Raw genomic sequence first — 108,493 nt, forward strand, 5'->3', positions numbered from 1 at the left:
ATGTAAGTATATGTAGGTTCAGAAAAGGAGATTATGTGGTGCTTACAGGTTTGGCTGATACCCTGAATTGTGGTGGACCAAGGGAGCTAGATGTAAGGAAGTAAAATGTGGAGATGGGAAGTCCATAACAGACAAAAAAGAAAAAGGAGAATTTTAACAGTGTGGAATAGTAGGGAGCTCTTGCAATGCAGCTTATAAAAAAGTCTTAAATTATATTTAAGGCTTAAGCCTGTAAATTAGAACCAGTTACAGGCTGAAATTTGCTCACAAGTGTACCAAGAACCAGTGGCTTTGTACACAGCACAGGTTGGAGGAAACCAAAAATAGCATTGCTGGAAAAATCTTTACCCTGCTGGGATTTTTCTCATGAGTAAGTCTTGTAATACTCATGTGCTTGTTTTCCCACACTTGGTGATCTTTTTGTTGAACTAAAAATGTAGGGAATCATCAATTTATGATTTTTAAAAGGCCAGTTGACTGGAAATTTTCTTGAAAACATCAATAATACATCAGATACTGAGAACAGAGGAAAAAGGAACCAGACTCCTGAGTCTGACAGAAAAGGAAACAACTTTTTTTAAATGGTAAAAGCTGAGAAGACAGAGAACTCTTAAAGCTGATATTGAAGGAGAACTCAGCAGATTGATCTGTGGGCAAAAGACAAAGTTATTTTTTCTGAACTGACTGTGGTTTTCTGAACTAAGTAACTGTCCTTTACATCGGCCTTTAATGTTTGTTCAATACTCCGTTAGAACTCTGAGAACCTTAAATCTGCAACTCAGTGTTGGTTTGGCTGTAGGTAACCCATGAGTGGGGAGCCCGAGAATGGGAGTGCTTGAAGAGATCCGAAATGGATCTGAAAAGTCACAATGGATCTGGTTGTTCAGCACCATGTCTAGCTTTACCTAGATGTCCTATGGATATGTTAACATCCAGTGGGTACTCTGGGTCCCCTGATGTAGTTTCAGAGCCTGTGAGGAGGAAGGTGTCCTCATCACTCCTTTTGGAACCTAGTAGTGGGTGGTGAGCCCAAAGTTTCCTGCATGAGCACTCTGGTGTCCTGGGCTGCTGCAGAAAGGTGGCCTTTCCATCCTCCTCTGCTCTTGAAAGGTGAGGGTTTGTTTGGTGCTTTGGAAATCAATGCAGACTTGAGAACCATGTCTAGGAACCGTATTTTGAATGTGTAAAAATGCCAAACCTATAGCCCTGAAAATGCCAGAGCCTCTGGGATCTAAATATGATTGCAGTGTTTTTACTTATCCCTAACTGATTCCAGGAAGATTTTACCCATTTTTTTCAAATTCTTTCAAGTTTCCCAACTCTCCTCATTCCTTGGCATAGAGAATCAAAGGTTCTTAACTGTGTTCTGCACTGGTGTTGGAGAAACTGCTCTAAGTTACTGAAGTCTGCTGTGTATGTTGAAACTTCTAAGCCTGGTTCATTTCCAGTGTCAATTGCTTAAGGCCACATAAACCCAGACACTACTCCTTATTTAAGCCACATACAAAAGTTTTCCAGGTCCCTTGGCTCCTGTTTCTTGCCTAGTAGTACCTTCTTCTCCTCTGTGGTTTTAAAGAACAGCTTGATTTTTTTTTTCAGTTGAGCTCAAGCCAAATGGTCATTTGATGTGAGGGGACAACCTGTACTTTATTATCTGAATTATGCCAGAAGAACCCATGGAGAGATACAGGATTAATGATAAGTGGGATACCATAAAAAGAGGATGCAAGTATTAGTGGCAGATGTTTATTAGTGTGCCAGAAACTTCCAACTTAACTACCACACTGCTATTATTTTTTTCAGTGGAGAGCCTTTAAAAATTCCCAGATCTTTCAGGCTGACTTCTAATAGTAGCACTACAAGAATTTAGTAGTAAAAATCTAAAGAGTAAATATTTGCCTTTCGATATTTTTATGGATTTAACTCAATTGGCCTTCAACTGGTCACACCACGACCTGCTGCCCAGAGTCTTCTGATGGAAGAAGTCTGCATTTAGTAACATAAATATTGGTTGTTTTATCTCATACCCATGTCAAGGTGAGCCTGGTGTATAAAGACTCATTTCCCTTAGCACCAGTATCTGTGTCGAGTGCTGCGAGAATGAAGTTCCTGGCCCTGCTTTTCCTGCTGTCGGGTGTGTAGGTGCCCTCGTCCTCGCAGCGGTCACCCTGAGCCTGACCCTAACCACCCTGTGTGTCTCTCCCCAGCGGGCGCAGCCAGCGCCGAGGTCTCGTCCAGGGCTGTGTGGCTGTTCCGCAAGATGATCAAGTGCACCCTGCCCCAGAGCCACCCGCTGCTGGACTTCGCCGACTACGGCTGCTACTGCGGCTTGGGGGGCAGCGGCACTCCGGTGGATGAGCTCGACAGGTTTATAACTCTGCTGCTACAAACCTCTTTCCTTGCTTGTACTTTCCTGCTTCAGCTCCATCTCAGCTGGCCCTGCCTGTGAATGTTTTACAAAACTCTCTGGCTGCTGTGAACAAAGCTTTCTTTCACAGATGGATTTGGGGGGAAAAGGATGTGCACTGTCACACCTTGATGCCTTATTACCAAGATAAAATATAATTACAGTAGCTCTTCTCTTTTATGGCAGCACACTGTGCTCATTCCAGCATTTTTTTTTTGCAGCAGTGCTGGGCCAGCAGCCTGGATGCAGCCCTGCACATTCTGCCTGGTGCTTAATCATCAACATGCACACGGCTGGGCTGCAAAATGCTAGGAAATGGCATGGGCAATTTCGAGACACACAAATCTGGCAGCCAAGTCTTGGACTGTGTTGACTGAGAGCTTGTCAGGCACTGAGGGGCAGTGTAGGGTAAACACTGGCTTTTGCTTTCCCTGTGCCCAATAGACAACCGTGAAGATGCTCCCTTATATAAGCACATATGTACCAGACCTCTTGGACCATGAGCTGGCACAACTGTATCCCTTTGAGGTCCTTTGTGTCTGCCCTCTTATCACTTGGTATCTTTTCTTTTTTATTATCAAGAGCCTTGTCAAATCAAATCTAGCATTCTTGTGTGTCTCACAGGTCAGTTGAGCCTGCGATTCAGGTGTTTTCTAACCTTTTTCTCCTTGTTTCCCAGCTGCTGCCAAGTACATGATAACTGCTACTCACAGGCAATGGAACTGGATTCCTGCAGATTCATCCTGGACAACCCCTACACTGACTCGTACCGCTTCAGCTGCTCTAATGGGCAGATCACATGTAGCAGTACGTCCATTTCCACTTCCCTCCAGATGCTCTCCAGCCCCTCAGGAAGGAGCAGGGCTGTGTTGCACTCACACCTCTGCAGCAGGAAGGCACAGTGCAAATTCTTGCCAGGGAACTTGGTTGTTAGAAAGAGGGCACCTCACACAGGCACTGGAATAAGTATCCTCTATATAGCCCACAATTTATGAAGATACATGGTACAGCAGGATATTGAGAAGCCTGTCTAGTCTTCAGGGGATTGAGTACTTTTCTGGGAGGCCTTCTAATGGCAGTATCCAAGAGATCAGCATGTTAACTTGGCATTGTTATACAGTTTCTGCCGTTCTGATGAATAGTGTAGCCTTTACAGGGCTCTGGAACGGAGGTAAAGAGCAGAGAGGCTGGAAAATAAGGCAGCAGGAAAGAGAGGAAGGGGCAAGGAGAGAGATGGCTTGGCTGGAACACACAGCTTTGGGGGCAGCGGGTTCGCAGGCAGAAGCCTGTGCACCCCCAAAACGATGGCAGCAGTGAAACGGGTACACCGTGACAGCAGAAATGCAAGCCCCAGCCACTGCAGCGCCTGGCGAAGGAGCCGCGGGCTCTGACCGCTCCTCTCTCTCCTCCAGGCAAGAACGATGAGTGCGCCATGTTCATCTGTAACTGCGACCGCACCGCTGCCAATTGCTTCGCCAAGGCACCCTACAACCCCGACCACAAGCACCTGGACACCGACAAATACTGCAAATAATCGCTCTCATATGCCTCAGGCCGGCCGCAGGACCAAATAAACAACTAATTTAAACGGGCACTCCCGGCCGCAGTCGTCCGGCCCGCTGAGGGAACGGGGCGGCGGGCGGGAATGAGGGGCGGGAGGGAGGGAGGCTCCGCCCCTTCTGCCCGCGGCCCCGCGCGGCGCCCCCGCGTTTGCTGATTGGCTCTTGGAGGCGGCGGGGGCGGGGCGCACCTGCTCTTTGCCTCGCGTGCCCTGCCCCGCCCTGCAGGTGCCCGCGGGCTGGGGCCGCTGAGGGCGGGGCCGCTGAGGGCGGGGCCGCTGAGGGCGGGGCCGCTGAGGGCGGGGCCGCTGAGGGCGGGGCCGCTGAGGGCGGGGCCTCCCGCCCTCGGCCGCCTCAGGGCGGCCTCCGTCCCTGCCCTCAGCCTCCGGAGGCTCCTCGGGGCGACCGGCCCGGCCTGCCCTCAGCCTCCCGAGGCTCCTCGGGGAGACCGGCCCGGCCGGCCCTCAGCCTCCCGAGGCTCTTCAGGGCGCCCTTCCTGCCCGCCTTCATCCTCCCGAGACTCTTCAGGGAATCCCTTCGGCCACCCTCATTCTCCCGGGACTCCTGAGGGCGCCCTTCACGCCTTCCCTCAGCCTCCCTCACTGCGGGCTGCCCACGCGTTAGCCACAGCACAGCTGTCCCTCTTCCCCGGGCCCTGAGCTGCTTGGTGCTCCTTTCTGCTGAGGGTCTCCCGTGTGCTTACCCTGGGGAGCCCTTCCCCTGGCCGGCGCTGTTCGCAGCCAGGAGCTGCGGGGGATGAGGTAATGTCGGCCTGGAAGGCAGGGAGCCCTCTGAGGGACAGTGTCTGCCCCACTTTCCCAGCCCTGCCAAGGTCCTGTGTTAAAGCTGCCCCTCACCCTTGGTACCGGTTTTGCTGGCAGAGGTTTTTGGAGGTGTGGGTGAGCTCCTGGGGCAGGGTCTACACACATCCCCTGCCTGCTGGCAGGGCATGAGGAGGGCCCCAGCTCATCCTCAGAATGAACTGTACCCAAACGTGGAGCAGACCCCAAGGATCGGAGAGTGCTCTTGGGAAATGTGAAGCAAATGGAGAAGGAAGAAGCTGGCTTGGTATGTTATTGGAAGGTACTTGCAATGCCTTCCTACTGAAAGTAAATGTATCTTTGAGGGCATTAGAATGATCATGAAAAAAGAGAGTGAATTACATTCAGTTCTTCTTTTCCTTGAAAAGGGCAAGGGATTGTGTCACAGCCAGACATTCCATTTTATGGCAGATTGAGTCCTAGTTTTTTAGCAGGATTTGTTGCTTACTTTTCCTCAGGTGTTAGTGTATGTGAATTTTCTGGAAACACTGAGTGCCTGGAGTCCTCCACAGAAATCTTGAGGATCCTGGATGTGACCCTGTCATATGGCCAAAATGAATCATTCTTAGGGCTGGAAGAGCAAAATGAGGTCTCTTGTACTCAGTCACTAGCTTAGATTCTCTGAAATTATTGTTTGTAGAACAGTAAAGCTCCTAAGTAAATGTTACTAAAATCCCCTTGTGATAAACCTCATTGTAGAGAAAAAAAGTAAACTACCACTATCTGGAAGGAATACTGCATTTTCAAGCTGTATTATCACAAGTAGGGAAGATTGCTGAGGTGCACTGGAAGCATTTCAGAAACTGTTAGTATGACTTTTGCCTGTAACAGAACTCTAGATTTGAGGTGAGTTGTGTATCTACTCTTGGCATTCAGCATTTAGAGCACACTAGCATTCTGTAGATAACCCCCATAGATAGATGAAGGCTCAGATTGATTCCATATCTGTCTTACTCCATACAGATTTTATAGGCCTGCACTTATATTTGGTCCCTTGATCAGGCTTCTCATTTCCATGCTGCTTTGATGATGTGACCGACCTACCATTAAACCCAAACGTCCCCAGCCACAGGGAGCCTTCCCACAGAATGCAGAGTGTGGGGCCCTAATGAACGGCACAGGTGGGGAGGCTGAAGGGGTTGTGCAAAGCTGCTCATTAGGGCTTTGAGGAACGTTGTGGGAAGAGTAAGAGCTGGGCTACAGACTGCTTGAGCTGCCAGTGTGGGGGAATACCAGGAGTGTGTGAAGATCTTCTGCCATGCTGGCCTGTGCTTCTGTTCCAAACCAGAAAGGGACTGCCTGGAACGCAAGGTATCCCTGTGCTCTGAGACCCTACAGAGCACCACAGCTGGTGCACAGGATGCTGCAGGGAGAGCAGTTCCCTGGGCTCACTGCAGGAGTGAAGCCTCAGTCTCTTATCTTTTCTCTCTTGTTGTTTTCTATGCCAAGATTTTTCACTCTCTGCAGGGAGAGCTGAATTACCCTTTAACTACATGGGCATAGCACAGATGAAAAAGGGTGCTCCAGCTGAGGTGAGACATGCAGAGAGCAAACATTTCTGCCGATGGTAATGATCCTGTGTCAGTTTGGGCCTGGACACCAATTCCAGGCACTCCTGCTGTTGCTCCTCCTCCTCAGACTCAGCTTCTCTTTTTCTCTGCCATTGTCTAGTTAGTGGTGCAGAAGGAAAGAAGTAGATACCGGAGTATCTTTCCTCAGCGGGAAGGGCGATGACAGGGAGCTGCACACAGAATTGCAGGAACAGTCTGGAACAGTGGTTTTAAAGCCCGTCTGGCTTGACTCTGCTGTTTCCCTGCTTGCTGCTAAGGCTTGGAAAGGGTGACATCCAAGGCAGTCACCGGGGAAGAAGCGCACTCTAGATGGTAGATTTAGTCACCTTCACTCCACTGAACCTCCCAAGTTCTCCATGACCTTGTTTTTGGGTCATTTTCCAGAAGTCATGAACAAGCAGGTGTGTCAGTAGGAGCAATCTGACTGTAAGGAGTGTGAGGCTGCACTTACACCACAGGCACCAAACCCTCTGGGCCATCTGCATTCTGTGCTGCCCTCACTGGAGCTCAGTATGTGAAGTACCTTCCTCAGGCTGCTGGACTCAATTACAGTTTGCTCTGAGAATTTGCCCAGAAGCAAAGACAAGATTTGCCAAATAGGAAGTAACTTTTATTTGCTTTGCATAACTCCAACCCCACTTTCAGAGGAGCAGAAGAAAAATCCATTATAAGGTATTCTCAGCTCCTCTATCCAAGCTTCAGGAGGAACAGCTGTAAGAAAAAGAGAAGACCAAAAGCTGTTGATTCAGCTAATTTCATGTCATGGCTTTTGGTGCAGGAATTTTAGGCACTCTGTGGCATTTCTCATGTGAGCAAACTTTAGTGGTACATTAGGGAACATGTAAAGAAGTGAAGTGCTCTGATCCTTCTCTTAAAGAAGTCAATTTTAGTAGTGCTGGTTCAACTTTGCAGAGAAAAGAAGGAACTTCTTCATCTCAGCCTCATATAGTTGCTGAGTATCTGCTCATTAACATAGAGTAATAAACCATGCACAGGAAATTTATTGTAATGTTCTTTTTTTTTTTAAGTCATTGTCCTGGTGGCTTAAAAGTATAATCGGTGGAGAGCTGGGGTAATGACTTCTCTGAGAGTGATGCTGAAGAGACACCCTGACTCCTCTCCCACAGACTCAGCTGCAGAACTGGAGAGGAGGCAGGGGTAGCTGTGGGAGGTTTAGTTACCTGTCACAGAACTCATTCCAAGACATGTTTTAGACTCCTTGGCAATGCTTCCACGCCTTCTCAAAATGCTGGTTCTACCTGCAGCCTCTGGTTTTGACACACCAATGTCATGCAAGTTTCAAGAAAAGGGAGATGATGATGATGTGGATAGTGAGAAACTCAGCCCCAGCTCCTCTGCTAAGGAGGCATCAGTGTCTCTTCTTACAGGGAAAGCCCTGTATGAAAACATGGTCTGTGTGGAGACTGCTGTGCTCCAGGCATGATTTCTGCAATAGTTTTGGCTGGAGGGGCAGCTGTACTGTGGACAGGACAGCTGAAGATGGAGAGAGATCTGTGAGCTTTGCTCACTGCCAAGCAGCAGACACCTGAGTCCTTGGCAAGTGGAATCACCATTCAGTGAGAGCAGAGTGCAGGTGGGAGTCCTGAACTGTTCTTGCTTGGCTTCAAAGTGAAGCTGTCTCTCCTCTAACCCAATTCAGCCAACTCTTGAAATGTGTTAAGCATCTTAATGCCCCCTACCTTCTGCAGAAATTGGATACTTTATGTATCCCTTAGATTCTGTGCTTCATTTGCTCCTTCCTGGCATAGATTTGAATTGAAAACGAAGCAAAAATGAACTTTGCATCCTGTGGTCAGCTGTCCTTACTTTGCTACTTGACCTTTTAGCAGATGACTCTGGCATCCTTGTTTCCAGCTGCTTGTCCCAGTTCTTGTCAAAATATAAGTCCACAACATGTTACTTGTGTAGGTGGGGGCACTTGGGAAACCCCAACAATTTAATCCCTCAGAGCTAGAAGGGAGGAGTGGTAGTTTCATGAAGAGGGTCAGGTCAAAAATTTAGTGTTCTAGTTTGTGCCAGGTTATGCATTTTACTCTCTTAACAGTTTGATAGAGCTTACAACACCATCCTAAGGACCAACAAAAAATCACCACCCAGTAGTGATGGATCTCCTGTTAAGGAGTGTGGAACTTGTACCTTTCAAGAGAGATCACCTCCTGAGGGGGACACCTATTGTAAAGATTTAATTGTGTTCCTCTCTTAATTCATCAGCTCCTAGTAATTCAGCAGCTGCTAGTAATTACAACCTGCATTTTTGCAATGGAAAAAAATGAATCTAAACTGGCTACTGAGAATGTTCTTAAATCATAGGAGGGAGAGAAAATTACAATGCAAATAGTCTCAATCTTCTAAACAATTTTAATTGATTCCTTGGCTATTAATTAATTAAATAACATCTTAAAAATGCATTCTGGAAAATGTGGTGGCCTCATTGAAAGCAGTGCTGATCAGATTAGTTTAAAGTAACTCCTCTGGCATCTCAACAATATTTAATGTTTAAAGGGGTTGGATAGGCAGCAGTTTAGCTTGTCAACTGACAGTTGAGAGAAATGCTGACTTCCCCTCCTTGCTGGAAGACATCAGCCTTATAGCCTGTGCTTCCAAATAATCTGCCACAGGAGCAGTGTTCTTGTTCAGCTTCTATTTTGAACCTTTTTTTTTTAAGTGACAACTGCAGTTCCTCTTGCCTCCTTTTCCTTTTTGCACACTCTACAGTATCCCACCAGTGACACTGGATCCCCCAGCAGTGTCCTGGTTTCCCACAGCGCCCTCCTGTGCTACAGCCTCAAATTCCCTGGTTAAAATTCCTGCCCCACCTTCTCCTCTGGGGACAATTGCAAGAAAGGTATTTTGTCCTCAGACACTGCAGTCCAATTATCCTGTCCCAGTCAATGAAAAGGCACTGTTTAAAACGGCAAGGTAAGGCAGAAAAGTACTTTGTTTTCATCATCATCCTGTTTCCTCATGGTGGAGATGGTTTCAAAGGAGAGAACTGCTGAGGCTGACATGTGTGAGGCTTGCTGCCCTCTCCTGGTGCCCTCCGCGGCCGTACACGGGATCTCACAGCTGCCTCTTGGATTGGAGTTTTCCCCTTTCTCACATGAGTCCTGCAGGAGAGGAAGAAAGAAGCTGCTTTATCGACTGAATTGATTATTTTAAACAGCAGTGTTTGATTAGGATTAGCTGGATTCAATTCAATTCAATCAGGAACAGCTTTTGAATTGCTGCAAAGGCAGTGGTTATTATCAGGTTCTTTGGAAGTACAGGTGATCCCCTGTAGTTTCCTGATAGTAACAAATGGATTGGAATGCTACACTGCTGAGTGTTCTGCATACTCCTACCCAATTTTCTGGGAATGCTAGCACTTAGTATGTTTTTTGTTTATGATCATGGGAAACAGTATCATGGCCCATCAGAGCAGACCAATTGCAGATTAAAATTTACAGCCACCTTTTGGTGCAGTGAGGGAACACTTGTCAGTGAGCACATCTCAGTCTCAGCATTTGCCAGGAACCCATATTCTTACCCTGTAAGTGACTGACCAGGGAAGGTACTCACCTTGTAAAAGTAACTTTAATCCTGATAGCTACTGAAGCTCAGCTGCTTGGGTCATGTGCAAACAATCAGAGGCAGCAGCTCTCCACAGCGGGAATTCAGCTTTAAGGATGCAAAGTGATCTAACCTGGTGGGCCCAATGTTAAGGACTGCAATTGGCAGCTTCTTCTCCCTGGCAGCCAGAGCAAACCTGTAACCAGAGTACACCTGCAGGAGTACCAGAAGACAAAATTACTGCCAGCTTAGGCAAAAGAAGAGCTACAGAAAGGAATAAAATAGTTGCTGCTGGCAATGGGAAAAGGGCTGTACACACATGCTGTGCTACGCAGCTACACTGAGCTCAGGTAGGAAATATCTTTGTTCAGAAGTGCACAGAATAGAACAGGTTTTAATGTCTGTCAGTGAAGGGTTTGCAATTCCACAGAAACTTCAGAGCAGATTGAAGGGAAATGTCCTTGTCTTTTAGTAAATATCTGCTGTGGTTTTTATTAGTTATCACATGCACTTTAATGCTGCACTTTGATGGTTCTTGCATGGCCAGCTTAGGTAGTACAGGAACAAACCTAAGGCATTTCAGTCATTCCTGTACAGAGGATTATAAGCTTAAGAAGTGCAAACTCAAAGAATTTGTATCCAGTATCCTGAAGCCAAGAGAATCACAATCAGGCAGCCTTGGTTTTATCTCTTTCTGGGAGGTGTTAGAGTAAGTTTTTTTTTAATGTAATATAACTTGTTCCTGGAAGAATTTATCTTATACAAACACTATTACAAGAGCTTCTAAGGGTTTAGAAACCCCTGTTGTTTAGCTACCTTACCTTATAGATAAGAGACTAGTGGAGAAAACATATTGTGATGCAAGGGACAATCCCAAACAGCAGAGATATTTCAGCTCTCTTACTGAGAATTTATTAAGGAATGAGAGGTCCTAAAACCTGGTATTTCACACAGTGTGCCATGAGGCCTAAAAAGCTACCAAAGGCTAAAAATTTCAGGTTAAAAAAATGTGAGGAATGAATTGTGTCAGGTATCTTGCCTTGATGGACAATTGGGACCTGATGGAGGAGGCAGCAGAGAGAGGTCTGAATGGAGTATTGACAGCAGCATGAAGTAGACTGGCAAGAGAGTGACAGGGAAACCCAGACAGGTCACCCATAAAGCCAGATTGCAACCACAGTAAAAATAAAACATAAAGAAGCTCTGCAAAGGCTGATCTGATCCACAAGCCATTTGCAGTGCTAAGCTGTGGGACCGAGGATCACTGCAGGCAGAGCAGCAGAGAAGCAGGAATGCAGTTTGGGAGGCAGAGCTACTTACCTGCATAGAGGATCCTGCTACCAGCATGGAGTCAGATTCTGCCAGGCGTTGGTGTACAAAACGGACCTTTTCCTGGCTCACTGTGTCTCCAAAGAAGGTCACATCAGGCTTCAGGATTCCCCCACATTTCCGGCAGGCTGGGACCTGGAAATTGCGCACCTGCTCGTCCGTCAGGAAAACATCCCCATCCGGAGCCACCCCAAACGCTTCAGCTTTCCACGTCGGGTTCAGAGCTTCAAAGTGCTCCTGGAGCTCAGAACGCAAGATTTGGTCTCCACAGCCCAAGCAGAAAACCCTGAAATTCAGAGCAAAGTCCTAATGAAGAGTTTCATGTCAGCTGAGGATCTGGAGACTCTAACTTGTTCCTTAGGAGGCTTGTCATGATTTTCCACGTTTATTTACCAAATCTGCAGGTCAAGGAGATGCCTTTCTACTTGCTTTCTAGGAATGCTCTAGAGGAAGTGCTTTCAACCCTGCCATACATCCTCTCTCCCAGTTCAGGCTGTGCTTTTTCACCTAGAAATTTTGGGTTATCCCAGCCAGGCTGTGATTGCCCTTCTCCAGTCCACATATCCCATGCAATTCTGGCACTATCCACTCTGCTTAAGCTGAATAATCCTTGCATTCTCATGATCCCCTTACTCTCTTTACTAAGAGGACATTTGCTGTACAAAGGAAAGGGGAAATGGATGTAGGTTTCAAGGAATGGAATCCACTTAATGCTTAAAAAAAAAAAACCAACAATGGGGTGCTGGTCATGTTTCTTAAATACCAAGCCGTGAACAGCACTGGGTTGTGATAATTTTCTCCACCCCAGGCCAATACCACCTTTATGCCTGTCACCTCCAGGGATGCACTGTGGCCATTCTGCCTCCTCTCTCAGCAGCTGACAGTGCGGTGACCCCGACACCCGCCCCGTGTCAGCAGCTGTACCTGTGTGTGCAGCCGTGTAGCTCCGTCATGCGCTGGCTCCCGGCCTTGGTGTGAAGGGCATCCACGTTCTGGGTCACCAGCCAGTGCAGCTTGCCCAGCTTCTCCCAGTCTCTCAGCACCAGGTGTGCCTTGTTGGGCTGGTGGGAGGAGAACTGGGGCCAGCCCACGAAGTTCCTTGCCCAGTAGCGCTGCCGGGCACTGGCGCTGCGGACGAACTCGGCGTGCTGCACCGGCCGTCGGTCTGTCCTGGCGTAGAGCCCGACACCCTCGGAGCGGTAATCGGGGATCCCTGACTCCGTGGAGATTCCAGCCCCAGTCATTACAAACAGCCGCTTGGAGTTAGAAACAAAGTGCTGCAGCTCCTCCACTTCCACGGGATCTGGGGGAAGGCAGGCTGGCACAAAAGTCAGGTCTGGAGAGGTTCTGGATACAGAATGGGATCTGAAATGATGCGGTCTGATGGCTCTGAAAACTCCAGAGCACTTCCTGGCAGAGAACATGTTCAGCTGAAAGGCAAGAACAGCACACGTGGCAGGTAAAAGAAAGCAAAAAGAATACCTTTAATGCCATTTGCTTGTGATTCTCTGGAAAATTATGCTTTATAGTATTCTTTGCTCTCTTTTTAGTAAAGAAACAAATTATTTTGGAAACATTAATTGAAGCCCACCATCCAAGGACAGCATGTTCTTTTGGAAGAGGGGAACACTGAGCACAGAGTCAACAGCACTGACTTGCAGGGTTCCTGCTGTTCTACCCTGGTATGAAGGATGGCTGCCTAAGAGGATTTGTAAAGAGCCCAAAAAGACCTGTGCATGCACAGTCTTTCCCAGGTATGTGCAGCAGGTCAGAGAGGAAATGGTAGGAAGGCCAAGCACCTCACCCCAGAGGCACTGGCTGATTCCTCCCCAGAAGAGACCCTTGTTCTGCATTCTTAACATTCTGCCTGCTCCAAATGTTTTATATTTACCTGATCCTTTGCACATGTTTTAGGAAGGGAGAGAAAAATAACCTTGAAATGTTGGTTTTTTTCCTGATAAAGGCCTTGACTGGAGCTGCTCCTTTGTGGTGTGTTTTGGTTGAGGTGTTTTTTCTTTTTTTTTTTTTTTTTTTACAAAGGCCTGGTGCAAAACAGGCCTTGAAATAGGACTGAGGATGATTAGGGCACTGTCTAAATGCCTCTGCCACCACCTCTTTTGGGGGTGCCACCTCTCCAGAGTCAGTGGGGAGATGGAGGGGCACTGATTTGCTTTTCCAGCAGACACAGGGGCTTTCTGCCAGAGAAGGGATCATCCAAAATGTGTGGAGCAGAAGGAACTGCCTAGCAGGTAGGAATGGGAGGGACACCCTGCTTTATGGGAGGAATGTCATGCCTGCTGGGGCAGGCAGGATGGAGGGCTGTGCTGATTAAGTAGCCTGGAATTGTGTGCAGGACCTGTTGTGACACTACTGGATGGGTTTGGACTTTGATTTTGTTTGGGATTTCCAGCAGCCTGTGGTTCTTTCTCCATTTCACTGTTTTAAAACTATTTTTCTGGGTCTCTCTATGGTTTTTGCAAACAATGTACAAAAAGCTTTGAAAGCAACAGTCCTGAGAATTGAGGGTCTGGAATTTCTGCCTCCTTAAATCTCCCTAAGCAGGGAGGCTGGTACAAGATGGAAGAACTTTATTTACTGATAAAAGGGGATGATCTCCTGAACACCTAAACTTCAGATTTATTTAAATATTGCTCCATTTACTGTAAGACCTAGTACTGGCAGGCAACTGAGGGCTTAGATACATCTGAAGTTTAGGTGTGCAGCTCCAAGCATTGTGATACTAAGTTAATGCTAGTGGCAAAGACTAGATTTGGCTCAGTTAGTCTTCAGTTCTGAAGGCTTTTTGTCATCATCAGTTGAAATGCAGGGAAGACTGGACAGACTCCATAGTCGGAATTGCTTTTTGTATCTAAGCAGTGATTCTGTTTGCAATGATTTTTGTTTTGCTGTTTAGCAGGAGTCGTGTTGGGCATTCCCTCTGAAGAGGTTTAATTTCCCATATGAATTAATTAGAAGGGACAAAGTCTCCCCATAAACTAATTTGCTTTGAGAGTAATTTGTGTCATGATGCTCCCCAAGGGCTGTTAAGCCAGTTTGATGGTAATTAAATTGCTTTAACTGATGAAAACTCTTCATTCCTGCCCCTTATAATCAAAAGATCTCTCAGAAGGAAATGTTCAGAGGCGAAATGAAATAGAAATGTAATAGGGGTTGGCCCACAAGAGAGAGAAAGCAAAAATTACAGATACATTTGAAAGTTGCTTTGAACCAGGTACGGACTACGGAAGAGAAAAAGTTAAAGGACGGAATATTTCTTGTCAAACACAAAGCTGCTTTTAAAATGAAAGTGCTCAGATTGAAAAAAAATACAACTACATAACGAGTGAAACTCTTTAAACGTACCTACGTAGATCCGAGAGTTTGTTTTTAGCACACGCCCAAGATGCTCCACAGGACAAGATCAGGCAAGGTTAAGGTAGAAGAAAACCAGGATCCTACAAACGGCTCCAGGCCAGAAATCCAAAGGGCGTCCCGCACCATGTGGGCTCCCGGGTGTCTCTCGGGCTGTGATAAAGGCGGGCCGGGTTCCAGCCGAGCCGAACCCGGCTAACGAAATCAGAGGGACACGGAGAACAAGGCTGAACACTCACCCTCCATGGTGCTGCCGGAAGGACAGCGCTGGCCTGCCGGAAAGGGGAGCCCTCTGGGAAATGTAGTTCGTGGGGAAAAAAGAGCCCTGAGCACAAAGACTACAACTCCCGTGAGTCAGAGGAGGGCAGGATGGGAGCGAAAGGTGTTCCCAACGCCCTGGCACCTGAGACAGATTGGAAACGCTGATGGCTTCATAGCAGCCCTCAAGGAAACGTTCAAAATCCCAATTCATTTCATACAAATGCATGTGTATCAATTGCTTTGGTAAAATGCAATGTAGATGCTTGCCCTTATAAAAGATGCATTTTCTTTTAACTGATACTAACATCTTTTAGGTTTAAAATGTGACTAAATAATGGAAGAAAAATTCACTGAGGGCTGCTAAAGACATCTCTTCTGGCTTGGGAATTAGGGCAGTGCCAACCTGTCTGGTGCTGACTGTGCACCCTGAACCCATCGTGCCTCTCTGCTTGGTGCAGGTTTCAGTCTCAATAATCACCTGATAATTTGTACAGTTTGCCTGGCAATAAGGAGTTCGCGTGGGTTTTTTGCGTTTCGTTTGTTTTTCTTCAAATGAGGCTTATTTTTCTGAGGAACAAATAATATGAGGAAGACCAGACTGCTGCATGGTAGCAGCCTGATGCCCAGCAGTCTTACAAACAATGGGCTCTTTCTAAAGATTTGGACTGCTTTTCAAATGCATTCGCCAAAGAGCTTTTGTTAAACAGTTCAAAACATTGCAGAAAGTTTAAACTTTTTTTTTTTTTTTTTTTTTTTTTTCTCCCTCGCTTTCTCTTTCTGTAATTTCCAAGACCAGGTGAGCCTGAGCATCTGTGTAGCAGAATGTAATTTTGTGGTCACAAGGAAGAAGCGCATCCTGCTCGCTCGGTGGTGCGGTGCCACCCTGCCTGTCTGTCTGCCCTGGGCTCAGCTGTGGAGTACAACCCTCTTTTCGGCAGCGTCGTGAGTCTAAATGTCTTTCAGTGATTTCTGCTTTAGGAGTTTAAACGTGTTTTAAGCTGTTGGGTGGTGACCTTGCTTTGGCGGCACCGGGCAGACGCCGTTTCCCCCCGGTGCTCCTCGGCAGTGTCCCCCGCCCGGTTCCGTGCGCTCCCTGCCGGCTCAGAAAACAGCGACTTTCGGCCGATGCCCCCGGCCGGAGCAGCGCCCAGCTCACCATAGCGCTCATTACCATAGCGCTCATTACCATAGCGCCCTCCCGGCAGCCCCCGCGGGCCGCGGCGGTCTCACCGGGCCCCGGTCCGGCCCCGCCGTGGCCTCCCGGTGCATCCCCGGTGCATCCCCGGCCGCTGTGGCGGGGCGGGGGCTGCGGGCACGGCCCGCGGGCGGGGGCAGCGGGACCAGCGCCACCCGCTCTGAGCTCCGCGGGGCCGGGGCCGCCCCGGGCCCGGGAGGGCGCTGCGCCATGGCAGCCTTGCGCAGTGGCAGTATCGTAGCCGATGAGGGTATTCCGAGGCGCGATTATTGCTAATTGAAAACTTTTCCCAATACCCCGCCATGACGACTTGAAATATAGTCGGCACTGGCAATTTTTGAGAGCCTCTTCGGAGGCGGATTTTATTGTGGTTAAAAATTAGACGAACAGAGGCAGATCTGATAGGTGCTAATCTTCATCAGTTTGTTCTCGCAAGTAGCGTTGTTTCAGCGGCTGGGTTCCTCACTTTGAAATTTTATTGACGCACTCATTCATCCTTGAGCACCTTTGAGCGGAAAAGACGGGAGCCGAGCTCTGTGTCAAAGCGCGCTCGGTTCATTACACGCTGTCACGTACGGGAGCAGCGGGCGGGGATGCCCGGGAAGGGCCCGCGCTGGGATGCGCTCAGCGGCGCTGCGGCGGCCGGGGCTGGCGGGGGCTCACGGCCCGGGGCGCCCGCACTCGGTCCGGCGGGGACGCGCGGAGGATGCGCGGGGGCGGAGCGGCCCCTCACAGCGGCGCGGGGCTGCCCGCCGTGACGTCACGCTTATTTAGCATATTCCTTCCCAGCAGCCTTCGCGGCCGTACCGGGGGCCCAGAACGGAGGGCAGAACGGAGCGCCCCGGTCCCGCGGAGTGCGGGCGGCTGCGGGGCGGCGGGGAGCGGGCGGGGGGCACCGCTGGGGGGGATACGAGCAGGAGCGGGCGGGACGCGGGACTCGCCCCGAGCTCGGAGGCAGCCCCGGGGCCAGTGGGGGCGGCGGCGAGAAAGCCCGGTCAGCTTTGCGCAGTGGCAGTATCGTAGCCAATGAGGTTAATCCGAGGCGCGATTATTGCTAATTGAAAACTTTTCCCAATACCCCGCCATGACGACTTGAAATATAGTCGGCATTGGCAATTTTTGACAGTCTCTACGGAGACTGAATATTCTGGTGAAAAATAGATCAAAAATATTAGATGAGGGTTTCTTTTAAACTATCGTGCTTTACTGTGGAAGTGGAGTAAGAATTTTGTTCGTTTTGCTAAAAACGCCGATCAGTAAAATGAGGGCGCTTTTATATTAAAAGCTCCTTCCTCTCTTAAGCTGCCGTAAAAGGAACCGGTCAGTGAAAATGGAAGTGGAGGGGCTTAGGTGCTGGAGAGGTTTCTGGAGTAGCTCTTGCTGAGCAGGATCCTTTCGGAGAGCTCAGCCTCTCAACAGGCAGGGAGGAATTTGGGGGAAATGAAAGTCTGAATGGTGCTTCCCTAGCTGCAGAAGTCCAGAAAACCTATTAGGAAACACTTAGTGTGAAGTACTGTAAACTCCATTTTGTGTGCATTTCTTTATTGACATCACTTGCTTAAAGAAAAGAAAAGAAAAGAAAAAAAAAAAAAAAAAAAAAAAAAAAAAAGAAAATCCCCCATCACAATAGAAAAAAGCTCCTCATTGTCAAAGAAGTCACAAACCTTTACTCTGGAAAAAGCAGCTGCTGGTGTCAACTCCTACTATATAAGTAAACCCCATCCTTTCCTAATTTGCAGCAATTTTATAGCTAAGCAGACCCTGTGGATGGAGACTGATAACCACTGCACACCAGCTCTGCTGCAGCTGGAAGCAGCTGCCCTCTGTCACTCTGTATGAGTGAGATGTACCTTCTGCTGCTGGCAGTTTGCCACTGACATTGTCTCTATGGGCAGAGAATCAGATCCACGCGTGCCATCTGCATGCTCCTGCCCTGCTGGTTAGACCCTGAGCTGGGCAGCTCTTTGAAACTTTGGTAGAGTAGAAAACTTGGTAGTGAACTGTTTCTTCTTAATAATTTTTTTAAAATACTTTTTAAGATAACATTCAGTCGTGGCAGGGTATTATACATGACAGTGACCAAGAGTGACAGTGAAACCTTACAGATTGCCTTCATCCCCCCATTTGTTCCTGTTGCCAGCAACACCAATTGAAATCAAACCCTGAAGAATAGGGATGCCATTACTCTGGCAGAATAAGCCACACTGGTAAATAGCAAAGGCTATTTATGTAGTTTGCAGTGAGTCATACACTTCAGGTAATTTATTGATTCTTATAAACTGTGTTGATAAGTATTGGGTTTATCACTTGGTTGTTTCTCATCTATGCTGCCAGAATTGTCAGTGATAATTCCCTGGTGTGGTGTTTTCAATCTGCATTGCAAAGTCATGTCCTACATCTTATGTTAGAAACCAAGTTTGTTCATTTTGCTCTAATAGATCCTTTCGACAAGCATGAAGTCGGACCTCGAGTTGCATGTTGTGATTTACTGCTATTTCCTGAAGCCTAAAGCTCTGATGAATTTTTTTCTTGCATTCACCTGAAGAAAGAGCTAAAACCACTTGTACGATGTTCATGTGGCACAGCACAGAGGGCACACAGTGCAATGAAGGCTTTGTCATTGCTCTGCAGTTTCAAGTCACTCTCTGGAAAGTGCACAGCTAAGTTCTAAATATGCCTTACAAGCCAATGGAGCTTTATTTCTCTTCTCTGACATAGATCACAAATAATGATGCTTTTATTTGGTGGTATTTTGAAATAAGCTTGGATCACTCCTCTGTTTGGCAGCCAGTCTGAAATGACAGGAGACAGGTTGATTGTTAATCCATCACATCAACTCTTAGGGTCTTGTGTGTGGTCAGTGGGTTAAGCTGTCCTATGAGGGACTTGGTCTGTGACTGGTAAATGACTCTTCAAGAGGGAAAGATGCCTTGAGCAAGTACTCTGGACACAGGCTGGGTGGAGTCAGGAAGCCCTTAAGTCCAACCCTTCGTTGATGTTGACTCACTGTCTAACTTCATTTCCAGCTCCCAGCCCTGTTTCCCATCTGCAAATGGGGATGGTAACTTCTTGTTACACCTTGTGTGAAAGACAAGGGTAAATCATAATGTGTCCCAGCCACAGCATAAGAGGAAGGCCTGTGTACTTCTAGCAGCAAGCAGGTGTTCATGAGTCAGGGAGAGGCTGAGGCAGAGAGCAGGTAGATGATGAGGGAACAGGAGTTCAAGGCATTGGGAAGGGCAGGGTGAGCATTGCTTGGGTGAGTTTAGCTTGAGCCCACACCCTGAGAAGTTGCCTTGGTAGCTGGGGTTTTAACCTGCCCCTACTCCTTCAGCTCTCACGGGAGGGCTAGGGACTGGCAATTTTAAGTAAGAAATGTCAGTGTGTGAAGAATTCAGTTATGAACAGTACCTGGCTATGAGCAGGTTAGTTTTAAAAGCAGTGTGCCTAGAGGATAGTATCACTCATGGGACAGCCCTGCCTTCCCACCCCAACCCTTTGAAAGCAATGCTGAAGCCACAGGCAAAGCTTTAGAAGCAATGACTTTATTTTTGTTTTTAACAGTGAACAGCTTGTAAACAACCCATTTCTTGTGAGTGCAACCCTAACTGGTACTATGACAACTTAATTTCATCCCTGAGACACAATAGAAACTGCTTTCTTAATTTACATTCACTTCTAGACTCCCAAAGGACACTGTAGGAAGCTGAAAATAAAAACTGCATACCAGGCTACCAAATGAACAGAGCACAGTAGGTACTTTATTTACACTGAGGTAAAAATACAACCCAAGTTGAGGCACATGTTTGTCACATGTTGCTGGAGGAAACATACAGACCCCACAAAAGGACTTCTCTAATGATCTTAGGTCTGCTCTGTGACCAGTCAGTGCTGGTGGTTTATGTTGCTCCACCTGGGTACGTGCATCCCAAAGTTGTCATTGTACAGCCAATCATGGATTTTGAGAAAAAACCACTCCCTCCAAATTATGTTTTACATTTTGCCGAAGGAGACAAGCAAGGGGGATGTCAGGTGAGGTCTTTGGCATGGATGGTGAACCAAGCAATGAAAGTCTTTGCTTCTATTTATGTTGCACTTAGATCTCAGTAAGGATATTATTTTCTGACAAGTCTTGGATTTGGAATAAAAGTTAGAATGGATTTCCCCGAAGTTGTTAACTATTTGTAAGCATTGGCTGGGATGAGGGAGGAGATATTTCCCTGCCCCCCTAGCGATAGTTCCCATTAAAGCATGACTTAACACAGGAAATAATGATGTCTGACTTGTGCTAGCAGGGGAAACTGGGCATGTTTATGCGTAGAGAGTGAAAAATACAGCACTGGAGATTGCTCACAGCTGACCTCATGGTCTCTGTTTTATGGAAATACAATTCTGTAATCTCAGCTCAACAACAGGACATGTGCTATTCAGTTCTGGGAACATTCTCTGACTTGGTAGTAATTTTCTAAGGAAAAGAGCTACAAGAGTCATATTTCCTGGATCCTCGGCAGTTCCCACACTGATTTTTTTTTTAGTATATCTCTCATCAGATTAAGATGTGAACATTTGGGCTGAGCAACTGCGTTTACAGCCATGTCAACTTGGCTGGAGCAGAGTGGGAAACTAGCTCTGATGGGGGTTTAGCTGTGCCGTGGCTCAGACAAAGAGAGGACTTTGCTGCCTTGGAGTGTTGCTTTATAGAGGTTTGAAAGGAAAAGCACGTGGGAAATGATGGCTCAAGATCATCACATGAGAAATCCAGGTGGGCTGTTATGGTCTTTGAAAGCAGCAAAGGAGAAGTGGCTAGTGACTTTCCTTCATGGTGGCCACAGCTGGTGGAAAATTGTTCAGGAAAGGTTTCTACTACCCAGCTTCCCTGGGATGGAGTAAACCAGCTGAGGCTCGGAAACGTTTGCTTGAAGGTTTTGGGGCACAGCCCTACCGCAGCACGCAACAAGGCCAGTGCGGCTGCCTCAGTGCCCTGGGGGGACATTCCCTGGGAGGAAAGGGTCCTGCCCCTCCAGTGAACAGCGCAGTGTTCGTGTCGCCGTCCTGCTCGGTGTCTGACGCGCGTGGGGCCGCCGGCGAGCGGGACGGCTCGTGTGCGGCAGGACAGGCTTCGCTGCGGGGCTCTGGGCGCCGCCGCCTGGCCGGGCATGGCCCGGGGCACTTTCCCCGCCCGCGGCACCGGGCACCGGGCACCGACCCCGCTGCGCTCCCCGCGGCGGCCGGCAGGGGGCGGTGCGGGGCGCGCGGCGGGGGCGCGCGGGGCGGGCGCGCGCGGGGGCGGGCCGGGAAAGTTGCGGGCGCTGGGGCGGCGGCGGGAGCGGCTGCGGGCGCGGCACCGGGCACGGCGGCTCCGGCACCGGCACCGGCCACGACGGCACCATGGACGACTTGGGTGAGTTCCGAGCCGCGCGGGGGTTCCTCGCCGCGGGGGCCGCCACGCCGCGCCCCGGGCGGCTGCGGCCGCGGCCCGCCCGGCCACGCTGCGCCCCTCGGGCCGCGCCTGCCGGCGCTCCGGGGACGTGTCGCTCCCCGCGCACCGCGGCCCCCGGCCCGGCTCCCCGCGCCGCCGCCCGCACCCGGGGCCCCTCAGCTGGGCTGTCCCGGGGCGGGCGGTCCCTATCCCGGCCGGGAAGGGCGCCCTGCGCTCCTGTGTCCGGGGCAGCGTGCAGCGTACTCGGGTTTCAGCAAACACCTCCTCCCCTGCCCCTCCGCAGCCTCTCCAGCGTGTTCTTTGGCGAGATCTGAACTTTGCGCGGCTATGGAGTGGGCAGCCCAGCCGGGCTCGGAGCTTATCCTTTTCCTCCCTCTGCTTCTCCCAGGTGTGCTGCAGTATACGGTTTCCCAAAACCGTGTAATGGAGAAATGTCAGGCAACTGGTCTCAAGGGAAACATCTAGAGAATTTGAGTTCTTTGGTACCAAGCCGGAAAGGGTGTGGATCTGCCAAAATCCCTTGTGCTCTGGGAGGCATTAGGGCGACTGAGTTCCGCTTATGAAACTGATTAAATCAGACACTGGGGAGGGGCTGTGATCCGTTACTTCCATCCTACCTTTAATAGAAACCAGACGTTCTGTTGACATATAGTCCAAGAAAATTGCAGGTTTATTCCTGGACCTGGAAGCTCACATTACGGTGCGGGCATAAAGCTGGTCACACCTTCAGGAAACAGACTTTGAATTGGGCTAATGATAAAACTTCCAGGGCAAGGAGTCCATCTGCTGCGTGGCTTTCTGGTGAAAGGTGTGCCTGCGAAGGGTTCATCCTTGGGGAGTGAAACCTCACCCCTCTGCTTGAGTGAAGCAGCTCTTGGTGGAAACAGAAATAATCTACTGCAGCTTCTTCTCATGGTTATTGTTCCTTTAAGAAGAGACAGCTCTGTTTACCTTTTCTCATATCCCTCATTCTGGTTATCTCTTGGAGATTTGGTGCAAGTTCATAGCATGTTCAGGAATGTATTGCTAGTCAGAACAGGATTCACCCAGTCTGTGTATTGACTTGCTGAGTCAAGGGGAGCACACAGGTCTGTGTAGGGCCAGTTCAGTGTCTCCCCAACGTGCTCTTTAGTAAACCATGGGAGCTGTACTATGCCCACTGCAACAGCTCCATTCCTGAACGGTAGTAGTGTGACTTCCCAGTTGATGGGATAGGCTGCTGCAGTCCCTGAACATTTTTTCTTTCCTCTGTAGGACAATTAGAGGTGAACAGCAAAGAAATGGTGGAAAAAGTCTGAAATTGTGCCTAGTTTGTTCTTCTGACCTCTGAAGTGTATTGGAACAACCAAAAATTAAAGCTGTGATCTGACTCGGAAAGTAGAACTTTTAGTCGGAGCAGCTTGATTTCATCAAGTCTTAATTACACTGTGTCTGTCTCAATTTTTGAGCAGCCTTTCAGACTGGACAAGATCTAATTAACAGTAAGCAGCTGAACAAAAAAAGTGTGGCCCTTTCTCTCTCTTAAGCTTTTCTGTGGCACACAGAATTCACCATGGAAAAGCACACCAGCTGTTTTCCCTCTACAAATCATTGTTAGCTCCAAAATGCCTCACTTACTGCTCTAAAGCCATTCACCTTGGGATGCACACATAATGGAGCAGTGCTGTGCTGATACAGCTCCTCTGAAATAAGTCAAACTTTCAAACTCAAGTGAGAGTTGTTTGTTTTTCTTTCCTCATTATCTATGGGTGGATTATCTGAGTTGTGGATTAACTGTGCCATGGATACAGACGTCTGCACTGGCTCTGTCCAGAGTCAAGCTGGTTAGGCAGGACTTGTTGGTTCAGGCACAGTGCCATGTGGACAAAGCTGCTCTGCATGCAGGGACAGTTTTGGCCCAAAAGGAGTTTGGTATTGAGTTGGTTCTTGCAGGTTCAGAGTTGATGTCAAGTAAAATCAGCTGGCACACTCCTCACTTCTGAACCTGTGTGGTGCAGAGATGAGCAGTGAGTGAGGGGCTTTCCTGGGCGTGAGAGAACCCCTCGCAGAGACCATTGATGTGTTTGTTCTTAACTCTCTGCCTTTATCAAAAACCTCCTCCCTTTTTCTAGAGCTGGAGGATTTGATCAGTGTGTACGTGTCCACTGTAAAATGGAGGTCCAGAAGTATCTCAGCTTTGTGCTTGGACTGGAGAGAATGGATTTGTCTTGCTTTGGGGATTCATTTGGAGTTGAAAAAAAATCTTCATTCCCTTTTTACCCCCTCCCACAGTGTTGAAGGAGCTTGCACAAGAAACTTTCTGCAGGCTGGAGCTGTGCACCCTGTGGCTCTGGGGGAGCCTCTGTGGCACAGGACACACAGTGCTGGGGCTGGATGTGAACTGGAGCAGGCTGTGGTGGGAAGGGGGAGGAGAGCAGCTGGCCAGCCTTGTCCGGGTTGTCTCCCTCCAAGCTCTCTAAGGAAGCGCCGTTTTGCGGATGTGCTTGGAGTTTGGCAGGAAGTTTGCTGAATGAGTTTGCCGTTCTGCGGTGCTGTAAATTGGCACAAAGAGTACAGCTTTGTCCTAAAGAGTGACAATCCTGACTTGGGGCTCTTGCCTCTTTCAGGGGATTGCCAAAGCACAGCCTGGGCTTCCAGCACACGAGTGGCCATCCACACACACTTGCTTCAGACAGTTTGAGACACTGAACGAGATGTTGAGTTACTGGTTCTGTGCTGCCACCTTGTCTAAGTAGTATGAGGGAACAGATCCAGTAGGATCTGCTTGTTGCAGAGGAAGAAACTTAATTTGTGTAATGTGCCATGTATTTATGGTGAGGAGAGTAGGTAAACACTGTACATTTCCTTTAGTCAGATACTATTTGGTTTTGACTCTAGAAGTTTTTTTACAGCCTGTTTCTGAAAGGGGTTGTTTGCAAATACTACTGGGAAACCTTTTGGTAACTCCAGACAGAAATGGTGTGGCTTTTAGAAGCTTTCATTTGATGAAATTGTCACTTCTCTACTGGTATTTTTTTTTAAAGTTTTGTTTTCAAAGGCTTTGGATATTTTTAAACTGTATTTTGCAATCAAAAACAAAGCAGCATTCACTGGAGCTTGTAAAAGGTGCTTTACAAAGAAATTATATCTATTTAATGGGGACATATTTATGGCAGTGTTTTGGCTGTCCATGTCAACTGGATTGTATGCTTGCTCACTTCTAGAAGGATTTTTCCTTTGTGTAAGGTTTGTCTAGCAATTTGACTTCAAAATTCTGGGTGCATCGTTCAGGGGCACAAGAGATTTTGCTCTATTAGCTGTTTTCCTCTGTTTTAGGAACTCTAATCCACCCTCTCTTCAGCGCTTAATCCTCTCAAGATTGACTTTAAAGGGAGCAATCTTGCCATTGATTTTTCATGGGAGCGTGGAGGGAGGTACATGTGTTTCCATCTGTCATCTGTCCTAACATTTGGAAGATTGCTGTGCTCTGCAGGGTGGTGCTGTCTGTCCCTCTCCAGAGGGGGATACTTGCTTCTGTCTGACTCAGTTCCTTTAGTTCGGGAGTCATGTGCTGTGGGTTTTGGGCTCAACTTGACTAAAAGTTTTCTGTGAAATTGCTCATGGTCAGCTACGCCCAGGAAATGGTATTGGGGGAGCACTGGTAAAGTAATTTGGGGCCTTGGCTTTCTACTGGCTCAGATTTCCGAGTCCTTCCTGCCGCTGGGTGAGAAGGCTGTAAACAGAACTAATGCTCTGCACAATGGGGTTCTGACTTGTTTCAGCTCCTTAGCTGTTGTGACCCCTCGTAAAACAGGGACTTCATTGTCCTGAGCAACTCAGACAGGGAGTCCTCTGCTTCAAGCAGTGTGCGATGCAGAGAGAGGCTTCTTTTCTTGTTGCTCTATTTCCACGGAAAGGCTGGACTCTGTGCTGTCTTTAGCTCCTTTGTCCCTCGCTGGGAGAGGTCAACTTGTCCCAAGTGTTCAGCTGCCCTCCTGGTTAAAACTGATCCTCTGACACCATCTCTGCCGCTAGAGAAGCAAGTGGGAAACTTCCCATACATCTTCAACTCTCTCTCTCTCCTTTTTCTTTCTTTTCTAGGGAATCCTGATACTTCAGTTTCTCTGGACCCCTTTTTCCTCACTTCTTGCCCTTTGAAGTCTATCTATTATATGAAACAATTTGTGAAACTGTAGGGATGGCAGCTAAAATTTTGAGGTCTGGCAGCCAAACAAGGACTAATAATGCACTTCTGTTTAGATCAGAGTTGGTCTTCTGATCTGCTGCTCAGACAGACAGATAAATCCCTTACATTAAAACTGTAACTAGAGGGGGAAAAAGCCTGTCCATGGCCACAAAACAAATCTGTTTGAATTGAACTAATGTGTTAGTTGTGATATCCAGAATCTGATGCAGCTTTGGAGACAGCCAGAGCAGATTCTGAATGCGGTTGTGTGTGCTAGTGGAAGATCAGTGTGAGTGAATAGGATCTCTGGTCCCAGTTTCCTGCTCTGGTCTCAGCCGACACTTTCCTCTTTGTGTACTGATCCTGTGTGTCCCTTTTTGTCTGATGCGGAAGCTGTTAATGACGATGCTCTGCTGTTCCAGCTGCCTGAAAGTGAGACACTGTCTGTGGGAAGCTTTCTCACGATGTGATAAGATGATGAGGTTTAGGGAGTGAGTTCCTTGCTCTCTTCAGGCCTGTCTTAACTAACTGAGGTTTAGTAACAAACCCAGGTTATCATGACTGTTAGGATATTGCATTTTGAAATGGTAAGTAGAGAGGGAACTGGCTCATTTGTGGCAGGATTACTATATCCAGTAGTGCAGGGTAGAAACAAGAAGTAGCACCATTACTTTCCACTTTGGTTGAAGTTGGATGGATTACAGAGTAAGCTGTGATCTCAAATTTATCTCAAATTGGTTTCACTTGATTTAAGTGCTGTCTGCTGAGGTGTTTCCTGTGGCCATCTCCCTTGCTGTGTCCACAATAGCCGTTGGACAGTTAACTGGGTCAGCAAGCTGATTCTTCTCAAAGTCATTTTTTTACAGGGATGGTGGACTGGGAAGTGAGGCCACCTCTTTCAGCTGTGGGTGATGTTTAATATAGCATAAGGTAACCATTTATCCACAGCCTCAAAAATGTGCCCTAACTTAAGGCATGTTGTTTGTCTGTCTGTAAAACAGGGGTAATTACTCCTTACCTGTTAAGTGTGGTTATGTTGGTTGACATCTTTGTGTTTCTGAAATAGCTTCCAGTTGAAAAGCTTCTTTCAAGCTTTTCTGCTCACCATTGCTGGAAAAGTTTACAGTGGCAAGTTTGGATTAGATTCACAAGTTTTTCTTCCTTTCTCAGCCCTGTTGAATGTTCCCTCTCTGCCTTTCTGATTGCTCATCCTTTCTTCACCCCTCGTTATGACAGGCTTGTGAGTAGGGAGAAAAGATTTCCTTTCCTTTCCAAGTTTCCCGCAGTAGTTCTACCCTAGTCCTTCCCTTTACCACAGAGCGTTGTGAAGTCATTCAAAGAATGCTGTGTGCTAAAGATATACCATAAAAATAGTAGGTGGGTGATGACTTTCTCATATCAGTTTTAGCTGGTTTTCTCATTCATGCTCATTCCATTTGCAAATGGCCCCAGCAGCAACCAGCTAGCTGGGGACAGTCCTTGCCTGATGAGTGTTAAAATCCATGCTTTCTCTTCTATGCATGTGTGATTTTAATGAATGCAGTGAAGCAAACAAGTTGAAATGGCAACTGGAGTGCTGTGGAACGAGTTTGGTGTTGGGGTTTTGGTTACAGGAGCTGAGTCTCTGAGGTTATTTATGTGTTTGTGCTGTTTAGGAGTCTGGTAAAGTCTTTTTCTGCTCACACAAATGCAGCTTTTTCTTTTAGCGGACAGTAACTATTCTGAATTTACATGGGAAATTTATCTAAGCAGTTTGAGACAACTGTAAACTGAGGAGCCAAGAGAACTTACGGCAGGCCACGGGGGAGGCAGCCTGCATTGTTAGTGCTTGGCTCCTTTTTCCCTGAGCTGGACTGTCTCTACACTGTGAACAAGTTTAGTTCAAGTTATTTAAATGATGATGAGATAGTCCGAAGTCGTCCAATGCAGCTTGTCATGCCACTTCTCACAGTGTTCCTGAATTACCACGTGCACATCTGCGTACATGGCTCTGCTGGGTGAGGTTCTGAGTGTCTGGCTGGCAGTGTGCAGTCGAGTGTAGCTTGATTTCTTGTGGTTTTTTTACTGTTTATTGCACGTGTTTAAACCTCTAACATTTTGCAAATAATTTGAAGAACATCAAAAAAAAGTAAATGGCGCTCCAGGGAATAAACCTTCTGAATGACACTCTGCATGGGGAATTGTGCTTTAAATGGCTCAGCTATAAATCAGACTGTATGGGGGCTCCGGGAATAAACCAGTCTCATGTTTTTGTCACAGAACTGAGCTGGCAGACAGAATTAATCCTGTGTCTGTCTAGATATCTGCCTCACAGGATCTTCCTTTATTTCCATTGCTGAAGAGGAAGGTGAACAGAGAATTTCACTTTGTGCTATGGGGAAGTTTGTGGTGGTTCAGGGACTATGGTTAGGCTCAGTTTTAAAAAGAGCAGGAGGTGGTAAAAGAAGCCAGAGGTAGAAAAGGTCATGGGCAAGAGGGCTGTAAATTATTTGCCATGGATTAGGGGCTTAGTATTCCATTGTTTTATCCTCTTTCGTGGTTCTAAACATATTCTAGGCTTCTCTGAGAAAAGATTTCTTTTGGGTTGAAGCCGCTAGTTTCAGCTGGGTCAGACAAAAAAGCCTAAGGCTAACACCATGTCACTTGAGGGTACTGGTGCCCCGTGAGCTGGAATGAGATGGTGGCTTGGCTGGTCTCTGCTGCTCATCTTGTTTCACCATTACTTGCACCATTGCTCGCTGTTTCTCAGCACCAGCAGCTGCCTTGGGATTAGGTTTGGGTTGTTTTATTTCGTTTTGTTTTTTTGCTGCTAGCAAACGACCTCTTTTGGGCAGAGCTGATCCCCAAGAGTAAGATGCCTGGAGTAGTACTTCTGGTTTGAAGCTCCTGTTCATTATGGTTTTATATGGGAGACTTTTTTTGGGCTGTGTAGGCCTGGTCAGGCAGTGTGACACACAGCTGGAACTATTCTGTCTGGCTGTGAGCAGCTCCAGCAGTTAGACAGGATCCCTGCAGAGAGCTGGAGCACTGGGGGAGGGAACGAAATGCCATTTCATCCACGTCATGAAATCTCTTATCAGTGGCCAACTCAGTGTTGTGAGTGGGTGAGCTGCATTGGCCTGAAGAAGCTTCCTTTTATTTCTCCTGTGAAAGATGAGGAGCTCAGCACTGTCAGTCAGGCTGAGAGCTGTGGAGTGCCTGTGTGGAGTTTGAGATTAATTTGTCAGTCAAGTTCTTATAACCCTAAGCTGGTAGTTTTCAATCTATCCTGCTTGTGCTTAATCTGAGATTCGCTGCTTGGCTGTCCTGAGCTGTTTGCTTGGGCAGTGCCTCACAGCTGCTCTGGCAGGCTGCTCCTGTACTTCTTAACTGCTTAAATCCAGTGCCTCCAGCACCTTCTGTCCTGGGGTCATGCTTAAAAGCCCTGGTGTGAGTTAGAGAAAATCAGTTAGGTTATCATTCATTTTTCATTCATGTAAGGGTGGGTTAAGGGCCTCATTTGTTGGATGCCTCTTTGCCATCAAATGCCAGGGAGAAACCTACTTGAAACAGATGACCATGGTATGGCTGTGGTGACGTGAAACTGAGACCTTCTGGGCTGTCTGCATCTGCTGCAGCCCCCTGAGTGTATTGCTTGGGTCTGGAAAATTCTGTGTGTGGGATGGGAGAACCAGTGGGATATGAGGCATTCAGAGCAGTGTCTCTCTGGTGTGGTCCTGCCCTTGCAGGGTTGGGAGGAGGGGTTGAAGGAAGGGGCTGGGGGTGGTGCAGGGAGGAAGCTTTATGTAATTCTTGGCTGGCTTTTGAATAATTGTTTTAATGAAATGGAATGCAGTGTATTCAGTACTTGCTTGGCAGAAACAGCTTTTTTTTTGTTGTTTTCTTGTCTTGGAGGGGGGAAAGAAGTTGGGGTTTCTCTATTTTCCAACTGCTTTAAACACTCTAGGCTTGGATTTGTCGTGAAGATAGAAGTGGAATAATGTTCTTGGTGAGGAGCAGTTGCACTGCTGTGCATGTGTGGGATGTTGTCTTTGTACATTGGGTCTGTAAATGGCAGAGCCTGGTCCCTGGGTTTCTCTGAGGGCTGTCAATGCCGGTGTGGCTTGAGGTGGAGCAGGTTAATTTTTTGTTACCCATCAGTAACAGGATGAAAATTATGTAAGTACATGTCCATATAAAACGTGCTTGCATCCAGATAGTCAATAGGAAAATTCATCTCTTTTCCTCTGTGCCCTAGTTCAGGGCCTAGCGGGGAAGAACATGATGAGCTAAGACAAAGAAGTCAACTTAATTCTCAGCAAAGCAGAAATGTAGGCACTGGGAATCTTAACTTCTCTAGACTAGTTCAGAACAGTCTCTCCAATTATCTCAGAGGATTGGTGACTTTTGTCTAGGATTGGTGGAGGGACAGTCAGAGATCATGCTAAAAACCCTTTTTTAGAAAGTAATTTGAAGGAGGATTTATTTCATGTACCTCTGAAAGGGAAGTTTATTCTCATGCTGCTTCTATTTCAGTATTGCTGCCATTTCCATTTTTGGTCAGTGCTGGAGATCGGTCTCTCTTACTCATCCCTACCTCTCAAAAATCTACTTTCTCTTTGGTCTTTGTAATTTCTTTTCTCAGTTGTTCTTTTCTGTGGTCAAGAGTTCTCTTGCAAGTATCAGCCTTCGGTTGATAGAATAAATCTTTTCTTTATCAAATAACAACAACAACTTGTGTTCGGGGCACTGAGATGAAGAAGCTGTCATGCATTTAATTGCTTTGTTAATGCTGCTCTTGGTAAAATATCCTCACTATTTCTCCTGCTGCTGCTGAAACAAGCAAGAGACTTGTGACTGGTACTTGTGTCTTGTTGCCAGATGACAGGTACAATGATGGGTCATCTACCTTCTCATGTAGGAAGAGATAAGAAAACCTTAAACATTCTCCAGCTCTTCTTCATCACTGGCTGAAATACACTCCAGTTCTAAAAATGTTAGTTTTCTAGATTTAACAATTTTTCTAGATTTAACAATTTCTCTTCTTGCAGTGGGCCAATGTAATGCAATCGTGAAACTGTTAAGCCACATTTTTCTGCCAATACTGAAAAAAAAAATAAACCAAGTCAGAGCTCTGCAGCTATAGAGCCATCAGCAGTCTCCATTGAATTGCCACCCACATGTCCCAAAGTGGACCCAGGGGTCCAGCTCCCACATTAATTTCTGAAACACTGTCCTCCTTTCATTCCCAGAAGCTGCATTTAAAGTGAAAAGAAGCTGCTTTAACTGCATTTTTAACCAAGTGCTTCTTGGCCCCTTGTACTCTGTTGTCTTTCAAAGCTGTTGCTTGCCCACTATCTGCAATAACTTGGGTTATTTTTAAGTTACAGTGCAGTGCTCATCAGAATGAAAACTTCATTTTAAAACTTTCTACCTATTATAGTTATGAGTAGTACCAAGATCCACACAACTGAAATATGTGAAATATTTTGTTGTCATTTCCCCCTGCCCTGTTCTGTGAGTTTACATTGTGCTTTTGGCAGCGCTTTATGAAAAGTCAGTTGTTGACGATGACTTACACTTTTTGGCTTACAAAGAGTTTGATTTTGCTTCCAAGTCTGCTCCCACCCTGTTGCAGAGAACCCTTGCAGAAATGAAAACTACTTAAAAGAAATATCCACCATTTTGAAAGTACTTCCTTAGTAATTAGATTTTTAACAAGCCGGTTAAACCACATATGACATTTGACACAAGTTCCCATTTTTAAAAAAGAGAAATAACCCACTTCAGAGTGGTCGGCAGGTCAAGCTAGCAAGTCTTTACTTATATGTCAATATACTAATTTTTTTTATCTGGATGAGGTTTGCTGGGACTCTGTACCTCCTTATTGACACACGTTTTTAAAACTTGAGAATACCTTGGTTTTTTAAGGGTAGATTTGCATTTGTTGAATGTTCTTTGCATTTATGCTCTTGGGAACTATGCTTGTTACTTACTGAATGGGAAGTTGCTGAAACTAATGAAAAGTATACATTTCAAGGACTAAAATCTGTCAAGTCTGCATTCTGATAGCCCATCTAAGAGCCTTCAGGATAGGAATGCCTCAGTAAGACTGTACTAAATATGGATATGATTACAGAGTCTCTTTAGTGTCCCCATTCTTTATTACTGGAATTCTTTTGCTGGTAACCAGGGCACTCCACATCTCATTGGCAGAATTTGTTCTTCTAATGCTTTTAATGAATTCAGAATTCTTTTAATGAATTCAGAATTTATACTAGTATTTCAGTCCTTTATTTCATCATATTTATGTGTGTCTCAAATTTTGTAACTGGCACTTTGCCTAGATGGGTCTATATTCAGATCTGTTTATTCTGCTTGGATAGGATTTCCACAGCTTAAAAGATGCTATTTTTTTTCCCCTCAAGTTCCACGTCTATTATTGCATAACCATGCAAATTCTACTCTTCCCTTTATTGGTAATAGGGTCCACATGCTTTCCTGTTTCTGTTACTTTGAAAAAGGCAGATAATTAACTTGGAATGTGCAAGCTCTGACAGTATTTTGTCTGCGACTGTGTCCAAACCCATTTTTACATAAGCAGATGGAGAGGATCAGAGGGATCCCTAGCAGGGTTGTTGCTGACTGTGTGGTTACCTGTGTGCTGCTGGGCTGTCTGAGGTGGTGGTCCTGCTGCTGCTTGAGCCAATACAGGGGCTTACAGCTGCTGAGGGGGGAGATGGCTTTACTTTTACTTATCCGTTCTCTGTCTGTGCTGTTTGGACACAGCCCTTCCTGCTGACTGCTGTGCTCATCTCTTCCCTGACCCAAAAGGAGACAGTCAGCTTTTTTCCACTGGGTGTGTATTCTGTTGGAGTGGTTCACAGAGGGGTCTGAGAGCCAGAGCCTGCGCAAGTAAGTGGCAGCAGCACATGTCTGGAAGAGGGAGTAAAACCTCTCCATTTTTGGCAGTGGTGAGCTGTTAATTCGCCTTTCTGCATCTTATGAAACTGTATCCTTCACTCCAGGGTGCTCCCTGTCCAGTGGAACTCCTGTGCTCTGTTGCACTGTAAACCCTGATGTAACACGCTTTTCTTCCCTAGATGAGATAGAACCAGCACTTACCAAATGATCTCCAAGTGCTCTACAGCTGTTGTGAGGGGACCCCGTGAGAGGTCAAACCTACACCGTTCTCATTTCCACCTGAGGGCTCTGGACAAACACACCAGGGTTGCTGCTGCCCAGCGATTTGGAGAGCACTGCTGTGTGTTCACAATGCTGTGATTTGCCACTGTGGATTTCACACTAAGCTGCTGCTTGGAAGAGTGATCCAGTCCTGGATCAGCATGTGCTGTAACCTCAGTGCTGTTAATGACAACTTTCAGTTGTACAAATCTCAACCAAATACCGGTGCAGGGCTTAAAAAATGCCCTTGTCTACCCTCTTTGCAGTGGGCATGTAGAGGGTTGCTTGTTGTAGCTGGGTGCTGCACACCTCTGCACTCAAGCCTTGAGCTTCTGTTACCTGAGCTGTGGCTTAAAATCCAGTGTCTTGTTTCCTGCTGCTGCTATTCCCATCTTTGGACTCTTTTATCTAGTGGAGATCTCCTTTGTACCAGATTTGTCAGGTGTTTGTAGAATGGCAGTGCTGTGTTGTGACCTAGTGCTTGTGGAGCAGCTGCTCGCTGGTGTAGCAGGAAGGGTCTGGTTCCTCAGATAGATGGCTTGGCTGAGCCCCTCTTCCTGTAGGAATACAAGGGAGTTGGTGTTTTGTCCAGAGGCCTTGGCCCTGGAAATTTTCCCTGACGAGTCAGTTCAGTGGCTGCTTGTTTGGTGTTCATGAATATTATTTTCGTTTTGTTTTGTCAGAGGAGAGCAGATCCTATTGGACTCCTCCTAGAAACTTTCAGAGGGAAGCCAGCAGCAAATGAAAATTCTTATGACATGCACGAGAAGGGTTAACTTAATATTTTGCATGCATAAGGATAAATAAAGGACTAAAAAAGGCAGTGTATTGGTTACTAGTGTTTTTGGGGTTATTACATTTTTTTTCCCATCTAGAATGCAGGCTAAAATCTAGTCCAGGTCAGTAATGAGGTGTTAACTGTTTAGTTGTTTGTGTAAAATGTTTACACTTGCTCCAGTCTGTTCCTCTCACCAAACTGGCCAGGATGCCATTTCATTCCTGTTTGTACAGAGCAATGTCCCTCGCTTGAGTCTGAGCCAACTCACCTCCCTCCCAGAGACACTTGGGTCAGGATTGGCCATGTGCTGCTGCCTTTGTCTGGGACTTCCTGGAAATGCCTGAGAATGTGTTTGCTGTCAGGCAGAGATCAGAAATAGATCTTGCATAAGAAGAGCCACTCCAGGAGAAGACCGTACTTACCCTCCTTGGAGCCCAAAGCTGTGTCAAATTTCACAGCTGACACACTGGGAGAGAAATGGAGACTCTTTAATTTGTGCAGATAGTTGTTCCTTGTGATTTTTTCCAGGGCTAACTAGCCTGTTGAACACCAGTCAATTTGCTTCCAAAAGGAGAGGATTCTGACAAAAGACTTGGCTGGTGGAGCTCATAGCAGACTGCAGATTCAGGCTGAGAAATTCCAACATAAATATTTTTAGTACAGGCCTGAGAGTCAGAATTTCTTTCTATTCTGATACAATATGGACTTGCCATGTTATATTGGGCTGTTCAGAGCTGCATCTCAGTTCTCCATTTCTGAAAGGTACATTTCTTTTGTGCTGTCAAGGAAGAGGGAATGTTAGGATGAGGATTCTGATTTGTGAGCCTCATTGGGATTCAGGTGCAGTGGCTGCAGACTTTACTGCCTGCAGTTGCTGCAGGCCACAGCCAGTTCTATCAATACAGAACGGAATATGAGGAGATTTAGGTTTAGGGTGTGGAGGTGTGTCAGCTGTGACCAAACAAATGAAAAGGGCTTCCATGTGATAAGTGCTGTAACTTATGGGTGGGATAATCATGTGAGGACAGTGATACTTAAATCATAGTGGTCTGAATCCCTGGAGGTCAGGAGCTGGAGTGCTGGGTAAGGCTGGTTATGGACCACCTTGTGATGCTTCTCTTGTGCAATCTCCAACTTCTCTGTGCAGTGAAGCAGAGCCCGGCTTTGTGCTCTTCAGCATTGTGCAAACGTTGAGGTCAGTTCGGCTTTTGCATGCGCTCTGTCACAGGATGTGCTGCAGCTGTGATGTACAAACCCTTGACAAGCTTTTCCTCATTCTCCTGAAGATTGCTCATGGAGCAGTGGAAGAATTTTTTGACTGCACTTATCCATCTTTGGAAATGGCTTCCTGTTATTCAGGACTCTGACAGTCCGGTGAATCTAGGTAGAAAGGAACCACAGAAAGGATTATTTTCTGTTTCAGCCTCACACAACCATGAGTCAATATCTGGAGGAATTCAAGGCTCGTGTAGCTGGATCTGGCATTCTCAGGAGCCTTTGGTAGCTGTGAAACTAAAAACATTTTTGTTTAGTAAGCTGGAACATGAATTCAGTTCTAGGCAGCCAGTCTTAGGTGTTTTTTTCTCTATGCTGCTCTTAGGTCTTCAGTGCCAGTAAGAGTTTGTTCTTCCTGATGTTTCCAGCTTTTGAATATGATAGACAAGGCAGTGCAGTGGACAGCTGAGGTTGATTTGAAAAGGCTAATCTGAGGTTAATTTCAAAAGGCTACGCTTGGTTTTTAGCAGCTTTTTGTCTGAAAACCAAAAAAACATATTCAAACTGTATTTTGTTTCTCTGGAGCATTTTCCCTTCTGATAGGAGAAGAGACTTTAAAACATGAATCACTTTTGGTGTGAGGATGCTCAGCACACTTGTGACATATTGAGGAATATTTATCTCTGATCACAAAAGCTCTTATGTACCTTGTGGGACTTCCATTAACTCAGCCATCTAATGAACTGTTCTGAGACAGTGGAAAGGGGATAAAAGTTTTGAGCAGGAAGTTGCAGAAAGGCAGAGTAACTATGTATTTTTCTTTTGTACGTGGTGGTTCATTTCTCTCACCCAGTTGGAGTCTAGTTTAGTGTTCAAAGAGCTAAGCGGAAAAATTCTGGTCCTATGGGAAAATCAGTTGTGGTTCCTTCACACAACTTGGACTGTAGGCCAGGGAGTGCTGTGGATTTGTATTGTTTCATCCAGGAAACTGTGCTGACTCAATCTCTAAAGCACTTGTGGTGTGTGTCAGCTGGTGATCCCATGTCCTGTGGAACTAGTTAAGATTAGGTTACCTCCCTGCCAGCCTGGTGATGTGAAGGGAGCCAGCAGCCAAAGGATTTCCCAGCCTGTTGCACCCAAGATGACACGAGGTGAGTCTGAGGTGCTCCCTCAGGGACTGGGGCTGTGGCTCCCAGGGAGTGCTGGTGTCAAGCTGCAGACTGGTCAGCTGGTTTTCCGACAGTGTCCCTGTGCCCTTGAGAGCCCTGCAGCTGCTGGGCTGCACAGGAGCCTGCTGACCCCCCTGGTGCTGCCCGGCACCCTCACCCTGCAGACAGAAACACTGCTGCAGGTCTGGGTGTCACAGCAATGTCTTCATTGACAAGGAAATGGTGAGGGCAGATCCAGGAAGGATCTAGTGGTGACATTAGTAGTTTTTCAGCACACACAAATAGCCCTCCTGCCCATCAGAGGGATCTGGTGGAAGGTCTGAGCTCACCTGATGGCTTCTGCTGGGTTTTTGTTGCATACAGAGTTAGCTTATCTTCAGTTTTATCATCAGAAGGCTCTGTCCAAAGCTTGCTCTTCAGGTCAGCAGCACAAATGAGAGCATCACTGGGTACACAGTGTGTGCAGTCCTAGAGACTGAGCCATGTCACAATTCTGGGGCTGGAAAGCCAAAATAAAATGACAGTGTAGGCTCAGGTGGAAGTGGCAGGTAATGGTGAAGGCTGTCTCCAGAATAAGGAGCATTTATTTCAGTTTGAGCTGTCTGCTGGTTGCATCTTTTCAGGCTGTCTTTTTTTCTGGTCCGCATCTGAGCTGCAGATGAATTGTGGGAATCTGACAGGAGGGTAGGTGATTTCTTTCAACTAATGGCAGGATGGGCTGGATTTACAATTTGTGTTCTGGCCTGAGTTTTGAAGGTGAAAGTGGAGCATTTCCATTTTAAGCAGCAATTTTATTCACTTACTCAAACAAGGGCTCTCAGTTCTGGCATTGGTCTTCTAAATACATTTTCTAAAAGCTACCTTCTAAATACATTTTCTAAAAGAGAGTGGTTGGAGCTGTGCTTTCAAGAAACTTAATGAGTTTACCTGAAAAAACTGAAACCAACACCTTAGCAAACTTTTATTGGATTAGCAAGTTGAATTAGTTTAGGAAGTGTCTGGTGATGAGCAGGGCAAGTTCCAGGAACAGCCTGGGTTTGCATGCTGGGGAAGGGGGAGTCCCTGGGCCTTTCCCTTACTCTGGCAGTGTGTGATGGTGTCTCTGCTGGAACTGCAGCCAGAGCACTCCAGGGGTTTGCAGTTCATCCCCAAATGTTCAGTGAGTAGTTACTGATAAACAGTTCCTGAAATTGGTTCACAAAGGCTGTATTTGCACACTCTTTTACAACCCAGGCTTGGGGTGGTAGTTGTGCATGTTAGTTGTGACCAGTTAGTTGGCCACAAGCTCTGGAGCAAACTCTCCAGCTTGGGTCTCAGTGGTTGGGAAAGGAAGCCACAGTCATTGCTGTAGCTGCTGGTGCAGACCACATCTCACCCTGCAGTGTCTTGTCTTTGTTTAGGCATTTGCTGATAGTGGTCAGAGCTGGGTGCATGGGCTGCTGTACTGGGCAAGGCTCACTGGTTTGGCTGTCAGTACTCCAGTTATGGCACAGAAAGGATTCACAGGGGCTGCCCCCACCTGATTCTGACAGTTCTGGCTGTCACAGGATGAATTCTTGCTCAGTTTGTCTCCGTGGCCAGGGCTAGCCAGGCATTACTGCTGCTGGGAGGTTGCCTTTGCTGTGAAGCCTTTTGGGAGCACCCACACAAGTTTGTAAACTGGTGCTACAATTTTGAAGTTTTGCTAATTTTAAGGGGCAATTTTGGTATGAAAATAGAGATAAGCTTCGAAGTTATAATGGCTGTTGTCTTTACTGTAATTTACTATACCACATATTAATATTGGTGTGGACATTCTTTCAATGTTAAGCAGTGGCACAAGGCTTGACTCGCACCAATACCTTGACAGTGAGAAAGCATAAAGCTTTAAACATTAGTACATTAAAGAAAGAAGTGAATGATTTTACTGACCACACAATCTGAACTTTCTCTAGGCAGGTCTGAGCAGTGTGAAGTAAAATCCCAGTGGCTGCTCTGTGCTGATACACCAGCAGTTGTTAGGTCTGGAAAATTACTTCTCTTTTGTGCTTTGACTTTTTGTGTATCTTAAATAACAATCTACCCCTGCTTCACAAGAAAGCTGAGAGCTTTTATGTGTCCTGTGTTCTAACCACCTTCCTGACATATTGGTTAAATTCTGGAAAACTTTTAAATGTCATCTCCTCAAAATGTTTTACACAGTAAGCCAAGCTATTTTACATGCTTTCTATATATGTGAACTGGAGAACTGGAGGATTTTAAGATAATCTAATTGCACTTTTTAAGGTCTCATTTTGAATGTAGTCGTTGTATTTTATTGCTTTTGTAGTCTCAGATCTTTTTGCATTTAAAAGCATTGATTAGAATATAATGCCTTAAGAACCTGTTAATAAATGTCTTTTACCTGGAAGTCAATGCCTGCCTTTACCTGTTCATGATTTTCCTATTTCTGATAAAGCTTTTCCATTTTGCTGAGGAAAATCTGAATGGGAATTCCTGCCATTGGTGTCTGGGGCTCCCCACACCTTCTGCAGTCAAACTCCAGGGCAGTGAGAGGTCTTCCTTGCAAGGCTCCAGCAAGTCTTCTTGATGCAGGTCTTGTAGAGCCCTGCAAATACTTCTTTTGAAAGGCTGTTTAATAGGATAAATATACCCAGGCTCCCCATTCCTCTGCAGTTACTCACAACGTAAAACTGTCGTGCCAGGGATTGAATTACTGCCTTGAGCTGTCTCCCTGTATGTGAGCTGGAGCTGCATTTACTCCTGGAGGTGGGGGGGAGAAGAAGGCTTATTTGAACCTAGTGAGATTTTTAAAGTTTGCATTCAGGGATTTTGCAAAGAGGTGGCTCAGATTGGGCTGCAGGCTCAAATTTCAGTTCTGGAGATGCAATTCCTTTCCCCTCATTCTCTTAGGGGATAGCAGAAATCAAGGATTCGAATTCAGCATCTTGCAGGTATTAAGGAAAATGGGCTGTAGAATGGTGATTCTGCCAGGGAGAGGTCTGCAATTCATCTGATGCCGAGTGAGACATGATTAGCATGTAAAGTCTGTGTCCTCACTGAGAGCTGCCCTTAGCGGTATCTTGATTTTTATTTCTATTTGCCAGTCCTCTAGGAATCTTCTGCTGCCTAAACCAGGAAAACTTGCAGCAGATCTACTTATAAGGGTAAATAGAGGAAGGGGGAAAATAGGCTAGGTGCAGATAGCTGTTCTGTGCAGCTGCAGCAGAGGAAATTCTGTAGTTTGTGCTCAGACATCTCCTGATTCCCCAGTGTGCTGTGTCTGGGCTGTCAGGGACATGTGGCACTGGAGATGCTGGGGGAAATGGGACTCTGTGGCTTGAATGCGTTTGCTCTGTGTGCTGGCTGGATGAGGAATCCTGTCTCCAGTGCTGCTCACTTTCCAGATGTCCCATGCAAGAAGCAGAGCTACAGCAATGTGTGGTTTAATACATGTGCAGATGTGGCTTTCAGCTGTTGAAAATGAAAGGCTGATATCTGAGGCATTTGAAGTATCTTGCTTCAGTTATGCTTCCATTTCCTCCCCTGAAGTAGATGAGATGTGGAAGAAAATTGACCACCATCCTTTTGATCTACTCACTATATTGATAATGCTGTGATTTGCTGTGTCAGCATGGCTTAATAATCCTCAGTTGTTGAAAGAGATGAACTGCATATGGAAATCCTTTCTCCAGAGGAAAGCAAATTTAGATTTCTCTAAATCGCCTCGCTTAAAAGAAAAAGATAAATTCTAAGCTTATGAATAGTGGAAAATTATTTACTGCTCGAGGGAAAATTAGCATTGAAAAGCTGCTTAATGTCAGTTGGCAAATGTGGATTTGTTAATGCCTTGTCATATAGGTTTTTTCAGAACTAGTCCATGATGTGTTCTGCTTCACTGTGTCACCTTAATCCAAGAGCATTTTCGAGATGCACAGGAAAGGGGAAGTGAACAAAGTATGCTTTGATATGCATGGGAAGATACATCTAAATATATGTAAATATCTATTCTTTTTAGCAACTTCACTGTACCTATTTAAGGAGGCTGAGTGCAGCTCAGATTCCTAGAAAGGCGTGTTGATGTGTGCATCAGTACAAAAGGGCCCCGGTGTTACCATTGCTGTTGCAGACTAGAGCCGTGCTGTGATCCCTAGGCTGGAGTTGCTGCTCTGTGTCAGACAGACATGGGCTGTGGGAAGCTGAAGAATGTGCCCCTGGCTGCACAGGGGCCGTCGCTGCTGCAGGATGCTGATCTGTAGGATGCTGATCTGCAGGCCAGCGAGTGCTGACACGCAGCGATGCCCAAGGAGCCTGCCTTGGAGCCCCTGGAATGCCTGAGCTGTTCCCGGCCCACGGAGCTGTGGGCTGGGGAGATAGCACAGGAATGTGCACCATACAACTTGCTCTTTTCAGTGCAGCTTGAACTGCTGTATGGAGCTCAGCCTAAGCATTTGTCTTGCTCTTCCATCTTGCTACTTTAGTGGTAGCAGTGATATTTTCTGAGTGGCTCAATGCATTGGCCATCAGCGTGAGAGTTGTCCTGTGCTGTTGAAATCACCAGCAGAGCTTTTGCTGAGAATTACCTTGAAGCAATGCAGTCGGTATTAAAGGGCCACTTGTACATATCTGACTAATGTGCAGAGTGGTGTGAGGGATTTGTAGACCAGAATCCTGAGGACCTCATAGTTAATAATGATCTTTGGCCAAAGTGAGGAAAGGGAGACAGGAGCAAACTAATGTTCCTCGACCTCCAGGTGTCTTGGAGTGCTTTATGGTGGTAAAAGTGTCAAATGTGGTATCATTCTTTAACTGTCTCTCCTCCACAGGAAAATATGTGTAGAAAACCCAGCTGAATGCAAACAACAATGTTCCTCCCATACTGAGGAGGATGTGGTTTGAGTAGCCCTCAGCCCTAAACATGATTTTTGGGTTGTCCAGTGGAGGGCAAGAAGACTCTGTCCTTCTGTTTCATGTTTTCACACAGCTTTGCCAGGTGGGTGGCCAGGTTACCTGAGCCCGTGGAGGACCAGCTGTGCACATGCTGAGACGCTCTGTGCTGCAGTGCACAGTGAGTTAGGGTTTTATTGGCCGTGTGACTGCTCCAGAGTAGCCACGATGAGCAGGAGTGTCCAGGTTGGTGGTGTTTTTAGCAGGTATCCCTTTTGCACCCTCCTAGAGCAGCGCCTTGCTGATGCAGTGGAAAATACAGATTTCTATATGCAGTGTCTATGCATAGCTGAGCCCTACCGAGTCTTTGGAACCTGGAGTGATTCTGCTCCATGCACATGTCTGTGAGTTGAGGTTTTTGTCTGTGGGTTGTGTTGGTGTCTTGTTGTAGTGGTAAGAGTGGAGAGAGAGGTGATCCCGGGGAGAAGAGACGGTTTGAAAGTCCATTTTAACTCTGGGTTACTTTACCGCTACAAAATGGTTAAATCTATTCTCTAAACCTACGGTGTTTATCCTGGGGAGGTTCTGCCTCCTAGAGCCGTGTCTGTGGTGTTCCGGAGAGTATTTGGGGCAGCGGTAGGGCTGTGGTGAGGCCAGCGTGTGTGGTTGTTCCCGGAGTGCTGGGCGGTGGCTGCTGTGCAGATGAGTGTCTCCGTGGGGAGGTGCAGCACACGTGGCACCGCCGAGAGTTTGTGTATGCCCGAAACAGGGACAGGTTCCCGGCTTTTGCGGGGCTGAACGGGCGAGGTGAAGGCTCTGCCGAGGGTTTCGTGGCTCTGTCCCTGTGAGGGTGTTGGTGTGCCCTCTGATGGATGGTGCCGGTGGGCACCGGCCCCAGTCACTGCCTTGCGGTGGCCCAGCTGCTTCCTACGGATTGTGGGGACTGACTGCCTGATTCACACGTCCTGCAGCACTGTCCCTCAGGAGTCACCTTGGGCAGGAGCACTTCATTACCCAGGAAATCGATCGAGACTTTAATATTTCTATTTAAGCATTTAATATTCCATTTAAGGAGCAGACACTGTAGTGAACTCAGTGCTGTGATGGGAAGTGCAGCATTGCACAAGGCACAGCATCCCTGTCACATTTCATCAGGTTACAGCTGCCGGTCCCTTTTGCAAAAGACAGAGCGATGCATCTTTTTCCATTAATAAATCCCCCTTCTTTCTCCTCCTCTCTTATCTCACGTTGTCTTCTGGTAGTTGCACAAATCCTAAATGAATGCACGGTGGCTTTGGGACCTCTTGGGATGAAGTACTTAATGGAAATCAAAATGTTAATCCCTTTGGTTAATTTCTGGTTGGATTTTGCATAATAGCCCCAGGTCACTCTCTGGACTGTAGAACTCCTTGGGCTGACTCCAAGGGAGCGGCGGGCAGCCCGTGCCTATGGATCGGGGAGTCGCTTCCCTCTGGCAGGGTGATGTCCCTGCGGTGGGACGGTGCCACTGCCACTCGCACCCTGCCCTCGCCGGGGACGTTCTGCTGCTGGCGTTGGGCCCTTTAAACGGGAGCAATTTCCCGTTTCAGCAGAGTTTCAGGGAGCTGTGGTTGCTAATGGGATTGGATCCGGGAACAGCAACGGGGAGGGACGCGAAGGGGGAAGACCTTCCCTGTGTCGTGGCTGTGAGCTTGGAGCGCCGGGGCGCAGGGAAGGGAGGACACGGGATTGCAGGGTTTGGCAGCGAGAAAGCACAAGAAGTCCTTTCGCATCGGGAAACCGGTGTGTGAGCGCCTTTCCTGTCCCGCTGGCTCGGGTGGTGCCTTCGTGCAGCTCCTTCCATATCAGTTGTAAAGTTGGAGTTTAGTTTGAGTAACCGAGTGATTCCTCTCCGGCCTTCTCTCCTCCCTCCGCTTTCCGTCCCTCGGCTCTGCCTTGTTTGCTCAAGTCAGGAAGGGGGAGGGTATGGGGAAGTTAATCATTAATCTTAACTCCTTCACAGCCATGGGGCTCAGTGCTCCTGGTATTTGCAGATCTCCCTTCTTCCGCAGACTTGTAAAGGTAAATGGGTGCGTGTAGCCGAGCCCAGTCCATGTCATCAGCAGAAGGCAGTGAGTGTCCGTCCCGTGGGTCATCAGCACAGAGAGGAGCCGAGCAGGCGAGTTTCTGTGGCGAGATGGTTACAGCTGCCGGTCCTGCACCGAGGGCTGGAGGTGGAGGGTGGAAAAATGGTTTGCGTCCCCTCTGCAGGGCCGGAGGAGCCCAACACCCTCACGGGATTTTCACTTCCTGGTGGAGTTTGATTTGCCTTTGTCATTGGAGGGGAGAAGCAAAAACCACTCCTCCTCGGCAGGCGCTTCTCCGGGAGGTTGTGTGCGTGAAACCTCCAGTCATAGGACCTGCCTGACTGTAGGAATTGCGGTCCATCGGCAGTTCCCTGGAGGTATGTGCCTTTCACTCTGGAATCCACCAGCTGTTCTTTTGCTTGAAAAGAACAAGTTCATTTTTCCCCAGCTGCGGAATACTTGTCTCCCTTCAGAGAATCTGCTTCTGGGATATTTTGGTCCCTTTAGGAAGATAGATCCTGTGACTTTAATGCTTTGGAGCATCTTTTTAACGAAATGAAAGGTGTATAGAAATAATTTAACACAGTATTTAATTTGCTAATGGCTGTATGCTGCTCTCTGAGTGCAGGACTGCTTATTTTTTCTTTTATGATGCTTTGGTTTTTTGAAAAGAGTGAATATAAAAGCGGCACCTTCCTCACCTTGTAATGCAATAATACTGTCCTCTTCTAATACATTTTCTTGAAGGCATGCTAAGTGCCTTGGCTGCTGTGGAGTGCTGTGCTCAGGAAGTGGCTCAGGGCTGGCAGGTGCTGCCCAGGGAGCTGTGGGCAGCCATTAGTGTGAGCAGTTGTTTGGTTGCTATTCTGGTGCCACCGGGCAGCTCCAGCTCCTTGTGACCCGGCGGGGGGACACTGCTCGGGCTGAGCCCCCGTGCCAAAGCTGAGAGTCAGGTACCTGCTGTGTGCGGGAGAAGGGGGCCGCTGAGTCTGTCTGAAGACCTGCAGGCGCTCACTGGAGCTGCCCCGCAGGGACTGCAGTGGGCTCTGCAGGGTGGGCGCACAGGCTGGAAGGCCCAGCAGCTCAGGATTTGCCTTTGAGTCACTCACAGGAGTGCAGGGTTGGGAATGGGCACAGGATACATTTGCAGGGGGAAATCCAGAAAGCTGACAATGCCTTTTTGTGCCTGATGTTTGACAGGACTGTAAGATATTTGCAAAGTGCTGTGTGATGTGGGTCCTCTGCCTGGCACGAGTGACAGTGTTTCTAGCTGGTGGACATTTTCCATCTCTTGAGGAATGTGTGAGCAGTCTCCACCCATCTAGTTAAGAATTGTTTCCAGAAGAAATGGCTTTTACCTGGCAGCTTCTGGAAACTTGTTAACTGTTTGTATGATGTACTGAGAGGGATTTTTGTTAGGAGAACTGAAATAGATCCTCCTCCTGCACTGATGGACTGATGTGAACATTTCATGCTTCTTCCACTACCTTGGACTCTGGAGAAAACACCTCCTGAGATCTTGTTTCCTGCAGAAAGCAGTGCCTGCGGCCACAGTAAATGACTCTGTGATGATGTCGGGCCTGTAATTAGTCTGTGTCAATATCCTGTTGGAGTAGATCTCTGGACAGGCTTGCCTAGGTTGCACTTCTGCACTATGTAGTAGGACTACGGGTTCCTGTTGTGTGTTTTTCCAGTAAGGCAAAAATCTGAGACTGACACAGCTTTTCTGGCTGCTTTGTTACATCTTGGTGTTTTCTTTGTAGTAGAACTTTTATTAACTTGTTCATTCCCAGAGCAGCAGTAGTCTTTTTCAGGGCATTTGGTAGATTACCCTAGATGAAAAGTCCTCCCAAAAAACTTTTGATACAGGTACAATGAATGAGAAGAAAGAGACCATGCTGTAGTCCAGGCTTTTACCATATTGTTGGGGTTTTTTTTGCTTTCCTGCAGACGCCTTACTGGCAGACCTGGAATCCACCACCTCACATATCTCCAAAAGACCAGTATTTCTCTCGGAGGAAACTCCTTACTCCTACCCAACTGGAAACCACACGTACCAGGAGATTGCTGTGCCACCCCCGGTGCCGCCACCACCTTCCAACGAGGCCCTCAATGGCACTGTCATCGACCCCTTAGACCAGTGGCAACCCAACACACCCAGATACGGCCACCAGCAGGTGAGTGCTTGTTCTGTGGGGGCAGGATCCCTCAGGACAGTAAGGAGGACAGAACAGGAAGAAGTGAGGATGATTTTGGCTATGAATGGAACAGGGGAGTAGGGGGAGGTGTGAGTTTTTATTAGAACTAACTGGTTGGAACAAATGGCAGAAAAGAATTTGAAAGCCATCGTCATTGTGCTGACAAAATGGTGGTGTGATGAGATTAGTGTTAGTCATCTGTCTTGAGCCTGTGGAAGGCAGACTGGGGGTTTCCAGCACAAAGCTGTGACTCATAGGCAGGTCTGAAATAAAGGGAAAACTGTTATTCCTGGTGTAGCTCACCTGATAGAGACTGTCTTGATTAAAGAGCAGATCATTTTTTTGTTCTGCTGGGCTTTGTTCTGCCCTGTCAATGCATGGGTTTGTAATGCAGTACTGTACATATTTGTTTTGTATTCACTGTTTCCAACACAAATCTTATTTCCACAGCCTCAGTCCCAGTCTCCTATATACAGCTCTAGTGCCAAAAGCTCCAGTGCCTCCGTTCCTAGAGACGGCCTCAGCTCTCCTACTCCCCGTGCCAGTGAAGAGGAACACGTCTACAGGTATCCTGTTTCTTCTAAGAGATAAGTCTGACTCACAGATCGAGCCTGCTGAGGGTCAAGCTGCCTTCTATAAGTGGAAACAAACCCTGCTCCCCATGTGTGTTACATTGCTTTGTGTCAGTTTTGATTGCCTCTTTTTAACGTGCCACTGTAACTTTGACACTCACTTTAAACTTTGACCTGGCCCTTGGGCTTGCTCAGCTGCAGGAGGTTAAGAATCCATCAGACACAGCAGGATCTGGATTGTGTTGTGAAGGATATGATCCAGACACAAGTGACAAATCCACCCCCCTGTTAAACAGCACAAAAGTCCTACAGGAGGTGGATGGCCTTTGGGTTGTTTTTCCCTGGGAACTCAGTACTTGTGGCCTGGAGGGATGTGCAGAGAGACTTGAGTTTTCAGGTAAATTCAAACTTCTTAAAACTTCTGTCTCAGTAGGTGACTGATAGGTAACTATTTACATTTTCAAAGGCGGCTACTCTCATTGTGAGAGGTTGGAGGAGTAGCCTGCAAAGGGATAAGTGATGCAGAGGCTGTCAGAAATTCATCCTAGGCACCTTTTTACACCTTGAAGACTGGTGTTTCTTTGGAGTCATAACCTAACTGTCCCAGCTCTTTCTGCTGAGCAGGAAGCTGCTTCCAACCAGAACTAATTCTGGGTAGAGCTCAGCTCCTCTCTGGGCAGTCTAGCCAGAGATGGCCCAGTGCAATTGTAATTGGCCTAGACAGTAATTGCAATTTTTTCAGACGACTGCGTGCAATTAGTATGAAATGAAGGGAATTACAGCCATAAGTCCTCTTGAACAAGGGTCTGGTGTGGCTTGGTTCTGGTGTGAATTGTAGCTGGTGTTTGGGTTCAGTGTGAAGTATGTTCTCAGATTACACTTGTGGATTTTGTTTTTCAACCTGAAGAGAGGGATAACTTCCCTTACAGGATTCATAATTGTCACTGTGTTACAGGTGTCGGAGTCCTTAACCTGCTAGATACTAACTTTTTGACCATAATGTGGTCCTGTGCACAGGGCAGAAGTCCCATTTTGGATTTGGAAAGTATTTTTTGATAAAATAAGAACCTCTAGAGCATTAAAAGTTATTTCTTCATTTGTAAAACCAGGAGAAAAAAATGTTCCTGCCATTGACAATGGAAAGGCTGTTACTACAGTGTAAATGCTATAAAAATCACTGTATTGCTATAAAGTTCTGCTTTGGAACAGTTTGCAATTCTGTGTGGTAAATTATATCACCCATATAAGACTAGCAGTAATTACAGCCAGTGCTTTATGTGTATTTAACATGTATATTTAACACAGTAGCAAATTTTAGCATGTGTATTTAACACAGTAGAAAATAATATCAAGTTACGTATAAATTGATTAGAGTTCCCCAAATTAAAGGTGTAGGACCTGGGGAGACCTTGAGTGTTGCAAGAGGCTATGAGATATCCTACTGCTTCTTAGTTTCTGCTACTAACCTGAAGTTTGTGCTTTGCCTCTCTCTCCAGTCTGTCTAGCCCTGCATTCCCTTGCTCAGGGAGGAGGCTGTTGCTGCTTGGTGTGGTGTCAGCAGAAACAAGTCATTTTCCTGTGCATGAGCTAATGGTTCTGCTGCTGTTCTGTGCATTTTGGATCTGCAGGCAGTTAACTCTTTCCTACAGGGCTGGGCAGCACATAGTCCTAAAATCAGAGGCCCTGTCCATCAATGCTATTTTTGTCATTTATAAGAATAGCAGTGGCTGTGTTTAGTCGTGTCACAAAGCATATGTCTTCTTTACCCCCAGAGCTAAAAGCATCAGCCTGAAAAGACCACAGCACATGTGTAAACTTTGGGAACCTAATGAGTTTCCTTCCATGCCTCTGCTGTATCTTGTGATACAGAAGTTTTACATTTCCCTTTTGTCTTCAGTTTCCCAAACAAGCAGAAGTCTGCAGAACCATCTCCTACAATGACCAGCTCCTCCCTGGGCAGCAACCTCTCAGAACTGGACAGACTCCTTCTGGAACTGAATGCTGTTCAACATACTCCTGCCAGTGGCTTCACAGCAGGTAAGGAATAGTAAGACATTTGGTGTGAGTGGATAATTTGATTCTCAGAATAGGAACTTGCTTTTTCTTTCCAACATCCTTTGGGAGGAAGACTCCTTCAGCCCTTAATCAAAGATTCATTTATTAAGGGTGGGGTCTCTTGAGATCTGAGCTGCAGCACCCTGCTCAAAGCAAGGCCAACTTCAAAACTACCTCTAACTAGAGTTTTGAAGTTAGTTTAGGTTGATCAGGCCCTTGCACTGTTAAGTTTTTAATATCCTTGAAGATGGATGTTCCACAAGATTTCTGGACAATATTTTGTACTTGCCTGTGATTACCGTGTGTGTGTGTGTCTGGAGTGGAGCTCTGAATGCTATTTTTTCTGCTGCCTTTTCTTCAGATGAGTCTGGCAGAAGCCCATCACTGCCCAGCGTGGCTGGCCCTCACTATGTTGTCCCAGAGAACAGCAGCTCAGGGGGAGGGAAGGCTGCACCCCCAACAAAGGAAAAGCCAAAGCGAAATGGTGCTCGTGGGATCGAGGATGTGCGTCCCAGTGTGGAGAGCCTGCTGGATGAGCTGGAGAGCTCCGTGCCAAGCCCAGTGTGAGTAATGTTTTGGTGTTTGCAGACTTGGGTTGGGTGGGATGGGCTCCTGAGGGAACGGTGACTGTTGTGTAGGGGCAGCTGCTGCAGGAGAGTGATGGATGGAAGATGGGCTTTGTCTGAAGGGTCAGAAGTCAGGCGGGTGCATGAAGATGCTGGTGCTTATTAATCTACTTCTGGAAGGAAAAATGCATAAGTTACCCATGAGAGGTGGACTGTTCAAGGTCAGATTTACAGCTGACCACAAACACCCCTGTATGACAAAATGAATGTTCAGGCATCATGTGTTTCTTAGCAGATGGGAGGCGTGTGCATGTGTGAGGCAGGGTCTGTGTGTGTTGGGGAAGCTGGGCCAGGTTGGGCTGTGCTGATGAACTCCTCATGCTCTGCTTACTTGGGGGAGTGGTGGGACTTCATGTCCAGGAGTGCCCTCCCAGGTTTAAACACACTCTTTTTAAGGTTTTATTTTATTTTTTCCCCCTGGCCAGGCCTGCAATCACTGTGAGCCAGGGCGAGGTGAGCAGCCCCCAGCGTGTCACCGCCAGTCAGCAGCAGACCCGAATTTCTGCTTCCTCAGCTACACGAGAACTGGATGAGCTGATGGCATCTCTCTCTGACTTCAAGGTACCCTGTCATGACATCTCAATGCTTCATCTTGTCCCTACCCACCCCTGTCTCTCTTGCCTATTAACCACATTTGCTGACCTTGGTTGGTCTCCAGAATGCCTCCTTTACCTCTCACATTTGCTCTGATAAATTTCCTGTGGTGTATTTGTGCTTTCTGAGTGGTGCTGTAGGTGTCCTTGACTGCTGTAAATTCTCATCACTGGCAGGGTAAGGCAGGTCTGGGATCTGTTTTTCCTTCAGTTCTGCAGTTTGTCTGTTTGCCGAAGATAATGAGCTTTGTTACTGCTCAGTACAGAGTGAATTATTTTGCTGTGCTACAACTTAATGAGAAGGAGAGAGACATGGGACATCACTCTGCTTACTGACAGAGACCAGGCCCTTCTGTTCTGTGGGATGACTCCTCTCTGGAGTGTGTTTTACCCTGATGTGCTTTCCCTGAGGAGAATGGATATTCCAGGCATGTGGCGTGAGCACTGAAGCCTTTACATCAGACACAAGGGAGATTTCAAAGGTTTTATCTTAAAACAAAATCTCTTATTCATCTCAAAATGGGATTAAAGTTTGAGCTTCTTGTGGGGGCAAAGGACAGCAAATACTATTTAGTGTTGGCATATGTACTTGAATAACTTCTTTATTCATGTGGGTATGTTACCATTCCTGCACTAGATGGAGGTTGTTTTCATGGCATTTCATTTACCCATAGTCATAGCAAAGTGAAAAATACTTTTTCACTTTCTACTTTCAGCTGCTGCTTTTATGGTCTTACTGAACTATTGACTTAGATTATATTCTGAGAGGTGGAGAAAGCAAATACACTGGATAATGTCTTTGTTAGGTTTGCCTTTTTTGCCTACACATCTGCTTTCTAATCCTAAATCAGTTCCTAACTCTGTTTTATCCCTGTATGGAAGATTCTGCTGGATGATTGAGATTTGTTGTCTGTGCTGAACTCCATACCCTCCTAGGTGATGTTAGGTGGGGCAGCCAGAGCTGAGCAATGTTTTGTGAGGAGAAGGGCAGAACATGCAGTGACAGCTTTGCTGTTTGCTGTTCTTTCTGTGCCCACTGGGTCCCATGGAGATCAGTACAATAGCCGGAGTTGTGATAAGTGTGTGAGTTCAGAACCCAGCACTGAGCACATGTGTTCTGAGAAGCTTCACTTGCCTTGTGCTTGCTGGAATGGGATTCAGTCTGCCATTCCTGCCACATGCACCTAAATCAGTGACAATCTGGGAATTCTTCAGTGTGTTCTCTAGACTTACTGTAGCGTGTGTTTGGTCAGTTGCAAATATTGACACCTTAGCGTTGCCTTTTTTCACCTTCTGAGGTCCTAGGGTGTAGTGCAGGATTCCCACAAGCTCTGTTCAGCCTGGCTGAAACACTGCAGTGTTGTAAAGCTGGAGATATTCCCACTTGTGCTTCTGGCATTCCCTGCCCTGCTCCTTCCATGTGCTATGGGAGCTGAGCACTATGGCCTTGTCCTCCTTCTGCTTTTATCAGGAAACAAGCTCAGGGTGTGGCCCAGCCTTTGCTCCCAGGTGAGCTCCTGGCAACTGAGAATGACCTTGCCCAGCACAGGTTTCTTTGTCAAGATACAGGGAGTGGACACATTTAAGTGTGGGTGTTCAGTACTTTGCACTCTTGAGAAGAAGCTTTAGGCTCTTCAATAAAACCTGCATGACAGAGATGAGCTGCTGTGACAATACACCACCTGCCTTCCTGACTTAGTTTTCAGTTGACCTCATAAACCAAACTGAAATGCAGCAAGATTTTAAGATTTGGTCCTTATTAAGCACAGCATTGATATTTTTGTGAGGCATTGAGCTCATCTGTGCCTAAACATTGTTCTGGAGCACAAGGAACATGGCTTCTGTCGTCATTTCCCTTTTGTTAGTGACATCATTGACCATTTTTAAGTTACTTTCCTTTTTTCCCTGTCCTCCAGGTTGCTTCGTTTTCCCTTCAGTCCTTTTTGTTTGGTTATACCTCTTCTGTTTGTGCCAGCTGGGAGTGTTAACTTGGCTGTAAGAATGTATTCTAGTCTGTACCAGTGTCAGCATATAAGGGAGACAAGGGGAGGCCTTGTGAAGGTGGAATATGAAAGGCTGGTGTTTTGAGTATCAGACTTGTGTGTGACTGCAGGGAATAGGATAAAAAACCCAAATGTGATGTGTAATTAGTTGGAGTTGGTAGAAGTTGCAGTAGATGGGAGTGGGAAAAGTTGAGGGCGCTGGTGCTTGATTTGCCTTGTACCCCAGAGTAAAAGGTGGTGATACATTACCCTTTTGTCATATTTTGCTCACCTTAATTTGTTGCTCCTTCTTTTTGCTTACAGAATCCATTTGATTTTTGTTATCTGGTTCATCAGTCATCAGGCACTGAGATTACCTAATGCACTTGTTGTTTTACCCTCTGCCATTTCTGTGTAATGTGATGCCTGCTTACTGCATAGCTGGATGCTTGTAGTTAACTGTTCTGTTACTGTTGAGTGCTCACCCATGGCTTTTATTATGGAATTAGTATGGTTTCAATGTTGAAAATACTCACGTTTGAGCAAAACTTTATTCTTGCCTTGAAAATGACTGATTTAATTTTAGGAAGTCTGGAAACCAAGCGTGAAATACAGCATCAAACCAGGTTACTTTTACAGGCGTACCCAGCTTAGGCAAAATACAGGGAGAGGCACTACTGGGAAATTCCCTCATTTTAATATACTTGCTAGTCATTTTCCTCTCAGCTCTAACTGTGGTTACACAGTTGTGTGGCTGTGTTACCTGAGGGGAAGAGCAATCTGTAATGAAATTTGGTCTCATTGCTCTTTCCTTTCTGAGAACAGTCTCCTTGTAGCACTACTGGTGTGACTTTGCAAGCGTGTTTGTGTGTGCCAGCTCCTGGACCCTCACCATGGTAGGAGCTCAGGTCAGCTGAAGGTTCTTATTCTTCTGTTGACTGACAGGATTTGTGCATGTTTTGGTTAATGATATAATTTTTTTTCAAGATAAGTGTCTCAGAAAGGTAAGTGGAGACTGAGGTAGCACACATGGGGCTTAGGAAATTATGTGCTCCTCCAGCTCAGAGCATAAACATCTGACTTCTTTAGGCTTCTCTGGAAAATATGACTGAGAGTCAGAGCAGGTCTTGGGATCCAGAGCTAGCTCTTGGATTTGTAAACCCTTTGTGGATACATTTTTAAAACTGAGAAGTCACAGTCTTGGTCTTAGGTTGACCTGCTGTGTGAGCTTGTCCAAGTCACTGTTCTTAGTCTCCCTTTCTAAGAAAAAGGAGTAGCACCACTTTGTCTGCTAGAGTTCAGACAGGAACCACTGGAAGTGGGGAAAGAAGGACTCATGATTTTTTGTTTCCAAAGACCTTGTAAGTCAAGGAAAACCAAAACCTTTGTATTAGTTGCTCTTTTTAGAATGTTTCTTGGATCAAAATTAATACTGATTTTATTACAATGTCAATGTGGAGTCTTTGGCCTAAGGGGAAGAGGCTAATCTGCCACCTAAGCAATGCTCACAAGGGCATGGAATGACTGACAGGCTCGTATAGATCAGTGTGTGTCACTTCCAAGGTGAGATTAGTGATGTGAATAGAACAAAGCCCATGTCATCTGCTCTTGCTGTGAATGCCCTGAAGCTTTGTTTTCACTGCCATGAACTCAGCCAACTGGAGCATTTTATTAGTGTATCAAGAAGAAAATGTCATGCTTTGTTCTATTCATTGACTGAATTTTTTGCAGCTTTGGAATATAAAATTTATGTGTCTGACTGTGAGTAAGTTAACGTGACCTTTATTCACAGTCAAGGCACTCCTGGGTTTGGGGCTGGCTTCCCTGCAGTGGCAGTGGCTGTGCCATGCCCCCATCACAGCTGCAGGTGAACACTGAGCTGTCACTGAGTAGAAAGGGCCCAGGAAAAGGATCCCAGTGGCTGTAGAACTCGTGAAGATTGGTATAATGTCATACTGGTTCCACTCTTTGGTGTCTCATTTTTCTTCCTTACTCTGGGAAGTAAGGGTTTGGGTCAATATGGCTTTTTGATTTGGAAGTCATGATTCTTATAATGCTTAATTCTGTGCCTTTCTTTCCTTCTCCTTATCTCTGTGTTTATCTTTTTCTCTCCTTATTCCTTCTATCTCTTTTTTTGCAGACCAGTTCCACTATGTCTCTGATTTCTGACTCTTCTCTAGAGCTGGTTCCCAGTTCAGCAAATGCAGACTCCAGCAACCCTCCTCACAGTTTACCAGAGCTGTCCCATTCCAGACACCCTTCTGCAAGTCACAGTGGGGACTTGATGGTGCCAACATCTGTCCCTTCAGTAGACCCCTGCATTGAGGAAGGCAGTGACACTGCAGTTCTGCCTTTGTCAGGGCATCCTGCTGCCCCTCCACCTGTGCCCCGTTTAGCACAAACTGTGCCTGTGCCCCCACCACGGAGCTCCTCTGGTTATGTTACTCGTGGGGAACAGGTGGCCTCTGCAAGCTTAGTTCAGCTGAACAGAAAGCCTGACTCTTGCAGAAATCCTTCCCAGGCTGCACCAGCTTCCAGTGCAGAGCTTCTCTGTAGATCTGCTAATGTTGAGGCACAGGGCTTAGGGTATGATCTAGCAAAAGAGACTGAGAAGGAGCAGAGAACTGACCCCAAAACCTCAAGTGTACCCATTTCAAGTGCTTTGAAGGGGCAGATCCCCAAAGAGCTGCATCAGCAGGGAGCACTCAGGGACAGCTCAGCTCTTTCCTCCCAGGGCAGAAGTGTGGAAACAGCTTTAGATGAGCTGTGGGCCCTGGAGCTGCCTGCACACGTGCCAGAGGTGCATGCAGAGAATGCCAATGTTTTGGATTCTGTTAATGAACCTTCCGTTGTTGCCCTGGATCGGCGGAATGTCTTCCCAGACACTAAAAACCAGTTGAGCTTTGTAGTGGAGCAAGGACAGGAGCTAAAAGCTGAAGTGCCACATGAAACCAAGGTACACCACTGTCCTGATCTGGGCAAGAGGAGGCAGGGCAGAGACAGAACTCTTAGGAAGGCAGGTACTGCTAACATGAACAAGACCAGAGGAGACCAGGAAAACGAGCAGTTCAGAAGCTCTGCAGTCACTTCAGAATCTCCTGAAAACTTTGGGAAGCCTGAATGGGATCTGCCATGTGTCTCCAAACCACCCATTGAGAGGATTTCTGCGTCAGGCCAGGCAGGCACTGAGTGAATGTAGGAGTAGGGCGAGTCCTAGCCAGGACTGTTCTGCCAGCACACTAACAGTGTGTGTGTGCAGTGAGTGTGCCCGGGCTCACCCCACTAACAGCACAAGCTCTGAGCAGTGTCACTGGCAGCTGCATGTCACGGGGCTTCACAACCCCCGCCTTTGTGGTCTCTTCTGCATGTGGTTCAGCAGCACAGAACATGGCTGCTTGTAGGGACTTCCTTGTGAAATGGACTTCTGTTCCCTTACTGGGGTAAAGCGCAGTCCACAGAGACCTCCAAAAACCTTTAGGGGCTGTTTCATGCTACTGATTGGGATGGCAGCTCCTCTGCTCTGCTTACCTTTTTAGGTCTCATTACTGAAGCTGTTAGTGTTCCTTTCTGTGCTGGAAGTACACTTTGTGCAGCAGACGTCTCTGACCAAGAGCCTTGTGCCTGTCAAGGACAAACTCAGAGAGGCAGTTCTGTGCCCTTGTGATGCTGAGGTTTTTGTAATGTTCAGTGGAGTGCTCAAGCTGCACCTCCTATCTTGGCTTCCTGCTGGTTAATCTTTCCCTTCCTTTTCTAGACAGTTATTTTTGGCTGCTGTGATTATCCTTACAGGGTTTTTCCTTGCACTGAGTCACTGTTCTGGGCTGTGCCAAGAAGAATTTTGGCATTGTGGAATAAATGCCATCACTCTTCCTGCTCACAATTGTCACTAATGTCTTTGAGTTTGTGCTGTTTCATCTTGGGGCTTGCTCTCACATTGCTCTTCTCTGCTGATACTATTGCCTTTGTCATTTAGATTAAATCTTTAATCAAGAGGACAAAAGAGACTTCGAATGTGCATCCAATGTCTCGGGACCTCTCTCCAAGGCGTAAACTAGGTCCTGCCATATTCCACAAGACTGAGCCCCAAGATCGCATGATTGAGGAGCTTCAGGACAGACTGGGCATCGATAACCGACAGGAGCAGCAGGAATGGCAAAGCCAGGATGCCTGGCTGACAGAGGGGGTCATTGTCACTGCCAGGCCCCGGGGGGAAAAGCAGAGTGGTGAACAGCGAGTAGAGAAGGTAGAAAGCAGGGTCAGATGCACTGGGAAGTTCCAGCATGTCCCTCTGTCCAGCTAGCATTGTGTGGAGGTGCAGATTGAGTTTCTGAGAATCCAAAGTGACACAAAATGAGGAACTAACTCTTTCTATTCACCCTTCTCTGGCCTGAGAGGGAAAGCAGCACAGGGTCCTAGTTCTGGATGTTTAAGAACTAGAGGGGGATCTGAGGGAGCTGCTGATGGTATCTGTTGATGCAGTCTGCTGTTATCACATCTCAAATATCCATGTGGGGATTATTTTTAAAACAGCACTGGGAAGCCTGACATAGAGGCATGCTTTGTTTTGTCCAGTGCTGTACCTGTGCAGGGCTTTCTGGGGATGAATAAGGAAGGTGCACTTCCTTAAGCTACAGTGTGCTTTTCTAGTTCCCTTCTCTTTCTTGCTGCTTTTTCCTCTTAGATAAACATACTGGTAGCAACCAGCCTTCCTGTTAAAGAAAGTGCTTGTTGGTTCCGCTTTGGATTTATTCACCTTTCTTCTTCCTCTGTGTCTTTCTAGGTGGTTTTTCCTCCAGAATCCCCACTCCTCCCCAGGAGGATGATCTCTGTTCCAGCCTCTTCCCAGCTCCAGCCTTCCAAAGAAGCTGCAAAGATAGTCCCTGCTAATGCTCCTCCTTCTCCTGCCTCTGGCCCTGCACCATTTCTCTCTCTCCTACCTCAGCCTTCCCATGTGTCATCTACCCCAGTTCCTAGTCCAGTCTCTTCCTTCAGCTTGGCTCCCCAGCGTCTCTTCCAGTGGGAAGCTTGTGATAATGATTATCATGAGGTTTCTGTTGTGGGCATCCCTCCTGATGAAGATCCCAAACATTCCTGTTCTCCCCAGACCTGGACCCCTAGCACCAAGGCAGTTGTCTCTGTTGGCTGTCAGACTGAAGATGAAGCTTTTTTCCCAGAAATGCAGGCAGGCTTCTCTGTTCTGGTTTGTGCTTTTGTCAGTATTTTCCAATCCAACTACTGCTTGTAATTTGGCAGCTCAATAGATACAGTGTTCAATTAAAGGCTGGTATGAACTGCTGGATGGGAGAGAAGACTCATGGACAATATCTAATCCCAGCTGTAGCACTGCACAGCACATGTTTGTGCAATAACTTGCTGGGTCCTGTGTCCTGACAGTCACTTTGTGCAGCAGGGACTCCTATTTTCCTCTGAGATTAGAGAAGATAACTCTGAAACACAGCCTGCAGCTCTCCCTGCCACAGTCTCTCTGAAGTGGGGGGAGTAGAAGATAGTAGAACATGCATACTGGAAGGAGCAGCTCACCAGTCCTTCCTATGTTTGCCCTTTAGGCAGGTGCCCACTGTATGAGTGGATTGGGGGAGGAGATGGCATGATCAAGACCTGAGTTCTGCATCTCCTGCCAGGGAAGGGCTGTAGCTCCAGGGTGGTGGGGAGTCTTAACATGTATGTGCAGTGCAGTGGTAGTGTACAGGCAGCTCTCAAGCAGGGAGCAAGGAAACACCTCTGTATCTTGACCTGTTGTACTTTCCAGGTGACCTCTGCTCCTCCCCTCGTCCGCAGTGCCAGTCTGTTGGCTGCTTCTGCACCCCAGGGTCCCACAGCCCCTGACAAGGCAGGATCCCCTTTCTGTTTTCTCAGCATGGTGTGTGCTCATGTGGTCGATGAGTGTGCTGGGATCTGCTCCTGGGGCTCCCTGCACAGTCAATGTGGATAATATCCTGTATTGCATGGTTTGCTACTCATAGAGCTCCTTTCTGAACTTAAGTGATGGCAGATCTCATGGATGAAGGGTGGGAATTTGAAGGGCCTTTGCATGATCAGTTTATGAGGATGGTGTGCTGAGTGTCCCCTACAAACAGCATGCATTATGTACAGGAGGTGGAAACAAACCTCTTCTTGGTGAGGACCCATTTGTGAGCTGTCAGAGGGCTGGATGGCCGGCCCAGCTAGACGTGGAGGTGTGCACAGGTGCTTGTGCCTGCTCTGTGGTCAGCTGTGACTGGCAGGAGAGTGTGGCCCCTCCAGGTCACTACAAGGGTGAAGAGTCTGTTGCTACATGTTGAATTCATCTCATCTCCTTTCTCCCTAGATGGTATTTGTCAGTTGTGTGTGGCATCAGTGCCTGCCCTGTGTGGCCATAATCCCTGGCTAGAGCAAGAGAAGCTGTGATTCTTTCCACACAGTGCAGCCCTTTACCTCCTGCTGCACCGTGCAGGAAGCCTGGGCTTTATCCTGGGGCTCTGGACAGGCTTCATCTCCAATGACCTGTCATCTCTCTCTGTGAGAGTGTCCTTGCAGTTGTGTGTGTGTGCTTTGGAGACAGTCACTGTAACAGTTTTTGGTAGCAAATGTGTGTTGTGTAGTGAAGGGTTTGTTTTAGGCTGAGGATGCTGGGGTGTGATGAGGCTGCTCTGTGCTGCTGGACTAGGAGAGGTTGCAAGTTAGGAGAGGAGAGAGGAGGGGGAAAGCTGTGGGGTAGAATCCATTGGGAGTCACGCTGCATGTGAGGCAAGGCTGTGGGGAGTGTGTGGATGTGTTTCAAAGCAGCTAAATTCATGTATGTCATGAGAATGTTTATACAAATGAGCAGAAACCAGGATTTGTCATTGAGTAAACGGGTCAACTGCAGGGACAAGCAGCTGCAGGACAAGGAATAGAGCTCCTCCTGTGGCTGGAAGGGCAGGGTCTGCCTAGCCGTGGAGCACTTCAGCATGTCCCTGCTCCTTTGGCTGTGCTGGCAGCAGGCTGGTGGGTTGTTCATAGGCAGACATTTTTTCTGTTTTAATTTACTCTCTTTGTAAAAGAAAACATGCTCTAAACCCAACTTCTTTATGTGTCCCTAAGCCTGACAGTAGCTATGGCAGTGCCAAGTCAGCTAAAATAATCTGTTTCCTTTCTGGGGTTTGTCTGCAAAGGGGGCTGTGGTGGCTAAGGAGAACATATGCTTTGTTTATAAGTTACAAACCTCAGTAAAACATTTCTCCCCTCCTCTGGGAAGCCTTTCCAAGCTGTGTGTACTGTGGTGGTGTGTTTCAGAAATGGCCTCTGAGACGAGTACCCAAATCCCCTTCCCCCCACCGGTGCATTTCCAACTACAATACACGTGGCAGCCCCGTCTGCTGGGGATGCACTGCCCTCTCTGTAGGTAAACAGCAGCCAGCTGGGAGGGAGTTACTTCCTTCCTGCTTCCAGCTGCTTAGCTCAGGCATAGGGTGACAGCCACCTGAGAGTGAGAGACAGACTTGGCAAACACATGTGCAGAAGGTGGTGCAAAGGGAGAAGATTTTCTAGCTGAAAAGAAGGTGAGATGAGGGAGAGACAACTGAAAGCAAGAGCATAGGAATGGAGAGAGGTCAAGGAGAAGGGGCCCTCTGGATGGCGTCTGCTTTGTCAGCTGGCCAGGAACTGATGAGGTAAAGGGAGATTTTTGGCAGAGGCTTAGAGAGCACTGTACTGAGTGCCTGGGATGTGCTGGTGACTTCTGCTGTATGTGCAGTGAAGGAAAATCAAATCCTCAGTTCACAGCTCTGCTGTTACATATCTCAGTTCTCTGCATGTCTCTGCATGGGCAGAATACATGTGTGTACTTGATCCTGGCTCTTATCAGCTTCTTCAGAGAGTGTAGCTGACTCCTGTCTGTCTCTGCAGAGGAATCAGTGGCAGCAACAGCAGGCATTTATCTGATTAATGTAGCAGCATTCACCTTACAGGATTTGTTTTCTCTTACCTGCAGTTCATGGCACAGGGAAAAGCCGGGAGCAGCTCCCCTCCATCCACAGCCTCCAAGCCTGGCAGTCAGTTGGATACCATGCTGGGAAGTCTTCAGTCTGACCTGAATAAACTGGGTGTAGCTACAGTTGCCAAAGGCGTCTGTGGAGCCTGCAAGAAGCCTATTGCTGGGCAGGTGAGTTGAAGGTGCTGCCTCATTGCTGAACCTTGGGCTGCAGCTGGGAGTAATGGGGAGGGCTGTTTCGTGAGGCTGGAGAGACTGGAGTTGCTGGAGAAACTGAAGTACTCTATTTATCCACTGGCTAGGTACGCTGTAAGCTCCTCCAGTGACCTCTACCCTGCCCCTGAGGGACTGCCCTCTCCTGAGATGATAGGTAATTCAGTTTTCATGCTACCCCAGTCCAGGGCTCACTTGAGTAGTAGAACTTGTCATTCTTGCTGACCTCCAGCTGGTATCTTGTCATGTGGTCTAGGGGAGGGAGAGATAGAGTTGTTCTCCATGATCTGTCTTCCCAACAGGTGGTTACAGCCATGGGGAAAACCTGGCACCCTGAGCACTTCGTCTGCACCCACTGCCAGGAGGAGATCGGCTCTCGGAACTTCTTTGAGCGGGACGGGCAGCCCTACTGCGAGAAGGACTATCACAACCTCTTCTCTCCTCGCTGCTACTACTGCAACGGGCCCATCCTTGATGTGAGTTCCCTGTGGGCATCACGGTGCTGGCAAGTCACTGCAGGCCTAAGTGTTAAAATTCCACTTCACCCATGTATCCTGGGTGGAAGACTTTGTTCAGGGATTTCTGTATTTGTTGTGTCCTTGCTTTGAAAGGGGAACAACTTGGCACAGCCGAATTCTTAAACTAGTGAGTGGAGTTGGTCCCTCTTACCTTTGCTGAGGTTCCTTCAGAAACCCACATTGCTCCATCATTCTGGTAATAATTCCTCAGCTGTTGTTGTTGGTAGCCTGTGGTAACAGGCACCAGTGCTGGTCCTGAGGACTGGATGGGGCCCTGTGTAAGGGAGGAAGCAGTGCCTAAGATCCTTTTAGGGTAAAAATGTGTGCAGTGGGAAAGTCTGAATGAGCCGGAGGCAGGGGCGAATTGACTCTGCTCTCTAAAGGACAATCTGTTTTAATGCTTGCTCTTGTCAGCACCAACATTCATGTGTTCTCCCCTCTCTCCAGCCCCCCTTACTCACCTCTAAGTTGAAGCCATCGTTTACATGTCCTGCACTTTGTGTTTTCTTATGAACAGAAAGTGGTGACGGCTTTGGACAGGACATGGCACCCTGAACACTTTTTCTGTGCTCAGTGTGGAGCATTCTTTGGACCTGAAGGTATTGCTGGTTTATGCAAGGGGAAAGCAATCTGCCTCCTGAACTGCAGACAAGGGAGTGAGGCAGAACTGCTGCTGGGGTACAGCCTGAGGCATCACAGGGGAACTACTGGAGTTCCAAGGGAGCTGTTTATGGGGGAAGGATGGTGCCAGTAATCATGGCCTCTCCCTGGGGAGTAAGAACATGCCTCTGCTGGAATGGGGAGGGAATAGAACAAGGAACAGCTCTAGCTGCTCTGATAGCAGGGGGAAGGATGATCCTACCCACATGGGTTACCCTGCACAGGTGGTGTGGCCACAGGTGACGATGAGGAGCTGATCCCTCTCCTCTCCTTTGGCAGGATTTCACGAGAAGGATGGCAAAGCCTATTGCCGCAAGGACTACTTTGATATGTTTGCTCCCAAGTGTGGAGGCTGTGCCCGGGCTATCCTGGAAAACTACATCTCTGCCTTGAACACCCTGTGGCACCCTGAGTGCTTTGTCTGTCGGGTAAGAAATCCAAGGTCCTTTGCTGCTGCTGTGTGACCCCTCTTATTTCCACCCTGAGGCATCTGGTCACATATCAGGGAAAAGTGTCTGTGGGGTAGTGAAGGGCAGCCAGCCCCACAACATAAAAACATGCCAGCACCCAAACACCTTCTCATTCTCTGTCTGTTTATATTAAAACTTCTGAGTTGCTTTGCTCTTTCTGTTCCCAGCTGCAATTATGGGCTTCTGCAGCAGCTCACAGATAAAGAGAGATATTTTCTGTGACCTTTAAATAATTATAAGCTAAGCTTCTCTCTGAGCACTTGCCTTAGCAATCAGATTTTTGAGGATCTTCCTCCCGTGCTCTATCTAACAATGTAAACTGATGAGAGTGACCTTGTTCAGATGAACATGCAAGTCAGTGAAATAGTGGCAGGCTCCATACAACAGGCATAATAAACAGGAATACTGCAGATTAAATGCTTGGCACTCTTTCAGAGAGCATTGCAAATATTAACTCTTACTGTCCCCAAGAGATGAGCCAAATCAGCCACTGTTTCCTAGAGTGAGAGGGAGAGAAGGCAGAAACCAGATCAAGCAGCCAGAAGCAGAAGCTGCTGATTGCTGTTGTGATGCTCAGAGCAGACGGTCACCAGCCTGTTGGGACTGTCTGTGGCTCCTGCAGTGGTGTGTAGAGTGAGGCAGAAGCTGTGCCTGACTGCTGGAGGGACTATGTCTTCTCATGCAGAGATTGAGATTTTATGAAGCAGTTCAGTTTTCCTTTCCCCCTGCTGCAGCTTGAATTAGTGAGGCCAGCACGGATTTCTTCCAGGCCACAAGATGTGATTCTCTTCCTGTTTCTGCAAAAGCAGAGCAAACTTTTCAGCTATCCTGCTAACTGAGGGAAGGAAGAGACTTTACTGAAGTAACTGTCAGCATTGCCCATGGCTCTGCATGTTGTTTACTAGGCTCTTGTCCACACACTGGGAGCCAGCTGTGTGTGAACCTGTGTCCTCCCTGGGGAAGAGGACAGCAAAACCAGGATTCAGGAAACTGGCTCCCCTGGGTCTTGCTGCTGATATGTTTGGTAAATCTGGCAGGGCCCTCAGCTCTTTCTTAGTCTACTGCCTCAGTTTCCCACTTTTACCAGGACAGGAGTCTCCCCAGTCTGGTGGGGATGGTGGGTGCATCTGTTGCAAGTTCTGCAGTGAAGTGTCCTCAGCTGCCTGACGCTGATGGGGAGGGAGCAGCTCTGGACACTTACTAGCACATAGCTGATGTATCCTCTTCCCCTTATCTATTCAACATCATTAGCACTATAGAACAAACAGTTTCTCCCAGCAGTGACACCTGTGTAACTGGTGGGAATGTTTCAGGCTGGACAGCCCTTTGCAAGAGTGTACCTGCCTAATGCCAGCCATTCTGGAGAGGTCACTCATAAAGATGAATTGTGCCTGATTTTCTCAGCTGGAACCAGTCCCATGCTCATCAGGATTCTGCTGCGTGAAAGTCTGTGTTGGTCCTTTCCTCTGCTTGCCCTTGTGGAGAAAAAAAACCAGGGAAAGGTGCTGCACTGTTTCCCATCTCAGGGCAGGAATGCTCTCTTTTTTCCTGGCTGGACACATCTGGTAGCTCATCCATAGAATTTTCTTTGTAGAAGTGAAGCCAGCTGGGCAAAGGAGGTGGTTAATTCCCTTGGTTTTGTCTGTATTTGTCCATTACTGTCTTTTTTTGGAAACTCTACATGATGGACCAAGTTTGGCTCTGGACAACAGGACAGTCCTGAAAGGTTGAAAGCTCACCTGCCCACAGCTCAGCTGGGCTGTGCCATAGAGCAGAGGATGCTTGTAGAGCTGCCCCTCCCCGCCACCACAGCTTCTCACCCAACCTGTCCCCTTTGCTTTGTCCTGCTGCAGGAATGTTTCACCCCGTTTGTCAACGGCAGCTTCTTTGAGCACGACGGGCAGCCCTACTGCGAGGTGCATTACCACGAGCGCCGCGGCTCGCTCTGCTCCGGCTGCCAGAAGCCCATCACAGGACGCTGCATCACTGCTATGGGCAAGAAATTCCACCCAGAACACTTTGTCTGTGCCTTCTGCCTCAAGCAGCTCAACAAAGGAACCTTCAAAGAGCAGAACGACAAGCCTTACTGCCAGAACTGCTTCCTCAAGCTCTTCTGTTAGAAGCACCATAGATGGGCGCTAAAGCATCTTTCTGCCACCCCCTTGGCAGTTCTGTCTCTCTGAACATTACTGTGATTTAGGAACCTTACCAGGAAGGGGAGGAGAGGGGTGGGGGGTGGGAAGTGCTGCTATGGAGAGGCAGTAGATCCAGCCAGAGATGAGATGGACCATTAAATTGGAAACGCCCTTGCTGAGTCTCGGAAGAGAGAGGCTGAGATCCCTCATTACGGTGTGTGTGTGTCTGTGTGTGTGACTGACAGCTGAGCTTAGCTCGAGGGCTCTAACAGGGAGATTTTCCCAGCCCCCTCCTGGCAGCAGGAGGCTTTGCCAGTACATTTCAGCCTGTGTCAGCTCTCTGAGCAAACGGTGATACTTGCAGACAACACAACCCTCTGCTTTGACACCTCATTCTCAGGCTTCTGCCTGCACAGCGAGGCCACCCTGTGACCTCAGTGCCACCCTGGCTCTGCTCACAGAGTTACATGGGGTGTGTGACTTGCTGAGACTTGAACATCAGCATAGGCAGCCAAGACCCTGCAAGGGTCTCTCCAGTTCCATTACACTGTAAGGAGATAATACCACTTAATCTTTTTTTTAATTAAGAGGAATCAAGATGTTTCTGTGTGGGGTGGTTTTCTTTCTTTCTAGTTTGTTAGTCCTTTTCTCAATGCCTTTTCTCAGCACACTGGAGCAGGAGGTGGGGTAAGCCCCGACCATCCCTCAGCACTGTTGTGCTCTCCTGTGGGGACTTGCCGTGCCAGGCAGCTCCATAGGCACCCAGGCTGGCTCAGGGAATCTGCTCCCCTCACCTGCTGCTCCTGGGAGAGAGGAAGAGGCATCACCCCTTCTTGAACACAGGTGCAGAGAGGTTACAGCAGCCTTTTTCATCCATCCCTGTCATGAGTGAGTGTGACGTGTGTGTGTTTATCTGGCCTGAAATTCTCCCATCTATCAGGGCCTGAATCTGTCACAAGAGTGGGGGAAGGAAGGGTTTAAAAGCCAGGAAAAAAATATCCTAAATTTATATTCTTTCTTCTTCCAGTTTGCTAATGAGACCTATCAGCCCCTTGGTGTTTCCCTTTTCTGTGCTCTTGTTCAACATGTTCTACTGAGAGATGCTACAGCAATAACCTTTTATATTGACTGTTACTGGTATAATGAATCCTGGGGGTCAGGTGTGCGTGACACACTTGGAGTTTTACTATCAAAATGAATACTGTATCCTGTCTTTGATAAGAACTGTCGATTTCTACACTGATTTTGAATTCATATCTAATTTACTTTTAATCCTCTTATACAGAAATTGGTTTTGAAGTGATTTTAAGAAAGCAACTTTTATATCAAGCTGTGCTGTTCTAGGCAGTATGCCAGTTGTGCTGGTTTACTGCATCTGTAATCTCAACGCTTTATTAAGCCTAACTAACATTAAATATTTCCTTTTTGTTGCGGGTTGGGAGGGGCTGGAATCTATCAGCAAGGAAAGTGACTTGTATTTTTTTTTTCCCTAACACAGGCAGGTGAACTGTGAATAGGTTTAGGTTTGGTTTTTTTTCCTCCTCTGGATCACCCGAAAGTGTAATTTTGGTTTTTATTGTAACCTGTAAACTGCTGTATTTGAATCACCTGCCATTCTCCCAAAGCCCAGCTTCCAGGATGTTAAAAGTGAGTCTTAATATGATGCTACAGGAGAAGGAGCTCAGATCTTTGCCCTTGGTTTCTCTTCTTCAGCTGCATGAAACCAGGACAGAGTTAATTGGTAAAGGGGTTCCTTTCTTTCTGTGGAAGAAAGGTCTTGTGACTGAGGAGAAGAAACTGGGAGACAAAGTCTGTTCCTGACTAGCTTGGGCCAGTCACTAAACCTTACCGTGCCTCAGTTTCCCCATCTGTAAAATGAGGGCAGTTGAGCCTGGATTTGTGAGGTTATTGTGAGGCCTAGTTCCTGTTAGGTCTCTGGCTGGAGGGTGCTATGGAGAGGGAAGTACTGTGCTGAAATTCCCAGTGGCATTCTGTGGTACCAGCCCTGGGAGCGGTGTTGGGAATTGCTGCTCCAGAGAGCTGGAGCTCTGTCACCATTGGCACCCTGTTGTCATCTGCAGCTCAGCAGGTGCATTGTAGGGGTCCAGGAGTGGCTGTGCCAGAAACCAGCCCTGAAAGCCATGGGTCACTGTCCCGTGTAACCTCATCATGGTGCTGTGCTGCCCTGCTCAGGTCACTGAAACTGTCCCACTGAGTTCCCCCGACAAACAAACCTCAGTGTGTGGGTGTGCGGCCAGAGGGAGCTGTGGGAGCACTGGAGCTGTGTCAGCTGGGCTGAGCACAGCTCTGGGAAATTCCCGAGGCAAGACTCCTTATGCATTTGCCTTTTCATCTTGTACGTCTATTTGACTTTAAATGGATGTTCTTAAGCTGCCTGTGTTTATCTCGCTGGAAAGGTCAGCTTCCTTGGTGCCGCTGAGGGGACACACAGCTCTTGTGTGCAAGTGCTGGAGAGGGGTGAGATGTTTCTGGCACGGCCACTTTGTGTGACACCTGCAAACTGTCTAATCCTGTGCCTCAGTTTCCCTGTCTGGGGAGTCTTTAACCTACCTCACTGCTAGCTGAGGCTCTGTTAGTGACACTTGTGGCACACACCTGGGTGCAGGGTGCTGCGTGGGGTGTGTGGTGCTGAGAAGAGGCTCCTCTGGCCTTAGTGCTTAACCGAGATGTCACACTCACCTTCTGCCTTCATCTGGTGTCTGATATGCTGGCATGCCACACTGATGCTACTCTGCCAAATAATGCCTGGTGCTGGCTGCCGCCGCTGTGGGTGTCCAAAACGCCCGTTTGGTCAGTGCAGACGCGGTTTTAGGGTAGCACAGCCGCTGTTGGGGTGTGGGGGTGCGAGGGCTGAGGATGGAGGTGCACCCCCGGGCCAGGCCCTACCCCTGGGGAAGGCCTTTCACATCACGTCCGGGCTGGGCTGGGGAGAGCTCCGCTGGGTCGACAATTATTTGATTCTTTCCTCCCTTGTAAACGTCTAACTCCGCTTTTTTTTTTTTTTTTTTTCCTCCATTTAAAATTCTTGCAGTTACGCCAATAAAATTTTTACCATTATAGTCACGGCTGTGTCGCGGTTGTTTCCCGCCCCCGGGCTGGTGAGAGACCGGCCCCCTCAGGGAGGGAGGGAGGGCGGGGCAGTGCGCTCCTCCGGCCGCCAGGGGGCGCGCTTTTCTCCGCCCTTCGCGCCTTCCGCTGGCGTCACGCGCGGCCCACAGAGCGGCGGATGATTGACGCCAGCGACAGCCAATGAGCTGAGGCGAGGCCGCCCCGCGGCGCTCTGCGATTGGTCGCGAGCCGCGGTATAAAGATGGACGGGTCCGCCCTGCGGCCCTTCTTTCCCGGAGCCCTCGTGGAGGTGCGGGCGCGGCGCGGCCGCTCCGGGGCCCGGGCCGGACTGGGGCTGGGCGGCTGCGCCGAGGGCAGCCCGGGGTCCTGGGCCGCGGCCGGGCTGTGGGGTTGGGAGCGCTGGGCCCCAGGGCGGAGGGAAGGGAAGGGTGAGGACCCTCCTGAGCCGCGCTTCTGTCTAGCAGGTCCCAGCTCGTCTTTAAACCCACCGGGCGATCCTTGGAGCACCGCCGAGATGCCCAGGGAAGACAGGGCTACGTGGAAGTCCAACTATTTTATGAAAATCATCGTGAGTGTCGACTCGGGGCTCTCGTGGGGCGCTGCTGGGGCAGGCTCGGAGCAGCAGGAGCCGGGAGGGCCGGTCTGGGGGTGCGTTTTAGAGATACGTGAGTGCTGTGGGATGCCTGAATGAGTTCCTGGCAGTAGGAAGAGAGGTGAGATAATCCACATCAGGCCTTCTGAGAATTCGCCGTGGCACTTGCAGACTTGTTCAAGGATGTGACTCGATGGCTGAGTGAAAGATGCAGCCTATGGCACACCCAAGCTCATAATTCACTTGTAGCTCATAATTCTCTAACTTACGACAGACTTTTTTTTCTGTTTGCTGCTCTATGCACTGCTCCGAATTTCTTTGTATAGTTACAGTGTTTCTTTTGCTGTAGCAACTCCTGGATGATTACCCAAAATGTTTCATTGTGGGAGCAGACAACGTGGGATCCAAGCAGATGCAGCAGATCCGGATGTCCCTGCGTGGAAAAGCTGTTGTGCTGATGGGGAAGAACACAATGATGCGCAAAGCTATTCGTGGTCATCTGGAGAATAACCCTGCTCTAGAAAAGTGGGTAATGCTGCCTGAGGGCACTTCTGGGTCCTCTGTCTTGGAGGAGGAGAGGTTATCTAAGGAGTCAAACTGAAGGCTGTCCTCTTCCCTTCAGGCTGCTGCCTCATATCCGTGGGAATGTGGGCTTTGTCTTTACTAAGGAGGATCTGACTGAGATCCGGGACATGCTGCTGGCTAACAAGGTAAGAGAGATCGGCCCTCACTGCATTTTTACACTGAGATGGAATGCAAAATAAAACAGTCTTCACAGTGGACACCTGCTTAGTAGGAGTCCTCTAAGGGTTGGAAATTGGCCCCTGCAGTCTTAGCCAAACTGCTTAAGTTCAGCTGCCTCAGCTGTGTGTGCCTGGGTGCTGTCTATCCTGGAGGAGCACATCAGGGAGGAGGTGATCCCACAAGATCTGAGGTGAGCATTCTTGCAGCTTCTTGTCTCTCCCTTCTCAGGTGCCAGCTGCTGCCCGTGCTGGTGCTATCGCTCCTTGTGATGTGACTGTGCCAGCCCAGAACACGGGCCTTGGACCCGAGAAGACCTCCTTTTTCCAGGCCTTGGGCATCACCACGAAGATTTCCAGAGGAACTATTGAAATTCTGGTTAGTGAGCTGCAGTTGTTCCAGCTGGTCCTTGACAGGGAGGCCTTGATTGTTGCAGCAGAGGGAGGCACTAAGGCCAAAGCTTTCATAAGTGCCAAGATACTGTATGAGCAGTGTGATTATTGCACTTTGGGATCTGGAAGGAGGGTATCTGGCTTGGCTCCAGTGTGTGGTGTGGGGGGATTGAAGTTCTCCATCAAATTTCCAGGGTAGGCTCTGTCAGAGGAACAGGCAGGTGAGCAACCTGTAGGTAATGCAGGAAAGGTGCTGCCTTTCTCCTGGCTGATATGAACTTGTTCATGAGATCTGGGGCTTTCTCTGCTTGGGCAGCTGAATGTGGAGTATGTTGGTTGTGCTCATTTGTTCCACCATCTGTGTTGGTGTCCCACTGCTTTGACGTGCTGGAATTTCTTGGTGTGTATTCACTCCTTTTCCCTGATCTCCTCAGAGCGATGTGCAGCTTATCAAGACTGGAGACAAAGTGGGTGCCAGCGAAGCCACTCTGCTCAACATGCTGAACATCTCCCCATTCTCCTTTGGGCTGGTGATCCAGCAGGTCTTTGACAATGGCAGCATTTACAACCCTGAAGTGCTGGACATCACTGAGGAAACCTTGCACAAACGCTTCCTGGAGGTGAATGCCACAGCCTTGTCCCTTGTGTTGTGCCTTGCTGCTCTGGGAGCCAGCAGTGCCCCGGAACAAAGGGTCCTGTCTGGTATTTTCTATAAGGTCCTGCTGAACCAGGAGCTCTCCCTGGTTCCCTAGAGAAACTGTGTGTCAGGGAGTATCTTCCTGTAGGATTCTTCATCTGAAGCTGCTTTAGTAATCACTTAAGGCCAGTTAAAATCATAGAATATCCTGAGTTGGAAAGGCCCCACAAGGATCATTGAGTCCAACTCCTGGCCCTGCACAGGATGCCCCAGCAGTCCTACCCTGTGCCTGAGAGCATTGTCCAAATGCTTCTTGAGCTCTGGCAGCCTTGGAGCCATGACCATTCCATGGAGAGCCTGGTCAGTGTGTGACCTCCCTCTGGGGGAAGAACTTTTTCTTATTATTCCAGTTAAAACTCCTTTGACACAGCTTCATGCTTTTCTCTGGGGTCCTGTCACTGATCACCAGAGTGCAGAGATCAGTGACATTAAATCTTGATGTCTTGATTTCACTGGAGTTTTTACTTACGTGCTTTCTCCTCTGCTGTGACTTCTAGCCCAGGTTATTTCTCAGACCACAGGAACATGAGTCTCTCTCTTTGCAGGGTGTTCGTAATGTTGCCAGCATCTGTCTGCAAATTGGGTACCCGACCATCGCATCCGTGCCCCACTCCATCATCAATGGCTACAAGCGTGTCCTGGCTGTGGCTGTGGAGACTGACTACACCTTCCCACTGGCTGAAAAGGTAATGGCTGGCGCTGAGCTCTGCAGAGAGGGGAGTTAGTGCAGCCAGGCACATTCACAGCATGTCCCCTGGTTTGAGAGGAGTGTGTGCGGGATGTGTCTGGAGAAGGAGCACTTGCTTCCATATGTTGTGTACAAATGGCAGGAGAAAGCTGATTTACCTGGTGTTCCTTCTTTGGGGCTGTTACACTCAGCATAGCTGAAATGTTTTTGATTCTGTATATCTGCTAGTGATAAGTGGACTTGTTTGGATTCAGGCAAGCTCCAAGTGCTGCCTGTATTACTGCAAAGGTTCAGTCCTGCGAAATGCTTTGTTCCGTGAGTTTACGTTTTTTTCCCTCACTTTTGCAGGTGAAGGCCTTCCTGGCAGACCCCTCAGCTTTTGTGGCAGCCATGCCTGTGGTAGCCGAAACAGCTGCACCTGCTGCTGCTGCTGCTGCTGCTCCAGCGAAGGAGGCAGCGAAGGAGGAGTCGGAGGAGTCTGACGAGGACATGGGATTTGGTCTCTTTGACTAAGAGCATCCACCCTCTGCCTCTTGTCAGAATTGGCCCAATCAGAGAAATAAAAAACTTATTTTACACTTAATGTGTGCCTGCATCGATGGTGTAGTCTCCGTATCAGCTGGGGTGTGGGAGGGGTGTAACCCGAGGGGTCCTGTGCTCCAGGACCAGTGGCTGTTCTCGGGCAGGGGCAGGGAGCGGTTGTTCTCGGGGCGCAGCTCAGCTCTCCCCGGCCGGGCCGAGCACGGGCCTTGCCCGCAGCCGGTCTGGGCGGTCCCGTTCCGTTTCCCGGCGCGGCGGGGCCGAGGCTCCCGGCACAGGGGCAGCGCCCATCGCCTTGGGCCGGGCCCGCCCCGGAAGCCGCTACCGGTTCCGGGGTCGCGGCGGAGCGATGGCGGCCGACACGCAGGTGAGTACGGCACGGGCCGCGCAGGGTCCGGCCCGGGCAGGGGAGGTGGCGGGGGCCGCGGCGGGGGCCGCGCCCGGGGCCGCGCCTCGGCCCGCTCCCGCCCCGCTGCGCCCTCGGCCCGGCTGCGGGGCCCGGCCCGCGCCCGAAGCCAGCGGGGGACGTGGCAGCCGGGGCGGGCCCCGCCGAGCCGCCCGCACCGCTCCGTGCCCGGCCCGCGGGAAGGGGCCGCCGCCGGGGAACCAGGGCGGAGCGGGGGCGGCGGGGCCCGGCCCCATCGAGGCCCTTCCCGGTTCGCGCCGCCCGGCCGCGCGGTGACCGCTCCCCGTGCCCGGGCTGCCTGCGACCGCCGGCTTCATCCTCAGGGGCTTGGGGTGTTCCCAGAGCAAATCCCCGTCTGCTCAGCATCGGGTCCTTACTTGTACGGACACTGCCTTTGTTCTCTGTGCTTGTTTGTAGAAGCATTGCTCGTATGCTGGCTTTGTAATGTGCGCATAAACGTCCTAAAAAATAAAAACGAAAAGCAAACTAGGGAAGCCAGTGGCTTTTCTGTGGAGGCTCGGTGGGTAGTCGAGGTTTTGCAGTTTGTGTATGTCACTGAGATGCTGGTGAGGACCTATAGTGTTAGACATGATTTGTTTTTCATTTTTAGACTTAGGATAATCTTAACACGTTTTTCATGTCTGCACACCTCACTGCTTGTCATTAAGCAGCATGAGTAAGTGCAGCTTGGTTTGAGTTTGCATATGATGAACTCATGTAATTGAGAGCTTTGAGAGAAGAGCAGGTCCATAACAGCAGCTGTTTCTTTTGGTTCTGATGTCAGTGATATTGTTGGTCATCCTTTGCAGCTCAACCCAGCCTTACTGTTCAGAGGTGCCTCACTGCTTCCAGATAGTTTTTAGGGAGACTTGTGGCTGTGAAATGGTCACAAGTCTCAGGGAAGTGTGGACGGACTTAAAATAAAGGCCAGGAAACTGCTGTGCAGGATCAGCCTTCCAGCGTGTCAGCAAAAAGCTTCACTGAAAGCAGCTTTGAAGAACTCTTTGATAAAGATTGAAAAGGGAAGGAATAGTTTTTGATGAGATTTTAAAAGCATGGTCATTCGTTGCCTTTTGGAAAAATGATATAAAGTTGCTGAGTTTAAGAGCTGTGCTTTAGTTTATGTAAGTGCAGAAGACCTGGGTGTGTAGGTCTCCCTGAGCTGTCTGCAGTTCAAGTGCCCCTTCAGGACTACCAGGACATCGGGAGATAACACAGGGAGAAGCTCCTTTGAATTCTGGAAGTCACTCTTTTTTGCTTTGAAAGGTCCTGTACTCCAGATTATGGGTCCTAGCTCTTACTCTGTGTTACTTTTAGAGAGGTAAGTGTCTCTTTACAGAGCATGAGAGCACAGATAATTGGAGAGCAGTTGTCCCTCAGCCCTGGGGAAGGAGTTTCACTGTGTGTGAAGCACAGTGACCCTTCCTTGGTGGATGAGATGGTGGATGCTCACATTTGGGCACTAAGAGGTCATGTGACAGCAAGTGACACGTTCTGCTTGCCCTGGTTTGTGTTCTGTGGGTTGATATTAAAGGCAGTCTGATGTTTTTTCTGCTTTGTGGTTTTAGATTTCTGACACACTGAAGCGGTTTGCAGTGAAAGTTACTACAGCTAGTGTGAAGGAGCGGAGAGAGATCCTCAGTGAGCTGGGAAAATGCATTTCTGGGAAAGGTAAAAGCTTGGGAGCACTGTTCTGCTTACCTGGGTGGAGGAGAATGTTAAAATGTTTTGTTTCAAAGGGCTCTGTGAGGGGTGTTTTTTTGAGGGAGGAGGCTGGCAGCGTTTTGAGCCAGTGCTCCATCACAGGGTTAATTCCAAGTGTGAGGTTTGTGGGTAGCACAGAACCTCAGCTTTTGGCACATCTGCTTTTTCCAGTCAATAGTTGGAGCATTGTGTATATTAATTCTTCATTAGTGTATCAGTTGAGTTTCTTTCATGACTCTTGTCTTGTTCTTTTAATACTCACGGAACATTTGGATAAGTGTATACACACATGTATAGAGATGGGGAGTGTGGAAGGTTACAGAGGGTCTTAATAAAACAGCTGAAGCAAAATTTTTAAACACATTTCTCTCATTTTCTGAAGATGACCATGTTTCATATGTTCCAGTTTTACCATTATTTTTAAAATATGCATAAAATGTATAAAAAGAGCAAACTTTTACTGTGATTCTTGCAAGCAGTTTCCTATGCGAGCAGTTTACTGACTGCACTCATGAAGTGAATTGTGTTTGTGTTAAAAATTACGAGCTCAGTGATTTATGAAGAAATATTTTGAAATACATTGTTACAGATCTCCCAGAAGGTGCAGTGAAAGGTCTTTGCAAACTCTTCTGCCTTACTCTGCATCGATACCGGTGAGTAAATTGATGTGGAAAGGCTGTCTTATGTAATCTGTCAGTATTTAATAGTTCAATTGGTCTGGAGCATCTGGAATTGTTAGCATGCAGTGTCACAGAGATTTATATGACACCTAAGAGTGTCATCTTGTAATTACATTCTCAGAGGAGAATTGACATTAAAAAGTTTTACGATATTTGCCTTGCATTTCACCATTAATTTTGAAATGAAAACTTTAATCCTATGGTTCAGTTTGCAAGAATGAGCACCCTTGTCCTTATGAAGCAAGACTGAGCTGTCTTTTAGATGCCTTTTAGACAATTTTAGGTGGGATTAAATCGTGATCTGTTGTAGAGGAGCTGTTCAGAACCCATTTCCTTCTACAATCTGCTGGAGGGCTGTCACTTGAGGAAGGGAATGTAGGTTTCTGACAGAAACCTCCCCACTTTTCAGGACAGCAAGGATAAAACAGTTATTAGCTTGGCTGCTGAGATGAGCGAGCCCTTAGTGCGGTGCAGGGGTGGTGCCGGGCAGTGTGGCAGGTTTAGGGTGTTGATGGCCCGTTTAGGGTGTTGATGGCCCGTGTGTGTGTCCCAGGGATGCGGCGTCCCGCAGAGCCCTGCAGTTGGCCCTTCAGCAGCTCGCAGAGTCCCAGCCTGAGGCCACAGCAAAAAACCTGCTGCACTCGCTCCAGTCCTCAGGGATCGGCGGCAAGGCTGGAGTGCCCAGGTGAGTGGCTTTGTGTGGAAGCAGGTCTGAGTTGCTGGTATTCCTCCTGTTCAGAGTGAGCCTTCTGCTGCTGCTTGCAGAGGTGTTAAAAGCATTTAGAGACAAAGCTGTTCATACCGTTCAGATATTTCTCTCTTACCTCTTCCATGTCATCTGGGAAGGCAGAGGGAATATCCTGACATAGCTGGTGGTGGACTGGGGCTGAATTACGGTTTAGCCTTTGTTAAACTTCAGCTCTGGGGAGATGAGGAGTAAACTCTTTCAAGAAACAGTCTCCAAAATTATTAGGAAAGGGAATTTCATCACCTGTCAAATGTTCTGCTGCCTCTTCTGCCATCTGGAAGCTTTGAGTGTCAAACCAGAGCTGAAACAAACACCTTCTGAAGGCTTATTATTTCCTTTTAAAACCAAGGCTTTAGCTGCATTTTTGTGTGATAAAATTGCCTGTCCATCAGGCGCTGTTCTAATTTGGGCAAAATGGGTCTGTAATGGTCTAGTAGGTGTAAATTATGTCCTGGGAAGTGTAGACTTACCTCCCTCTCCTGTTTGTACAACAGTAAGAGCAGTGGATCTGCAGCTCTGCTGGCACTCTCCTGGACATGCCTGCTTGTACGCACAGTCTTTCCAACATCTGACAAGAGACAAGGAGAAACATGGAAAAAACTGGTAGGTTCTTAAGGGTTTGCAGAAATAACTGGTAAATTCTTTAAGGTTTGCAGAAATATCCCATCACAAATATGGACTTTAACATTTCTAATGTGTTGCAAACAATTCTGAATGTAACTGAAAACACCAAGATAGAATCCAGGTTTAGAGAGGGATTTGGTGTATTGTGATCTCCCCTGTTCCCCTGGAGAATGCAGGAGTGTATAAAGGGTAAGTGGGGCAGTCTTGCACCTATGCAGTTGCTCTGCATACAGAGATGGCTACTAGTGCCTCTGAGGGGCATCTGAGGCAGTGTGGCATGAAGTTCTTGTGTCTCCCTTGAAATATCTCTGTATATCTATCTCTGTCATACAGTGTCAAGTAGCTTTTGCCTTCCTTTCACTTCCTTTACACAAATGTGAGACTGTGCTCATAGCACAGTGGGATATAGTTGGAGCAGATTTTAAGAAGTGATGTAATCTGATTTCAAAACTGTTAGATATGGTCCTACTCAGAGGAATTTGATGGAAGCAAAGGCAGCTTGTTGGAAGAACTTAGATGATCTAAAGACTTAAGCAGATTCAGCTAATCCTTGACAATCATTGACATTTGGCATGTCTTGTTTGATACAAGCTCTCTGAGAAGCAGATGCATAAAGGTTTTTTTTGGCTGTTGCCTTTGGCAGGTGGAGGTTCAGTGTTTGCTCCTTTTGGAAGTCCTGGGAGGCTCTCACAAGCAGGCAGTGGATGGGGCTGTGAAGAAATTGAACAGGCTGTGGAAAGAGGTGCTGTATACATTATGTGCCATATTCTAAGCTGTTCTGTTCTGTGGTATTAATGTGCCTTGCTTTTCTCTTAAGAACCAGGATCTGGTGGATCAGTACCTATCTGTCATTCTTGGGCTTGAACCAAACCAGAGTTATGCTGCAATGCTGGGACTTGTGGTGCAGTTTTGCACAGCCCAGAAGGAGATGGATATTATTAAACGATACAAGGTAAATCTGTTATACAGCTTTTTTGGGGGGGAATAAGAGGCATCACTTGTTACCATGAAGATGGAACTGAATAGATGTCTTAGTGAGGCTGGTACTTTGCATCTGCCCTAGTTTCACTATCTGTCAGTAGTCAGATTCAGTAATTCAGTAGTCCTGCACTTCTGACTGAAACAGCTGGGGTGTATTTAGAGAGGAGGTCCCAGATCCATGGCTGTTTGGTGTTGCCTGTGCATTTCTGTGGATGTCCAACATACAGCTCCCTGCCTTGTCCCTGTTGTGGGAATGAAAGGCAGCATGGAGCTGTCTGTGTGATTTGAGTGTTGGGTTCAGGCTAGAGCAGGGAGCACTGGCCTTTGCTTGACTGGCTCATGTGAAGGTGGAAGGAAAGCTTTCAGAGGAGGAAGAGGAGGAAGAGATGGTGTGTCCAGCTTGGCACCTGACAGTGTGCAGGGAGCTGTGTGCAGGTTGAGATGTGGCTGTAATCTGATGTTTCTGCTTGTTCAGAGTGCTCTCCTGGATTTCTACTTGAAGACCATCCTTATGAGCAAGACAAAGCCTCAGAAGCATGTGCTGGTGAGACAGTGTTTAGAGCTGCTGGTGATGTTGTCCCTCAGGCAGCAGTGCCCTGTGCTGAGTGCCCTGTCCCCTTTGCAGGACGGCTGTTCTCCGCTGCTTCGCTACATGTCCCACGCCGAGTTCAAGGACTCTGTTCTGCCAACTCTGCAGAAATCCCTGCTGAGGAGTCCTGAGAATGTAATTGAGAGTGAGTCTGCCATCTCTGCATTTCTTTGTCAAAGAGCTGAAATCCTTGGCGCTCTGGAGCTGTTGGGGCAGTGTCGCTCTGGGCCATGGTTTTGGTCTCTGAGTGCAGGCAGGATTGTCTGGCATCCAAGGGTTAGATGTGGAGAAGCAACATTTGTGGTGTGAACCCAAGTGCCAGGGTATGTGATAGCTAGTGTTTGCACTGAGGACAGGATTTCACAGCTGAGTGCTAAGAATAATACTGAATTATTCTGTTCAGTGGGCATCAATCTCAGTAAGTTTTTTTTTTTTATTCCTACTCCTTACTACCCTGTCTGCTGTTGATATGAACTGTGGGGAGGAGTGTATTAAAATGCTAATGGCATATCACATTTTGTTAAGTAACTGTTTTTATCTCTTATGTTGTCAGCAATCTCTTGCTTGCTCGTATCTGTGAACCTGGATCTTAGCCAGTATGCTCTAGACATTGTGAAAGGACTGGCCAGTAAGTACTCCCACTTCTGGAGGGAATTATGAATTCAGAAAAGCTTTCTGCAACTTTCTGGCTGTACCTGCAATAGCTTGATTGCTGATGAAAAGGTTGTTCTGGTGGGAGGGAGGAAGATGCTGTAAATTGGAACTGGAATAGTTCACATGGTGGTTCCAGAAGCTGTATTAAGCCACATGTAAAGATAATTTTTACTTGCTGATTTTATGCAGTTTGTCATAAGGATCTCTTAGCTCGTGCATTATTTTCTAGGTCATCTGAAATCCAACAGTGTGCAGCTGATGGATGAAGCAGTTGTGGCATTAAAGAACTTGGCTCGGCAGTGCAGCGATCCTTCGGCTGTGGAGTCACTGGCCAGGCACCTTTTTGCCATCTTAGGGGGTGAGTAAATGGTAGGATAAGCAGTAGGGATGAATCAAGGTTTGACAGCCTCAATGAGTTTTGTATTGTATTTTCTGTTCTCTTTACTGCCTTTATGGAAGAGGTGGCTCAGCCTGGATCAGGGATAATGGGGAAAGCTTTTGTGTTTTGGAGGAGATTCTTGATTTAACACAGAGCTGTTTCCTGTAATCATCTGTCACCTTCCTGTGTTTTGTTGGCAGGCTCAGAGGGGAAGCTGACAGTTGTTGCTCAGAAGATGAGTGTCCTTTCAGGTGAGGATCCTAGAAGAAAGCTGCTTCTCTGGTGGAAGAAATTGAGCAGAAGGCTGAATGGGAGGGATCTGTACCTCAGCCTTTAGGATTTCCTGCCTATCACTCTAAACTGGCTGTAGTTGAAGCCATAAAGGGTGCTGGATACCTTCCTATTCCTGACTTTCTGTTCAAAGCAAATAATTGGCTGGTACGCCAAAAATTTTATTCAATGGAGATGACTTGCACGCAGAGTGAAAATGAATATAGAGGTCTGGCAGTGTGATACAGGTGGATGTGATATCCAGATATAGTGACAAGAAAAAGAGATGTCTCTACAAGGGTTGTTCTCAATAGGTTTTAGATGTTTTGCTGGTAGTTTGGGAACTACTGAGAGAATTGTGTCCTTTCAGGGATTGGCAGCCTTAGTCACCATGTGGTTTCTGGACCCTCCAGCCAAGCTCTGAGTGCAACTGTGGCTGAGCTTTTCATCCCTTTCCTGCAACAAGAAGGTGAGACCTCTTGCCTTTGCTCTGGGTTTGCTAAGCTGCTTTGTTACTGAGCAGGATTTTCACATGGTTATTCGGGATAAATCTGGATTCTTCACTGCTGTGTTACAGAATCTGTTGCCCTGTTTTGATGAGCAACCCCATGGAGACTGTGCTGTGCCTGTTCTTTTCCTGTATCCTGATGTTGTTAGCTGCTTTCTGTTTTACGTTCTGTCCTCTCTGCAATTGCTGAACTGATGTGAGCTCTGTGGTTCTCTCCAGTCCATGAAGGCACACTGGTTCATGCAGTCTCTGTCCTGGCTCTTTGGTGTGTTCGCTTCACCACGGAAGTTCCTAAAAAGCTGGTAGAATGGCTAAAGAAAGCCTTCAGCCTTAAAACCTCAACTTCAGCGGTGAGACATGCCTACCTGCAGTGCATGCTAGCCTCCTTCAAAGGTAAAACTGGGCACCTGTTAATAACTCTTGGCTGTGGGGCTTAGGAGGAGAGTTACCAATCTTTGTACTTCCTGATACAGAGAGCCGTGCAGATTAGGAAAGATTTTGTAAGGCAATGTCTGTTTACTGTCCTCCTTCATATTTCTCTTAAACTCTCCTTTGCCTTCAAGTTTATAAAGATGGTTTGTTTCCTTGTATAACTAAAATGCCCATCATGCTGTCTTTCATAGATCTTGAAGTAATTTTTGATTGCTTTATTTTTGTCTTACACCTAAATCATAAGGTTTCTAGCTCTGGGGCCATACTTTCGTTTTATATAGCACCCAGCACAGTGGGATCTTGGTCTCTGGCTGTGACTCTTGGAAGTTTAAAAAAACCCCCCCAAACTTGGAATTAAGAACTCGAGGAATGATGATCCTCTAGAGATTTACATTTGGTCCTGCCCCCTTTGACTGCAGCATTTCATCCACATTTGTAGACTTCTGGGATTCCTTAACTGCTGAATGTTTGAAGTGAAACAGATGGTCATGACTTGCCAGGAATTTGCTTTCCCTCTCTCAGGGAAACATTAATCTTTGAAGTCAGACTTCCTGTGATTTAAAGTAATTCCTTTGATGTAACTGAATTAGCATTTTCTGTTGCAACCCATGAACAGAAACTTAATCTATTGAGATGGGACTTTTCTGTCTGTGAGGAAAGGATTGAAGGGGTTGCCATTGAGCTTTTCAGAGTTGCAATTTAGTGATAGTCATTGGCAAATACTTTGGGGAGATTCAGCCTTCCCAGTGTGTGTCTGATTCCTTTCCTTGTCTCATGGCAGATAACTGGGTTGTAAAATGAGGACCATGCTGTTTTGTAATGTGTCTCTTTTGTCCCCTCAGGTGACACATTATTGCAGGGAATGGACTTGCTGCCCATGCTGATCCAGACAGTAGAAAAAGCAGCATCTCAAAGTACTCAGGTTCCCTTGGTAACTGAAGGAGTTGCTGCAGCTTTATTGATCTGCAGGATGTCTGTAATTGAGGGACAAACTGGTAAGGTCACAAAACAGCTGCCAGAATCCAATACAAACAGGTTGTGAGGGTTAACACTTCTTGACAGGAAGATACTGTTTCTTAATTTGTGTATAGTTTCTACATAGAGAATCATTGGTATTCTGTAAACCAGGGAAAGATTAATTCCCATCTTTTTCGTTTATGTCAGTGAAGAGCTCTTGCTCTTCCATGGCTTTGCAAATTCCAGCTTCCATTCACGTAGGGTGATATTCCTTTTTATCCTGACAGGAGTTGTTCACCCTGACCTTACATGGTGGGATTTGACTGATGCATTGGAAGTATTACTTGAGTGTTATTTGGTTAGTGTTTTTCCAAATCTTTGGAAAGCATAGGGGCTGGAATTCTGTCTCCCATCAGAGGGTATAACAAGACCTCTCTGAGTTCATACATCTGCCAGGATATAAAATCAGGTTTGTTGTACCAAATGCACACTACTTCCCTCCTTTTCTTTACTTCTAGGATGGTTTGCCCTATGAAAGATTAAGGTGAATCAGACTTTACATTTCACACATATAAGTCAGAGAAAGGTATTTTTTGTCAGCTGGTGTTTTTTAAGCATGTTTATAGTTCTCAATGAGAGAAATGAGAAGCTTTAGAACTGAAGACAAGTAAGGTTAGAAGTAACTTGAGGGATTTCAGGAGAGAGAATTCTGCTGTATTTTATGTGCACTGAGGAGTTCTGACTTATTTTGAAACATCCTTGATGGACATCTGTTCTTTTCCTTCCAGAGTCTAAGCTGAGTGGTTTCTGGCAGCTGATTTTGGATGAGAAAAAACAAATTTTTACATCTGAGAAGTTTTTGCAATCTGCGTCAGAGGAAGGTAAATTGGCAGTTATGTGTATCCAGTTGCTATTTAACTATTTCTTAGTACTTGACAAGAAGTAATGTTGTTAGCCCTGTTCTAAGATCCTTGGAGATAGTTTCAGATTAAAATGAACTGTGTACTCTTCAGAAGTACAAAAAAATGAACTGTGTACTCTTCACAAGTACATCTACACTAGCTGTAGTCTCAGCTTGAAAATGAATTAATTTATTTCTTCCTGAACCTGAGTTATCACTTATTTATCATCTGAAATGGTAAGGAAATGGAAGGGCCTTGTGACAGCTGACACTCAGTACCCATTTCATTGCCACTGAAGCTGTTTTGGCAGAGCTCAGGAATTAACAGAACTGAAGCACTGAGCATGGTGTTTATAATTTGCTTTGCTCTGTCAACTTAGACCAAAATAGGTCACACACAATGGTCAGGAAAATTGTCCTGGGATCCAGCTAACAACATTTCAATGAAATCATGGTTCAGTTCCCAGTCTTGGCAGATCTGAGTTGGATTTGTCTCTGGTTTCAATGAGAAGATTATGTAGAGGCTCAGTTTGGGGAGCTATTTTAATGTGTCCTGCTTGCTGTTCATTTGTTTTCAGGTAAAAAAATCTGTTTCCTTACCAAGTCTCATGCAGTTTTAAATATTTGTCTTTTCCCCCAGCCATGTGTACAGTGCTGCAGCTGACAGAGCGCCTGCTCTTGGATCATGCACAGCGGCTGCCTGAAAGCAAAGTTCAGTACGTACGGTGACTTGCTGTCCCCAGTCCCTGTGTGACCCCAGAGTGCTGCTGTGGCCACTGCAGGGGTGGGCCTGGGGCTTTGCAGAATGTAGAACCCCTGGTCCTTTGTGTCCCCTTGGTTGCAGAGCTGCCTCCCTGGCTAACCCCGTGTGTCTGTGTTTGCAGGCAGTACTACCGTGCCCTGGTGGCTGTGCTGCTGAGCCGCACCTGGCACGTCCGCAGACAGGCCCACCAAACAGTGAAGAAGCTCTTGTCCTCTCTGGGAGGGTACAAGCTGGCCTATGGGCTTTTGGAGGAGCTCAAAGTGGTTCTCAGTTCTCATAAGGTGAGTAGCCAGCGAGTGTCTGCTCAGACAGATGTTTGAGTGGTGCCAATCACCTCCCTGCTCTAGGTTTGCTGTTAGCATTGACATACAGCCTGATGTGAACAGGATTCAGCTCCAGATGATCTCCTGGAATGCAACTTGTTAGTGGATTTCTGCATATTACAGTATCAGTGTCTGGGGTATGCCTGGTCTTCCCTACGTACATGAAAAAGACATATTCAAAATGTTTTGGGGAGGAAGCTGTAGTTTTCCATGTATTTTTATTATTTTAATGCAAATTTAATCTTTGCTGAAAGACCAAGTGTTACATTCCTTTTTTTTCGTATCTTGGTTCTTTGGCCCTGGCTTATAGACTGCAGAAGTTGAGCATACTGTTCCCAGCCAGCTGGCTCAACCTTTTCCAGAGTCTTTGCCAGAAGTGATCATTTTAGTTTTATTTTACCCCAGCTTGCCAAATCCAGTATAGTCCTCCGTTCTTAATGTTCTTGTCACTGTCTTCCCTGTGCTTTGGTTTTGCTGTTATCCTGTATCCTGTTCTTTCCTTTGAAAACTTCAGGTTTTTGGTATTGACAGGGAGCTTGCATTGAGCCTGATGTTACTGTGGGGAAGTGTGCTCAGGTCTCAGGAAGGTTTGGTGTTGTCCATTCAGGTTCTGCCTCACGAGGTGCTGGTGACAGAGGCAGGAGAGCTGTCAGAGCTGGGCAGGACATACATTCCCCCTCGTGTGCTGCATGAGGCCCTGTGTGTCATCTCCAGTGTGGCAGGGCTGGATGTGGACTCCTTTGAGCCAGAGAAACTGGCCCTGGAGATGCTGCTGGTGAGCCATCATCCATCTGTAGGTAAGTGCAGGGATAAGACTCTCATGGCCAGTGTATGAGTTTTTATTGTACCTTTTAGTTTAGCAGCCTGCTTCGTGTTTATTATGCTCATTTATTCTTCTTGCCAGTGGCAGTGCAGCCAGGACTTTGGCCAGCCCTCCTCATCAAGATGAAGATAGATCCAAAAGAGTTCATTACCAAACACTTGAATGACATCTTGCCCAGGATCACCACCTACACTCCAGAGAGCCAGGTGATAAACTCCTTTCCTTGTGTTAGTTTTGGGAGATATCTTGGAAGAGTTCAGTACTAACTGGTCTATAAGGAAGGAGAGCTGTCTAAAAGGTGGGGAAGAGGGAGGTTAAAAGAGAATGTCTCTGGGTAAAAGGAGCTGGCATTTAAGAGGAAAAGAATGTACAAGCAACTGAGTAGAATTTTAGATAAGATTCAAGTATCCACTGAACCAACGAATTGGGGATTGGAATGTAGTGGGGGCTGCCTCAGCAGGCCATACTTCTTGGAGACAATTTTAAGCAAGACTGATTAAGTTCTTTCCTTCATTTTCCTGACAGTCATCTATGAATGCAGTGGGGTCTCTCTCCCTGCTCTCACCTGGCAGAGTGCTCCCACAGCTCATCAGCACTATCTCAGCATCAATGGAGAATCCAGCTCTGTGCCAGGTTACTCGGGAGGAATTTGCCATCATGAAAACACCTGAGGGAGAACTGTATGACAAATCTATAATACAGAGGTAATTCTTCATAATTTCTTCATGCATCTTTTGTGTAGTGCTGATATTCTTGCCAGTTGGGGACTGGGTGTGTCAGATGCTCTTTCTGCATAGAAGCTCCTGGATTTTCATGCCTAGCCCTTACTCCAGAGTAGTGCTGATTCTTTCTCTACTTTTCTTTCTCAGTGCTCAACAGGATAGTATGAAAAAGGCTAATATGAAGAGGGAGAACAAAGCTTATTCCTTCAAGGAACAAATCATTGAGCTGGAGCTGAAGGAGGTGAGTTGATGGAAAAAGGAATGCCAGGCTGGTCAGAATCCTCACTGCAAGTCATGTGTTGTTCCATGGCATATGTGTGTGTGCTGGTGGGAAAGATTCTCCGAACTACTTGGAATACTTCTATCTGTATGTATCCCATTTTTTAAACGAAGGTTGACTTCTCTTAGCTCTGGGGAGGGTGACATACCATCATCCCCTGTAAAGAACTGGGCAGCACTTTTAATGATACCAAATAATTTGTGAGCAATGCAGAGAAACTTAGGTTACGCTGCTAAAGGGACACCTAAGTGTTGTTAACCTGCTAATTTCCATTTTGTGTCTTTACTCAGAAGGGATGCACTTGGAAGGATATTTTCACACTGTTTTAAAAATAAATTGCAAAAACCCCCATTTCCAACTTGCTTCTCTGACTAATTGAATGGATGGTGTTTGTAGCTGTCAGATAATAATGACCATGGCTCTCTGTTGCAGGAGATAAAGAAGAAGAAGGGAATAAAGGATGAGGTGCAGCTGACGAGCAAGCAGAAGGAGCTGATGCATGCACAGCTGGAAAGGGAGGCTCAGATAAGGAAACGGCTGAAGGAAGTGAGTTTTGGTTGTATTTTTTGCCACCTCTGAAGCTACCATGACCCAAATCACTGATAGAGAGAAAATGGTGTAGCAATCACCTCTTTGTTTCTGTTATTAGAAATGAGATTTAACAACCCGATTTTTTTCCCAGTGGAGCTTTTTTATAGTAATCACTTGAATTGTTTCTCTTACAGCTTGATAATGAGCTGGAAACAGCTCTAGGACTCCTGGACACTGTTATAAAGAAAAAGCCTCCTGGTCTCACCCAGTACATCCCTGGTCTCATCAGTTCCTTCTTGCCACTTCTTCGATCTCCTTTGGCTGCTCCAAGGATTAAGAAGCCTTTTCTTTCCTTAGCTTCCTGTGTCATGCCTCCTCGACTGAAAACCTTTGGTGAGTATTTGCAGTTGCTGTTTAAGGGCAGGGTGTGTCATTTTGATGGTGGTGAAAATTCTTGCTCTTACAGATAGTGGGTCATGACCATGTACCACAGAAAGCCAGGAGGAAAAATCACCTGGAACAGTGTTTAGGGAATGACTGATTTCTCAGCGATCCTACTGCTGGGCAGGACTGGCACCAAAGACAAAGACTTGTCTGGTCAGTGACCAGCTCTGAGGAGCAGCTGGTCACTGTGGGACCATCTTTCCTGTGCAGAGTTTGGAGGGTGTGAATGTAACTCACACATGGGAAGAAAACTGTCCCTTGACAGCCCTGGGCTGGGCTTCCTGCTCTGAGCCTCTTTGCAGCCTGGGCTCTTCCCCAGAGCTTTGTTACAACTCTTGGGTCTGTGTTCCTGGGGCTTTTTCTCTTGAGAAATATTTTGGTTTAGCCCTCTCATGGGTTCTTTATTCCATTCAGGTACTCTGGTAAGCCATGTGACCTTGCGCCTGATGAAACCAGAGTGTGAATTAGATGAATCCTGGTGTCAGGAAGAGCTGCCTGTTGCTCTGAACAGAGTGGTCAGTTTGCTGCATGCCCACACCATTCCCAGCCGAACCAGCAAGGGAGAGCCAGGTATGAAGTATGGTAGATATGGTACATCCTGCTGACACTGCCCCTTCCTCCAATAACTATGAACTGGTCTAGTTTCAGAGTTTGTATTAAATTTTGCAAGCAAAACTTTGTTTTTTCTTTTTTAATTGGATAGCTGTTCATAGATATGAAAAACCTTAAGGGTTTTTTTTCTGCTGGTAGCAGTAGAAGTGATGTTGTAACTATAATTAAGTGTAGAAATGAAATAACAGTGTTTTTTCTTAAAATGGTTCATACAGAAATAACAGGAGTGAAATTAAGGCTCATCTTTGCCAAGGACAGCTCCTACCTTTCAACACCACTCAGCATAAGGGATTCAGTCAGACTAAGTGGAGAGACAAAATAATTGCTTGTTATCTGTGATCACAGCAGTGAAGTGCCCATGGCCTCTGCTTGTTTGCTGTGTGGTGCTGCAGTTCATGAATATTTTATAGTGGCATGATTGTAGAAAGAGCAGTTCTCTCCACTCTGTAATGTGAAGGCAGCCACCAATATTTTTACAGTGCAAGGCAATGATTTGAGTTAAAGTAAAACTTTTTTCTTGATTTTTTTTTTAATTTTATTTCCTGGAGTTAGTTTTAATTTAGGTTGCTTCCAGCATCTTTTTCACAGTAGAGTGCACAAGTACTTGTGCCACTTCACTGAAGATCAGAGTGCAGAAGAGGAGGGTTGGTGTGTGTCCTTTGAGGGCTGGGATGGCTTTGGCTGTCTCAGGGTGTACTCCAGGGATAGAGGTGGTTCACTTCACCCAGGCTTTGGAGCTGTTCCTCAAATAACCCAATCAAAAGCTGCTGTTGTAGATGGTGTATATTCTTAAGGGAAATGTGGGATTCTGTTTGGTCCCTTAGCCCCATAGTTCAGTGCTGTTCAGTGGTGTGACTGTGGCACATGTCACTGTCACTGCTGACCATTGGCCATGTTGATCAGCACTTCAGTGCTGAACATCTCAGTGATAATTTGGTGTCTCCATGTGCGATTTATTGATGTAGTAAGTGCATATTCATTAACATTTGAATCTTTTTCCAGGCTTATTTCCAGAAAATAGTGGAAGTATTTTTAGTCCCTCAAGATTTCCTATACTGCTTTATTAAATTAATATCTAATTATTTTTCCCACTTTTGCGAGACAAGGGTAGTAGTTTCCACAGCACTTTGTTGGGCAAGTCATACTATATTCCCAAAGGGTTTTTCCTCATTTTCCAAGTTCTTTGGAATGTACTTGTGTGACATGGTTTAGTAGGGATTAATTTCTTAGGTTACTATGAGATCTAAGAGACACCATACCTCCTTGTAATATGGATGGTAGAATTTATCATTCATTGCTGAAATGCCAAGATACATCCTATAATCTTTCTTGTGTTGGTCAATAGCAGCTACTCTGTAAGTAGAACATTTTTCTTCTCCAATAAAGCTTTCTTCCTCCTGTTGTTTATAGAGGGACAGTGGTTTAAAGCTAAAAATATCTGCCCAGTAATTAAAAAATAAAAGAAAAATGTAAAAGCAAACAGATACTGAGCAAACAGAGAGAAAAATCCCACATGAGAAATAGAGAGGGTTTTACTGAGGCTGTTCATGTTAAATAGGAGCTCAGAATGTGTTTGGGATTTAATATTTGTCCCTTGAACTACTTTTGCAGTATTTTTGCCCTACATAAGCTGACTAATACTGCAGTATTGTATCTGCAATGCTCTTCATCTGCATTTAGAAATTTAAACTTGGGCATTCTCTGTCAGCACAGATAGGATATAGGAAGGAAATGTTTTCCATAGGCACCTGATGCTTGAATATTAACTGGACTAATGAAGGACTGGAAGGAGCATTTTTTATATGCTATAGCCAAGGCCCTGTAGAAAGGAAGGAGCAAAATCTTTTAACAATCAATCCAAAAGCTTTAATTTTTCAAGGAGGGGAGTCGAAGCTTGCACCAGAATTAGAAGGACTTTATGCTGAAGGATCCAGCTGAAGGTTGGAATGACAGGTTAGCTAAGTTGGTAGGAAGTATTTAAAGGAAATGCAGCTGACAAACAGGGCTTTGCTTTGGGACAAATGAACTTTTTAAGTGATTGTCTAATTCATTGAATTGTTTCAATTCTATTTACAGTATGTATTTCTATACTCTTGAGGCATTGGTAGTAATTTAGAATCTTAATGTGACTTTAATTGAAGCCAGGTAGAATCATAGAATCATTTAGGTTGGAAAAGACCCTTAAGATCATCAAGTCCTACCCTTAACCTGACACTGAAATGCCAAAAGTCGCTGTTGGGGCTACACCGTTGCTGCTGTTAAGTGGCAAATACTTAGGTTTACTCAGCATCTTTGTGCATGAGGCTGAAGCTTGGCCATATCTATTACAGGCTACTCAGGTGTACATTTTATACCAGGCAGTACTATCAACCAAGTCATGGGAGGATCAACTTGTGTTCACAGAATGGTTTTTTCCTTTTTACAGGTGCTGCCCCATTATCAGCTCCAGCATTTTCCTTAGTCTTTCCTCTCCTGAAGACGGTTATGACTGAGACACCCCATAACAGTGAAGACAAGGAGGAGTTCCTGGTCAAGATTCTGCAGATTCTTACAGTGCATGCTCAGCTGAGATCATCAGGAAATGGCCAGTCTTTGTTGGTGGATGAGGTGAGGGCTGTGGGGTCAGATGACCTCCTTCAGATGTGCCATGGGATGAAACAGCTGATGAATAAACTGGACAAAGCAGATGAATTCTCCAGGTTAGAGTTAACTGTATAGGATTGCCATGGGTTTTGGTACCTGTCTAGCCCTAGGTTTTGACTGGGATTTTTTAAGGAGTGTCATACATAGGCAAGGCACTTTGAAATCACAAGATAAAAGCCTTTATCCTTCCCCCCTGCCCTTTTCTCCTCTCAACCTTTCAGAATGGCCCAGAGTTGCTGCCCCGCAGGGACATGCTGGTTCTGCTGACCCGGGTGATAGGAACGGGTTCTCCACGGTTACAGGTGAGTGCTCAGCCTCATAACCACAGTCAGGATTCTCCCTAAGTTTCATCAGCATCTGAATGAGGGAAATGTACCACTTGGTGTAAGTCTCTGATGGTGGTGGTTGATACATTCCCAATTTTCTTCTGTGTTTATGGTATTCTTGGATTAAAATGTCTGCATATTTTTTCTGTGGGTTTTATTGTACCAAATATATTCTTCAGTTTTGCAGAGGTGACATTTTTTCATTCTCTAAGGCTTGCTCTGCCAGATAAGCTCAGTAAGTCTCTCCTCTGAGTGTTTGTTGTAAGGGATGAGGCGGCAGAAAGGTCAACAATAAAAAGCAAAGAGTTGGGCTGAACTCGTCACATCTCGGTTTTGTCACTGTTCTTTGGGAATTTCTTCTGCTGTGACAGCACTCAGCGCTTGCTCTGACAGCAGCTCAAGGTGCAGGGGAATCTGTGACACTTGTTGTAGGTGCTGGCCTCGGAGGCGCTGACGGCGCTGTGCGCGAGCAGCAGCGGTGAGGACGGCTGTGCCTATGCCGAGCAGGAGGAGATCGATGTGCTCCTGCAGGCCCTGCAGTCTCCTTGCATGAATGTTCGAGATGCAGCTCTCAGGGTAGGTGGGAATCATTCATGTTTTGGGAGGTGAATCTTCTTCTAACACCTAGATGCAGAGAGGCTTCAGCTGTGATGCCAGGCTTTGGGCAGGGGTTCAGAGGCAGTCGGAACAATAATGCTCCAAGTCATGTTCTTTGGGCTGGATTTATCTGCACAAAGGAGTACTCTGGGTTTATCCACACCTTTGTTTCCTTAAAAGAGATATAATTAGGACTACTTAACACCTTCTGTTTACAATTGGATAGAGCTTAGTCTTAAAGAGAGAAGCTGTCAAAAAATTCCTGTTTGTACTAGGCCTTGTTATTGGAAAGCTGCAGGCTTAGTCACTTCTGAGACTTTGCATGAAACAAATTCCATTTTAGGCCACCTGAGCTGTCTTGTCTGTACTTAGAAGCAGAATAGACTGTAGTCACCAGAGCCTCTCTGCAACCTGCCTGTGGGGAGCACTGTTCTTGAGTCCCACCATCTCACCTACTAGTAATAGGAAGTCCTTTACCATCATGGGCAGTGAGAGGCACAAGCAAACATAAATTTTGACCCTTCCAACCACTGAGAGCTTGACTTGCCAAAAGTTTTAAGTGTTTTAAAGTGTTTATGTCTAAAAATCATGTCCTGGCACTGATTTTCCTGTTAACTAATTCAGGGACTGATGGAGCTACAAATGGTTCTGCCAACCCCAGACAGTGATGAGAAGAATGGACTGAACCTGTTGCGTCGCCTCTGGGTAGTAAAGTTTGATGTTGAAGATGAGATTCAGAAACTGGCAGAGAGGTAAGGGTTCTTCCTTGTTGACTGGGTTTTAGGGGGATCTCTTCTCTGCCCATGACATGGAGCTGCACTCAGGGGCTTTGCCCCACAGCTGGAGGGCAGCTGTAGGTCACTCCAATTGTACATGTAGCAGTGGCTTTTTTGCTGAAGGATGACCCATCACCTCTGTGTGTGTGCTGCAGGCTGTGGGAGTCCATGGGTTTGGAGCTGCAGCCTGATCTGTGTTCCCTGCTGATCAAAGATGTCATCTACCACGAAGAGGCAGTGCGACAGGCAGGGGCTGAGGCTCTTTCCAGAGCTGTAGCTCAGTACCGAAAGCAAGCAGCAGAGGTCATGAGCAAGCTCACAGAGATCTACCAGGAGAAGCTCTATGTAAGTACTCTTGCCCTAAGGGGTTGACAGGCATGAGCTGCTGCTTTATTTTCTGTTAGTCACATACCCTTTTGTCTGTCCTGAAGATGTGCATTGGATCTACTGTTGTCCTGTTTGAGCTTAGCACAGACTTCAGTGTCCCGAACTTCATGTAATCAGCCACTGATGGCACCACTGGACAAGTGGGAGGGGTGCCTTAGATGATACAGAAAGGCTGTGCTAGGGCAGTGTCAGCTGAAGTAACTTTGACCCCAAACTTGCTTTCTGCTTGTTTTTTCACCTTGCTGTCCTGCTAGTGGTATCATAACTCTGTGCAGTATTATCAAATGGCATTGCAGGTATGGTTGACAAATTCTCTGCGTGCCTATCCTTAGAAAAGGCATTTTAATGAAATCTTTTCTCCTTCCAGAGACCACCTCCAGTTTTGGATGCTCTGGGACGAGTGATATCTGAATCACCGCCTGACCAGTGGGAAGCAAGGTACAGTCATAGTCAGATTGATCTCATCACTTCCTGTGCATCCAAATGAAATGTTTTTGATTTTTTATTTAGGAGAACAAATTACATGCAATTGTATTGACTTGCTGTTTTCATGTGTCCTTCTGGTAGAGAATGTGCCCCTCAAGCAAACTAGGGGCAAGCAGAACTGCATCAAAATATTGGATACTGTCATCTCTATGTCCTGATAAAAACAGAGTCTTTCCCTCTCAGACTGTCTGATTTTTGTCTTAGCTTACCGTGTTCCCACCTCTGTATGGGCCATTGATTGTTTCAAGAGCAGCAGTGCAAGCCTTAATGAACTGGCCAAATTCCAGTTTGGATAATTACTTTCCGTTTACTTGTATGTTCTGTACCGGTTTAATTGGAGATCATCTTGTTTGCTACTTGTCTTGAGCTAATCTATCCTTAATGCTGATGTACCTTGTTGTAAAGCTTCTGCATTTCAGCAGTAGTTGAAGTGATCCTGGTGTCTAAGTTGGCTCAAGTATCCCTAATGCTTAATTGAGATAAAAGCTATTATATGGCTGAGGGGTTGTTGTCCTTGTGGGAGACTGCAGCATGGAGTTATGTAATGAAATGCACAGAGGTTGGACACGCTGAGGCATTTTGTTTCCATAATGGCTCTTGCTCTGTTTCTGTAATTGCTATTGATAGCAAATGTGATTGTGAGCTCTCAGTTCTATGAGAAGTCAGCTCACAGGCTCATCACCTTCTTCACAGGTGTGGCATAGCACTGGCCCTTAATAAGCTCTCAGAGCATCTGGACAGTTCTCAGGTGAAGCCCCTCTTTCAGTTTTTTGTGCCAGATGCTCTGAATGATCGGAGTCCTGAGGTCAGGAAGTGCATGTTGGATGCAGCTCTTTCAACACTCAACACTCATGGCAAAGTAAGTCTCAATATTTCTGTCTCTATCAGTGGAAAAAAGATGTAATGGATATGTAGATACTGTGTTGGAGCCCATAGATTTAAAAAAAAATAAAATTATAAACTTCTTAGAGGTTGCTGTTACTTGTAACAGTTGAAAAGTTTATGAATTTTTGTGTTCAGAGTTGTTCTGTTAGTGTGTAGTGTTGACTAAGTGTGGTTCTTACCTGTCATTGCTATAAAATGTAATATCCCTGAATCAATTTGAGTTAAAATGGTATAAAACTAGAGTAATAAAAATAAAATCAGACCATAGATCTTTTAATCCTGCAAAGATGAAAGTTCCTTTTCAGGCTTTATGCAAAGCAAAACATGAAAGCTTGCTGATTGTTGGCTTAATTAAACTTAAAACATTGAGGAACTAAGGACCATTCTTCTCCCTGCCAGCTCTTCCCCAGCAGTGTCAGCTGGGGAAGGTGTGCAGGGTGTGAATTGCTCAGCTTCTGCTTTCCTCATATGTGCCAGTCACCTCTGGACAGATGCCTGTATTCTTTAGTTTAGCCCAGGACAGTTGGAGTATTTTCATATTATTCATTTTTTCATTGTGTTTCTTACATTGTGAAGTTCATTTGATGTCTCTGCTCTCCCTTGGCAAATGGAACAAGTGGAGGAGCAGGCACTGATGTTCAGGCCTGAGAGCCTGCAATGCTTCTGGCAGAACATCATGCTGGCAGGCTTGGGGATTCTAATTTTGAAGAGCTAATTTCTCTCTAGCAGGAAATACTTGTTGCCTGTAGGGATGATACAAGGTTTTATGTGATGTGACACATGAAATGAACTGTAAATACAGTGTGATTGTTCAGTTGTTGGCTCAGAGAAGAACAAACAAGTCCACTGAGCATAGCAAATCTCATTCTGAGTGGACTCTAGTGGCAAGTTCTGTGGTTTTGTTTTTCAGGACAATGTTAACTCTCTCTTGCCAGTGTTTGAAGAATTCCTGAAAAATGCTCCTAATGATGCCAGTTATGATGCTGTCAGGCAAAGTGTGGTCATTCTGATGGGGTCACTGGCAAAACATCTGGACAAGAGTGACCCTAAAGTGAAACCAATTGTTGGCAAACTGATAGCAGCCTTGTCCACCCCATCTCAGCAGGTAGGTGCCTTTGGGAGGAGTTGCCAGCTTCCACACAGAGGCAGGTTAACACCAGGATGCTCTTAGGGATGGCAGAGAGATGAAAAATGGTGACAGAAAAGTTTCACTTGGGGTACATTCTAGCAGGAATTTATGTTAGTAATGGCTGTTTCGTGATCTGGTGGCTGGTGGATTGTTTTACAGGTTCAAGAGTCAGTGGCAAGCTGTTTACCACCTCTAGTGCCTGCAATTAAGGAGGATGCAGGAGGAATGATCCAGAAGCTGATGCAGCTGCTCTTGGAGTCTGATAAGTACGCTGAGCGCAAAGGTGCAGCCTATGGTCTGGCAGGCCTGGTGAAAGGCCTGGGCATCCTCTCTCTCAAGCAGCAGGAGATGATGACCACCCTGACTGATGCTATCCAGGACAAGAAGAACTTCCGACGGCGAGAGGGTAAGGGACAGGAGCTTTTCCCTCCATATACTTAGCATTTCTTTTGTACCTGCTACCATTGTGGTCAGCTGAAGTTCCTGCACCCCTGTATTTGGTTTAGCTGCATTTATTTTACTAAAGTTTGGCCGTTGGTTTTGTATAGTGTTCCAAAATTGCTCGATTCACATCGTGGTGGAAGAAGGATTTCTAGTCCTAGACCATACAGATGTGCTCCCCTCTCCTGTTTCCAAAGACAGGTGTTGCTGGGGGAAAGTGCCTTTTCTGAGGCCACAAATCCCTACTACAGCACAAACCACAAGGGCAAGAAAGCAAGAGACTTCCAGTTGTGAGATTTGAGTGCTTTTGGAACAGTATTTAGCAAATTGTATCTTCTTTTTCCATCCTCCTTAAATGAAGTTTTGTTTTACTCTGACTGTCTCTTTTGGGTTTTTAGGGGCTCTGTTTGCCTTTGAGATGCTCTGCAGCATGCTCGGGAAGCTATTTGAGCCCTATGTGGTTCACGTGCTGCCTCACCTGCTGCTTTGTTTTGGAGATGGGAACCAGTATGTGCGAGAGGTAAGGTGCCTTAAATTTCTGCTATTTCTGCACAGCGTTAATAACCCAGATGGAATGGATATGGATGTGAATCCTGTTTGTAATGAGGCGAATAGAGAAGGTGTCCTATCCCTTGAGATACCACTAATAACAATTTGATCTTCTTAGTAACTGAAAGCATCTGATTTCATTTGCCATTAATTGGGAGCTACTTAGCCAGCTGCATCATTGTACTGAGACACTATTTACATGAAGGCTTTGTTCCCAGAGAGTCTCAGAGGAAGGAAAACAGTGTTGTGTCACAGTTTGTAAGTGTTCTCTTCTCCTTGGAGGCTGCAGATGACTGTGCCAAAGCTGTAATGAGCAATCTGAGTACTCATGGAGTGAAGCTGGTTCTGCCATCACTTCTTGCGGCACTAGAAGAGGAATCTTGGAGAACTAAAGCTGGTATGGACCGATATGTGCCTGACATGATTGAAAGTGACCCTCAGTTCCCTTTGCTGTCACCCCCCTTGTGTACTCCTTCATCCCTTCAGATGGCCATGATGGTTTATTGTCTTAAAAGGGACTGTGGAACTTCTCCAGCTTTTTACAGCTAAGTTCCCTGAGATATTTGAGTAACCTTTTTCCCCCTGGCATATTCAAGGCATGGTTTGTATCCTGTTTCTATATAGTCGTACTTCAGAACCTTGAATTTTCTTAACATATGCTTTTTCCCGTGTACAAAAGAAAAGTATTTTTTGGTGTCTTTCTGTCATCTCATGTCAGTTCTTAATACTGTGATTTGTCTTTTCTTTTGTATTTTTTTTCTTGGTGTACTTTGTTCACAGGGTCAGTGGAATTGCTGGGGGCTATGGCATACTGTGCTCCCAAACAACTCTCTTCCTGTTTACCCAACATCGTGCCCAAACTCACTGAAGTGCTGACAGATTCCCATGTGAAGGTGCAGAATGCAGGGCAGCAGGCTCTCAGGCAGATTGGATCTGTCATCAGGAATCCAGAGATCCTGGGTAAGATCTGTCTCTGCATCTCTAATGTCCTGATGTGACTGTGGTTTATAACAGCAAGGTTTAGGTTCACAATATTTAGGATTAAATGGAAATTTGTATAGAAATGAAACTAATCCTACAGAAGTATAACATGAAAACTTAACAGCAGCTGTGTGCTTCCACGCTTTTTAAATGTTCCTGTCCATTTTTTCAGCTGATGTTAATAGAGTTTCCCTTGTTCTTGTGCCATGTGTTGCTTTAGAAGGACCTAAAACATGCCATGAGAACACACTAGCTCATTCATGACATGTTCTTGGTTTATATACAAATAAAGTCTTTTCTCTCCTTTTAAAAAATACTCAGCAATTGCTCCAGTTCTGTTGGATGCTCTCACTGACCCCTCCAGGAAGACTCAGAAGTGTTTGCAGACTCTGCTGGATACCAAATTTGTCCATTTCATTGATGCTCCATCCTTAGCACTGATCATGCCAATTGTTCAGAGAGCTTTCCAGGATCGTTCCACGGACACCAGGAAAATGGCTGCCCAGATCATTGGGAACATGTATTCCCTGACTGACCAGAAGGTACAGTGCTAGAAATGCCCTTTTAACTGTATTCTAATTGATGGGATTAGGACAAGCACTAGAGCGAATTTATTTGGCTTGGAGATTTTGCTGTTAAGGTAGAAAATAGTAGCATCCATGCAGCTTCTTAATTAAATGTATGTAAATGAGCAGATGACTATAAGGATAGTGACAGTTCTCAGGTGCTTGGGACTGTCAGCTTTGGGCATCTAGTTATTACCAGTTTATCCCTGTAAAAAGGTCTTGTAATTTTGACCACATAAGAAATGCCTTAACAAACAAACAAATGAAACACAGATCAGCTGCTAACAAATGGATCCAGCATTTGTTTGAAAAGTATTTGTAGGACCTGACTGTAGGCTAAAGAGCTTTGTTTAATTTTTGTGCTGATAATCTCTACATTTAAACCTTGTGTAAATGTTAAGAGTGTTAGATTTTCCTAAGACACAAACTGCTGGGTTGTGAGCGAGCATTAAAAAGGTTTTGAGTGATCTGCACAGAACTGAGGTTTCTTGGACTTGCAGAATAATTCACTATGCTTCTCTGCAGTACTGTGAGAGCAACTAATTAAACACTCAGGATGTTAAAGATGTTTGCTGATTATAAGGGGTGAATGTCCCTTACATGAAGGTGACTGTGTTTTCTCTCATATTGAATCTGGTTCTGACTTTTCGGGCTCTTTGTTTTAGGATCTGGCTCCATACCTACCCAGTGTGACCCCTGGACTGAAGGCCTCTCTGTTGGATCCTGTACCTGAAGTAAGTCTTTTGTACTAACACAGTTTGTCTTTCAGTGCAGTAGGTTAAACATTGTCTTAATCAGTCTGGCACATCTGTAGCACCTTTGACTGGACATTTTGCAGATCCCTGTTCCTCTTGTCTGTTAGGTGCGCACAGTGTCTGCAAAGGCCCTGGGGGCCATGGTGAAGGGTATGGGAGAGTCCTGCTTTGAGGATTTGTTGCCGTGGTTGATGGAGACACTGACATACGAGCAGAGCTCAGTGGATCGCTCTGGTGCTGCTCAAGGTGGGGACAGCTGTGTGTGAGCACTGAGCTCAGGTTTTCTCATATTAAATCAGATTAGCTCCTTGTTTCTTGTGTGTATCAACTCTGTTCCCTGCTTTTTTTCCCCAGGTCTGGCTGAAGTTATGGCTGGTTTGGGGGTGGAAAAGCTGGAGAAACTTATGCCAGAGATTGTAGCAACTGCCAGTAAAGTGGATATTGCTCCACATGTACGAGATGGTTATATCATGATGTTCAACTACCTGCCAATTACCTTTGGAGACAAGTTCACTCCCTATGTTGGTCCCATTATTCCTTGTATCCTGAAGGTATGTAGCAAAACTGAAGACTTTTAGTTCTCAGACAATAAAATGAAGCCTCCAGAATATTTAAAGTGTCATTTTCAATAATTGTGGCATGTGCAGAGACTTGTCCAGCCTGATTGGACTATAAAAAAAAAAAAAAAAAAGAAAGTGTATTTAAATTATAAATGGTTTCTTCTAAGTTATTGGCTTGCTGTCTTTTACTTGTGGTCACTAGTCATTTTTGGAGTCATCTTTGTGCATTGACAACTCTGTAGTTCACTGGGTTTTCATGGAGAGAGAAAACATTGGTTTGTTTTCCTGCTGTTGCATTTGTGTATTGTGCTGAAAGGCCGAGTTTTCAGAGCCCCCTTTGTGCCCGTGTGCAGGCCCTGGCAGACGAGAACGAGTTTGTGCGGGACACGGCGCTGCGCGCGGGGCAGCGGATCATCAGCATGTACGCCGAGACTGCCATCGCCCTGCTCCTGCCACAGCTCGAGGATGGGCTCTTCGATGACTTGTGGAGGATAAGGTAAGGCAGAACCAGCTTAGCCACAAACACTTCCCTTCCATGATTGAAAAACTGGTCTGATTTAGGCTCTATGTTGCTTCTCAAAAAAATGCAGAGACCTGTGACAAAAAAACCAAGTGTCTCTTTTTGGCTGTTGATTTGACTATAATGCCTTACAGCACTTGAATCTGCAAAGGCCTGCCAGGCTGGATCAGGTTTCCTACTACCTGCAGAGCATTCATGCTGGATTATTGATTCTGGCGATGACTCTGAAATGCACTTCCAAGGCAGTTGATGTGGCAATATTTAGCCCTTGTGTACTGTTTTTCATTTTTCCAAAAGCTGAGCAAGTTATTGTTCTCCTGTGTACGAAAATGTGCAGTGGAGCACTCACAGCCAAGAGCAGTTGCTCAGAAATTAGCTGCACTAAATGATTTGTGCAAATTGAGTGGTGCTAAGTACTCTTACCCCAGGTGAATATCGTTTGAGTTAGACAGATGGGGGCAATGTCTTCTTCCTTTTTAGAGTCAAGGCTATTCTTGGGTTTATTGTTTTGATTTGAAAATTCTCTCAGCCCTTCAGTTTGGAATTCACTCCTTCCCTTTCTCTTTATCGTGCTGCTTTCAGCCGTGTTGGCAGACTGATGTTGCACATCAGCCCATGCAGCATTTCAGTGCAGACCCAGCCATGCTTCACGTTTGGCTCTGGTCTGTAGCTGACATCTTGTCAGAACTGGACAGGTACTGCCTGGGCGCCCTGTTTGTAACACCTGACTTGCTCCTGTTGCCAGGTTTAGCTCAGTTCAGCTCCTTGGAGACCTTCTATTCCATATCTCAGGAGTCACTGGAAAAATGACCACAGAAACTGCCTCAGAGGATGACAACTTTGGAACAGCCCAGTCAAACAAGGTAAAGCCATTCTTGCCTGTTGTGCCTTTATTTTTTTCAAGTTCTCCTTTTTTAAATCAGCATAGACAGCCTGCTGGGAAGACATGTTGAATAATCATGTATTCTGTTCTTTTTATAGATTTCAGGGGCAGATAATACAATTCTGTGCTGTTTCTTTCCAGGCTATCATTAATGCTCTGGGAGTGGAGAGGAGGAACAGGGTGCTGGCAGGGCTGTATATGGGCCGCTCAGACACACAGCTGGTGGTGCGCCAGGCCTCCTTACACGTCTGGAAAATCGTTGTCTCAAACACTCCTCGCACGCTGCGGGAAATCCTGCCAACACTCTTCGGGCTTCTGCTGAAATTCCTGGCCAGTACTTGTGCAGATAAGCGAACGGTGAGGAATTAAGTTGTGCCTTCCTGATCCTGCAGGTGACTATAGAAGATGGCTTTGGAGAAGAATTATCCTGTGTTCCTCAGGAGTTATTATCAATTTAACTGTTCTGAGCATGAGCATGTCTGAATTCTGTTTGCTGAAGGCAACTGTGATTGTGATGACAGTAAAACTGTTTTTCAATGGTTATTTGTAATACTTGCTTCCATTCCTACTGTTCTGTCTGCACTGTGAACTGTAGCATATGGTCAAAAGTTAACATTTGCTCACAGTTCACCTTCTAAGGTTTTATAAAAAAGGAAAATAATTAATACGTTTTTGGAGACAGGTTGCAGCACGGACATTAGGAGACCTTGTTCGAAAGTTAGGGGAGAAGATCCTTCCTGAAATCATTCCTATCCTGGAAGATGGACTGAGATCAGACAAGAGTGATGAGAGGCAAGGAGTCTGCATCGGTTTGAGTGAGATCATGAAATCAACCAGCAGAGATGCAGTGAGTCACATGTGCCGGGTGAAATTCCCTTTTTCCCAGGTGTTGGTGTTATGGTGCAGGTATTGCACTTCAGATGGAAAACTACAGCTAGTGCTGGACTTGTTCTGTGGTCTGAAGTCAGGGCTTGTAACTAACACTGAGTTGCTGGTCAGGCAAATTGTATGAATTTGTATCAGTCGGTAAATTTAAACATTGTCTTTTATGAGGTATAATACTAGAAATCTTCCACTAGGTAGCCTTAGAGCACTGCAGCTATTTGTGCTGATGGATCCTGTTTTTCTTCTAATATTCCAAGCACACTGCAGTTTACTTTCAGTTATGCAAATTCTACATTCTTCACTACTTTATTGTGATATGCGTGTCTGTTGTGCTTTAGATGTTCTGTAATTTTATCTCTTCATCTACAGGTACTGCTTTTCTCAGAGTCTCTGGTTCCTACAGTGAGAAAAGCACTGTGTGACCCTCTGGAAGAAGTTCGAGAGGCTGCAGCCAAAACATTTGAACAGCTGCACTCAACAATTGGCCATCAGGCTCTTGAAGACATCCTGCCTTTCTTGCTGAAGCAGCTGGTGAGCATTGCTCAGGATTAGTCAACAACCTGATTAATGATGTTGTGGGACAAGTTTTGAATAATTAACTTAAAAGAAGAGGAAGATTGTAGTGGCAGACCTTCCAGGGAATGGCAGCAGTATTTTGTCTCCTCCTGGATTCACCCTAGCCAGTGGTAGGGAAGATCTTGTGGCTTAAGCCTAGGCCTAAGAATTGCTACACCTGGCTCTGTGATGGAATTGCCATTGTCACCTGATGAAGTTGCTTGGCCACCATGCTCGAAATGGAAAATCTTTTTGATGTGACAGAAGAGCTTGGTTTGGGTTTTGCTAGGTACTATCAGAATATGAGAAGATTTTTGAATGGAAGGACTTGGTTTTGTTTTTATGATCACATGGAAAATTGTCCCTTGAAACAGGGCTTAGCTTGGTGTGTCACAGATAATTTCTCGGGTTTATCTCTTTCTCTTTCCCTGTAGGATAATGAGGAGACAGCTGACTTCGCTGTGGATGGTCTTAAACAAGTTATGGCTGTCAAGAGCCGAGTGGTGCTGCCTTACTTGGTGCCGAAGGTACAATGGGAAACAAATTTTAAACTGTATCTGTGCTGTTTCCTCTGCTTGCTGACAGTTTTCTTTGGACCAGTATGGCAAAAGGGAGAGCATCGTCTGAAATTTTCTTCTGATTTTATGCTCAAAATATTGTTATTTGGCTTGTGATGCATAAATATTTAATGCTGTAGAGAAAATGAGACTCCTCCTGAAAGAACTTTCTCCTTGTCTCAAATTTTTGGTGTTATTTTTTATTTTTGTAGCTGACTACCCCACCAGTGAATACCCGGGTGCTGGCTTTCCTCTCCTCAGTGGCAGGGGACGCTCTGACACGGCACTTGAGTGTCATCCTGCCTGCCATGATGTCTGCACTCAAAGAGAAGCTGGGCACCAGTGAAGAGCAATTGGCAAGTAGCACAGCTCAGCTCTTTGTTGTGACAGGTTGCCTGAAGATAGTGCACCAGGTTTACTTCCCAGCCCAGAATGTGTTCTCTAGACTCACAGATTGGATGTTTAATTCAGTCCATTAGCTTCTCCAGGATAAGTTTTTTTGCCTGGTGGCATATTGTGAGTCAAAAAACGTATGCTTTGCAAATCTATTTGTATCCATTTTAAAGTCTCCTTGGCCTGCTACAAGATACAATTCTCAGTTTACTTATTCCTGGAGAACTGCCAGAAAGTCTAGTTAACTTTGTATTTATTCTTGGTGTAGAAGAGGAGAGATTAAAGGGCTGCAGGGAGGAAATCTATCTGCATGCTGCACTCCTCCCGTACTGCTTTCCAAAACATCTGTGTTTGGACTCCAGAGAACATCCTGGAGTTGTGACTGTGGACAGACATTTTCATAATCAGTTGGTGAATTAGGAATGAGTGACAGAGTCCTCTTGTCTTTCTGTTGTGGATACCCATTAGATCAGCTTCTAGCCCCAAGTCTGCCTGGAGATCTTTAATGTACCCACAGACGTGCTTGTAATTAGTGCTGTGACGCACAGCATTAAACTACCTAAATCAGAAGAATGTTATCTGACAAGACTCACAGTCTCTCATGGGTGAGTAAGATGGGGGAGACTGAGCTACTCCAATTTTTGTAAATTAGCCGTCCTGCATCTGCTGCAGCAATCAGTTCAGTAGACTTTGGTCACTTGTTAAGTTTTAGGAATTGGTCATACTTGTGTCTGCACCAGGACTGAGTCAAGCCTTTAATAGTTATGTGACCAGCTCTTTAATGAGAAACAATTAGCAAGTGGGGTGTGTTGTAGCATTCATCCAGAGACAGTGCTGGGGATAACACACAGAAACCTGGGGCTAAATTTGGCTTTGTTCTGTTTGAGAGCTAATGTGAAGTTAATTTGGACTCTTCAGGAGATGGCAAACTGCCAGTCTGTGATCCTGTCTGTGGAAGATGACGTTGGACAAAGAATTATAACTGAAGATTTGCTAGAAGCTACCCGCAGCCCTGAGCTGGGCATGAGACAGGCAGCAGCTGTCATGCTGAATATCTACTGCTCCAAGACAAAAGCAGACTACACTGGACATCTCAGGAGCTTGGTTTCAGGCTTGATTCGACTGTTTAATGACACCAACCCTGTAGTTCTGAATGAAAGTTGGGATGCACTTAATTCCATCACCAAGGTGAGAGGCAGCTTAAAAAGGTTACAGGAGTAAATGGCTGGCCTGAGAAGACTTCACAGAAGATATCTGGATGTTGCCTGATCTTTGTTTTACCCCTCTCTCCTGCAGAAATTAGATGCTGGGAACCAGCTTGCTCTCATTGAGGACCTGCACAGGGATATCCGGATTGTAGGGAATGAGGCCAAGGGCGAGCATGTGCCAGGATTCTGTATTCCTAAGAAGGTAAAAATGAGAATGAGGGCGGATTCATCACAACCACAATACCCCACATTTGGGGAGAGCTGATTGATATATTACAGTTATTAGAAGCAGTGACTATTTAGGCATTCCAAACCTGTATATTGGAGGACCTTTTGTAGATTAGAGCTCTTGAGTAACCCTACAGAAGACCCGTCTTGCAATGAGGTCTCTGACAATTCTGTTATGCACATAATTTATGGTTGCTGGCTGCTTTTTGTGGGGGAGTAACACTGGACTTCTTTGCCAAATTTCTCTGGTTTAAAAATTCCCTGAGCTGCCACCACTTTTCTCATAGCAACTAGCTTAGTAAGGCGGAGAGGCATGAAATCAAACCAAATAAAAGTAGCTCTGTCAGTGTGGAATCAGGCAGCTGAAGGTCAACAGGAAATTGAGAGAAACTCTCCAAGTTTGTGCATCTGGTGTATAATAGGAGCAAAAATAAGATACATATTTCTTGCATCTTAGCTTCTAAGCTTTCTTATTTGATTTTCATGACAGGGAGTGACTTCCATACTTGTGGTGCTGCGGGAAGGTGTTTTAACTGGTAATCCAGAACAGAAGGAGGAGGCAGCAAAGGCCTTAGGGCTGGTTATAAAGCTGACTTCTGCTGAAGCTCTCAAACCATCTGTGGTGAGCATCACTGGGCCACTCATTCGAATCTTGGGAGATCGGTTCAGCTGGAATGTCAAGGTGGCTCTTCTTGAAACATTAAGCCTTCTTTTAGCTAAGGTAAGCTTCAAAGTATTGGACTGTGGTTTGCGAACATTTTCCATGGCAACCTTCAGAATTATCTGTTGCTGTTCATGTAAATACAGCTGGGATGCCTGCTGCTGTGGATTTGATATGTAGAAATAGCACTGTAACTGGATTGCATTCTTCCAGCAGTTTCTGGCCTACAAAAAAAAGCCCCCAGTGCTGAACCACTGAGTTTAGAAATATTGATAAATGCTTATCCCACTTTCAAGTTATTAAAATCCACCATCCAATTAATCTCTCCTGTATCCATTATTTTTATGTATTCTTAACTGCAAAGATCTTATGTATCTTTGAACAGAGCTGAGCTTTTATTCAGTGTACAAAAGGCTGTTCACAATAGTGTCAAATTTCTTCAGGCTACCCCTGTATTTAAGTATGAAGAAGGGATGATTAGACTGGAAAAGGTTAAAGGTTTTGTGGTAGATTATTGTTTCATGTTTTTCCTGTTTCAGTAGCGTGTTAGATTTAACAAAGGCTCTCTGATAACAAACTGCTGTAGAAGAGGTTGTGCTGTTTTCAGGCTTTGATCTCTAGCTGCTTTTTAATACTGACCCCACCACTTTCCCTTCTTCCACTCTGGAATAGGTTGAGATTGCTCTGAAACCATTTTTGCCCCAGTTGCAAACAACGTTCACCAAAGCTCTGCAGGACTCAAACCGCGCTGTTCGCCTTAAAGCTGCCGATGCTCTTGGGAAACTCATTGTCATCCATGTCAAAGTGGATCCGCTCTTCACAGAGCTCCTCAATGGAATTCGTTCCAGCGATGACTCTGCCATCAGGTGAGCTGCAGCTGACAGCTCAGACCTTCCTGCTTACTGAGGATGAAAGAAAGAGCTGGGATTAATGAACCAAACCCTCAGTTAGAGTCAGATGTGTGTATTACTGAAAGCAGTGGACTGTAAACCAAGAATGGGGATGATGGGGCCTTCCTGTGTCAGAACTTGAGCTGTGAGAGTATTTAGGAGAAAGAGTGCTTGAGGTCTGCCCAGTTCTCCTCTCCTGCACATCCCCAAGCATCTCACTTTCAGATAAAAGGCAGTCTTGACTGTCAGTCTGACCTGAAGTAAAGCAGCTGTTCTGTGTCCTAAAGGCACAGATCCCTAAGATATGCACTTCCTGACATGATAATTTTTTTTAATGTTTGAACAATCAGAAAACATCTGTGTTGTGTTAGACAGAAAACATGGAAGTACTGTCTAGGATGGAGTGCAGAGAGGGGATCACTCTCCCAAAACATAAGGCATCTCAGTGTAATTGCTGTGCAAGGATCTACAGTTATTCAGAGCAAAATTTCTCTTGGAGGGTGGGGGAGAGGCAGTGTCTGACTGTAGAATGTGATCTCTTCCAGGGATACGATGCTGCAGGCGCTGCGGTTTGTCACACGAGGAGCTGGTGCAAAAGTAGATGCTGCAATTAGGAAGAGTATTAGCACAGTGCTGCTGGGGATGCTGGGACACGATGAGGTACTGCTTCAGCCAGCTGCAAGGGTCCCCTGCTGCAGACAGTCCTGTTCTTACACTTAAAATCTGAACTTTCTAACAGAATTGGTGTCTAAAATAACTTCTGGGAAAATTACTAATGATGTAGTCACAGTGAGAATTGGAGATTCCTGACTAGTCCCTGGTAACTCTGAGAAACCTCCACTTTAATGTTTCCTTGGCAACTGCATATATGGGTTTGACCTGCAGCTTCTCACTAACAGGTTTCAGGTAGCTCTGCAGTCAGGATTTGCTTTTTATCTTAGAGACAGGCTGTGGTACCTTCACTGTATGCACAGATGTGTTTGTGCCCTCTCAGGTGAGGTTTATCATTCCATATGAGAAATTTTTCAGATAATGGCAGATTTTTCTCCAATGAGAAGAGCTCTCCAAGTTTAATATAGGGTCTTCTGTATATAGTAGACAGCAACAGTAACATGAGTGAGATTAAATTAATAATCTAATAATTCCTTTTTTATGTCAGTCTCTGTGACAGACATGCAACTGTTGACATGCTAGAAATAGGAAAATTGAAACATTCCCACTGGGTTGTAAATTTCGGGGAGAAGTGGGCAGTAATGGGATGGTCACATAAGGAAGCCAAAATAGCAAAAACCTGGAAGTGTTAAATGAAAAGTAGTAAGAGTTTATCACAGAGACTAGCTCATCCAGAAATGGCTAGAAATAACACTTAGAGTAAGTGAATCTAAACTTATCTCTTGTGAATTCATCTTTTAAAACATTGAATTTCATCTTTATGACTTCTCCATTTAACAAATCAGGACTTAGATAAGAGCTATAATTCTTCAGTCTTACCTGGCTTTTTTGACCTTAGATTTGGTTTTAAGTTCCGTTATGTATAAGAAACCATATGAACCGAAAGAAACCCACAGGGAGTAGGAGTGAAATACTACTATTTATTTTCTCCTCCTCTTTATTTCCTGTCATCTTCTGATGCTTGTTTGCCTCGCTGCCTGTCTCTGGGGTGTGTTGAGCTCAAGCCATGTTCTCTGTTCTCCCATCCCCTGTCAGGATGCCACCCGCATGGCCTCGGCCGGCTGCCTGGCAGAGCTGTGTGCCTTTCTGTCCGACGATGAGCTCAGCACTGTTCTCCACCAGCACTTACTGGGTAGGTGAAGCTGTTTACAGGACTGGAACAGATCCTGAAAACAGGGAAGATTCTTTCTCAGCCATTGATTCAGGCCAGCTTTGTGACTGAATCTCTGCTGTGTATTTTCTTGTGCTTTTCTTTGCTCATGGCTCTTAATTCGTGCACTCTGGTACACAGGGAACACAGGTAACTGGTTGTCAGTTGGTGTTGCCCAGACGTTTTTCTCTGGATGTGTTATCTGATGACTTGATAAAAGTACTGGCATGGCTGAGTAATTGCTGTTGCTGACACAAGGACAGTTGGACATGACAGGATGTGCAGGCAAGGTGGACAGGAGGGCCATCCACCTTTTGGGAGAGCACTTACGATCTTGTGATCAAGTGCTCTTGAGAGCACTTGTGATCTTAGGTTGGCTGATGCTAATTGCAGGCGACATATGACAGCTTCACATGCTTTTGGAGAATGAATTAATTTGCCTCGAAGTTAGGAAAAACCATGAGTTTTCTAGGACCCCAGTGTTTGAGAGTGTTCTGGATTACTATCCCCTGTGGGATTAAAAAGAAATCTGTTGGCTGGTCAAATTATAGATGACTTTTACAAAGGTATTAGAGTCAAAGCTTGTCTAATTTTGAACCATCAGAAGCATCTGAGTTGAACAGGAGAGTCCCTTGTTTGTATCTGCTTCCCTGCCTGCCCAGGTGGTGTTCATGCCTGGAAAAGGTGCTGCATTTTAGCTCTGTCTGTGTGTCTTTTTAGGAAAAATGGAGGAAGCAGGGCATTGCTTTAGATGCTTCTCATTATTTCATTTTATGGCAGTGAATTGACAAACTGCCAAAAGCCTCTCAGATGAAGAGGACTAGATAGCAGGAGCCCTGCCATTGTTGTGTTCTTTCCTCTGCAGCAGATGTCTCTGGCATCGACTGGATGGTGAGGCACGGCCGGAGCCTGGCTCTCTCTGTGGCTGTGAACGTGGCTCCTGGCAGGCTGTGTTCCCCAAAATACTACAACAGTGTCCAGGAGATGATCATCAGCAATGCCACGGCCGACAGGGTGAGTCCTGCCCAACAGTGGTGGAGTGCTGTTGCAAGCACTTGTTTGGGGCAGTTTTGAAGGTGTGTGAACAGGTTTGTTTGTCACCAACCAGGACAAAATACCCCAAGTGCCATCTGAAGATTCTCCCTTGGCTAGATGCAGTTTTTATGGTGAAATTACACAACTGTTCTGGTTCTTTGAGTTCTGATCTCTGGGGAGATGAAGATTAAATAATCTTTAACTGCAGAGTAGCTTTCATTTGGAGTAAATTACACTCCTGTTTCCCTGGAGAGTTCTCATTCACAGACCAAGTTTGCAAGACATGGAAATTACTCATTTTAGGAGGAAGATTTTAAATCTGGTGCTAAATGAGTAGTTTGGGGTAGGAATTTTGTGGGTTTGGTAGCACCTGCTGCCTTATTTCTTCTGGCTCATGGTTGCATTGGGATTATTTTCATCATATTACCCAACACCATTAACCCAGTGTTTTCCTGCTTAGATGCTGCTGTTCTTTTGAAAGATAGGTTTAGCCTTCCACAGAAGCTGACAGACCATGAGCTTGGTTTGAAAGGCTGTTGTTGAATGCTACTGTAGTAATACCAATTCTTGTCTTATTTTGAAGATCCCTATTGCAGTTAGTGGCATCAGAGGGATGGGCTTTCTCATGAAATACCACATGGAAGGCGGAGGCAACCTGCCTCCCAAACTTTCCAGCCTCTTTATTAAGGTAAAAATTTTCATGTTAACTACCTGGTGGTGTTCTTGTGTGATCAGAATCTCTGTTTGACCTAACTCATGGGTGGGTCTATCAAGTCCCTCAAAATCTAGATACTTCTTTTTGAGGTAGAGTGCAGATAGAAGCACTCTATCAGCCTGCTTTGAAACTGTGAATACAACACTGCCATCACTGCTCTAACATAGAAATCTGCTTTTGAGCTTTCTGTGCTGATTCCTAAGTCTGATTCCTAAAAATGCATTGTTCTTTTGCAGTAGCAAACAGCTGGCAGAGGCAGAGAGGAGTGTGAGAAAGCTGTCAGGTTTTTAAGATTGCTAAAGGTCAAACGGCCTTTGCTGGAAATGTATCAAATACCAAAACTCACCTGACGTGAAAACATTGAAGTTAACATCTTTTTCAGTTCATTTCAACTTAAATATTTTTCTTCAAAATTCCTTTATTTCTTTGTTTCTTTTGGTGTGTGGCTGGGGTTTTTTGGTTTCTTTAGTTGTCTACCCTCCCGAAACCCCACCACACAGCCGAGCATCCCTATTGGAAGACAAGGATAGATAGAGAGGGGTGATGCCTGCAGAATGTTACATTTTCAGATTTTACATTTCTTTGCAGTTTACATGAAAAACTACTAAACATGCCAAGTTGACATGATACAGGCCAGCATTCTTCAAAGCAGACTTTTTGTTCGAAATCCTGCTTTTCTATATTAATGTAATAGTATTGTGTTAAAATATAAAATATCATACTTGCCACAAAACCTTTATCACCATATTAATAAGGCACTTGACATTCAGATATTAGCTTTCATGTTTTAAATGGGTTAAGATTAAAATACAAAACTCTCATTCTTTGAATTTTGAAGTGAAATCCACTGTTAAAATACAACCAATATTCCAACCAGAGACTGGCTTGGCTATTGTTGCTGAGTGAGTGTGTTTGTAGAGGTGCTGACACTATCAGCTTTTCTGCACTTCATGGTCATTGTCATTTCCTGAGACAGTTGAGATGAACATGTGACACTGTCATCAACTACATATTTAGAAATTTTCTATTGAAAAGTTGTCTTGTTTTCAAAGTTTGACCTTCTCTTACACAGTTTAGTCAGACTTAATTGGTAACAAGTGTGTATCTTGTGTACCTGTGAGCTGAAAACTGTTTGCTTTTCTTAGCGTATTCTTAAATACTTAAATTAGAAAAAAAATTAACAACTGCTTTAAATACATGTCCTTGGTATATCTGAATGTAAATGTAACTTTGTCTCCTTCAGTGTCTTCAAAACTCATCCAGTGACATAAAGTTAGTTGCAGAAAAGATGATTTGGTGGGCAAATAAAAGCCATCTTCCCCCTCTGGATACTCAGACAATTAAACCAATTCTCAAAGCACTTCTGGACAACACAAAAGACAAAAACACCAGTGTAAGAGCCTACAGTGACCAGGCTATTGTCAACCTTCTGAAGATGAGAGCGGGTGAAGAAGTGCTTGAGGTATGAGACATATAAATAAACCATAATTGTTGGTAGCAAGGCTCTGTCACCACCTTCTGCTTTTGTCTGTGTGGTGCCTGCAGCCTCAGAATGTGCTGGAAGTCTCTTATGAAATATATTAAGTGGGACATTCCTGTTTTCATTTAGATCTTCAGCAGCATTCTCATGCTCTGAAGAAATCAGCAACACCTGTTCTGTACAACCTTAGAGTGCAGTATTAATAGAATTGAGGCATTTAACATTTCCCCCTTAAGCCTTTCCTGTGCTGAGTTCCCTCAGCTGGCACTGATAATTCGTTGCTTTGGTCACTTGGATGATCACAGTGGTGCTAGGAGGGAGTATTTAGAATGGGCTACTTCATGCATCCATTTCCAGACCTGTTTTCTAAGTCTGACCTTTTTTGGATAGTTCCCACATCTAGAATTGTGAAACAAGGTGAAGACTTTTGGGATGTTTGGAAGATTTTAGTTGATAGAGCCCGTAAGGCATTCACACTGACTCTGATTTTGAATGGTGTGTTGTAAGGAGTTGGTAATTGGTGCTGTCTCCCTTCCACAGTCAGTTTCCAAGATTCTGGATGCTGCCAGCCTGGAGCTTCTCAATGAAAGCTGCAGGAGGTCCCTGCGGAAGCTGGCTGGGCAGGCTGACTCCGAGGAACAGATCGATGACACAATCCTGACGTGATACAGCTCCCGAAGGAAACACTGAACCAACCGCTGCATCAGCATTTCAACTCAAACACCTATTATAAATGTTTTCATTTTTGAAAATGTTAATTCTGATGGGATTTCATGAAAAGGACTCCCAGAGAGTATTTTAGTATCAAATATACCAGAATAGCCTTAATTAGACCCACACTAGATGAAAATTTAAAATTTGGTCCCCTTTTTGAAACAGATAATGCGCAAGAGACAGACACACTAACCAGTACTGGTCAGCCGTGGCCAATTGTGAGATGTGGCTAGAGCACATCAGGCTTAAACTCTGGTGACAACTATCTCCTTTCCAGGGTCTGTGCAAAAACTCCAGTACTGGAGGTATTGTTGGTTTTTCCATGCACCCTGGGAGGCAAGAATAAAACTCAGTGAAAGTTCAGTTGTATTGTTTCTGTGTACTGCTAACTTACTGCTTGTGACAGTTCTGAAGACTGAAAATCCCTGTAAAACCGAGTATTTAAATAGCCTTAGAAATCACAGATGCGAAAGGGGGATTAAATACAGTCTGTTTAGAGAAGGAACATTTAATAAAGGCTCCGACTTTGATCCTTCTGGTGTAAACTGTTCTTTTTACAAATTCATTTGTCAACAAACTTATACTGTGATTTACATTTCAGACCTATTTGTAGAGTGGACAGTGCTGTGATCTGTGAAAACCTTTTGTAGAACTGAGGCAAGACGGTATAAAGCCAAGCCAGAACTGACATTTAATGAAATTTGTAAGTAGTTACTCCGGTTAATTTCCAAAGTATTTTTGACTACAGACAGCTTTTTAGTTACCCAACTCACAAAAAGTCCTTTGTATTTACATCTTCACAGGTTTCACAAGCTACCTGGCATTAGGTTTTTTGGTCAATGAGTTGTGGTGA

The 108,493-nt window shown here is 46.2% G+C and overlaps 5 protein-coding genes and 2 non-coding genes across 12 annotated transcripts; 6 read left to right on the top strand and 1 right to left on the bottom strand.

Annotated features, from left to right (window-relative positions):
• Positions 1-2,085: 2,085 nt before the first annotated feature.
• PLA2G1B (phospholipase A2 group IB) lies at positions 2,086-3,989 on the top strand. Its single transcript, XM_066331080.1, has 4 exons — positions 2,086-2,134; positions 2,208-2,367; positions 3,087-3,214; positions 3,820-3,989. The coding sequence occupies exons 1-4, from the start codon at positions 2,101-2,103 to the stop codon at positions 3,939-3,941; spliced, it is 444 nt and encodes a 147-aa protein (XP_066187177.1). The 5' UTR covers positions 2,086-2,100; the 3' UTR covers positions 3,942-3,989.
• Positions 3,990-9,070: 5,081 nt separating this feature from the next.
• Positions 9,071-14,888, bottom strand: SIRT4 (sirtuin 4). 2 transcript variants are annotated; one of them, XM_066331314.1, is made up of 5 exons: positions 14,869-14,888; positions 12,182-12,687; positions 11,249-11,543; positions 9,938-10,141; positions 9,071-9,486 (listed from the first exon to the last, which is right to left on the bottom strand). In XM_066331314.1, exons 2-4 carry the CDS (start codon positions 12,679-12,681, stop codon positions 9,989-9,991), a joined length of 948 nt encoding a protein of 315 aa, XP_066187411.1. In that variant the 5' UTR covers positions 12,682-12,687; positions 14,869-14,888; the 3' UTR covers positions 9,071-9,486; positions 9,938-9,988. The 2 variants fall into 2 exon arrangements, with proteins under 2 accessions (XP_066187411.1, XP_066187412.1); XM_066331315.1 differs by lacking the exon at positions 14,869-14,888 and adding an exon at positions 14,621-14,856.
• A 1,412-nt stretch (positions 14,889-16,300) lies between these two features.
• Positions 16,301-16,441, top strand: LOC136369147 (U4 spliceosomal RNA). Its single transcript, XR_010744962.1, has one exon. It is a non-coding gene; the product is annotated as a U4 spliceosomal RNA (small nuclear RNA).
• Positions 16,442-17,082: 641 nt separating this feature from the next.
• On the top strand, positions 17,083-17,223 carry LOC136369146 (U4 spliceosomal RNA). The gene has a single exon (XR_010744961.1). It is a non-coding gene; the product is annotated as a U4 spliceosomal RNA (small nuclear RNA).
• Positions 17,224-21,395: 4,172 nt separating this feature from the next.
• PXN (paxillin) lies at positions 21,396-83,300 on the top strand. Of its 3 annotated transcripts, XR_010744921.1 has the most exons (12): positions 21,396-21,486; positions 44,899-45,125; positions 45,597-45,712; positions 47,616-47,755; positions 48,135-48,336; positions 48,825-48,960; positions 58,947-59,117; positions 59,462-59,635; positions 60,195-60,276; positions 60,617-60,765; positions 62,661-63,917; positions 83,289-83,300. XR_010744921.1 is itself a non-coding variant. In XM_066331321.1 (11 exons), the coding sequence occupies exons 1-11, from the start codon at positions 21,474-21,476 to the stop codon at positions 62,925-62,927; spliced, it is 1,677 nt and encodes a 558-aa protein (XP_066187418.1). In that variant the 5' UTR covers positions 21,396-21,473; the 3' UTR covers positions 62,928-66,022. The 3 variants fall into 3 exon arrangements, 2 of the variants coding, with proteins under 2 accessions (XP_066187418.1, XP_066187417.1); XM_066331321.1 differs by lacking the exon at positions 83,289-83,300 and having other exon boundaries at positions 62,661-66,022; XM_066331320.1 differs by lacking the exons at positions 58,947-59,117; positions 59,462-59,635; positions 60,195-60,276; ... (1 more) ...; positions 62,661-63,917; positions 83,289-83,300 and adding an exon at positions 53,115-54,293.
• RPLP0 (ribosomal protein lateral stalk subunit P0) lies at positions 66,202-69,725 on the top strand. 2 transcript variants are annotated; one of them, XM_066331316.1, is made up of 8 exons: positions 66,202-66,321; positions 66,497-66,600; positions 66,974-67,149; positions 67,247-67,334; positions 67,597-67,743; positions 68,192-68,377; positions 69,000-69,140; positions 69,491-69,725. In XM_066331316.1, exons 2-8 carry the CDS (start codon positions 66,547-66,549, stop codon positions 69,653-69,655), a joined length of 957 nt encoding a protein of 318 aa, XP_066187413.1. In that variant the 5' UTR covers positions 66,202-66,321; positions 66,497-66,546; the 3' UTR covers positions 69,656-69,725. The 2 variants fall into 2 exon arrangements, with proteins under 2 accessions (XP_066187413.1, XP_066187414.1); XM_066331317.1 differs by lacking the exons at positions 66,202-66,321; positions 66,497-66,600 and adding an exon at positions 66,636-66,745.
• On the top strand, positions 69,944-108,170 carry GCN1 (GCN1 activator of EIF2AK4). 2 transcript variants are annotated; one of them, XM_066331318.1, is made up of 58 exons: positions 69,944-70,049; positions 71,657-71,759; positions 72,382-72,445; positions 73,026-73,157; positions 73,715-73,823; positions 74,488-74,586; positions 74,662-74,796; positions 75,301-75,369; positions 75,451-75,559; positions 75,968-76,042; positions 76,298-76,426; positions 76,648-76,698; positions 77,088-77,186; positions 77,445-77,618; positions 78,500-78,652; positions 79,403-79,495; positions 80,156-80,231; positions 80,400-80,559; positions 81,209-81,398; positions 81,506-81,630; positions 81,950-82,128; positions 82,294-82,387; positions 82,859-82,972; positions 83,152-83,350; positions 83,816-83,971; positions 86,439-86,620; positions 86,878-86,958; positions 87,415-87,558; positions 88,204-88,331; positions 88,511-88,700; positions 89,110-89,180; positions 89,922-90,087; positions 91,024-91,218; positions 91,402-91,648; positions 92,082-92,203; positions 92,515-92,629; positions 93,013-93,192; positions 93,535-93,755; positions 94,445-94,513; positions 94,642-94,780; positions 94,889-95,085; positions 95,448-95,590; positions 96,360-96,477; positions 96,639-96,854; positions 97,180-97,344; positions 97,752-97,913; positions 98,372-98,464; positions 98,707-98,850; positions 99,806-100,075; positions 100,184-100,297; positions 100,814-101,044; positions 101,657-101,850; positions 102,420-102,534; positions 103,582-103,678; positions 104,562-104,710; positions 105,315-105,419; positions 106,690-106,908; positions 107,467-108,170. In XM_066331318.1, the coding sequence occupies exons 1-58, from the start codon at positions 70,032-70,034 to the stop codon at positions 107,590-107,592; spliced, it is 8,013 nt and encodes a 2,670-aa protein (XP_066187415.1). In that variant the 5' UTR covers positions 69,944-70,031; the 3' UTR covers positions 107,593-108,170. The 2 variants fall into 2 exon arrangements, with proteins under 2 accessions (XP_066187415.1, XP_066187416.1); XM_066331319.1 differs by having other exon boundaries at positions 104,565-104,710.
• Positions 108,171-108,493: the final 323 nt, after the last annotated feature.

Source organism: Sylvia atricapilla, chromosome 17, assembly GCF_009819655.1.
Source record: "Sylvia atricapilla isolate bSylAtr1 chromosome 17, bSylAtr1.pri, whole genome shotgun sequence".
Lineage (NCBI taxonomy): Eukaryota > Metazoa > Chordata > Aves > Passeriformes > Sylviidae > Sylvia > Sylvia atricapilla.

What these genes read in the sequence shown, in the direction of transcription:
- RPLP0 (XM_066331316.1), top strand. Translation starts at nt 66,547, where the DNA reads ATGCCCAGGGAAGACAGGGCTACGTGGAAGTCCAACTATTTTATGAAA. An exon ending in ACTATTTTATGAAAATCATC is followed by an intron (nt 66,601 to 66,973) that starts GTGAGTGTCGAC and finishes CTTTTGCTGTAG; the next exon opens with CAACTCCTGGATGATTACCC. An exon ending in ACATGCTGCTGGCTAACAAG is followed by an intron (nt 67,335 to 67,596) that starts GTAAGAGAGATC and finishes CTCCCTTCTCAG; the next exon opens with GTGCCAGCTGCTGCCCGTGC.
- SIRT4 (XM_066331314.1), bottom strand. Translation starts at nt 12,681, where the DNA reads ATGTTCTCTGCCAGGAAGTGCTCTGGAGTTTTCAGAGCCATCAGACCG. An exon ending in CTACACGGCTGCACACACAG is followed by an intron (nt 11,544 to 12,181) that starts GTACAGCTGCTG and finishes TCTGAATTTCAG; the next exon opens with GGTTTTCTGCTTGGGCTGTG. An exon ending in TAGCAGGATCCTCTATGCAG is followed by an intron (nt 10,142 to 11,248) that starts GTAAGTAGCTCT and finishes GTACTCCTGCAG; the next exon opens with GTGTACTCTGGTTACAGGTT.
- GCN1 (XM_066331318.1), top strand. An exon ending in CTGCCTGAAAGCAAAGTTCA is followed by an intron (nt 80,232 to 80,399) that starts GTACGTACGGTG and finishes CTGTGTTTGCAG; the next exon opens with GCAGTACTACCGTGCCCTGG. An exon ending in TCTCCACCAGCACTTACTGG is followed by an intron (nt 103,679 to 104,561) that starts GTAGGTGAAGCT and finishes TTTCCTCTGCAG; the next exon opens with CAGATGTCTCTGGCATCGAC.
- PXN (XM_066331320.1), top strand. An exon ending in CCAGATACGGCCACCAGCAG is followed by an intron (nt 45,126 to 45,596) that starts GTGAGTGCTTGT and finishes TTATTTCCACAG; the next exon opens with CCTCAGTCCCAGTCTCCTAT. An exon ending in TGCCAGTGGCTTCACAGCAG is followed by an intron (nt 47,756 to 48,134) that starts GTAAGGAATAGT and finishes CCTTTTCTTCAG; the next exon opens with ATGAGTCTGGCAGAAGCCCA.
- PLA2G1B (XM_066331080.1), top strand. Translation starts at nt 2,101, where the DNA reads ATGAAGTTCCTGGCCCTGCTTTTCCTGCTGTCGG. An exon ending in CCTGCTTTTCCTGCTGTCGG is followed by an intron (nt 2,135 to 2,207) that starts GTGTGTAGGTGC and finishes GTCTCTCCCCAG; the next exon opens with CGGGCGCAGCCAGCGCCGAG. An exon ending in TGGGCAGATCACATGTAGCA is followed by an intron (nt 3,215 to 3,819) that starts GTACGTCCATTT and finishes TCTCTCCTCCAG; the next exon opens with GCAAGAACGATGAGTGCGCC.